The following is a 108,956-nucleotide window of genomic DNA, read 5'->3' on the forward strand; positions in this document are numbered from 1 at the left end:
CTGAGAGCCACCGGGCCTCAGAGAGCTTCTCCTTAATTCCTTTCAGCCTCAGCTGAAGCATCCTCACCCGTGAAATGGGAAAACTACCACCTCCCTTCCAGGACCGTGGAAGTGAGTGAAGGGGAACACCTGGCAGGGAGGGTCTCGATAGCTGTCTCTTTTTCTTCTTTCTTATTTTTCAACACCCTACACTTCTAGGGTCAAGTTCCAGCCTTTCTTCTCTGCAGCCTTAACCCCTTGCCCTCCCTGGTCCTGATCTCCCTTTCACCTGAGCCCTCACTTCCCTACTTGGTTTTGCCTGCCCAGCTGCCTGTGGCCAAGCTTCCACTGGGACTTGGGGAATCCCCATGGCAGATGCACATTTCATCCTGACTGGGGCTTCTACCCTTGCTCATTTGCTCCGGAACCATGGACTGATTGGATCTTAGACACACCTCAAACACTCATTAACCCTGCCTTCCTCAGAGCATTAGGCTAGCAATGTTCTCGACAGGGAGTTGCAGACTGAGGTCTCAGCAGGCCCGATTGGTGCGGCTCGAATTGGGAGGAAGGAGGAAGTAGGAAAGGCCACCTCTGTAATTCTTGCCCTCCCTGAAAGAGGGAAAGAATGAATGAAAGAGGTGAGTGCACTCTTGGCCTGGAGCAGGTGGGACCACCTGCCTCACACTCCAGCAGAACATAGCGGAGGGTAAGCTCAAACACTTCCAGATGAAATTTTTTTTTTAAACTTTTTTTTTTTTTGAGGAAGATCAGCCCTGAGCTAACATCCGTGCTAGTCTTTTTTTTTTTTTTTTTTTGCTGAAGAAGATCTGCTCTGAGCTAACACCTATTGCCAATCCTCCTTCTTTTTCTTCCCCCAAAGCCCCAGTAGATAGTTGTATGTCATAGTTGCACGTCCTTCTAGTTGCTGTATGTGGGACGTGGCCTCAGCATGGCTGGAGAAGCAGTGCATCGGTGCACGCCCGGGATCTGAACCCAGGCCGCCAGTAGCGGAGCGCTCGCACTTAACTGCTCAGCCATGGGCCGGCCCCAGATGAAATCTTTAGAAAAAGGAAGTGAGGAAGAGAGACTGGAATAGAGTAAATTATTTCAAGAACCCAGATTACCAAAGACTCAAAGTAACAAATGTACTTTTAATTGACCTACAGATAAAAACTACTCAGCAAAGGTCAGTAACCGTTTCAGCCCCTAATCAGTTACAGCCATATCCTGGACAGTCTTGAGGAACTGGGTTAACTGGTTATTTTCATTATTTCACTTGATCCACAGTATTAAAAAAACAAGGCATTCTATCAGTTTAGATGAACTGTGTGGCTAGCAGCCAAATCCAGTCCCTTATATTCCATATTTTTTCTTTAAGTCTTCTACTTTGTCGATGTAAGCTTGCATGGCATCTCCCTTGGAAGTCCCTGTAAGGAATCAAGAGGATTACTTGTCAGAGAGGCAGCATGGTAGAAAAGCAGCAGACTTTAGAGCCCCAGACAGCCCCAGTTTAAGCCTCCGAGGCTCAGTTTCTCACCTCTAAAGTGGGGGCTCTACTGCCCGCACCTCACAGACCTGGCCAGGATTTGACGTGAAGTACTCGAGGAGCTGGGCCCACAGTGAATGCTCTCTAAAGCACTGACCCATAATGTGTGTACGGCTGTCCTGGCCATGTAAGTCCTCCTCTGTTATGAGTGAGTGGTCAGCCGGAGCCTCAGGAGAAAGGCTGAGCACTCCAGGCTGGCAGGCAAGCCCAACCGGGGGAGCTGTGGTGACTTTACTGGTCTTGCTGACTCTCATGGGTGGCTTTGACCTAGCAAGTATTTCTCTGTTGGGCTCTTATCTCCCAGAACTGTTAAGCTGGTAGTGAAAAAGCCAAGCCAGGCAACCTCTTCTCCCCAGAGAGAAGCTTCGAGAACTCTGAGCAAAAGCAGCTGGCTCTTGGAGGAGAAGGAGACAAATTTTGCCTTCTTGTTGCAGCACAAAGGACACTGACTATATCCCTCAGAGACAGTAACACCCAGGTTCCTGGATTCTGTGGAGAAGGAGATACTCACTGGGAATCGGAGCACATTCTGAAGCTCTGGGGAGTCCATGGGGCCTGAGGGTGCTATGGAAATGCCCAATGAAAATGGACAGCCAGACGGGCATTCCTGTTCCAGTTACTTGCAAATCCTAGGAGTGTATTTATTGTATTCTGGCCCGTTTTGAATTTAAGGGTTTCTCATTTGCAGGAAGACAGAGGGCTTATTCAGAAACTAGCTAGCGAGGACACAAAAGCCAGCAGGCATTTTCGTGCCAACTTTTGGGTCTTGCTGCGGCAGGTGGCACGTGATTAAGTCGGCGCTGGGATACTTCTTGGCTGCTGTTGCTTAGCATACAATAGCTCCATTCACCAAGTCTACGATGTGCCAGCAGCTTGCCATGCATTAGCTCATTCCTTTCTTTTATGTGCCTTTCTGGCTAGAAGGGAACTGGAGAGGGCTGCCTGGGCTAGAGGGTGACTGCCTGGCCTTGGGGGGGAGAGGAAGGTGTGGGCAGGAAACCACCCCTTATTCTGAATACATATAAAGCCCACGCCAACTATATAGCATCCCAATCTGTTTTTCAGTGGCCTGGTCCCCAGCTGCTCCTCTCCAGGTGATACCACTGCTCAGAGATGGTGCTTTTGGAAAAGGCATATATGGTATTAGGAGAAAAAGTAGGTGGCCCAGTTTTTTTCCATTCCGGCCCAGGTCAAGCTAGTTTCCAGCATGTGCCTCATCCACTTTGTTTTCTCTCTCACCCCTTACACTCCTTAAAGAAAAGTATTTCATTATTGGGCTTTATAAACAAGGGAAACTGACTAGAACAATTACCTTTCAGGGCATTCCAGGCATCCCACTTGGCCTTGCCTTTGAGGTCCAACATCCCAGGCCGTTCTTAAACAAGGGAAGGAAAGATATTAGATCTGCATCAAGTTCCAATGGAGAACTTCATCAGCTTTCTTGCCATGAAAGGCATCCTTTACCACATCTACTCCTTTTAGGGTGTCATGGAGCTAAATGGGTCTAGTACAGTGTACAGAAATCCAAACTTAAACGCTAAAGAAAATAGGAGAAAAACTGTCCTCATTACTACACAGGCCTTGTCTTACAAGTTAACTCCAAAATTTCTCCTTTTAAAAACTGTACATTAATCTTTTTTTAACAACTACTACATCCATTCACATGGCTTAAAATTCAAATGCTACCAAGATGAATACTCTAAAGTTCCCCTCTCACCCTACTCTCAGCCACCCAATGTCTCTCCCTCATGCATCACTGTTAGCAGTTTTCTGGGTGTCCTTTTCTGTGAACGGTCTGTTTATATCCTCGCTCCATTTTTCTACCAGATTGTTAGTCGATTTCTGGTTTGTTTCTGGGCATATTTTCCTGAGGGCAAGGTTTCTTTAAGTTATACCATGATTTTACGCTTACAGATCTGTTATCAGTTGCACTTGGGAAACACACTGACTACTTCCCTGCCGACCTATTTCCCTGCCACACTGAGAACAAAGCCAAGGGGAGCAATCACAGCGCCCACAGCCTGGAACACTGTGTCTGAGAAACATCAAGTGCCTTCAAGGAAGCATTCCCAGGGATACCTGAGAGAAACTGCACCTGCAGAGTCATCATCAGAATCCTAGAGCAGCCCTTTCTGTGACAATGGAAATGTTGTACATTTGCACTGTCCAATTCGGGGGCCACTTGTCACTCGTGGCAACTGAGCACCTGAAATGTGGCTTGTGTGACTGAGGACTGGACTTTTGATTTTATTTCATTTTAACTATTTTCACTTTAAATTTAGATATGCCACATGTGGCTGCTGTATTGGACAGTTCAGCCCTAGTGAGCTGATACCTCCCTGATCAGGAAGTGACAGGTTCCCAAGCGAGTCTACCGATACCCATGTGGACACAGGGCAGAGGCCAGTCTCTGCGAACATCCTGTTGGGCAGAAAAGCATCTCAGCCCCGCTGGTCACCCCCACTTCATCTCTCCTCCTCCACCCTGGGAGGATCTAGAGTTTATAAACCCAGCGTGAAACTCACCTTCACCACAAGACCTTTCCCAACTATGCCCTCCCTGTGAACTCTGATTTAATATGGCCTATGATCCTTAGCTCTAGCCACCATCTCCTGATTCCAGCTGCCTGGCAGCCAGCCCACCTGCTCCACCCTCCACCCCAAGTCTGGAGAGTGAGCACAGCTCACTCTCCAGAACGGGCAGGGGTGACCTCCTTCTATGCTGCCATGGCCACCACCCCGAGTCCCTGCACAGACTGCATCATGCTGTTGCCTCAGCATACACCCGAGTCTCCAGGACTTGGTGGCAGAATGAAATCTGTCCAAGGCAGGAAAGACAGTATTACAGAATACAGTAGTCCAAACCGTGGCCTCAAAATCTGTACCAAGATTTTTCAACAGAGAATAAATGGTCATCAGGAACTGTTGTCAGCAAAAATGTCTCTGACCTGCCCCAGGAAGCCAGCTGCCTCTCTGCTCCTGACATTAGCCTTGGCCCAGCTGCCAAGTACTCCAACTTTGATCCTGCACAGCTGGGGCGGAAGCAGTAGGGTTCAACAAAGCTACTACTGAGCCGAGAGCTTGGAGCAAGTCTCTTCCAAGCTGGGGTCTTTGCTTCTTCCCAAGCAGATGGGAAATGCTGGTGATAATCTGTAAAGTCCTTCCAAAACCAGGATTTGAATTCTGCTATCTGAGCTACCAATCAAGGATGCTAAGCCTGCTTTGAAAAGTAGGGGCCCTCCCAACCTCATCTCAGCATACCTGTATTTATGTCACCCACAGTGGCTTGTTTGTAGCGGCTGTAGATGAACAGCATCTCATCATCTGTCGGCTTGGTCTTGAGGTGCTTAACCTCCTCTGCAGCTTTGTCAAACTCGGCCTAAATGCAAGGGAGAGGAGAGGGCTGAATAGAACTCAGTAATGGGGATGGAGGGGTTTGAAAGGCAGCACTCCTCCCGCAATGCAGGTGAGGAAAAGCAGTGTGTCTCCCCTCATCTCCCCAACAGAGCAGCTAGAAAGATTTTGCAAAACAAGGAGGGGAAGCACACCGGTTCACTCACTGGATGGACAACTATGCATTGCACGCTCTCACTGTACCAGGTATCAAGTGCTGGGAATACAGCGGTGAAGGAGGCAAGCTAAGACTGCCTGCAGTGGGCATACATTTCACGGGAAAAGCAGCACGGCCAACTGCCCGGCCACGGGCAAGACCGGGGTCCCAGTAAAGCCCTGACGTGTGGATAGGGCAGGCACAGCGTGTGTGAAACAGCTGAGAAGGGGACAGGGCAAGAATGTAAGCGGCCAGAGCCCGCTGGCCTCCTCCCCCTGGGGCCACGGCGTCCAGCGCTGACCTCTGTCCCAGTGACCGGAAGGGAGAGAGGTGCGAGGAGCCAGAGATCGCCCCACACAGCTGGGTCTCAGAAAAGCGTCTACATCCGACGGAAGGGAAAGGCCTCTGAGTTACCTCTCCCCAGGCTGCGACCCTCCCCTTCCCGCATGCCGGACACTTGGCCAGAACTTCCCCTGACCTCCAAGCTCTCAGCCATGGCCTCCTTGATTCTCCACTCTGTATGGCGTCCCCAGTCCTGCCCTGTCTTTCCGGATGGGGGCCTCGGTCCCCTTGCTCCTTCAATCCATGCAACCCTCTACCTCCCATTTTCTGCCTAGACCCTCGCCTCCGACCCCTCTTTCTGCTTCACCGCGAAGTCCACTCATGGGCAACTTTCCAGCAGTTGAGGCTGGGTATCGGTTTTGGGAGTCTAAAACCGGAAAGTTCCGCTCACGGGGCTCTGTCCAAAGAGTCAGGGCTGGGCATGGGTCCAGGAGGAACTGCGGAGCTGGAAGGGAACACCCTGCGGGGTTCTGTCCGATGATCCCCACACCGGTCTCCCCTCCCGCTGCACCTTCGCTGCCAGGCTCGGCACGCGTCATACCTGAGACATGCCGGTGGGGTTGCACGGATTTCAGGAAGCGCGCGGAGGAGGCGAGGATCAAGACACTGTGGCACAAGACTCGACTGGCAGCGCCTTTAGAAGCGCAGCCGCAGGCCTCTCCAGCTCTGCTCTGGCGAGCGCCGGGCAGCCAATCAGGAGCCGGCTCTACGCTGGGGGCGTGCCCAGCCTCCGCCGCGCGGCCGGCCTCGCCCGAACCCATGTGGGTCTGATCGCGCACGCGCAGGGAGGAGGCGAAGGGGACGCCGGGAGCAGGTGTGGACCGCGGAAGTAGGGCGCGCTAGGTTGTGAGGGGTGTTTGGTCAGAGCGGGGTTAAGTGGCGGGCCAGTGTGGGGTGGCCGCCGGGCAAAGGAGAGGGGGCGGAGGCTGAAGAGGAGAGGCTTTTAAATTTGTTTCGTTAAGTCTTGCGCTAGGCGTGAAGTTGCGCCCCTGGGCAAGTAACCTCAGCCCTGGGGGTGGCGAGTGAGTCCCGCTCGTCTCAGGGGTCTAGAGGAGACTCTGGGGGGATGCTCTCTGGTGAGCTGCGCGGTGGTGGGAAGCTGGGCTGGTGCCCAGGAGTGCGAAGCCGAGGCCTTTTCCTCTGAGCTTTTGGTGTATTCTGTGACCTGCCCGTGGCCTTAGTTTGCAGTCCTGTATTGAACATGTGTGTGATGCACTTCTCCATCTGGTGCATTAAAGGCAGGACAGTGTCTTGTCTTGACTTCACCAGCTTGGCCCAGACCAGGTGCCTAGCAAACATCTGTTAAATGAATGACTTTGCTTCATTCACAAATGTTTACTAAACTCTTGTCAGGTAACTTGCACTGTGCTGGGCCGTGGGGATACGTCAATGAACAAAACAGATAAATCCCTGCTTTCCTGGAACTAATAGTGGGGATAACAGTTTCTAAAATAAGTTAAATAGGAAGTTGGTTAGAGGGTAGGGAGTTGGAAGTTTTTAGTTTCACAGTGAGGGGTGGAGGGTTAAGGGAACATAACATCTGAGAAAGCCCCCCAAGGAGGGGAGGGAGCATTCCAGGCAGAAATTAATGGTGTGAGCAGGGAGTGAGGGCAAGAGCAGAAAGAGATGAGGCTGGAGAGTTAAGGAGGTCGTGGGCTGGCTAGATGATGCAGAGCTTGGCCTTTGTGGGAACTTGGACTTTTCTTCTGAGTGAGAAGGGAAGTCATCAGAGGATTTTGAGTATCACAGGGTTTGCAAGGTTGTTACAGAGGCTGATGTTCTCCATGGGAACAGAAAGGAGCAGCACAGGTGGATAAGAGTTTGAGGGTGATGCCCAAGACACTAAAGGAGAATTTTCTGGTAGTGGTTACAAGGGAACTGGGTGAAGGGAGGGAATTGGTGGAGAATTCTCTGGACATCATTGAAAAAAAGAGCTCATTCCTCTCCAGTTCCTATTTGTGACAAGAGGACTGGACTACAAATCTTCATCCCGCCCCCCCCCCCCCCCCTTTTTAAGGGTTTCCAATTAGGTTTTATTTTAGATCCCAATATTACCAGCAATGATACAGGAGTAATTCAGGCAAATATATCACCTTAAATACATCGGAGAAAAAACTCACTGTGTCAAGCATGTCTTGCACTCCAGTAAATGAACATAAAAACAGACACCCCGCTCACAATTTACAGCTGTAGGTGTTTAGAAAGAAAGGCTGGGTGGAAGCTTTCAGACGTAACTTCCTAGCTTAATGTAGGTCAGGCTTTATGAAATGTTTGGGAAGAAGTGGAGATGCAATAGCAGGGAACAAATCTAGAGTCTTCAGTCTATGAATAATTTTGTTTGAGAAAGCAAAGCCAAACAGGTTAACAAAAATCTTGGATTTAAATTTGGTGAAATTACATTTGAAGTGTAAGAAAGGAAGGTTTCTTCCAAAATGACAATTCAGAGCTGTTTTTTCCCTTTGAGGCCTAGATGAAGGCTGGATTCATATTTGCTCCATCATGGTGCTTATAGCTTCTTCGATGGAAATTCAGATGATTGGCTGTGTGGGTCAGATTTGTAGTGAAATGTATCTCCCAGTCAGTAGGTTTTAACATTAGGTTATTGTGTTTGGCACATTTAAAAACGTTAGGTACCTTTGATAATGTAATTTTCTTTATTTTCCTCAAAGATTGGTTGGAGTGATTGCGTTTTGACTGGAGTTAAATGTAGAAAGCAAGGATAGTGTTTGAAAGTAACTTGGCAGTCTCCAGTTTAAGTGGAGTTGGTTTGTTGGTTGCTTGTTTAGAATATACTCCACTTTCCTAAAAAAACCACCCAGTTTTCCACATGGTGTTTTTATGCACAGGTGAGTCTGCAAAAGTTGCTTAAAGCAACTGAAGTAAGGAACTAGTAAGGATTGTGGATCCCATGGAGCTGGATGCTAAGTGATTTTGACAAAGAAGAGAAGGAGGTGTTTTTCCTTGTTACAGGGCCTACCTTAGGCAGAGTTAAGGCGTGCTCTTTGGTATACTTCCTGCTTCCTTCCCTGACTTCTCAGTGACGGATTTTTGGTCATCTCCATCTATGCAAATACTGCCTTAAGCCCTCCTCTTACCACTTCTACTCTAGGGAATTGGAAGGGCATTCAGCTTTTAACATAAGAAGATGGTAACAAGCCAGCATCTTGGATTTAATTTTTAAAAGTAAATTTTAGAATATATTTGGGGTCAGTAAATTATACGAATTTTTTGTTCTGTATGTTGACAGTACTGGAAGGGAAATTGCTCTTCGTATCCCGAGAAAGTACAAGTTCCTCAGCTCTGTTTATATCCTTGTTAGCAACTATCATACTTTGTAATTATTTTATTTAAAGTGCTTTTTGTTTTACTTTACTCTTCTACTGTCTGAGCTCCCTTGCCTACATAAGCCAGAGAGGAGAGGGATTGCTGAGTGTTGCTCACTGCTCTGTCTCCAAGTTCCTGGCACTTCTTAGGCCCTCAGCAAATGGTGGTGAATGAACAGAGTGCTTCTCTCTGTAGGAAATGTATGCCTTCTGATTAGCCGTGAACTTGGAATCCAGCTAAGTTTATTAGAGCTGAATGTGAAACTATGGGCTTGAGTAAAATAGATGAACTCTGGTGCAAAGACCATGTAATTTCTTTGTACTACTTCCAACCTTGGAAACACAACACTTGAAATGTTGAGGGAAGATGGGGAACCCAGTGAGCCAACTAGTCAGCCTAATTGACTCTGCCAATTAGTAGAGAGGCCGTGGTCATTATTGCAGCTTGCCCTCACGTTCTTGGGACACCAATTTTGGCTACTCACAGGCTTCACTTGCTGGGTGTCAGGATAAAGCCAGACTTAGGGGCAAGACAGATTAACAGAGGTGAAAGCAGTTCTTGCCCCATGGGTGTGAATAGTAGTTTAAGGTTTCTTGGTATAAACTAAACCTGTAATTTCTAAAAGTAACCTAATCATTTAAAAATGGACTACAGTTACAGTAAAGCTTTACTAGGAGGCAAGGGTTAGAGTATTAACAAATGATGAATTACGTTCATTTGTATTTATTTTCCAGTTTCTTGGAATGTGACTCCTGAGGCATGGCTCCAGCGAAGCTGGGAGGAAACTAGTGTGCTTTAAAGGGAAAGAGGCTCTTGGGAAATGCTTCTGGGATAGGAGTGGGGGGAGGTGGGCAGAGGGAGGTAAAGAGCTGAGGGGATGGGATAAGAATGGGCATAGCTTCTCTCTCCTTTCCCTCCTTGCCCCCCCCCCCCCCCCCCTGTTCTTTTCTCCTCCTTTGTCTCTTTTCTTTTTCTGATGTCATAACTGTAGTGAGAGGAGGCCTGGCAGCTGGAGATCTAACCAGCTCCCTGCTGTTTGCCATTCTCTTCTTGCTTTGAGTGTTCATATTCAGAGGAATTGCAGAAAGAGGGGGAGAGAGAGAGAGGGAGGGAGGGAGAGAGGGAGAGAATGAGAATATATCACACGTGTGTATGATTTACAGCCCCCCCCCCACCTGTTTCTGCCTAGCCACTTGCGGGTGGGGCGCGTGGGTTAGGCTGAGGCGAGACACAGAGACCAGGGCTTGGGAGCAGGGGGTCCTGGTGGGGAAGTGTCCTGCGCTATACATAAGTTGATCATATATTGGTCAGGTGCTGCCTGTATTCTGTTTAGAAATACTTCTCATTATGGGTAGGAATAATGAAGCAGCTTACAAAGATAACTTGAGTCTAGTACTGTAGTTCCTGTTCAATGTCATTAGAAGTATAAACTCTTCTAAATCGACATTGTCTTCTTCATCTTTGCCTATTTCCCTAGCCCCTGGTTGCATATGATGAGCGCTTGATAAATGCTTTGGAACTAGGTTGTTAGAGATGAGTTTCCTAGTGAGCTCTTCTGTTTCCTGTCAACGAGAAAATTAGAAATATTAAAATCTGATGACAAATGTGTTGGCTGATAATTCCTTTGGAGACAATGCCATTTTAAATTTTATTTTTGTTTTGAGATAATGCCATTTTTTTAAAAAAAAACTTCTCATTTTTATTTTGAGATAATTGTAGATTCACATGCAGTTGTTAAAATAATCCAGGAATACCCAGTTTCTCCCAATTATAACATCTTGCAAAACTATAATACATAACACAATCAGTACATTGACATATTTAAGATACAGAATATTTCTATCATCAAGGATCCCTTACATTGCCTGTGATAGTCACAGCCATTTCCCTCCGGCCCCTACCCCATCCTTAGCCCCTGGCAACTAGTAATTTGTTTTCTATTTCTATAATTTTATCATTTCAAGAATGTTATATAAGTGAAATCATGTAGTTTGTAACCTTTTCGGATTGGCTTTTTCAGAAAACTCAGCATAATTCTCTTGTGATTCATCCAGGTTGTTATGTGTACCAATAGTTTTCTTTTTATTGCTGAGTAGTATTCCATCATATAGGTGAACCAGTTTGTTTAACCATTCACCTGTTGAAGGACATCTGTATTGTTTCCACTTTTTGGCTATTCTACCACTAGTCACTCATGTACAGATTTTTGTGTGAACATATGTTTTCATTTTTCTGGGATGCATGCCCAAGAGTGCAATTCTGGGCCGTATGGCAGTTCCTTGTTTGGCTTTGTAAGAAACTGCTGTTGTGACTACCATTTTACATTCCTACCAGCAATGAATGAGAGAGCCAGTTTCCCCACATCTTTGCAGCCTTTGGTGTTATCACTATTGTTTATTTTAGGCGTTCTGATAGATGTGCAGTAATACCTCATTGTGATTTTAATTTGCATTCCCTAATGGCTAATGATGTTGAGCATCTTTTCATGTGCTTGTTTGCCATCTGTATATTTCTTCTGTGAAATGTCTCTTCATGTCTTTTGCACATGTTTTAATTGGATTTTTTTTAAATGTTGAGTTTTGAGAGTCCTTTATATATTCTAGATACTAGTCCTTTGGTGGATATGTGGTTTGCAAATATTTTCTCCCAGTTTTTAGCTTGTCTTTTCATCCTTTTAGCAGAGTCTTTCACAGAGCATAAGTTTTCAATTTTGGTGAAATCAGTTTTTTTCCTTTTATGGATTTCACTTTTGGTGTCAAGTCTGATAACTCTTTGCCTAGCCCTAGATGCTGAAGATTTTCTCCTGTTTTTTTTTGTAGAAGTTTTATAGTTTTGCATTTTACAATTAACAGAAATCTATTTTGAGTTACTTTTTGTATAAGGTGTAAGATTTAGGTTGAGGTTCACTTCTTTTTGCCCTAGATGTCCAATTGTTCCAGCCCCATTTGTTGGAAAGATCTCTTTCCTGTATTGAACTGCTTTTATACCTTTGTCGGTAATCTGTTGGGCATATTTACGTGGTCTTTTTCTGGGTTTCTCTTCTGTTCTATTGATACAGTCCTGATTACTGTAGCTATATAATAAGTCTTGAAATTGGGTGAACTGATTCCTACTACTTTTTCAAAATTGTTTTAGCTACTCTAGTTTCTTTACCTTTGCATATAAATTTTAGAATAATCTTGTGTATATCTACAAAAAATCTTGTGATTTTGATAGGAGTTGTGTTAAATTTGTATATCAATTTGGGGAGAATTAATATTTTTTATTATGTCGAGTCGTCCAATCTATGAACACAGTGCGTTTCTCCATTTATTTTGATTTTCTTTGATTTGTTTCATGAGCAGTTTGTAGTTTTCAGCATGTATGTCCTGTGCATGCAGATTTACACCTAAATATTTCATTGTTTTTGAGTGATTGCAGATGGTATTATATTTTTGATTGTGTCCATGTGTTCATTGCTAGTATGTAGAAATACAGTTGGTTTTTGTATGTTTATCTTGTATCCCATGACTTTGCTGAACTCACTTACTCTAGATTTTTTTTGTCGATTCCTTGGGATTTTCCGTGTGGATAATCATGTCATCTGCAGATAGGGACAGTTTTATTTCTGATTTATGTGCATTTTCTTTCCTTTTTTTGCCTTATTGCACTTGCTAGACCTTCCAGCACTATGTTAAATAAGAGTGTTGGTGAGAGTAGATATCCTTGCCTTGGTCCTGATGTTGGGGGAAAGGCATTCAGTCTTTCACCATTGAGTATAATGTTAGCTGCAGATTTTTAAAAAATAGATGCCCTTTATCAAGTTGAGGAAGTTCGCCTTTATTCTTATTTTTCTGAGAGTTTTTATCATTAATGGATGTTGAAATTTGCCAGGTGCTTTTTTTGCATTGATTGATATGATTTTTCTTCTTTAGCTTGTTTATATGGTAGATTACATTGATTGCTTTTCAAATATTGAATTAGTCTTGCTTCCTTTGAAGGAACCCCACTTGGTCATGGTATATAATTCTTTGTATATATTGCTGAATTCTAGTTGCTAATATTTTAAGGGTGTTTATGTCTATATTCATAAGGGATATTGGTCTGTAGTTTTCTTTTTCTTTTTTTTAATAATGTCTTCGGTTTGTTGTCGTGGAAATACTAGCTTCATAAAATGAATTAGGAAATGTTTCCTCCTCTTCTGTTTTCTGGAAGAGATTGTGTAGCATTGATGTTAATTCTTTAAATGTTTTGTAGAATTCGCCAATGAAACCTTCTGGGCCTGGAGATTTCTTTTCTGGGAGTTTTTAAATTATGAATTCAATTTCCTTAATAGTTATAGGGCCATTCAAATTATCTATTTCATATTGGGTGAGTGGTGGTAGTTTGTGTTTTTCAAGAAACTGGTCTGTTTTATCTAAGTTGTAAAATTTGCGTATGTAGATTTGTTCATAGTATTCCTTATTATCCTCACGATGTGTGCAGAGTCTGATGATATCCTCTGTTTCATTACTGATATTGGTCATTTGTGTCTTCTCTCTTTTTTCTTTGATGGTCTTGTGCAAGGTTTGTCAATTTTTTTGATCTTTCCAAAGAATCAGCTGTTTTTTTTTATTGGTTTTTCTCTCTTTCTGTTCTCTCCTTTATTATGTCTTTCCTTCTGCTTGTTTTGCTCTTCTTTTTCTAGGTGCTTGGGGTGGGAGCTTAGATTATTGATTTGAGACTTTTTCTCTTTTTTAATGTATGCATTTAGTGCTATAAATTTCCCTCTTAGCCCTGCTTTAACTGTGTCGCACAAATTTTGTTATGTTGTGCTTTTATTTTCCTTCAGTTCAGTGTATTTTTAAATTTCTTTTGAGACTTCCTCTTTGACTCAGGGATTGTTTAGCCCTCTCTTGCCTAGTTTCCAAGTGTTTGGGATTTTCCTGTTATCTTTCTGTTTTTGATTTCTAATTTGATTCCATTGAGGTCAGAGAACACACTGTGTCTGATTTCACTTCTTTGAATTTGTTATGGTTTTTTTTCTGTGGCCCAGGATATGGTCTTATTGGTGTATATTTTTTGACTGCTTGAAGAGAATGTGCATTCTGCTATTGTTAGTGCAGTGCGCTACAGATGTCCATTACATCCTGTTGGTTGATGGTATTGTTGAATTCTTCTATATCCCCTGTTGCTTTTCTCTCTAGTTATTCTATCAATTCTTGAGAAAGGGGTGTTGAAATCTCCAACTATAATTGTGGATTTGTCTCTTTTCAGTTCTATCAGTTTTTGCTTTGCATATGTAACAGCTTTGTTGTTTGCATACACATTAGGATTGCTGTATCCTCTTGGTGGATTGACCCTGTTGGTCCAAACTTACTTCTTTTATCATTTTCTTTGTACTTAGACTTCCATTACCCGTTCTGTTAGGGTAGGTGTGCTGGTAACAAATTCTCTTAGTTTTCCTTCTTCTGAGAATGCCTTGATTTCTTTCACTTTCATTTCTGAAGAATATTTTCACTGGGCATAGGATTCTGGGTTGACAGTTCTGTTTTTTCGGCCCTTGAAAAATGTTGTGCCACTCCCTTTTGGCTTCCATGATTTGTGATGAAAAACCCGCTGTCATTTTAAATGTTTTCCCCCTATTGGTATTGTTTTTTTCTCTCTGGCTGCTTTCAAGATTTTTTCTCTTTAGTGTTCAAATGTTTTATTATTTGGAGAGTATTTCTTTAAGGTTTGTCCTGTTTGGGGTTCACTTAACCTCTTGAGTCTATAGGATTATATCTTTTACCAAATTTGTGTAGTTTTCAGCCATTACTTTTTTGGTTCTGCCCTTTTACCCTGTCTTTTTGGAAGTCTGACGACAGAATCTTCTAGTCCCACAGGTTCTGAGGCTCTGTTCATATATTTTTTCTTAAGTCTGTTTTCTCTGTTGTTCAGATTGGATGATTTCTATCTTCCAGTTCACTGATTCTTTCTTTTGTTCCCTCCATTCTGCTGTTGAGCCCATTCATTGAGTTTTTAAAATTTCAGTTCTAGAATTTCCATTTGGTTCTTCTTTGTAACTTCCATTTCTTTTATTAGACCTTTTAATTTTTCATTTGTTTCAAGCATATTTGTAATTGCTTACTGAAGCATTTTTATGATGTCTGCTTTAAAACCTTTGTCATATTATCCTAACTTTTCTGTCATCTTGGTTTTGGCATGAGTTGATAGTCTTTTTTTGTTCAGGTTGAGATCTTCCTAGTTCTTGGTATGCCAAGTGATTTTCAGTTGAAACCTAGACATTTAGGTATTACGTTCTGAGATTGGATCTTATTTAAATCTCCTGTTTTAGTGACTTTCTCTGACACCACTCTGACAGAGGAAGGGAGGGAGGGCCACTGACTTGTTACTACCCGGTGGGGGTAGAAGTTCAGATTCCTTATGACACCTTGTTGACACCTGAGGTGGGGGTAGGCGTTCTGACTCCCCACTAGGCCTCCATGGGATACCTCCCTGTTTGAGAGGGATAAGAGTGCCTCATTGCTGCTGCCCATGTGTCTTCTGCAGATACTGGAGTGGAGGTGGGGGTTGGAAGTCCAGAGGAAGGCCAACTGTCAGGAAGGGCCAAGGGCAGCAGGCTGGACCCCACAGACACCAGCTGAAGCTGGTTCCAGGCAGTGGTCAGGAGAGAGGATCCAGGGGAAGGGAGAGCAGTTGTAGACTTGGCTGCAGTTCAGAGTCTCTGGGCTCAGGGAAGGCCAGGTCCTCCTAGAAGGCTTCTAACTGACTAAGTCAGGCCCACCTATGAAAATCTTCCTTTTGATTAACTTAAGGTCAACTGATTATGGGATTTAATTATATCTGCAAAGTGTATAACCTTCAAAATGGTCACTGCCCTGTTCTGTTCTCTAACTCGAAGGAGAAAATATCCCTTGTGGCCCAGTGTAACCAGAAGCATACTAGAAAGGACGTTCTGGGGACTGTAGTTCAGACTGGCCAAGCTGACACATCACAAAGCCATCTCAAGAACACATTGTCTCCACTACCCAAAGAGTCCAACAAGGTGCTAGGCTTTCTTTTTGGTGACAGAATGCTGAAGAGACAGCTGTTGTTCGTTGATGGCTAAAGGAATCTACCCACATAATCCCAAAAAACTTACTTGGCAAGTAGACCCCTGGATTCTGCTGGTGAAGGTGTGATAACAGCACAGTCAGGACCATTGAGACTGAGGTTTACTTACTCCCCCACACCCACCACTTGGACAAGAACTTTTGCTACTGGATCTCAGGGAATCTTCTTATATCCCCTAAGCCCGTGGGACCTTTGTCTTTTCTGTTCCGGAAAGCCATGTCTCTGCCAGTATCCCATTCTTGTCACCAACAACTGTCAAGAACTGTGAAGAGTCTGAGATTTTATCTTACTTCATTGAAAGCTGACAAGTCAGCCTGTGACAGTTTACTGGACTCTGGCAAAAGACGTGGGACTCCGGTGTCAGAGACAAAGGACTGTATTACAGCACAGCCAACAGCATGAGTTTCATGTTTGTGTCAATTCCTCTTGCCCCATAAGTGCCACAGGGGCAATGCAGAGTGACCCAGATGGATGCTGCCCATGCAGTGTATTTGTGTCACAGCTGAAGAACCCCGAGTTTAGGTAATTGAAGTCTCGATGCTGGCAGAAGACATGAGACTCTTGGGTCAGAGACAAAGAACTGCATTATAGTGTAGCTAACAGCATGAGCTTCATGTTTGAGTCAATTCCTCTTGCCCCATAAGTCCACAGCTGTAGAACCCTGAGTTTAGGTAATCCAAATGTTTTATAAAGGGCTACAAGCAAACCTACCCAACCTTACCCTGGAGGGAGTCTTTGTTTTTATTATACCAGACAGTAAACAAACCTGCCCTCTACTCTGGAGGGAGATAAAATCTGTCTTCCCAGGCTGTTTGCTGTACACATATCCTTGAAAAGATAGTTCAGAGCTAAAGCAGCCAACGCCTCTGCTCATAAGACATGCAGAAGCATGCGAGACTCATGGAGAATTGTCTCCCAATGCACTGTACAGGGATTAACATTCTCACTGATGATTGTGAATCAAGAAAAAGAATTTATACCTTGTTTAAGAAGGAACGTGTGTGAAATATTCTTTCCAAATGGTTAAGTCTCTAACCCTTTGGAAAACTCAACTGTCTAGAATAGTTAGATCTCTAAGTCTTATCTACGTTGAGTAGAGAAAACAAATTATGACTTTGTGTATCTGCCCCAAATTGAAGGTCACAAAGGCGGGTCTGTGGAATTGTAGCTGTTGATTTGTCAGTGGGTGGTGTACTCAGGGTGAAAAGCAATCAACAGTTTATTTATTAGAATTGATTATGACCTTTCCTCAGGAAAGGCCAGCTGCTAATGTCATGCAATAAAGCAGTTACAGCATGGAGAAGCACTTGTGCGGTCATCAGATTTAGCCAATGTTTATTTTGCATCTCCTGTGTTATCTAAATACCTAAGGTGGAAGACTATTTTTTTAACCTATCTAAAAATGGTTGAGGTCAAAGACCTTAAAATCGTTCATGAATAAGTTAATACATTGAAAATGTCTTTCTCAAAAGTTTTATGTCAGTGAAAGATGAATAAACTGAATTTTCTAATATATGTAATAGGGCTTTGATTTGAATTGTATAACTAAACACTTGGAAGAGAAAGGCCAACAGGGTTTCAAGTGTTTATTTAATCCTTACATGGTCCTCGTCTATAAATGTATACTTAGTTGAAAAAATTTAAAGCAAATTACTGTTAACTGTTTTTTCTTTTAATTATAATGACCAGCTCTTGGTATTTCGTTTTTGCCAAGATTTATTTTTAGAATAAAATTTTGTTCTCTATCTAAAAGTTTTAAAAAAATATTATGCTTTTGAAGTAGGCCACAGTAGATTAAAATGGAATTATCATTTCACTTTTAGTCATAGTCTTAAATGTGACTTGATTATAATTTGTCGTTCTTACGAACTTTAGTTAAATTGTAATTTTGTATAAAGTTAGTAATTTTCCAAGGTTGAATTCTCTTTAAAACGTGAAAATTTATCATTCACCTACTCAACAGTATGTTAGGTGCTTAGTGTTTTTAAGAAAAGTAATAAAAAAGAATGTAAGTTTTTCCCCCTCCCGCTCTGGCCTTAAACAACACTTTTTTTTTTTTGGTAAAATGACATATTCAGATGATAGTAGTACATAGGATTATTTACTCCAAAATCATTAAGGTGCAATTTCAGAATCATTTGCATATTCAGTGATTTTTGTCTTTGCAGAACTCTTCTTTTTCCTACTTTTATATGTGATCATCTATACCAGTTTAGTTTCCTCACGTACGAGAACAGTAAAATGTATTTTTTATCTTTATTGATTTATTTCAAAAGGAAGGCAAATGGACTCTTTGCCCTATAATATTAGTTCCTAAATATAGAGGAAAATTAAGCATTTAGTGTAATATACACATATATATTTTGTGTGTGGTTAGAACATTACATTTTTGAAAGTTTACCTTTTTCATATGGATAAGACAAGCTTTACAGAAAACCTGATATATGACAATTTTGATTTTACAGTACTTAAATTTAGGGAGTAGATACAACGTTACAAAATATTTTAGTTTTTCAAAATGATTGACCCTTGGAGTCTGTTAAATTTCAAGTCATATCCACCGCTTCTCAGAAACCTGCCTGTTGCAGAAAGGGAAGTCAGCTATCCCTGTGGTTATAGAATCTTCTCCATGTTTACTGCCCTAGTTAGTTGAGTGCTTTCCTACACCTAAAGCTTCCAATACTTAGGTCATTTTGGATTCCATTGTTTTGCAAAGGGGTCAAGAGCATGCTTTCTTCAAATACTGGAAGGTACGTGTACTTTTTCTTTGGTAATACAGTTAGTCCTCATTATTCGCAGATTCTATATTTGTGAATTTGCCTGCTTAGTGAAATTTGTAACCCCCAAAGCAGTCTCAGAGCACTTTCTCAGTCATTCCTTGACACGTGCAGAGCAGTGAAAAATTTAAATCAAGAAAGTTCATGTTCCCAGCTGAAGTCAAACAAGACGGCTTGCTGTCTTCGTGTTTCAGCTCTCAGACTGTAAACAAGTGTCCAGTTTGTGCTCTATTTGGTGCCACGCTTTTCACATTTTTGTGCTTTTTGTTGGTGATTTTGCTGTTTAAGACAGCCCCCAAGCGCGGTGCTGAAGTGCTGTCTCGTTTTCCTAAGTGCACAAAGGCTATGTGTGCCTTACAGAGAAAACATGTGGATTGGATAAGCTTTGCTCAGGCTTGACTTATAATGCTGTTGGCTGTGAGTTCAATGTTAGTGAATCAACAATACATGTTAAATAAGGTGTCTTTAAACAGAAACACACATAAACAAGGTTATGTATTGATTGGCTGATGAAAATGTGACGAGATACACCAGAGGCTCGCAAGAACCTAACCCTGTATTTCCCCAGGAGAAGGAGTTCAGTATTCGTTACTTCAGTGTTCGCAACCACTTTATAAACCATATCCTCTTTGAATAACCGGTATCAGTTGTAGTTACTTTTTTTTTGAGCTGATAAATATCAATCTAAAGTCAACAATCAAGTATTTTGTGTGTATGCATGTTTTGTGTTGATCGTAATGCTGGGCTTCGAGCTTTTATGTACTGTGCCTATTTTTCTCCACAGGAGCCCATCCCAGCTGGTTTACAGCTCTTCAGCTCAGAACTTTGCCATCAGGGGAGGAACCAACTTGGGAGGGAGAGCAGTTGGGCCCTTAGGGAACCTGGCATGCAGCTTTTCTTGGCTTTCCCTGACCATTTCTTGCTGAATTGCCACCTTCCATGTTCACCCTGCTGGGTCCAGGGCCATAAAAAGCAGGCCCGACCTGACCTGGAGGACCAGGGAGTTCTGGTCCAGAGCAAGGGTGATGGGCTGCTTCCATTCTTGGCTCTGATGATACAATGGCTATCTGTCAGGGACCTGGGAGCTCCATGTGATGGGGTTCCTGCGTGGATTTTGTGTTTGTTTTGTATGTTTGTTTTTAAGAGGCTTTTTTTGCTTTGGATATGGATTTTTCTTCATTATCACAAACTAGCTGGTTAAGGTACCAGCCAGAACCGGCTTTTTTTTAGGCAGGAAGGTTTAAAGTCCTTCCTAAGCCCTAGGCACTGTTACTTTTCAAATCCCCACCCTATATCGTATAAAATATACTAAAATGTACCCATATCCTGTATTAAATCTAACATATATAATTATGAATAGAGTTGAGCTGCTGTTGAAATGTTATGTGTTGTAGGTATTTAGTTAAATACTAATTTTGATTTAAAAAACTTTATATTCTGGAGAAATAAGTTTTTTTCCAGGTCTCACACATTGTCCTGGGCACTGGAAAAGCTCATGGACCGTAGATACCGTGGCTGTAGTGCAGGACTGACGTGTCAGTGTGTCCTTAGGCAAGGGAGGAATTCAGGTTTTCCTTAGCCCTTCAGCTGCTCTTCAGTTCTGCAGACATCTATGGGGCTCTGATGTGCCTCAGGCCAGACATGTTGCTGGGTATACAAAAATAAACCACGCAGCGTTCTTTCCCTCAATGACCTTGCAGGCTAGACCCCTGAAACAAATAACTTCAATATGGTATGACAGAGGGGCCTTTAGCTGAGCCTGGGGCAGAGGAGGAGCAGACCTCAAAGATGTCTTGGAGCAGATGGCCCGGGCTGAGTTTTGAAGGATGCCTACATGGTAAGGCGGAAGAGGTGAGGGACAGAGGGAGTTTGGAGAAAAGCCGGGAGTGGAAAGTTGTGGCAGAGGCTTGGAAACAGTGTAGTATGTGTGGGAAACTATGGGCTGTAATTGCTGCTGGAGTGATACATGAAAGGTGGATCGTCATGGTGACAAATACGATCAGAGAGGCAGGGAGAGGCTGAGCATGGAAGGCCCTTTGTGCCGTCTTAGACAAGTTGAGACTCGTTGTGGGTATGTGGCCTGCTTCTGGTGCCTCTGACTGCTGAATTCTTTTTGGATTTATTTGGGATAACTAAATTTCTAACTCTCTTTGTCCTTTATAGTGTTTGATAAGTTCTGTATTGTTTGTTCTTCTTGTCTCTTTTTTCTTAAAAGAAATGGAAATAACTTAGTTTTAAAAATAACTTTGTGTTGGTGCATAACACATACATCAGAAAAATGCAAATATAAGTATACAGGGAAATAGCCTAATTTAAAAACACATAGTCATTATTAAAACATTACACAATACTAAAAATATATAAAACATGTAACAGTCTCTTGGATTTCTACCATTCAGAGATAGCCGCGGCCATATGCAAGTCAGGATCCATATAAGGTCTAAATGTTGCATTGATTGATATGTCTCTTTTAAGTCTCTTCTAATGTATAATCTTCCTCCCCTTCTTTATTTTTTGTGCTGTTTATTTGTTGAAGAAATCAAGTCATTTATTCAGTAGAATTTTCCACAGTCTGAACTTGGCTGATGGCCTCCTTATGGTGTCATTTAACCTGTTCTTCCACACGCCGTCATAGCCCATGAATCAGGAGTTAGATCTGGAGGCTTGATTAATTTGTTAAGGTCGATTAGTAAATTCAGGTGTGGTTAGCCTCTCATGTATCCATTCTAAAGTTTCCCATCAATATTTTACCTAATGATTTTGGCACCCCTTTATGATCATTGCCTACATTCGTTATTTCATTAGGGTTTTCAAAATGATGATTTTTAGCAACTTTTTGTTTTGAGATAATTGTAGATTCACATGCATTTGTAAGAAATAATACAGAGAGATCCTTTATGCCCTTTACCCAGTTTACCCCAGTGGTAATGTCTTGCTTGAGTATAGTCCAGTATCACAGCCAGGGAATTGATGTCGAGACGATCCATGGACCGAATTCAGATTTCACTAGTTTTACATGCACTTGTGTGTGTATGCATGCACATGTATTTAGTTCTATGCACTTGTATCACAAGTGTAGATAAATGTGGGTTAACACTGCAGTCAAGAATCAGAACATTTCCATCACAAGGATCTCTCATGCTACCCTTTTATAGTCACAGCCACCTCCTTCCCTACCTGCTCCCCAACCCTGGCAACACTAATCTTTTCTCCATTTTCATAATTTTGTCATTACAAGATTGACATATAAATGGAATTCTACAGTGTGTAACCTTTTGAGATTGGCTTTTGAAATTCAGTTTAATTCCCTTGAGATCTATCAAGATTGTTATGTGTATCAATAGTTTATTCCTTTTTATTACTGAGTGGTATTTCGTGATATGGATATACCACAGTTTGTTTAACCATTCATGTATTGAAGGACATTTGGGTTTCTAGTTTTGGGGTATTACACATGAATATGCTAGGTTTTTGTGTGAACATAAGTTTTGATTTCTCTGGCATAAATATCCAAGGATGCAGTTGCTGGGTCATATGATAAGCACATGCTGAGTTTTGTAAGAAACTGCCATATTCTTTTCCAGAGTGGTCATACCCTTCTGCATTCCCACCAGCAATGAACGAGAGATCTAGTTTCTCTGTACCCTTACCAACATTTGGTGTTATCACTGTGTTTTATTTTAGCCATTCTGATAGGTGTGTAAATCATGATTTTTAAATTCTATCATTCTTTCAGTGCTTTTTAGCTGTAATTCTTCCATAAAGAAGAACTTTTCTTCATGCCATTTGGCAACCTTGAAATATAGTCTGTATAAGAAAGGCATAAAATATTTGATTATTTTTCTCATTTCAATGCTCCCTACCCCCCCACCTTGTAAGCCAATTTTCAGAAAAACAAGTAAGTGCTCCATTGGCTTCCAGAGTGACCAATTGGCTTTTTAAAAAGTATCGTTATGAACTCATGGATTTTAAAAATATTTGATGTGATTATATTCTCAGGGTAGATTATTAGAAATTACCATGTCAAAGGATAGGCAAATTTAAAATTTTGATACAGATTACCCCACCCCCCTCCAGAAAGGCTGTGCCATTTTATGTTCTTAACAATACTATATAAAAATGTTTAGTTCTCCACATCTTTGCCAACACTGGTTTGGCCAGTTTTTAATTTTTAAAAATTTTATCAATATGATGGCAAAATTGATATCTTACTGTTTCTATTTGCAGTTCTTTAGTTACTGAAGTTGATCATCTTTTCACATTATTGACTTTTAAAAAATTTGCCAATTGCCCATTAATTACCTTTACCCATGTTTCTATTAGGGAGGGTATTGGTCTTTTCGTACATTTCCATGTTGTTATACCTATCAACCTTTTCCTTGACGGTTCCTGATTTTTATTTGCTTAGAAAGGTCTTTCCTACATTAAGATTATAAAAATATATACCCATTTTTCCAGTGCCTCTCTATGATTTTGCAGTTAAATTTAAATGTTTGGTCCATATATGGTTTATTTTTATATAAAGATGAGGTAAGAATGTAGCGTTACTTTTTTCCAAATGTCTGCCCAGTTGTCCCAATCCCATTTATTAACTAAACTATCTTTTCCCCACTAACGTGAAATGCCGCTTTTATCTTGTACTAAATTCTCTAATCTTTAGTCTATTTCTGAGTTTTCTATTGTATTCCACTGCTTTTGTCAGTTTATTCCTGCTTCAGTATCACAGCTTAAATTACTCTAGTTTGATAGTCCTTTAAAATTTTTGTTATTGGATTTTGTAGATATGTGAAAATCACATAAGCTTATTCATGTATTTCTATTATACATCTGACTGTTGCTTTGTAATATATTTTAATAATTGGTGCACTAGTCTCTTTTTTCTTTTTTTATGACTGCTGACTAAGCTCACAAATGTATTCTTCCAGATGGATTTTAGAAATATTTGTGACAACTTCCCCAAACTACTCTTTTATATTTTGATTGGGATTTTATTCAATTTATAGACTAATTTAGGGAGAATTGATTTCTTCATGGCTTTGAGCCTTCATAATTAAGAACATAGTTTGTCATTTAATATATTTAAATCTTTTTTCAGGTCCTTGAATATTTTTTGCTAATTTATCCCTAAGTTTGTTTTTGGTTTCTCTGTCCCTTCATTTGAAGAATGCCTTTTAAACTTGATCAGATCAAACCTTCTGGGAAAATGTCACATTTATAGTCCATAATATTGGCTTTCTAAGCTGTCTCTTTAGTATGTCCGTTTCCCTAGACTAACAAGCTGTATTTCCCACAGTCCTTAAGGCAAATGAGATCATGGTTTCATTCTGATAGTAGCTATTATTGTTTAGTTACTGAGGATAAATTATAACAAATTTCTGATGAGGATGACAATACATTGTTGACCAAAATTAGACATTAATGCAAATTTGGATTTGTAAATTGAAAACTTCCTCTATTTAAGTACAGCATTTGGGCAGCATTTTATTAAGTGAAAAAAACAAACCTACAATTATAAAAGTTTCGTAATGCATGCATGTGCCAGCCTGCCCAGCCTCCTTGGTTAGGTCATTTACATGATTTATTTCACTGCACCTGGGAATCTACTATCTTTATCTGCTCCCTACATCAGCTGTCTTTATGCCCAGACCTATTTTATCCCGAGTTGACTGTTGATAAAAGCAGCTACTATTTATTGAGATCCTACTATGTGAGATCCAACTGTGTGGTGGCTAAGAGGTACAATTGATATTTAATCTGATTTGATATTGACACATATTGATCTGTCCGGCTCTGAACTCTTTGGGAACTTGGATGGCAGTATAGGGCTTTCCAGCATGCGTGGGTGTATGTGTCTGGGTGTGCTTTGGAGGACTTCTTTGTTGTTTTGGGGGCTAGGTGAGAGGAGGAAGTCATCATAATTTTAACAAACCTGTTAACACTGCTTGTAAAATACAGAAGAGTTTTATTTTATTTTTTTTTTAATTTTATGTATTTATTTTTTTCCCCCCAAAGCCCCAGTAGATAGTTGTATGTCATAGCTGTACATCCTTCTAGTTGCTGTATGTGGGACGCGGCCTCAGCATGGCCGGAGAAGCGGCGCGTCAGTGCACACCTGGGATCCGAACCCGGGCCGCCAGCAGCGGAGCGCGCACACTTAACCGCTAAGCCACGGGGCCGGCCCCAGAAGAGTTTTATAATATTCCTTTCTCAAGAGATAGTCTTTATTAAGTACCTCAGTATATTTTAAATTGTAATTTTGTAGGTGTCTGGTGAACTGCTGCTACTTAGTGGATTCTGGGATCAGAATTTTTGGGGAGTATTGTAAACGAGATTTAATAAGAAATAGTGTAATAGCTACTATTGAAATTATCAAAAGACTTGTTAATTTAAGTTCATTAACCACTAAACAAGATTATAAGTTGAATCCTTATCTTATTTTAGAGAGAAAAAGTATTTTCAGTTTCTTAAGAACCATCCATTTAATTATAAGCAGTATGCTAATTAAAATTACAAATTATTTTATGCATTAAAACAGCTTGAATCTTTGCTTTTCATACATAATGTGCTATGTATTCTCTCAAACTTAGTAAAATATTTGTGTAAGCATTCTGTGATTCAGAGAGACTTCCTAGGCCAAATTAGTTTGGCTTGTTTTTGTATATTATAAAATATTCTAGACACACTAAAAGGCATAAAGAATAATATACTATCCGTATACCTAATATTCTGCTTAAGACATAAAATGCTACCAATATAATTAAAGTGCCTGTGTACTTCTCCCTAATTGCATAATCCTTCCTTTTCCTTGGAGATAACAATCCTTTCCTTTTCCTCCTTTTAAACATAATAAAAGCTATGCTTTTTTTAGTTTCGTGAGGAAGATCAGCCCTGAGCTAACATCTGCCAATCCTCCTCTTTTTGCTGAGGAAGACTGGCCGTGGGCTAACATCCATGCCCATCTTCCTCCACTTTATATAGGAGGCCGCCATAGCATGGCTTGCCAAGCAGTGCATCGACGCGAGCCCTGGATCCGAACCGGTGAACCCCCGGCCGCCGCAGTGGAGTGTGCACACTTAACTGCTTGCGCCACCAGGCTGGCCTCTAAAAGAGATGCTTTTGAACTTTGTATAAATGATAGAGTACGGCTGATTCTTTTGCAACTTGCTTTTTTTTCATTCATCATAATATTTTTGAGATTCCTCTGTGTTGGTGTGTATAGTTCTAGTCCATTCATTTTTGCTGCTTGTACTATTTATTCCATTGTATGAGTATGCCATAATTTACTTATCTGTTCTTCTTTTGATGGACATTTAGTTGTTTCTTGTTTTTGCAATTAACAAACCGTATTACTATTAATGTTCTGTTGCAGTTCTTCTTGTGCACATATGTGAGAGCTTCCCTAGGGTACCTATCTATGAGTGAGATTGCTGGATCGAAAGGTATGTGTATCTTCAGCTTTACTAAATATTGCCAAATTGTCTCCAAAAGTAGTACCCGTTTGGATGCCCACCTTCACTGGTTAAATTCTTGTTATTCTACACTCTTGCCAACCCTAGATATTGTCAGACTTTTAAATTTGTCAGTTTGATGAGTGATATATCTCATTGTTATTTTGAATTTCTCTGATTACTAGTGAAGTTGGATATCTTATGTTTATTAGTATTACAGGTATTTTTTCCTAGTACTTATTGTATATTATGGCTGAAAGTTGTATGCAAAGTTGAAAGTAGCATGAAGTAGTTACCACTAAATAGAAATATACCATAATTTTATCTTTAAAACATTGGCAACTTTGTGGATTTTTTGGAGGAAGTAATTTGGAGTGATTTTCCGATAGTATATTAGAGAGAGCATGGATTTTGGATTTAAATTGATGCTTAAATCCTGGCTCCATTGTCTGTCAGCTTTAACCTTGGGCAATTTGTGCAATCTCTCTGAGTCTGTTTCCTCATCCTTAAAATGAATATAATACCTCATGGTTTGGTGATAGAATTAACCAAGATAAACATCAACACCTGGCACATAGGATTAGTACGTAGTTTTAGGATGAAATAAACATACACAAATTAAACAGTAGTATGAAAGATGGCATATAATTAAATCAGTCCTGAAATCTGGCAGCATTTGTGAGATTGCAGTTCGACCTGTTGATAGTTGACTCTAATATAAACAAACATACTTCATCTCAGGGCCAGGTGAGGAGACCACTGGCCTCGCAAATCCAAAGCGGTCAGGTGTATGCCATGTGTCTGTGTTTGGCAACCCTGCTTCTCCTTATGCCCGCCCCCGCCCCCCATGTCACCTGTGTTCATCTTTTGTGCCTTGTCAGTTTTCTGCCGGTCAGAACATCAGTGACTGACAAAGCTGTCCGAGATCACAGTGGATAGGTGGAAGTGACCTTGGGACCTTGTGGGAGCCCCAGTATCTGGCCTGGGTTTGGGGACTCTGTCAGTAACCATACAGTGTGGGAGAGATGGGCTGGGTACCAGAGAGCTGATGGCGTAAATGCAGGCTTGTAGATAATCCTGAGTTAATGTTATTTAGCCTGTTCTCATCTCCCTTGCCACAGGAGTTTCTTCACATGGCTTCCGAAGAAGTGACCGTTACAGTTCGCCTCATTCGTTCCTTTGAGCATCGCAATTTCAAACCTGTAGTATATCACGGAGTTAATTTGGATCAAACTGTAAAGGAATTTATAGTATTTCTAAAGCAAGGTATGAGATGTCTTAGTCATTTTGTTTTATTAGTATTTTGAAAAAACAGTTGACTATTACATTGTTAGTAATCTTTTAAAAATACTTTGAAAGATAGTAATCTAGGTTTTAAGCCTGATGCTAGGCTAGTTCCTGTTCTGGTCCTTGGCATCAGCAAAAGTGTCTCCCCAAGGCTCATTTAGCAATGTGTGTGCTCTCATCAGGGATTGTTGCCATCATGTTTGGCTTCTCCTTTTTTTTTCTTTTTTAATTAAAAAATTTTAAGGTCTGGGTTTGCTTGTAACAGGCCTAGGTGTTTCGAGGTTGATTAATAAGGGAGTGTAGCATAGCTAGTTGTGTTACTGGCCGAGCACACAGAGGGCCTCATGGGGAGCATGACAGGAAGGTGGCAGGCTCTGTCTGTACAGCCAGGAAATCATGAGAGCTGCTGGTCATTGCGGTCACAGAAATGACAACCAGACTAACTGGTGATAGTTTATCATTTCAAGCTTAAAAAACAGTAGGTGTGAAGTTAGTCTTCATTTTAATAAGTCCTTGATGAGTTTCTAACCTCTGTTTTTTGTTTTTTTTTTTTAAATTGGATAGATTTGACATGTAACATTGTAAATTTAAGGTGTACATCGGGTTACTTTGATACATTTATATGTATTTTATTTATAATATGGTTGCCGTTGTAAGGATATTTATTGCTTTACATGCTTATAGTATGGACAAGATTAGGACAAGATTATTGTCCATGTTCAATAAACTGTGTATTAAATATCTATGGCTATTTTAGTCTTAGTTACAAGTGTGTACCCTTAAATACCATCAGTCTTATCCCCCCAACCCCCTTAACCTCTGTTTTTAATTATTGAAGTGTTCCAATCATCAACATTTGATAAAACATAGAATAAGCTTTTATTATTTTAATTGAAGTGTAATTTACATATGGTATAATGTATAGATCTTAGTGTACAGTTACATGAATTTTGACAAATTTATCACTTTTTAGCCAATTTAATTTTTTTTATACTGACATAATTTCAGACACAGAAAAGTTGCAGAAACAAGACAAAGAATTCCTAGATGCTCTTCACACAGATTCCCAAAATGTCATCATTTTGTTACATGTGTTTTTTTTTAAGTGTTCTCACTCTTTGTTGTTTTTTTGTTTTGTTTTGTTTGTTTATTTATTTATTTATTTATTTATTTTGTGAGGAAGATGAGCCCTGAGCTAACATCTTTTTGCTGAGGAACACTGGCCCTGGGCTAACATCTGTGCCCATCTTCCTCCACGTTTTTTATATGGGACGCTGCCACAGCATGGCCTGACAAGCTGTGCCTTGGTGCGTGCATTTAACCACTACGCCACGGGCCGGCCCTGTTACATTTGTTTTATTCCCTCCTCCACTCTCCCTGTCTCTCCTTTTCTTCCCCCTTTCCTCTCATCCTCTCCTTACCCCTGCCCCCCATTTTTTTCTTTCCGAACCATTTAGAAGTATGTTACTGATATGATGATTCTCCTTTATCTCTGAATATTTCAGTGTGTGTTCCCTAAAAATAAGGAATTCTCTTATATAAATCACAGGACAATGATGAAAATCAGGAACTTCACATTGAAACAATACTATTGTCTAATTCATAGACTTTATTGAGATTTTAATTGTCCCAATAAGGTCTTTTGTGACAAAAGAAAATCCAAGGTCACATGTTATGTTCTTTCTTGAATCTGAAATTAATTTCTTCAATCTGGAGTCTTTTATTATATTTCATCACATTGGCAGTTTTGAATAGTGCAGGCTAGTTATTTTGTAGAATGCCCCTCCATTGGGTTTTTCTCATGTTTTCTCACCATTAGATTTAGGTTATGCCTTTTGGCAGAGCAATCATAGACCTGATGCTGACGTCTCAGTGCATCCCACCAGGAGGCACGTGCTGTCGACTAGCCCCGTTACTGGCTATGGTAACAGTGATGAGTTGGTTAAGGGGTGTCTGCCAGGTTTTTCCACTGTAAATTTTAATTGTAATTGAAAAGTAACTTGTAGGGGTATATATTGAGACTATGTGAATATCTTGTTACTTCTCAAACTTTCATCCACTAGTTTAGCATTGTTGGATGTTCTTGCCTAAATCAATTATGATGATTGGCAAATGGCGATTTTCCTTATTCCATCATTCCTTTTACATATGTTAGTTGTTTTTCTACAATAAAGAATTTATTTAATTATTTAATTATTTAGTCATTTGTTTATATCACTGTGGGCTCAAGGATTCTTATTTATTCAAAGGATTATATTTCTTTACAATCATTATTTATTTTGATGCTCCAGTTATCCCCATTTTGGCTAGTTGTAGCCCCTTCAGTCTAGCTTGTGTCCTTTTAACACGTCCCCATCATTCTTTGAGCACCCCCTTACTTTGTGGTACAGCAAGATGTTCCAGACTTTTCCTTGCCCCAGGCCTGGGATCAGCCATTTCTCTGAGGAGCTCTGATTCCCTTACTAGAGAGTCGTACTGGGAAACCAAGATTTTGGTTTATAGATGTGCAATGTAAGTGTGTATAGCTAGCTTTTTAAAATGTAGTGAATTCTTGACATTTTACTTCCTGATTGGCTTTGTAAATTTTCTAAACTCTTCTCCCTCACTTTTTTTTTTTCTCTAATTTTGGGTAGTTTTACTGCTCAGTATTACCTGAGTAAGGAGTAAGTGAGGTATATAGACCTATAGAGAAGACAGACTAGTCAGTCTCCTTGGTGGTGACTATAAAAGATTTTATAAGAACATAATTATTCCTTACGGTAACTATAGGCTTACATACAGAGTATATATTTTTATTGCTGTGTTCTTAACTGTTAGGGGGAGATTGAGAGTTGGTACTAAGATATTGCCAATTACAGTGTCCTGCTTTTGAAAGTATGTCACCAAAAGCATATTCAAGTTTGGAAATAAAAACAAATCCCTACATATTTTATTTTAAAATCTTATATGTGTATTATAAGTTACAGTGTGTCTTAGTGTAGATACAGTAAGTGCTGTGATGTCCTTGGTACAGGGCGGAATAGGTTCTTCCTGAAGTCCTTGAGGATCAGATGTAATCTTTGAGCAGCTAAGGTGGCAGGGGAAGATGTATTGTCCCCTCCCCACCGTGAGTCCCTTTCTCCCTGGGTCCCATGGACTGCCCTCCCCGTGAGAGCAGTGGTATGGATTACAGCCAGATGTTCAGCCCTGCCTACTCACATCCTTCACCTGTGTTAGTAATAATATAGCTACTACTCATTTCCGTTGTGCATGTGGGAAATGTGTTCCAGTGACTAAAAGGTGAACTTTTGGGGTACAGACTTTTTTGAGTTGTGGGCTCTGTGCCCAAGCCTATCTTTGTCATCTGATTTGAGATACTGTGGAACTCTGGAAAGTTGGTGAATGAAGGTGAATTCGTATTTACCTTTTGTGAATTGTGTACATAGCAAAGACCAAATAGTTTATTACTGAGGAATTTTTAAAGTAATACTAATAATAGTGAACATTACTATGGGTACTGTGCTAAGAACTTTAACTAGATAATCTCATTTGATTCTCACAGCATCCCTGTAAATTAGGAACGGTTATTATCCCCGTTTTACATGTGAAGAAATTAAGGAACAGAGAGGTTAAGTAACTTGCCTGAGCTGACTTGGCTGAATTTTGCACACAGATAGAAATGGTCATTGTGGTGAATGATCTTTGGGGGTTATTTTAGATGCCTTCTTGCCTGTCTGTCCTTCTCTTATCGTAGTCACTTTTTGCCACCCATAGCTTAACCTAGTCACCTGCCATAATTGTTTGTATTTTTCCCTCAGCCAAGAAATTTGATTAATTTGGTTAAATTTGATTCATTCTCCATTGAGAATCACTGTACCACAACATCATGCCATTAAAACCTAAAGTTGTACAAATATAATAAATATAAACTCATATTTATAAATATAAATATAATAAATATATGATTATATATAAATATGATAAATAAAATAAACCTATTGTTAACATATGAGGAACGGGTGTTAATCAAATATTCTGATCACAGAGGTACCATATATATATATTACCTTATATAGATGACTAATTTTTTAGATTCAGGCTCGTATACAAACCAGTTATCTAGATAGTATAAGACATTTTAATTATTCTTTGATTTGGAAGCATTTTGATACTTTGTAATACTTCAGATCTTGCTTCTGAATGTAAAATCATTTCACCTATGAAAAAGAAGAAAGCTGTGGAAGTTTTTTCCAACCTTCCAGTTCAGAATTCCTTCTTTATACTCTGTTACTTCTGGTTATATGTGTGTTTGTAAAGCAATCTATTCTATTGGGTGAATACTAGAATAGTTAGAAAGATTTTCTTTACATCTTTTTTATCTTTATATGTTTCTTTATATCTAATGCTCCCCTTCACAATTTCCCCTATTGTTAGCATCTTACATTACTGTGCTACATTTATTGCAATTAATGAATCAGTATTGATGCATTGTAACTAGAGTCCATAGTTTATTCAGATTTCCTTAGTTTTTACCTAATGTCTTTTTTCTGTTCCAGGATCCCTTCTAGGATGCCACATTAGATTTAGTTGTCATGTCTCCTTAGGCTCCTGTGGGCTGTGACAATTTCTCAGATTTTCCCTGTTTGATAACTTTGATAGTTTTGAGGCGTATTGGTCAGGCCTATTGTAGGATGCTCCTCTATTGGAATTTGCCTGATGCTTTTCTCTTGATTGGACTGGGGTGATGGGTTTTTGAGAGGAAGATCACAAACATAAAGTGATACTCTTTGTGTGTGTGTGTGTATGAGGAAGATTAGCCCTGAGCTAATATCCCTTGCCAATCCTCCTCTTTTTGCTGAGGAAGATTGGCCCTGGGCTAACATCTGTGCCCATCTTCCTCTACTTCATATGGGGCACGACCTGCCACAGTGTGGCTTGATAAGCGGTGCATGGGTCTGCACCCAGGATCCGAACCTGCGAACCCCGGGCTGCCAAAGCGGAGCACAAGAACTTAACCACTACGCCACTGGGCCGGCCCTGATTGAGTGTCACTTTTATTACATCATATCAAGGGTACATACTTTGTACATGATTTATGATTATTGATGTTGACCTTAATCACTTGGCTGAACTAGGGTTAGGTCTCTCCACTGTAAAATTACTCTTTTTTTTTGTTCATGTCATAATAGTTTATAAAACTGTGAAATTTTAGTTGTACATTATTGTTTGTCAGTCACCATATAAATGTGTCCCTTCACCCCTTGTGCCCACTCCCCAACCCCCTTCCCCCTGGTAACCACCAAACTGTTCTCTCTGTCTGTCTGTTAGTTTATCTTCCACTTATGAGTGAGATCATACGGTGTTTGTCTTTCTCTCTCTGGCTTATTTCACTTAACATAATACCCTCCAGGTCTGTCCATGTTGTTGCAAATGGGATGATTTTGTCTTATTTTTATGGCTGAGTAGTATTCCATTGTATATATATACCACATCTTCTTTATCCAATCATCAGTCGAGGGACATTTGGGATGCTTCCACTTCTAGGCTGTAGCAAATAATGCTGCAATGAACATAGGGGTGCATAGGCCTCTTTGGATTGTTGATTTCAGGTTCTTTGGATAAATACCCCGTAGTGGGATAGCTGGATCATAAGGTATTTCTGTTTTTAATTTTTTGAGGTATCTGCATACTGTTTTCCATAGAGGCTGCATTAGTTTGCATTCCCACCAGCAGTGAATTAGGGTTCCCATTTCTCCACAACCTCTCCAACATTTGTTACTTTTTGCTTTGGTGATTATACCCATTCTCATGGGTGTAAGGTGATATCTTAGTGTAGTTTTGATTTGCATTTCCCTGATGATTAGTGATGTTGAACATCTTTTCATGTGCCTATTGGCCATCTGTATCTCTTCCTTGGAAAAATGTCTGTTCATATCCTCTGCCCATTTTTTGATCAGGTTGTTTGTTTTTTTGTTGTTCACTTTTGTGAGTTCTTTATATATTATGGAGGTTAACCCCTTATAGGATATATGATTTGCAAATATTTTCTCCTAGCTGGTGGGTTGTCTTTTCATTTTGATCCTGGTTTCGTTTGCCTTGCAGAAGCTCTTTAGTCTGAAGTCCCACTTGTTTATTTTTTCTTTTGTTTCCCTTGTCCGAGTAGACGTGGAATTTGAAAAGATCCCTCTGTGACCGATGTCAGAGTGTACTGCCTATATTTTCTTCCAGGGATTTTATAATTTCAGGTCTTACCTTCAAGTCTTTGATCCATTTTGAGTTAATTTTTGTATATGGTGAAAGATAATGGTCTTTCATTCTTTTGCTTGTGGTTGTCCAGTTTTCCCAGCACCATTTGTTGAAGAGATTTTCCTTTCTCCATTGTATGTTCTTAGCTCCTTTGTTAAAGATTAGCTGTCCGTGGACAGCTAATTTCTGGGCTTTTATTTCTGGGCTTTCAGTTCTGTTCCATTGATCTGTGTGTCTGTTTTTGTGTCAGTACCATGCTGTTTTAATTATTATAGCTTTGTAGTATATTTGGAAGTCAGGGATTGTGATGCATCCAGCTTTGTTCTTTTTTCTCAGGATTGCTTTAGCTATTCGGGGTCTTTTGTTGCCCCATATGAATTTTAGGATTCTTTGTTCTATTTCTATGAAGAATGTCATTGGGATTCTGATTGGGATTGCATTGAATCTGTAGATTGCTTTAGGTAGTATGGACATTTTAACTATGTTTATTCTTCCAATCCATGTGCATGGGATATCTTTCCATCTTTATGTCATTATCGATTTCTTTCAATAATTTCTTAGAGTTTTCATTGTATAGGTCTTTCACCTCCTTGGTTAAATTTATTCCTAGATATTTTATTCTTTTTGTTGCAATTATAAATGGGATTGTCTTCTTGAGTTCTCGTTCTGTTAGTTCGTCGTTAGAGTATAGAAATGCAACTGATTTTTGTAAGTTGATTTTGTACCCTGCAACTTTCCTATAGTTGTTGATTATTTCTAATAGTTTTCCAATGGATTCTTTAGGGTTTTCTATATATAAAATGATGTCGTCTACAAACAGTGAGAGTTTCACTTCCTCATTGCCTGTTTGGATTCTTTTTATTCCTTTTTGTTGCCTAATTGCTCTGGTCAAAACCTCCAGTACTGTCTTGAATTAGAGTGGTGAGATTGGGCAGCCTTGTCTTGTTCCTGTTCTCAGAGGAATGGCTTTCAGTTTTTCCCCGTTGAGTATGATGTTGGCTGTGGGTTTGTCATATATGGCTTTTATCACATTGAGGTACTTTCCTTCTATACCCATTTTGTTGAGAGGTTTTATCATAAATCGATGTTGGATTTTGTCAAATGCTTTCTCTGCGTCTATTGAGACAATTGTGTGGTTTTTATTCCTCATTTTGTTAATGTGGTGTATCACATTGATTGATTTGCGGATGTTGAACCATCCCTGTGTCCCTCGTATAAATCCCACTTGATCAGGGTGTATGATCTTTTTAATGTATTGCTGTATTTGGTTTGCCAATATTTTGTTGAGTAGTTTTGCATCTATGTTCATCAGCGATATTGGCCTGTAATTTTCCTTCTTTGTATTGTCTATATCTGGCTTTGGTATCAGGGTGATGGTGGCCTCGTAGAATGTGTTAGGAAGTGTTTCATCTTCCTCTATTTTTTGGAATAGTTTGAGAAGGATAGGTATTCAGTCTTCTTTGAATGTTTGGTAAAATTCTCTGGAGAAGACATCTGGTCCTGGACTTTTATTTTTTGGGAGGTTTTTGATTACTGTTTCAATCTCTTTACTTTTGATTGGTCTATTCAGAGTCTATTTCTTCTTGATTCAGTTTTGGGAGGTTGTATGAGTCTAATAATTTATCCATTTCTTCTAGATTGTCCAATCTGTTGGCATATAGTTTTTCATAGTATTCTCTTTTAATCCTTTGTATTTCTGTGGTATCCATTGTAATTTCTCCCCTTTCATTTCTTTTTTTTTTTTTTAATTTTTTGTTTATTGCAGTAACATTGGTTTACAACATTGTAAAAATTTAAGGTGTACATCACTACACCTCCACTTCTGCACAGATTACATCATGTTCACCACCAAAACACCAACTACAACCCATCACCACACACATGTACCAAACCATCCCCTTCACCCCCCTCCCTCCCCCCTGGCAACCACCAATCCAATCTCTGTCCCTATGTGTTTGTTTATTGTTGTTATTATCTACTACTTAATGAAGGAAATCATACGGTATTTGACCTTCTCCCTCTGACTTATTTCACTTTGCATTATACCCTCAATGTCCATCCATGTTGTCACAAATGGCTGGATTTCATCATTTCTTATGGCTGAGTAGTATTCCATTGTGTATATATACCACATCTTCTTTATCCATTCGTCCCTTGATGGGCACTTAGGTTGCTTCCAAGTCTTGGCTATTGTGGATAACGCTGCAATGAACACAGGGGTGCATGTACCTTTACAAATTGTTGTTTTCAAGTCCTTTGGATAAATACCCAGCAGTGGAATAGCTGGATCATATGGTAGTTCTATCCTTGATTTTTTGAGGAATCTCCATACAGTTTTCCATAGTGGCTGCGCCAGTTTGCACTCCCACCAGCAGTGTGTGAGAGTTCCCTTCTCTCCACATCCTTTCCAACACATGTTGTTTCCTGTCTTGTTAATTATAGCCATTCTGACGGGCGTGAGGTGATATCTCACTGTAGTTTTGATTTGCATTTCCCTGATAGTTAGTGATTTTGAACATCTTTTCATGTGTCTGTTGGCCATCTGTATATCTTCTTTGGAGAAATTCTGTTCAGGTCTTTTGCCCATTTTTTAATTGGTTTGGTAGTTTTTTTGTTGTTGAGATGCATGAGTTCTTTATATATTTTGGAGATTAAGCCCTTATCAGATGTATGGTTTGCAAATATCTTCTCCCAATTGTTAGGTTGTCTTTTCGTTTTGTTGATGGTTTCCTTTGCTGTGCAGAAGCTTTTTAGTTTGATGTAGTCCCATTTGTTTATTTTTTCTATTGTTTCTCTTGCCCAGTCAGACATGGTGTTTGAAAAGATATTGCTAAGACTGATGTCGAAGAGCGTACTGCCTATGTTTTCTTCTAGAAGTTTCACAGTTTCAGGTCTTACATTCAAGTCTTTAATCCATTTTGGAGTTAATTTTTGTGTATGGTTTAAGGTAATCCCCTTTCATTTCTAATTTTATTTCTTAAAATTTTTTTTTTTTTTAATTTATTTTTTCCCCTCAAAGCCCTGGTAGATAGTTGTATGTCATAGCTGCACATCCCTCTAGCTGCTGCATGTGGGACACGGCCTCAGCATGGCCGGAGAAGCGGTGCATCGGTGCGCACCCGGGATCCGAACCCGGGCCGCCAGCAGCAGAGTGCGCGCACTTAACCGCCAAGCCACGGGGCCGGCCCTCTAATTTTATTTCTTTGAGCCTTCTCTCTTTTTTTCTTAGTGAGTCTGGCTAAGAGTTTGTCACTTTTGTTTATTTTCTCAAAGAACCAGCTTTTTGTTTCATTGATCCTTTCTACTGTTGTTTTGGTTTCAATTTCATTTATTTCTGCTCTAATTTTTATTGTTTCCCTCCTTCTCCTGACTTTGGGCTTTGTTTGTTCTTCTTTTTCTAATTCTGTTGTGTGTAGTTTAAGGTTGCTTTGGATTTTTCTTGTTAGTTAAGGTGGGCCTGTATTGCTAGTAGTTTCCCTCTCAGGACTGCTTTTGCTGCATCCCATATGAGTTGGTATGGTGTATTTTCATTTTCATTTGTCTCCAGATAGTTTTTGATTTCTCCTTTAATTTCTTCAGTGATCCATTGGTTGTTCCGTAGCATGTTGTTTAGTCTCCACATCTTTGTCACTGTCCCAGCTTTTTTCTTGTAGTTGATTTCTAGTTTCATAGCATTATGGCCGGAGAAGATGCCTATTATGATTTCAATCTTTGTAAATTTTTAGAGGCTTGTCTTGTGTCCCAACATATGGTCAGTCCTTGAGAATGTTCCATGCACGCTAGAGAAGAATGTGTAATCTGCTGTGTTTGGATGGAGTGCTCTATAATTATCTATTAAGTTCATCTCGTCTAGTTTTTCATTTAGGTCCACTATTTCCTTAGTGACTTTCTCTCTGGATTATCTATCCGCTGATGTAAATGTGGTGTTAAGGTCCCCCACTATTATTGTGTTGTTGTTAATGTCTCCTTTTAGGTTTGTTAATAGTTGCTTTGTGTACTTTGGTGCTCCTGTGTTGGGTGCATATATATTTATAAGTGATATGTCTTCTTGGTGGAGTGTCCCTTTTATCATTATATATTGTCCCTCTTTGTCCCTCATTACCTGTTTTATCTTGAAGTCTAGTTTGTCTGATATAAGTATGGCAACACTTGCTTTCTTTTGTTTGCCATTAGCTTGGAGTATTGTCCTCCATCCTTTCACTCTGAGCCTATGTTTGTCTTTAGAGCTGAGATGTGTTTCCTGGAGGCAGCATATTGTCGGATCTTGTTTTTTTAATCCATCTCGCCACTCTGTGTCTTTTGATTGGAGAGTTCAATCCATTTTCATTTAGAGTGATTATTGATATGTGAGGGCTTAATGTTGCTATTTTATCACTCCTTTTCTGGTTCTTTTGCCATTTCCTTCGTTTCTCATCCCATGTGTTTCGGACTGTCAATTCAGTTTGGTAGTTCTGTATGATGATTTTCTTAGTTTTCTCTTTATTTATTGTATGTGTCTCTGTTCTGATTATTTGTTTAGTGGTTATCATGAGGTTTGTATTAAAAATCTCGTAGATGAGACAGTCCATTTTCTGATGGCCTCTTATTTCCTTAGACTAAGTCGATTCCATCCCTTTCTTCCTCCCCTTCTAAGTTATTATTGTCACAACCTTTTCCATCTTGTGTTGTGTGTTTGTGTTTAAAGCAATGAGATTATATTTATTTTTGGTGTTCTTCCCTTAATCTTTGATGTTATAATTAAGTGTTTGCTCACCTATTCTGATAGAGAGCTGCAATTTTCCTGATTTTGTCTACCTATTTTTCTCCTTGCTCAAAGCTTTGTATCCTCTTTCTCTTTTCTTTTCCATGCCATGAAGGCCTTCTTGAGCATTTCTCATAATGGGGGTCTTGTGGCAGTGAATTCCCTTAGCTTTTGTTTATCTTGGATAGTTATCATTTCTCCATTATGTGGGAAGCATATTTTCGCTGTATAGAGTATTCTTGGGTGAAAGTTTTTGTCTTTCAGAATTTTGAATATATCGTTCCACTCTCTCCTACCCTGTAAAGTTTCTGCTGAGAAATCAGCTGAGATCCTGATAGGAATTCCTTTGTACGTTTTTTTTTTTTTTTGTCTTGCCTCCCTTAATATTTTTTCTTTATCGTTCACTTTTGTGAGCTTTACTACTATATGCCTTGGAGACGGTCTTTTCATGTTGATATATTTAGGAGATCTGTTGATTTCATTCACTTGTATTTCCAGCTCCTTCCCTAGGTTTGGGAAGTTCTCAGCTATTATTTCTTTGAACAAGTTCTCTGCTCCTTTTTCCTTCTCTTCTCCCTCTGGAACACCTATAATCCTTATGTTGCATTTCCTAATTGAGTTGGATATTTCTCAGAGAATTTCTTCATTTCTTTTTAGTCTAAGTTCTCTCTCCTCCTCCATCTGGAGCATTTCTGCATTCCTGTCCTCAATATTGCTAATTCTTTCCTCCCTATTGTCAGCTCTGTTCTTTAAAGATTCCAGATTTTTCTGTATCTCCTCCATTGTGTTTTTTCATCTCCAACATTTCTGATTGGTTTTTCTTTATAGTTTCAATCTCTTTTGTGAAAAAGTTCTTGATTTCATTGAATTGTCTGTGTTTTCCGGTAGTTCGTTGAGCTTTTTTATGATAGCTATTTTGAATTCTCTATCATTTAGGTTATAAATTTCTGTGCCTTCAGGATTGATTTCTGGGTGCCTGTCATTTTCCTTCTAGTCTGGAGATTTAATATGTTTTTGCATACTGCTTGAGGGATTGGCTTATTTTTCCTCATTCTGAAAATATCTGGTTGCAGCTCCACCTGCTGCCACTGGGTGGGGGTCAAGAGCTGTGTATTCTGAACCCACCACGATCTGCCAGCTCTCTGACCAACTGGCTGTGCTGGTGCTCCAGACAGGGATAGGGACCCTTTCTTTCCCCCACCCAATCCTGGGAGCTTCTCACTCTTCCCTCAGTATCTGCTCTCCTGGGGTGCTAGCTTGATGAAGGCACCCTCACAATGGTTCAGTCCCCTCCATATGGGAATTTCCCACAGGCTGTGAGAGACCTTGGAGAGGGACGGTTTTCCTGCGGAGGGCTGCCCTTCACCCCTCTCTCTCTGAGAACCATGTGGTCCCAGCCCCAGGGTCGCTGTCATTGGGGAAGGAGAGAAGTTCTCCTTACCTCCTTCCACTTCGTCCCAGGGTACCAGCACCTCCACCTTCAGGCACAAGGCTTCGTGGGTCTCTCAGATGTCTTTTGTGTTGTGTGAATGTTCTCTGTTGGTATGTGAGTGTCCTTTTTGTTGTATATTGAGGGGGAGAGTCTAAGGGGGAAAGCTCGCTCTGCCATGATGCTGACATCACTCCTCTAAAGTTACCCTTTTTTGTCTCCCTTTTCGTACCATACTCTTTGGAAGGAAGTTACTGTGAACAGTCCACAGTTAAGGAGGGAGGAATTTTGTACCCCCTTCCTAAGGGTGGAATATCTATGTAATTGGAATTCTTCTGCATGAGAGATTTTATTTATATTGTTGTTCATGTTGTTCTAGCTTTGGCCATTGGGAACTCTTTCATTTGTCTTCTGTGCCTGTTTGACATATATCATCTGTGTGTGTGTGTGTGTGTGTGTGTGTGTTGAGTACTTTCTTACTTTCTGGTACTATATAATGCTCCAGGATTATCTTGTATATTTGCTGTCTCAGTTCTAGAATTAGCCAATTCTCCAAGGAGCCTTGGTTCCTTTTGTTGGTGAATGGTATTAGAAACCAATTTCTGAGTGCTAGGTGTGCTCCTTACTACTGGGGTGTCATTTCCTTTAAGCTCTCTGAGCTGACAGAGCAAAGAAATGTATCAACCCATGAATATACACACACCTATAAATATTTTTGTGTTACCATCTGTGTGTATATGTTAAACATGAATTCTCACTGATGTTTCCAACTCTTATGCATTACCACATGGATCATTCTAGTTTCCTCCTCTGCTTATCTGTACATTCCCACTCCAACAGTGAGAAACCTGGCTCCCATTACCTGCCATTCATTTACTTAATCGTTCAATTCCAATATACAGTCATGCATTGCTTAACAATGGGGATATGTTCTGAGAAATGCATTGTTAGGCAATTTCATTATTATTTGAACATCACAGAGTGTACTTACACAAACCTAGGTGTTATAGCCTACTACACACCTAGGCTATATAGTACTAATCTTATGGGACCACTGTCATACGTGGTCTGTTTTTGACCGAAATGTTGTTATGTGGTGCATGACTGTATGTGTGTAGCAGTATCAGAGTTGTTAATCTCTACCCTGTGGGAAACAACTTGATGTTAACTAGAGTACAGTGCTTTTGTGCAGTTCCTTTTGTCTTAGTCTTACAAAATCACTTCACTGGCAGAGTTATTTAGGTCGACACCTTTTTTTCTACCCCGTTTGGTAAGGTAGTTTCATACAATTGTGATACAGCTAGGTTCTCTTGTCACTGTCTGCATTCTTTCATGGGATCCCCAGTTCTCCTAAATGGTTTGTTGCTTTGCATATATTAAGGTTCACGTTTTGTGCTGTAAAGTTCTATGAGTTTTGACAAATGAATAATGTCATGTAGCCATCATTACAGTGTCATACAGAATAGTTTCACTGCCCTAAAAATACCCTGTGCTCCACCTATTCATCCCCTGCCCCAAGCCCCTGGCAACCACTGACCTTTTTACTGTCTCTATAGTTTTGCCTTTTCCAGAATGTCATATAATTGGAATCACACAATATGTAGCCTTTTCAGACTGTCTTCTTTCACTTAGAAACATGCACTTAAGGTTCCTCTGTGTCTTTTCATGGCAAGTCGTGTCTTCTTAGTCTCCTGTAATCTGGAACAGTCTCCCACCTTCTTTTGTCTTTCATTGTGTGTATGTATGTATGTGGTCATTTATTCATTTATTTATTTATTTTTGGTGAAGAAGATTATCTCTGAGCTAACATCTGTTGCCAATCCTCCTCTTTTTGCTGAGGATGGTTGGCCCTGGGCTAACCTCTGTGTCTGTCTTCCTCTACTTTATATGTGGGACGCCTGCCACAGCATGGCTTGATAAGCGGTGTCTAGGTCCGTGCCTGAGATCCGAACCTGTGAACTCTGGGCCACCGAAGCGGAGCGTGAACTTAACCACTACGCCACTGGGCCAGCCCCACTATGTTGATTTTTTAAAGAAAAATCCAGGTCAGTGTTTTATAGAGCATCCTACGATCTGGATTTGTCTGATTGTTTTCTCCTAATTGGATTCAGGGTAAACATTTTTGGCAGGATTACCACATAGGTTGCAGGTCGACAAACTACGACCTGTGGGCTAATCTGAATTGCCACCTGTTTTTGTAAATAAAGGTTATTGGAATACAGCCACACCCATTTGTTTATATATTATGTGTAGTGCTCTTGTGCTTCAGTGGCAGAGTTACATAGTTGTGACAGAGGCTGTATGGGTCACAAAGCCAAAAATATTTACTAGCTGGCCTTTACAAAAAGACTGCGCTGATTCCTGATGTAGGTGATTCTTCCTCATTGCGTTATATCAGGAAGCACTTGATGTCACTGTGTCCCATTATTGGTGATGTAACAGAGTGAATAGGGTTTCGTTCTGCTTACTGCAATCTGATGCCAATCAGTTGCAATGAACCAGTGATTGAGAAAGGAAAGTTTATACAGTTAGCTAGCAGAATCAGAAGATGGCAGACTAGTGTCCTAGAGAACCGCCTTAAAATTATACAGAATCTTGAGGCAGTTATATAGGGGAAATGGGCAAGGGAGGGGGCTTTAGGAATGTCCACCATTGGGTGTGATGAAGTTCTAGGCGCCACATTATCTCTTTCTTCTGTCATTTGTGATGGGTACCAATGCACAATTTTTCTTTCTGGAGGTCATGATGTGCTTGGGGAGCTCAGAGAACAAAGTTATCATCTTATTGCAGCTGTCAGGTACACGTAAGCAAGAGTCTTAAAACTAGCAGATTGTGTGTATTGCAAAAGCGAGAGGTGCTTAGTCCTCTAGGCTACATGCAGGCTAGAACATATCACAGAGACTAGTGCATCAGGGTCATGTATAGGTACAATATTGCTTCCTTTCCCTAAGATGGCTTCCCTCATGCTAACTTAAGATCTAGCTGTTACTGTGATACATATTTAAGTCATTTGGTTAAGGCACTGTCCACTAGATTTCTCTGTTGTAAAAGTATCTTTATAACTAACAAGTAGTGTATGGAGTGATATACATGGAGACCATTCGTATATCTTGTTTTAAATGGTTTTAGCATCTATTGATGATTCTTACCTGAATCGTTGTTGCAAAATTGGGATTTTTCTTACTCTGTGATTCCTTCTACATTTATTATCTGGCATTTTTCTGTAAAGAAGCACTCCTCTGGTGCCCCTCTTTTACAAAAAGGAACAGGATAATTTTGCAGTAGCACATTATCACCTTATCACCAAGAGATTGTTCCTTCTACACAGTGTTGAGGTGATGCTTTCTTGTTTGTACTACAAAATGTACTGTAGATTCTTCTGTTTAAAATACTTAACTCCACAAATTTAAAACACAAAATAATACTCCATTTTCTGTGTCTATGACATATGGAATGAGAGTGTAACCACAAACAGGGTATGCTAACTTAAGGATGGTTAGTGGTTACCTCTAGGAAGGGGGGTATTGGGACTAAGAGAAGACAGAAGGAAGGTCAACTCTATCCATGTTGTTTTATTTAATAAAAAAACAGTAAAGAATCTGAAGCAGTTATGATAATATGTTAACATTTGTTAATTTGGTTGATGAGTTAAATGAATTTTTTGTTCTATTCTCCATACTTTTTTTTTTTTTTGCTTGAGGAAGATTAGCCCTGAGCTAATATCTGTGCCACTCTTCCTCTATTTTGTATGTGGGTTGCTGCCACAACATGGCTGACGAGTGGTGTAGGTCCACGCCCGGGATCCGAACCCAGACCACCAAAGCCGAACATACCAAACTTAACCACTACACCGCGGGGCTGGCCCCTCTCTGTACTTTTTATGTTTAGATTATTTCATAACTAAAGTAAAAAGCATCTTGATATAGTTTCACCCTGGAATCTTACTATAATATTTGACATGACCCCTTATCAAGTTATAATGTTGGCATGTTGTTCTGATTAACATTAGGTCCTTGGTGGTATTGCCCACACAGATCATCCATTGAGTAAGTCAGTTTCTTTTTATTCCTTAGGTGTTTGTGCTTTCCTAAAAGTCTTCAAGTGTAGATCTAGCAACTAAAAATAAATTGTAAATTGTACCCCTTCTATTTTTAGAGCCTCTACTATGAGGTAAGAATTATTTTATTGCCCATTGATATTTTAATAATTTCCAGACTTTATTGATTTTTATATTGAAATGTGTTTTAACATTTCAGACTCCTTTGTGGCATCCTAATTGCCAGCAGTATATTTATTAAGTTGCCTTATTTTTCTAATAATTAATTTTTCTATAGATGCCTTTTACAGAGACCTAAATGAATGAGTAAAGTTAGTGATTAACTCCTTGTGAACTTTGCAATAATAATATATTAAATTGGTTTTTGTAGAATGCTTCAATCCTGAATTCTTCTGTAAATGTTCATTATGCGCCAAAGTTAAGTTCAAAGGTAGGGAAACATAAAATGAAAGGAAAACTGTGTGCAAAGTGGAAAACAATTTCCAAAATATAATGGATTTGCCACAGACTTTTGCTTTTAGCCAAGGTGGAATAGCAGGGGCTGGACCTACTCTTTTACCTGAAACAACTAAAAACTATGCAAAATATATGAAACAATGTTTTGCAGATATTGGACATCAGGCAGCACAAGACAGTGGTCCCCAAGATAAGGGAAACAAACAAGATGACCCCTACGATTGTGCCACCCTACTGCCTAGAGAGAGTGTGTAGGCCACAGAGCAGGGAGGGGGAATCCAGGCGGAGCCTGATGAATTCCATGGGTTTAGAAGGCAGAGCTGGCAGTCTGCACTGGAGCCTGAAGAGTTCACAGGGCAGAGAACTGGAATGGAGAGAGCTGTACAAAGAGAGAGCTCTGAAGATTTTCAGTGTCTTTGAAGATTTGGAGAAGTGAGTCTTCAGTTGAATATGATCAGCACAAGTGTGTAAGGAACCTATTGGAGGCCAGGTAAAGAACCACTGGAAGGTAGCAGAAAGCGAAATGCCCAGAGCTCATAGAGGGCTGGGACTAGCTTTTATTTACACCAGCCAGAGTGGAAAACATTGTAATTCACAGGTTATTGGGTACAGTGTATAGAAGGGTATTTCTGCAATAGTAGAGCGAAATTAACCCTAGACTAAATTGTACTCTGCTGTCACCTAACAAAGCTCAAAAGCAAGGCTCAAAAGGATCTAACTATTTCCAAGTAATTTAACAAAGCTCAGGATGTTTGTAGGAATACAAAAATACCTAGCACACAACAAGATAAAATTTACGTCCTGCATCAAATCAGAACTTACAAGGCATGCAAAAAAGCAAGAAAATATGAACCATAATTAGGAGAGAAATAAATCAATTGAAACCAACCCAGAAATGCTGCAGATAATAGAATTAGTAGACAAGGACAATTAAAATAGTTATAAATATATTGCAAATGTTCAAGCAGGTAGAGGAAAGATTGAACACATTAGAGATGGAAGATAATTTTGCAAATACCCAAATTCAACTAAAAATGAAAAATACAATGTCTGAGATGGATATACACTGGATAGGATTAACATGTAGATCAGATGGGACAGAAGAAAAGATTAGTAAACTTGAAAACATAGCATCAAAACCTAAAATAAAGCACAGAGAGGAAAAAGACTGAAAGAAAAATAAATAGAGCAGTAAAGAGGTATGGAGTGACTTCCACTAGCCATATATACATGTAATTGGAGGCCATGAGGAGAGGAGCTGGGATGGGAGAATAGAGGACATACTTGAAGAAATAATGGTTGAAAATTTTACAAATGTGATGACAACTATAAACCCACATATCCAAGCAGTTCAACAAATCCCAAGCAAAAGAAACATGAAGAAAGCTACATTAAGGCATATCATAATTGAATTGCTTACAACTGGTAATAAAGAGAAAATCTTAAAAACAGCCAGAGAAAAAAGAACACATCACCTAAAGAGGAACAAAGAAGAAAATGACAACAGACTTCTCATCACAATCAGTGCATGCCAGAAGATAGTGGAACAACATCTTCAAAGTATTGAAAGAAAAAAAGTTAAACTAGGATTCTATTCCTGTCTTGTAGAGATGAAGGCAAATAAAGACTTTTCCAGACATAGAAAAGCTGAAAGAGTCCATCACCAGGAGACCTGCACTATAAGAAATGCTAAACGACCTTCTTCCACCAGAAGGAAAATGATACCAGATGGAAATCTGGATGCACACAAAGAAGTGAAGAGTACTGGGAATGGTAAACATGGGTAAATATAAAATTTTTTTTTTAATTTTAAAAATATTTTTTAAAAGTTATTTGACCATTAAAAAAACAATAACAATTATTGTGGGGTTTATAGGAAATATGGGACAGCAGTAGCACAAAGGCCGGGAGGGGAGAAATGGAATCATACTTTTATAAGATTCTTTTACTATATATGAAGTGTTATAGTAACACTTGTTGGTAGACTGATAAAGATGTTCACTACAAACTTTGTTTTTTTTTTTTTGTGAGGAAGATCAGCTCTGAGCTAACATCCATGCCAATCCTCCTCCTTTTTTGCTGAGGAAGACCGGCCGTGAGCTAACATCTATTGCCAATCTTCCTCCTTTTTTTTTTTTTCCCCTCCCCTTTTTCTCCCCAAAGCCCCAGTAGATAGTTGTATGTCATAGTTGCACATCCTTCTAGTTGCTGTATGTGGGATGCGGCCTCAACACAGCCAGACAAGCGGTGCGTCAGTGTTTGCCCAGGATCTGAACCTAGGCTGCCGGTAGCAGAGTGCGTGCACTTAACTGCTAAGCTACGCGGCCTGCCCTCCCCCCTTTTTTTCTTTTGTGAGGAAGATCAGCCCTGAGCTAACATCCATGCCGATCCTCCTCTTTTTTTTTTTCTTTTTTGCTGAGGAAGACTGGCCCTGAGCTAACATTGCCTGATTTTCCTCCACTTTATGTGGGACACCGCCACAGCATGGCCCGAGAAGCGGTGCGTCGGTGCGTGCCCAGGATCCGAACGCGGGCCGCCAGCAGCGGAGCACGCACACTTACCCACTACGCTATGGGGCTGGCCCTTGTTCACTACAAACTTTAAAGCAACCACACATACACTCATACACGCACCCTAAAAGCTATAGCTAATAAGCCAACAAAAGGGATAAAATGGAATCACAAAAATTGTCAAAGAGTCAATCCAAAAGAAGGGAAAAGAGGATATAAAGAACAGATGGATAATGAAAAACAACAGAGTGGTAGGTTTAAACCCAACCATATCAATAATCACATTAAATGTAAATGGTCTAAACACCCCAATTAAGAGACAGACCTATAACAGGAAGACCCATTTATATGTTTCCTACAAGAAATGCACTTTAAATATAAAGATAAAAACAGTTAAAGGTAACAGGATGAAGAAGTTATACCGTGCTAATACTAATCTAAAGAAAGCTGAAGTGACTATATTAATATCAGATAGAGTAGATTTCAGAATAAAGAATATTACTGGGGAAAAAGATTATCATTGTATAATGATAAAGGTCTCAATTAATCAAAAAGACATAATGATCCTAAATATTTATGCACCTAACGGCATAGCTTCAAACTACATGAAGTCAAGCTAATAAAACTGCAAGGAGAAGTAGACGAATCTGCAACTATTATGGGAGATTTTAACACTCTTCTCTCGGTAATTGATGGAACAAGTAGACAGAAAATCAGTAAAGATATAGAAAACTTGAACAACACTGTCAACCTAAATTGACCAAATTGACATTTATAGAACATTCCAGTGAACAGCAGAGTACATATTCCTTTCAAGTACACACAGAACATTTACCAAGAGACCGTTTTCAGAGCCGCCGTAAAACAAGTCTTAATAAATTTAAAAGAATTTAAATCATATAATGTATGTCTTTTTTTAAAAAAAAAATTTTTTTTTCTACTCTTCTTTATTTCTTCAATTTTTTTTTTTTGTGAGGAATATCAGCCCTGAGCTAACATCCGTGCTAATCCTCCTCTTTTTGCTGAGGGAGACCGGCTCTGAGCTAACATCCATTGCCAATCCTCCTCCTTTCTTTTTTCCCCCAAAGCCCCAGTAGATAGTTGTATGTCGTAGTTGCACATCCTTCTAGTTGCTGTGTGTGGGACGTGGCCTCTGCACGGCTGGAGAAGCAGTGCGTTGGTGCGCGCCCGGGATCCGAACCCGGGCCACCAGTAGCAGAGCACGTGCACTTAACCGCTAAGCCACAGGGCCGGCCCTAATGTATGTCTTCTTAACACAGTGGAATTAGATTAGATATCAGTAACAGAAATATCTCTGGAAAATCCCCAAATATTTGGAAATGAAACAACACACTTATAAATAACCTATGGATAAAAGCAGAGGTCAAAAGGGAAAGTATTTTGAACTGAATGAAAATGAATACACAACTTTTCAAAATTTGTGGGATGCAGGTAAAACAGTACTTAGAGGAAAATTTGTAGTACTAAAAATGCCTGAAGTTAAAAAGAGAAGAGGTCTCAAATCAATGATTTCAGCCTTTATGTTAAGAAACTAGCAGGGCCGGCCCGGTGGCGCAAGTGGTTAAGTGCACGCGCTCCGCTGCGGCAGCCCGGGGTTCACCAGTTCGGATCCCGGGTGCGCACTGATGCACCGCTTGGCAAGCCATGCTGTGGCGGCGTCCCATATAAAGTGGAGGAAGATGGGCATGGATGTTAGCCCAGGGCCAGCCTTCCTCAGCAAAAAGAGGAGGATTGGCAGATGTTAGCTCAGGGCTGATCTTCCTCACACACACAAAAAAAAACTAGAAAAAGAAAAGTAAATAAAACCCAAAGCAAGTAGAATAAAAGTAATAATAAAGATCATAGCATAAAATAGAAAAAACATAGAGAAAATCAATAACAGCCAAAGCTGCTGGTTCTTTGAGGTCAATAAAATTGATAAACCACTGCCAGACTGATAAGGAAAAAAAAAAGAAGACACAAGTTATCAGTATCAGGAGTGACAGTTATTATATCACTACAGATTCTAAAAGAATAATAAAGGAATATTTTGAATGACTTGTTGCCATAAATATGTTATTTTGGTAAGTGGACAAATTCCTTGAAAGACCCAAACTACCAACACTCACTAAAGAAGAAATAGATAACTTGAATAATTCTGTATTTTAAAATGAACTTAGTTAAAATACGTTTCTGCAAAGAAAACTCCAGTCCCAGATGGCTTCTTTAGTAAATTCTACCATACATTTAAGGAAGAAATAATCTCAATTCTACAGAAACTCTTCCAGAAAATTAAAAAAGAGGGAACATTTATCAACTCATTCTCTGAGGCTGTCTCTACCCAGATACCAAAACCAGAGAAAGTAATTAGAAGGAAAAAAAAGCTACTGACCAGTCTCCTTCCTGCATAGAAATGTAAAAATTCTTAACCAAATTTCATCAAATCAAATCCAACAATATTTAAAAAAAGAATAATACATCATGACTATGTGGGATTTATCCTAGGAATACCAGGATAGTTTACCATTCAAAAATCAATCAATATAATTCATCATATTAATAGATTAAGGAAAGGAAAACCATATGATTATTTTGATAATGAAGACAAAACCCAGCATCCATTCCTGTTGGAAACTCTTGGTAAACTAGCAATAGAAGGGAACCTTCTCTACCTGATTAAGGATTATTATGAAAAACTGACACTCAACATCATATTTAATGGTGAAAGACTGAGTGCTTTCCTCCTGAGATTAGGAACCAGGTAGGGATGTCTGCTCATGATCACTGCTATTCAACATTGTGCTGGAGGTTCTAGCCAGTTCATTAAGGAAGAAAAAGAAATAAAAGACATCCATATTAGAAAGGAGGAAGTGAAACTGGCAGTATTCACAGGTGATATAATTATCTATGTAGAAAATCCTACGGAGTCTGTAAAGACACTATTAGAACTAATAAGCTGAGCTTAGCAAGGTTGTAGGATACAAGATCGATATACAAAAATCACTTGTGTTCCTAGCAATATACAGTTGGAAACAGAAAAAAAATAATAGCTTCAAAAAATATGAAATAGGATACAGTTGATAGAGATGTAAAACGTTTGCATTGAAAACTCTAAAATATCACTGAGAGAAATTTTTAAAATCCTAAATAAATGGAGAAATATACTGTGTTCATGGATCAGAGAAGTCAATATTAAGATGCCGTGTTGCCTGAAAATGTTGTGTAGATTCCAATCCCAATCAAAATCTCAGCAGGCTTTTTTTCCTTCAGATAATGTCAAACATTTCTAAAGTTTAGAAATAAATCATTCTAACTTATTCTAAAGTTTATAAGGAAAGTAAAAAAGACCTATAGTCAAAATAACTCACAAAAAGAAGAAAAAAGTTGGAGGAATTACACTGTCTGATGTCATGACTTACTACTGTACAGTTACTCCAATCAAGGTAATGTGTGTGGTGTTGATAGAGAGATGGACATATATATCAATGAAAAACAGTACAGAAATAGACCTGCACATGTATGTTCAATTGATTTTTGACCAAGACATTTTTCGGGGAAGAGTTATCTTTCCAAAAATGATACTGGAGCAATTGGGTGCAAATAAATGAACCTCAACTCTTACCTCCTACCATATACAAAAATAACTCGAAATTGGTCAAGACCCAAATGTAAAAGCTGGAACTATAAAACTTCTGAAAGAAAACATAGGAGAAAAATCTTAGAGACTTTGATTTTGGTAAAATTTTCTTAAATACAACACAATGAGCACAAACTATAAAAGAAAAAAATTAGTTGGGCTTCATCAAAATTAAAAACTTTTGCTTTTCAAAATACACTGTTAAGAAGAAAATGAAAACGCAAACTACAGACTTGGAGAAAATATTGTAAAACATATATCCAACAAGGGACTTGTATCTAGAATAATAATAACTGAAAAAAACCCAAACTCATACAACTCAATAGTAAGACATACAACCCAATTGAAAACTGGGCAAAAGATTTGAACAGATACTTCGCCAAAGAAGATATATGGTTGGCAAATAAACACATTGACTGATACTCATCATTGTTAGCCTTTGGTGAAATGCAAATTAAAACCACAATGAGAGCACAATACACTCTCTCAAATGCTAAGCTTAAAAGGTTTTATTAATTAAAAACCAAGTTTTGCCTAGGATGTAGAAGAACTGGAACTCATATGCTGCTAGTGGGAATGTAAAAAGGTACCAGTTTGGAAGATGGTTTGGCAATTTCTTGAAAAGTTAAACACATACATACGGTACAATCCAGCTATTCCACTTCTAGGTGAAATGAAAGTATGTGTCCACGTTTGCATACTCATAGCCTTATTTGTAGTAGTGCAAAGTGGGAAATGACCTTTTTCATAAGGAAGTGTTTATTTTTCTCTTCCTCTTCAAGCATTTTTACGTGTATTTCCACTAAAGCTCTCATCTCACTATAGTGCATTTAATATCTGATCTGTCTTTTCTTCTGCCACTGTGGAGGATAACTGCTTTAGTCCTACCCTTCTCAGTGCAGCAGAATGGGAGTCAGGAGAGCTGAATTCTAGTCCTAGCTCTCGACACTGAGCTGACTGATTGTCTTCTTGGAACTTCAACTTTCTTAGCTGCTGATTGAAGGGATTACATTATATGTATTCATTCATGAATATTTCTGAGCACCTGCTGTTGGCCAGGCACTCTTTTAGGTATTGGCAACACAATGAAGAAAATAGGCTGTGGTCTCAGCCCTCGTGGAACCAGTATTTATTAACCTATTTTGTGCTGGATGCTGTCCTGGGTTTTGGGAAGACAGGCCATGGTGTCTTAATCTCAAGGAATTTATGAATTAGTAGGGGAGAGAGACCAAAATAAGTAAACAGAGAAAACTATAATTGTAAAATTGTTATGAAGGAAACAGTATGAGGGGAGACCCCTATTTTAGCAGGGCTGTCAGGGGAGGCCTCTTTGTGGAGGTGACACTTGAGCTGAGATCTAAAGGAAGAAAGAGAAAAGGGGCTCTTGTTTGTCATTGTCTCTTCTCTCAGAAGTTTAGATTGAACTTAACACAATGATTGGTTTCGTCAATTGTAGACATCTCTAAATGAGAGTAGCTTCATGGAGCCATCTTTACCTCACGCCTCTCTTCAGGGGGTTTCATTGTCCAGTTTAGGAAAAACAAATGGCAATAAATTAAACGGATTTAGTTCTCCTTCTGATGTGTAATTAATACTTTTTTGACCCATAATTCATAAGTGAGTGAGAAACAAAGGATAAAATGAATGTGCTCTGGTAAGCCTAAACCAGAGGTTTCAAATGGGGGTTTGGCAGGCAAATCTGTACTCCAGAGAGGTTTCCTTTGGCCTACAGTGTGTTGTTTTTTTTTTTTAAGTTTAAAATTTTTTTTTTTTTTTGTGAGGAAGATCAGCCCTGAGCTAACATCCATGCCAATCCTCCTCTTTTTGCTGAGGAAGACCGGCCCTGAGCTAACATCTATTGCCACTCCTCCTCCTTTTTCTCCCCAAAGCCCCAGTAGATAGTTGTATGTCATAGTTGCACGTCCTGCTAGTTGCTGTATGTGGGATGCCACCTCAGCATGGCCGGACAAGTGGTGCGGGCCCGGGATCCGAACCCGGGCCGCCAGTAGTGGAGCACACGCACTTAACTGCTAAGCCACAGGGCCGGCCCTGGCCTACAGTGTTTTAAAAGTCAGAAAATTTCACCTGCACCACCAGATTTGCAGCGTTTCCATTTAAATCTTTAGGTGACCAATTAGAACTGAACGGCAGCAGCTCAGATCTCACAGCCCCCTCCTGTTTGACCTGCCGCACTCACTTATGTCATTTGTGAGGCCCCGTGGGAATTTGTTTGTCTAAGCATCATCTCAGGAGGTTTTTGTTTTGTGTGTAAACATTTATGCTTGGGACCAGCCTGCTGCGAGCCTGATCTACTAGTCCTGGGCTGGGTGATTCTAATGTGCAGCAGGTGAGAACCACACTCGTAAGACCATAGCCATGGCTGTGGACATACCTTGTTGCGAGATTCACATGGGAGCATGCGTGTCAAGAGTGAGGACTTGTCTTGGTAACTTCTTATGTACCCTATCCCTGGAATACCTGGCACTAGGTACTTTAAATGCTTGTAAGATAAATGAATGAATGATGTTTTAATTTTGGTATATATTTGACCTCTAAAAGGCAATGTATTTAAGAAAACATATTTCCTAATTCAACTGTGTGGGTTTTTTTTTTTTTTAAGTTTTCTTTAATAGATAACACATTCAGGTGGTTTTAAGATCAAAATATAAAAAGGAATAGAGGTAAAAGCCTCCTTCCTACTTATGTTCTCTATCTGACCGAGCCACCCTGCCTCCTCCCGTGAAAGTAGAAGCAAATTCAAACATATATTCTTGTTTTTTCCCCTTTTTACTCAAAAAGTAGCTTACTAAAAATAATGGTCTGCCTTATGCCTTCTTTACCCTTGACATGTCTTGAAGATCTTATCGTGTTAGTAGAGAGCTTCCTCCTTCTCCTTTTTTTTTGGTTGTTTTACAGTTGAAAAGTATGTTTCATCGTTTGAGCATGTTATAATTTATTTAACAAGTAACCCCACTGAAGGACATTTGGGTTTTTCTAAGCATTTGCTATTGCAGACAGTTCTACAGGTAGTACCCTTGTATGCATGGCCTTTCTCACACACACACACACACACACACACACACAAAGTGTGCAAAGTATATCTCTATGATAAATTCTCCAAGTGCAATTGTTAGGTCAAAGGGTATAGGCATATGTAATTTTGATATATATTATCAAATTGCCTTCTGTAGGGGTTGTAGCATCAGATATCATTAATTAAAACGAATACTAGTATTTGGAATACTGTTTTAAAAAGAATATTTACTCTGTTTTTGTTTTGTTTTCTTTGCTGAGTTAGAGTAGTCATATTGCAGGTTATCTGAATTTTGGTAAGAGTAATAAGATTGTTCTAGATCATTGGTTTCTGCTACTGGCCAAAGACCCTCAAAAGGTTCTCAGATTTATATGCTAAACGAACATCAGCTATGTAGAAAATAACGGCTCACACATGTATACTATATATTTCAAATGTATGTAGATGCTAATGTATTTAATAAAATGCCAATTCATTTAATAGTGTTACTAAATTCTTAGTTCAGCTAATAGCAGCTCCACATCTGATCAATGGTTCCATTGTTTTAGATGACCCTTGGATTTTGATGGCATGTTAGCTTCATTTTGTGTCCTGTCAGTTTTTTCAAAGTAGCTTAGTCTGGAGGTATAGGGGAACAGAACCAAAAGACTATGCGTATACTATGAGTGTCTATTTGAATATTTTACAATAAAAATAACCTTTCTCTTACAGATGTCCCTTTAAGGACCAGCCTGCCACCACCATTCAGAAATTATAAATATGGTAACCAATAATTTTCTTATTCTTTTCAAACATATATTAATATAATTTCACATTAGTTTTATGTTGATATGAATTTAAATTTGGTTTTCAAAAATGAGTTTACTATCTGTAAATAAAAACCAGTATGGAAGTTTATGTAGAAATATAGGAATTCTAGCATATCGTTAAAGTAAATTGTAATAGTGTAGGGAGGTAGCCTATTTGTGAGGAAAAGCATGTTTGGCAAATTGTGTCTAAAATGAATTTCTGTGCCAGGTAATCAAAAAAGGAGAAATGATTAAAGACTAGGAATTGAAAGAAGAGATTTAACATTTTAAATGCCAGTAACTTGAGCATGTTATATATAGTAATTTTATATATTGCAATTGTTGATTTTAAAATGTACTAATAAGGCAAGAAGCTAGGTTTCAATATCTGTTATAAAGATGGTACAGTTATTAACCTTCAGCATAGTGACAGTCACCAAACTTTGAGACTTCACTTGAGAATTGTGATGCACTTAACAAATATTTCTGTTAATTGATGCAGACATTTTAAAGTATAAATTTTTTATTACCTTACCGTAGATCATTTTTTGAAGTGGCTTTTAATTCTGTTCCCATTTGGTAGAGCAACTTATGACCTGAAATACTTTGAAATCACAGTCTTCACCGTGTGTATGCATTTTAATATCCAGAGACTAATTGTGAGGTCATAAGGGGTAGTCAAGCAGAAGTTGAAAGCGCTGAGTGGAAAGTACTTTGATTTATTGGACTTAAAGAATTTACATACTTAATATTGGATAAGAGAAAGGAATAAAAAGCATGATTAAGTAAATATGAAACTTCTCAATTCTGGCTTTTGTGGCTTTTAAAGTATAATGACTTGAAACATAACCCTAAACTTGAATCAACCTACAGATGTCATTTCAAATTAAAATAGCTACATATGGTTTCCCTTTTGGCATGATGTGTATATTCAAACTTGTGTTCCATGGAAGTTATTTTGAAAGATAAGTTTTAGATCATGAAAGCATCAGAATATCTGACTGCTAATCATCACGGCAGTAATGTACCTTTTATGTTATTCCACCTTATTAACACCCTTTTGTCTTAGTATTTCTGTACTATTCAGATGAATTGGCAGAAAAAATGAAGTTTGTCTGTGAAGAAATTAGAGAACCACTAGGTTTTGATAGACTTCAAGTGACTCTGTCTGAGTTTGGCTCTAACAACCTGCTGCTTTGTGTTCAACAAGAAAGGCCAAAGTGTTACTCTCTTGCCTGTCATTGTCCTCCAGTAGTGCTACATGCTCTGTGGGAATAGAACGCATGGGTGTTGGGGAGTGGGAAGGGCACAGAGTCAAAATTCAGTTTTGCTAGTTGCTGTCTCCGTGCCCTGGGCAGAGGGCTGGCTCTGTCAGCCGTGCCTCCTGGAGTCTGAGATTTCTCAGAGCCCTTCCTTGCACTTCATTGGCATCTACATTTATTGCTGATTTACCCTGACCAGACTGTGTGTTCCTAAAGCACAGGGGACGTTGTCTTATTTTTAAATCCTTATTGCCTAGGCATTGTGCATGTGTGCAATAAATGTTGGTTGTTGTGCAGTGCAGGGCTGCTAATCCTATGTATTTCATAAGGCTGTGTAAGATTAGATTAAACAATGCACGTGTGAATACGTTAAATACTCCACAAATATAAGATGATATTTTTATTTTTATGACGTTACTTTCCTCAAGGAATTTGCATTAAGGAAGCAATACCCACAGATATTGTTTCTGTTAATAATGAAGTTTTTTTTTAAGAAGTAAAAACAAGTGAAAGAGATTAACAAAGAAAGGGACATTAGTACCACACCTTTTGTTAGCTTGCCATTTCTCTTTTCTTACCCTCTTCCCAAGTCTTAACCAATTTCTGATGGAGAGAAAAATCTGGTGAAAATTCCTGTTCAAAGCATTTCTTCTTCTGCTAAAAATGTGGCCTTCTTATTGTGGGGTTGCAGAACCTATTAGAGCAAAGATATTTCTAATTTAAAGACTTATTAGCAAAATATATAGAACATGATTAATATTTGGTAGGGTCAAACTGCAGTTTTGCAGGTTGATTGGAACAGACTTTAAGCAAAGTTTTTTTTTATTAAAAAAACTCTACTGTTGTTTTCTCTAACTTGTCTCCAGTAATAAACTGGTATCTATTTATAGTGAGAAAAAGAGTGTAATAGGTAACTCAGAATAATAGATCGTCTTAAAGTCACTTTTGTTTATTTTCTTGTGTACATTGTAAGCTTATTTTGAGTAGTAATTGTGGCATATTTACATTCCTAACATGCTTATTTCACTTAGGTTAGATTTATTTTTATTTGTTAACAATGCATAGTTATAGTCCTAGGATTAGGCTGACCTTATTTAAAAATTACGATGGATAATTGAAAGTTGACTATTTAAAATAATGGGTAATTCAGAGTGCTAGTTCTTAGCTGGGATAGGTACCCTATTCTTCTGTATTATTAGGGCATAGTTAAATCAAGGTCTGTTTTTTAAATCTTTTCATTTCATTTCACTGTTGGAATTCCTCATTGAATCAAACAGCATGCTTGATAGAAATGAATTTTAATTTAAAGTTGAGTTTATTTAGATATAATAATACCTATAATCACAATACGTTAATTAAATGGTTAAATAAAACTGAATGAAAAATTGGAAGCTTTCTGAATTTAAACCTGTTGAATGCTAGTTCTATTATATAATTGAGACCTGATTGTTGCAGAGTTAGAATTTTACCCAATGTGGAGAAATTACTTATTGGAAAAGCACAGTGTAGCCTGACTTCAAGATAAACAGATTAAGGAGAGAAGGAGGGATTGAATAAAGCAGATTAGATGGTGTGAGCCTGTGCAGTATTTGAAAACCAGGAGGCAGATTTTGGTATTCTTTGGGCATCAGCAGCCTTGCCCGGATGACCAGTGATCCTTGAAAGTGTTTGAATTCTGAGAGTGGTAACAACTTGTCAGTCTCGTCATTTGACTTCCTGTAACTGTAACTATTCTGAGAAGTCAGTAGATTTTTTTGAACTGCTGTTGTTAATATCTATCTTAATTTAAGACAGATTATTTAAGTTCATTATTTGTTGATAAATTGTGAATCTTAATTTAATCTTAAATTAAAACATTATTTGTTAATAATTTTGTTAATATCTGTCTTTATTTGCTAATCATAGCCTTTGGCAACTCCAAAAAACAGGATGGAGTAATGTGGTTCACTTGTCTTCTATTCTAAGGGGAAATGTGCTGAGTTGACTTCAGGTTATGGCAAATACAAAATTGCGTGTGTCAAAGACCAAGGCTTTAAAATGCCTTTATACAATGATGTTTAATTTTAATGATATGCAAAAGTAATTTTTCTTTTACTGTATACTAGATTTTTAAGTGAACCTGGTTATAAGGTAAGAACTTAAATTTCTCAATTTCATAGCCACCCCCATCTCACTTTAATAATTTGAAATGAAGTTTTAGAATAATCTTTGTAAAAAGAAAACTTGTTTTTTTTCTTTCAGATAAACTAAAGATTATTCATCAAGCATATAAATCAAAGGTACGTTTCATATGTACAGTATCTGGTACATAGCAAATAATCAATACTGGTTGACTTAGTGAATAAATGAATGAAAATATGTACTTCTAAAATATTTTCCATTATAATAGCATTTTTTATTTTGTAGGTACCCTTTCTATAGCCTTCCTTTCCCGTTAAAGAAAAAGTTCTGTCATATCTCTGTTAGTACTAGATTCTTTAAAAAGTGTTAATTTTTAAAAAAAGCATACATGTTATATATCAAACAAATATTTAACATAAAATAAGCATAAAACTTGGTGTAAAGTACATTCAGGTTACATGTAAAGGAAGCCACTTATTATCTGGCAATCCAGTCTCTTTGATTTTCTTAATTCTGTACCAGAAGAAAAGAGCCAAAAGCAGATAAAAAAAATCTTCTTATTCTGGCTTGACTCCTTCTGTGTGTAAGAGAAGGCCCAGGACTGTGGCTCTTGGGAACAAACCTCCTAGTTCCACAGAGGGCACGGCCTGCAGTCTGAATGTTGTCTTGTCCCAAAGAGAACTGCTTATTTATGTGTTTATCGTGTGTTTACATTTCTGTCTTCTTACTTTCTTAGAGTAATGTTTTTATGAAGCCACAATCAAAGGTTAGCTTCTCAGACAGACTAGAGTGGTCTTTTATCTTGAAGCTCAATGACCTTATATAGACTCCTCATTAAAGCAGTAATCTTACTTTATTATACAAACTACTCAAGGACAAGGGACCATATCTTAGTCTTCATAGCTCCAATACCTAGCACAATGCCTCATTCATAGGAGTGTTTCATAACAGTTTTTGAATGAAGTATTTATTTATGAATTCACTTAATTTCATTCTCTTCTCTAGTCATAGATACCCTCCATAAACTCAGTCAGCTTTCAAATAAATGTATACCAGAGATTACCAAGAAAATGGCATGAGGGTATGTCTGTTGACTATGAATTAGTAACTTAAAAAAAAATTTTTTTTTCCTGTAGCTTAAAACAACACACATTTATTCACTTATCGTTCTGGAGGCCAGAATTCCCAAATCAGTGTCACTGGGCTAAAATCAAGTTGTTGGCAGGCCTGGTTTTTTCCAATAACTTTATTTAATTATTTATTTATGTTGATGTCATAATAGTTTATAACATTGTGAGATTCCAATTGTACGTTATTATTTGTCAGTCACCATATAAATGTGCCCCTTCACCCCTTGTGCCCACCCCCCAACTCCCTTCCCCCTGGTAACCACCAAACTTTTCTCTCTGTCCATGTGTTAGTTTATATTCCACATATGAGAGAGGTCATACGGTATTTGTCTTTGTCTGGCTTATTTCACTTAACATAATACCCAGTTCCATCCATGTTGTTGCAAATGAGACGATTTTGTCTTTTTTTATGGCTGGTTGATGTTCCATTGTATATATATACCACATCTTCTTTATCCAATCATCTGTTGATGGACACTTGGGTTGCTTCCACGTCTTGGCTATAGTGAATAATGTTGCAATGAACATAGGGGTACGTAAGCCTCTTTGGATTGTTGATTTCAAGTTCTTTGGATAAATACCCAGAAGTGAGATAGCTGGATCATAAGGTATTTCTATTTTTAATTTTTTAAGTATCTCCGTACTGTTTTCCATAGAGGCTGCACCAGTTTGCATTCCCACCAGCAGTGAATGAGGGTTCCCTTTTCTCCACATCCTCTCCAACATTTGTTATTTTTTGTCTTGGTGATTATAGCCATTCTCATGGGTGTAAGGTGATATCTTAGTGTAGTTTTGATTTGCATTTCCCTGATGATTAGTGATGTTGAACGTCTTTTCATTTGCTTATTGGCCATCTGTATCTCTTTCTTGGAAAAATGTCTGTTCATATCCTCTGCCCATTTTCTGATAGAGTTATTTATTTTTTTGTTGTTCAGATGTGTGAGTTCTTTATGTATTATGGAGATTAACCCCTTGTCGGATATATGATTTGCAAATATTTTCTCCCAGCTGGTGGGTTGTATTTCCATTTTGATCCTGGTTTTGTTTGCCTTGCAGAAGCTCTTTAGTCTGATGAAGTCCCACTTGTTTATTTTTTCTTTTGTTTCCCTTGTCCCAGTAGACATGGAATTCGAGAAGATCCCTTTATGACCAATGACGAATAGTGTACTGCACATTTTCTTCCAGGAGTTTTATAGTTTCAGGTCTCACCTTCAGGTCTTTGATCCATTTTGAGTTAATTTTTGTGTATGGCGAAAGCAGATGGTCTACTTTCATTCTTTTGCAAGTGGCTGTCCAGTTTTCCCAGCACCATTTGTTGAAGAGACTTTCCTTTCTGCATGGTATGTTCTTTGCTCTTTTGTCAAAGATTAGTTGCCCGCAGGTGTGAGGTTATATTTCTGGGGTTTCAGGTCTGTTCCGTTGATCTGTGTGTCTGTTTTTGTACCAGTACCATGCTGTTTTGATTACTATCGCTTTGTAGTATGTTTTGAAGTCAGGGATTGTGATGCCTCCAGCTTTGTTCTTTTTTCTTAGGATTGCCATAGCTATTCAGGGTCTTTTGTAGCCCCATATGAATTTTAGGATTCTTTGTCGTTTCCATGAAGAATGTCATTGGGATTCTGATTGGGATTGCATTGAATCTGTAGATTGCTTTAGGTAGTATGGACATTTTAACTATGTTTATACTTCCAATCCATGTACATGGGCTATCTTTCCATTTCTTTATGTCATCGATTTCTTTCAATAATTTCTTATAGTTTTCATTATATAGGTCTTTCACCTCCTTGGTTAAATTTATTCCTAGATATTTTATTCTTTTTGTTGCGATTGTAAATGGGGTTGTATTCTTGAGTTCTCGTTCTGTTAGTTCGTCATTAGAATATAGAAATGCGACTGATTTTTTTACGTTGATTTCGTACCCTATGACTTTCCTGTAGTTGTTGATTATTTCTAATAGTTTTCTGATGGATTCTTTAGGGTTTTCTATATATAAAATCATGTCGTCTGCAAACAGCGAGAGTTTCACTTCTTCATTGCCTGTTTGGACTCCTTTTATTCCTTTTTCTTGCCAAATTGCTCTGGCCAAAACCTCCGGTACTGTGTTGAATAAGAGTGCTGAGAGTGGGCAGCCTTGTCTTGTTCCTGTTCTCAGAGGAATGGCTTTCAGTTTTTCCCCATTGAGTATGATGTTGGCTGCAGCTTTGTCATATATGGCCTTTATCATGTTGAGGTACTTTCCTGCTATACTCATTTTGTTGAGAGTTTTTGCCATAAATGGATTTTGGATCTTGTCAAATGCTTTCTCTGCGTCTATTGAGATGATCATGTGGTTTTTATTCCTCATTTTGTTAATGTGGTGTATCACATTGATTGATTTGTGGATGTTGAACCATCCCTGTGTCCCTGGTATAAATCCCACTTGATCATGGTGTATGATGTTTCTAATGTATTGCTGTATTCAGTTTGCCAATATTTTGTTGAGTATTTTTGCATCTATGTTCATCAGCAATATTGGCCTGTAATTTTCCTTCTTTATATTGTTCTTGTCTGGCTTTGGTATCAGGGTGATGTTGGCTTCCTAGAATGTGTTAGGAAGTGTTCCATCTTCCTCTATTTTTTGGCATAGTTTGAGAAGGATAGGTATTAAATCTTCTTTGAATGTTTGGTAAAAATCTCTGGAGAAGCCATCGGGTCCTGGGCTTTTATTTTTTGGGAGGTTTTTGATTACTGTTTCAATCTCTTTACTTGTGATTGGTCTATTCAGGTTCTCTATTTGTTCTTGATTCAGTTTTGGGAGGCTGTATGAGTCTAAGAATTTATCCATTTCTTCTAGATTGTCCAATTTGTTAGAATATAGTTTTTCATAGTATTCTTTTATAATCCTTTGTATTTATGTGGCATCCATTGTGATTTCTCCTCTTTCAGTTCTAATTTTATTTTTTTGAGCCTTCTCTCTTTTTTTCTTGGTGAGTCTGGCTAAAGGTTTGTCAATTTTGTTTATCTTCTCAAAGAACCAGCTTTTTGTTTCATTGATCCTTTCTACTGTTTTTTTGGTTTCAGTTTCATTTATTGCTGCTCTAATTTTTATTATTTCCCTCCTTCTGCTGACTTTGGGCTTTGTTTGTTCTTCTTTTTCTAATTCTGTTGGGTGTAGTTTAAGATTGCTTGTTTGGGATTTTTCTTGTTTGTTAAGGTGGGCCTGTATTGCTAGTAGTTTCCCTCTCAGGACTGCTTTTGCTGCATTCCATATGAGTTAGCATGGTGTATTTTCATTTTCATTTGTCTCCAGATATTCTTTGATTTCTCCATTAATTTCTTCAGTGATCCATTGGTTGTTCAGTACCATGTTCAGTAGCATGTAGTCTCCACATCTTTGACACTTTCCCAGCATTTTTCTTGTAATTGATTTCTAGTTTCATAGCATTATGGTCGGAAAAGATGCTTGTTGTGATTTCAGTCTTCTTAAATTTATAGAGGTTTGCCTTGTTTCCCAACATATGGTCTATCCTTGAGAATGTTCCATGCGCGCTTGAGAAGAATGTATAATCTGTTCTTTTTGGATGAAGTGCTATTGAGTCTATCTGGTCTATTTTTTCATTGAAGTCCACTATTTCCTTATTGAATTTCTGTCTGGATGATCTATCCATTGATGTAAGTGGGTTGTTAAGTTCCCCTACTATTATTGTGTTGTTGTTGATATCTTCTTTTAGGTTTGTTAATAGTTGCTTTATGTACTTTGGTGCTCCTGTTTTGGGTGCATATATATTTATAAGTGTTATGTCTTCTTGGTCGAGTGTCCCTTTTATCATTATATACTGCCCCTCTTTGTCTCTCATTACCTGTTTTATCTTGAAGTCTATTTTGTCTGATATAAGTATGGCAACACCTGCTTTCTTTTGTTTGCCATTAGCTTGGAGTATCATCTTCCATGCCTTCACTCTAAGCCTGTGTTTGTCTGTAGAGCTGAGATGTGTTTCATGGATGCATCAAATGTTGGGTCTTGTTTTTTAATCCATCCAGCCACTCTGTGTCTTTTGATTGGGGAGTTCAACCCATTTACGTTTAGAGTAATTATTGATATATAAGAGCTTAATGCTACCATTTTATCTCTTGTTTTTCAGTTGTCATATATTTCCCTTTCTTCTTGTCCCATATATTTTGGACTGCTAATTCAGTTTGGTGGCTCTCTATGATGGTTTTCTCAGTTTTCTCTTTATTTATCATTTGTGTCTTGGTTCTGATTTTTTGTTTAGTGGTTACCATGCGGCTTGTATAAAAGATCTCGTAGATGAGATAGTCTATTCCCTGATAGCCTCTTGTTCCCTTAGTCTAAGCAGGTTTCATCCCTTTCCCCTTCCCCTTCTAAGTTGTTGTTGTCACAACTTATTCCATTATGTGTTGTGAATTTGTGGTGAAAATGAAGTGATAATATTTATTTTTCATGTTTTCTTTTCCTTTATGTTTAGAGTTATAATTAAGTGTTTGCTAATCTGTTCTGACAGAGAGTTACAGTTTCTGATTTTGTCTGCCTATTTATCTGCTTGCTCAAGGCTTTGTAAACCCTTTCTTTTTTTTTTTCAGGTGTAAGGGTTTTCTTGTTAAAATCTTGTAGGGGGGGTCTTGTGGCAATGAACCCCCTCAGCTTTTGTTTATCTGGGAAAGTTTTTATTTCTCCATCATATCTGAAGGGTATTTTTGCTGGATATAGTATTCTTGGCTGAAAGTTTTTCTTTCAAAATTTTGAATATATCATTCCACCCTCTCCTAGCCTGTGAGGTTTCTGCTGAAAAATCTGCTAAAAGCCTGATAGGGCTTCCTTTATAGGTTATTCTCTTCTGCCTTGCTGCCCTTAATATTTTTTCTTTATCGTTGACTTTTGCCAGCTTTACTAATATATGCCTTGGAGAAGGTCTTTTTACATTGATGTAATTAGGAGTCCTATTGGCTTCTTTTACATGTAATTCCAGCTCCGTCTCCAGGTTTGAGAAGTTCTCAGTTATCATTTCTTTGAACAAGCTCTCTGCTCCTTTTTCTCTCTCTTCTCCCTTTGGAATACCTATAATCCTTATGTTGCATTTCCTAATTGAGTTGGATATTTCTTGGAGAATTTCTTCATTTTCTTTTAGTCTAAGTTCTCTCTCCTCATCCATCTGAAGCATTTCTGTGTTCCTGTGCTCCAGATTGCTAATTCTATCCTCCATATTATCCGCCCCATTGTTGAAGGACTCCAGATTTTTCTTTATCTCATCCATTGTTTTTTTCATTTCTAACATTTCTGTTTGGTTTTGCTTTATGGTTTCCATCTCTTTTGTGAAGAATTCCCTCTGTTCAGTAATTTGGTTCCTGATTTCATTGAATTGTCTTTCAGAATTCTCTTGTAGCTCACTGAGTTTTCTTATGATGGCTGTCTTGAATTCTTTGTCATTTAGATTGTAGATTTCCATGCCTTCAGGATTGGTTTCTGGGTGTTTGTCTTTTTCCTTCTGGTCTGGAGTATTAATAAATTTCTTTATACCATTTGATGGAGTGGATTTGTGCCAGCACATAGTGATAGTTTCTGGATGCAGGTTCCGTCTGCTGCCACTTGGGGATGGGGCAGGGGCTGTGTAATCTGAGCCCGCTGCACCTATCCTGGTCAGCTGTGCCTGTCCAAACCTGGGTCACTCCTTGGGATCGCAGTGGCCCTATGGGGTCTCCCACCAAATGGGAAAGTAGTCCCATGAAGGCCTCAGGGCCACTGCCGCCTGCTCCTACAGACCCTGGGGGTTGTGCTCCTTGCTTCTGGGCCACAGTGGTACTATGGGTGTTCACAGCAGCTGGGAGCTTCTTTGCCCGGACTGGGATCTCAGCCCCCTCTGCTCCTGGGTCGCACCAGCCATTGTACTTGGTGGGCGGGACTTCCCCTCTGGGACCAAGCCAAAGCTACTCCCTGGGACTGGGTGGGAAGGTGGATTCTCCCACCAGCTGAGAGTGTGGTCACACAGGGGCTCAGGGCTACTGCCGCCTGCTCTCACAGTCCCGCCGAGACACGCTTCCCACCTTTGGGGCCACAGCGGTACTATGAATGTTCACGGCAGCCGGGAGCTTGTTCGCCTGAGTGGCAGCTCAGCTGCCCTCTGCTCCTAGGTAGCACTGGCCTTTGTGCTTGGTGGGTGGGGCTTCCCCACTGGGTCCAAGCCTTTGCCGCTCTCTGTGGGCTGCGTGGCCCTGAGGGCTCCCCCGCTAGACGGGGAAGTGATCACCCAAGGGGCTCAGGGCTGCCACAGTCGTGCTGAGGTACGCTCCCACCGTCAGGGCCACAGCAGTGCTGTGATTGCTCCAGCCGGGAAAGTAGTTGTATGTGTGTGCTGGGGTGCCTGGGGTCCAGAGGGTGCTCGCCTATCTCCACCACCTCCTTGGGGCAGGTAGTCCATCCACCTTCAGATATACAGCTGCTCGGGTCTCTCAGGCGTCCTGGTGTGCTGTGTGGGTATCCTCCCATGATCGATGAATGTCCTTTTAGTTGTAGCTCGAAGCGGGAGAGACACAGGCAACAGCTCACTCCACCATGTTGCTGACGTCACACCCAGTAACTTTGTTTTTTTATACCAAGGATTGTATATACAAATTTGACTATGTACATTGTCAGATGCTTTAAAATTCAACACTGGGGCTGGCCCAGTGGTGCAGTGGTTAAGTTTGCGTGCTCTGCTTCGGCGGCCTGGAATTCGCAGGTTCAAATCCTGGGTGTGGACTGATGCACTGCTCATCAAATCATGTGTGGCGGCGTCCCATATACAAAATGGAGGACGAAGAGCACAGACGTTAGCTGAGGGCTACTCTTCCTCATCAAGAGGAAGAGCATTGGCAACAAATGTTAGCTCAGAGCAATCTTCCTCACAAAAAATAAATAAGTAGATAAATAAAATTTAGTGCTCACATGTGTCTGGGGCTGTGGTGTGGAATCTGCGCTTTGTGTGTTTGCTAGAATGTCCCTCCACTGTATCTGACCACAGACTCCATCCATTTTCTCTTCTGTGGACCAGGAGTGTTTACAACCTGGTCCCTAAAATGTGGAGAATAAGAAGCTTGGTCTTATTGTAGAGGAGGAAAATGTATATCAACAAAAAATAAAGTTAAAATGAAACAATGTGCTCTTTGAAAAGGTTGTACAATAAAGTGTGTCGTGTCATTCTCCATTTGCATTTTCACATTGTTGGGCTTGTTCATATGCTCGTGTTTCCCAGAAGGAATAATTAGTAAATTATTCCTTTATCCTAATGAAGACCTAGTTCATAATATTCAAATAATCAATATTATGACATTTTTAAAAATCAGTAAATTTTCCTCCTATAGTTGTAAATATATTAGAATTGTTTCTTATATTTAAAACACATGTTCCATCCTGGCATATTAGAGTTGTAAAATTAGGGCTTATTTTTCCAGTTGAACAATGTATTTATTTAAGGAGGGATTCCCAAAACAAATCAAGTCACTTAGAATGTTTCTGGAATCTGCCTTATAAACTTTCATCTAAACCGTAACAATTCTAGTTAAGTACAGACTGTGTATCTTGGGAATGATTCTTCAAGTTTCCTCTTCAACATTTTTTTTTTTTTAATTTATTTTTCCCCCAAAGCCCCGGTAGATATTTGTGTGTTATAGCTGCACGTCCTTCTAGTTGCTGTATGTGGGGCGCGGCCTCAGCATGGCCAGAGAAGCAGTGCATTGGTGCGTGTCCGGGATCCGAACCCAGGATGCCAGTAGCAGAGCATGCGCACTTAACTGCTAAGCCACGGGGCCGGCCCCCCTCTTCAACTTTTATAAGGAAAGGAGTCAATATATTTTTACAGATACAATTTTAAAACTTCATCGACATGTCCTCATTTGTGCCTTATCCAGCTCCCAGACATTTTTCTCCTTTCCCCATCTGCCTTCTGTTCTCTGTCTGCAGGGCCTATAAGCATCACTGGCCTAGCCTGTCAGTTTTCCAACCCAGCTGTAATTTTAATCTCCTTCCTCAGCCAAAGGAAGAGACTTCCAAATAACTCCAGTGTTTTAAAGAACTTGTTCACAGAAGGCATTTTCCCCATTTCCCCAATTTTCTAGGTTTAGAGATTTTCTTAATTACAATTACCAGGTATCCACAGAAATTTCTTCCCATCAACACAATAAAAGCCTGTCTGGATAGCTTCCCACCAGAGCCTCCTATTTAGACTGTGAGCCAAGTGTTTGTTGAATGAACGAATCAATAGTATAGTGCAAATAATTACCGTAATATGATTTATGGTTATCAAGAAAATATATTTGTGCATATATTATGGATTATAATCAGTAGGCTATTTGTAAAGTCAGAAAGATTTGAAATAAAAAGCCTAATTTCTATCTTATATTTTTTGAGTTTGGAAACCAGATAGTTACACTTGTTAAAAGTTTATGAAAGGAAGAAGTCATACCCTGGAATAACCTTATAAGAAATGTGCAAGATCTTTAAAAAGAAAGCTTTGAAATGCTAGTCAAGGTATTCAGTTCTCCAGACTCATTGACCTGAACTGCTCTTAAGATGTGTGCATTTTATTTATGTGAAATTCTACCTCAGTTTAACAAAAAATAAAACATGAAGAGAGATCCAAAATAGAACTTAAATGGAAATGCTTAGGGTATTTTGGATGGGAAAATGCAGCAGCATGAAGATGTCAGTTCTCTTTTAGTTAATTTGCAAATTTAATGCCACCCCAATAAAAAAATAACAACAGTTGTGTGCATATATATATAAAAATATAAACTAAAGAAGTTGGTTGTAAAACTAATATGCAAAATAAATAATGAAGAGTGGTCAGGAAAAAGAAGAGAAGAAGAATGACTAGCCCTAGCATATATTAGACATATTATAAAACTGTAGTAATCAAAACAGTATGGTACCATCACGTGAACTGTTAGTTCAGTGGCACAGAATTAAAAGTCCAAAAATAGACCCATATATATGGGAATTTAGTGTATAGTAAGTGTGGTATTTCAAATCTGTGGAGAAAATATGGAGGATTCAATAAATGATATTGGGGCATTGGGGTATTGGGAAAATACCAATAAATTGGGTATTTTCTAGATGGTAGACATCTAGAAAACAGTTAAGTTGAATCCATATCCTTTTCTTTATGCCAAAATAAGTACCCCTTGGATTAATGACTTAAATGTGAAAATGAAACCCACAGCTGAGGATAGAGATGAAACAGATTGAACATGAGTGGATAGTTTGTTCAGGCCGGGTGATGGTTATGTGGAGGGTTCATCATACTATTCTGTATACATTGTATGTTTGAGATTCTCCATAATTCAAAGTTTAAAAATTGAAATTAATAAAAATATTTGAAGAAAGTATGGAATTTTAAAAGTAATCGTAGAGTAAAGGTCTTTCTAAGTTTTATAGAAAACCCAGAAACCATAAAAGATTGATACATTTTACTTCGTTAATTTATTCAACAAACGTTCAGTACCTTCTATTAAAAAAACGCTGTAAGAAAAATCAAGGAACAAATGAAAACTGGGGGAAAATTTTCTAACTTATATTACAGAAAAGGCCTAATTTTATTAGTATATAACAGTATTCTACAATTCCATGTAAAAAGTTAACCTCCAAGACCATTACAAAACAAGATATTCACAACTTTACACACAATAAAATAAATACAACTTAAGACTACACTTAATTTACATCTGTTAGATCTGATCAAAGATCAGAAGCTTTTGATAATACACTGTGTCAGTGAGGGTGTGGGAAACAGGTACTCTCAGCAATTGGTAGCATTAGTGTAAACTGGCACCACTTCTCTGGAGAGTAATTTGACAATATCTGTCAAAATACAAATTGCGTGTACTCTCTGACCCAACAGTTCTACTTCTAGGAATTTATCTTACAGATAAAACTTGTATATATGTAAAATGATATATGTACAAGGATATTGGTTGCAGAATTGTTTATGGTAGCAAGAGATTGGAAACAACTTAAATGGCGATCAGTAGGGACTAGGGGTGTGTGTGTATGTTTGTATCCCTTCAATGGAATACGCTGCAGCCTTGATAAATTATGAGGCAGCTCTTTTACTAATTTTGAATGATTTTAAGCTATATTTTAAGAGAAAAAAAGTAAGGTGTTAGAACACAGCATATGATATGCTATTATTTGTGTGAAAAAGTTTACATGCACATCTCTGCCTGCGTGTACAAGTACAGAGACAATCTTTGAGAGGATATACAAGAATTAATACAAGTTCTCTGCAGGAGAACTAGGTAGCTGGTGGATAGCGATTGGGAGGAGACTTTTCACTCTCTGTCCATATGTACTTGGAGAATTTTGTATGATGAGTATGTATTACCTATTCTAAAATGAGGTTTTTTTTTTTGTGTGTGTGAGGAGGATCAGCCCTGTGCTGACATCTGCCAATCCTCCTCTTTTTTTGCTGAGGAAGACTGGCCCTGGGCTAACATCCATGCCCATCTTCCTCCACTTTACATGGGACGCCACCACAACATGGCTTGCCAAGCAGTGCGTCGGTGCACGCCAGAAATCGAAACTGGGGAACCCCGGGACGCTGCAGCGGAGTGCACGCACTTAACCGCTTGTGCCACTGCGCTGGCCCCTAAAATGAGTTTTTTAAATAAAGTTATTTCCCTTTTAATCTGTGTGCTCTGGAGGTCAAGCCCCTGTGCTCTCTAGGAAGTGAAGTTGTGAACCATGGAGCATGGCTTCTGGGCTGTTTTGGCTGCTGAGAGGCCTGTCTGTTGTCTCTTCCTCTCAGCCATATTATAGAAGTAGAATGCGTTGCTAAACAGCTGCATTCTGGTTGACAAGTGGTACTGTGTACCCAACTAGTAGTCACCTCCCTGTGCTATTTAGGGGCAGATATCATCTCAAAGTTTTCTCCTATATTTATAATGTTTAACTGGATTTGTAAATATCATTGGAGAAGAAACTCATCCACCCCCGGCCCCAAATCACGTAGAGAAATGTTACAGTTCATATGACATGGGATCAAGTGTTTATTAGCTAGGGCAAGGTTTTTTTTTATTGCAGTAACATTGGTTTATAACATTGCAAAAATTTCAGGTGTACATCATTGTACTTCTATTTCTGCATGGACTACATCATGTTCACCACCAAAATACTAATTACAACCCATCACCACACACATGTACCGAATTATCCCTTTCACCCTCCACCCTCCCCCCTTCCCCTCTGGTAACCACCAATCCAATCTCTGTCCCTATGTGTTTGTTTATTGTTGTTATTATCTACTACTTAATGAAGGAAATCATACGGTATTTGGCCTTCTCCCTCTGACTTATTTCACTTTGCATTATACCCTCAATGTCCATCCATGTTGTCACAAATGGCTGGATTTCGTCGTTTCTTATGGCTGAGTAGTATTCCATTGTGTATATATACCACAGCTTCTTTATCCATTCGTCCCTTGATGGGCACTTAGGTTGCTTCCAAGTCTTGGCTATTGTGAATAAGGCTGCAATGAACACAGGGGTGCATGTACCTTTGCAAATTGGTGTTTTCAAGTTCTTTGGATAAATACCCAACAGTGGAATAGCTGGATCATATGGTAGTTCTATCCTTGATTTTTGAGGAATCTCCATACTGTTTTCCATAGTGGCTGCACCAGTTTGCACTCCCACCAGCAGTGTATGAGAGTTCCCTTCTCTCCACATCCTCTCCAACACATGTTGTTTCCTGTCTTGTTAATTATAGCCATTCTGACAGGCGTGAGGTGATATCTCATTGTAGTTTTGATTTGCATTTCCCTGATAGTTAGTGATTTTGAACATCTTTTCATGTGTCTGTTGGCCATCTGTATATCTTCTTTGGAGAAATGTCTGTTCAGGTCTTTTGCCCATTTTTTAATTGGGTTGGTAGTTTTTTTGTTGTTGAGATGCATGAGTTCTTTATATATTTTGGAGATTAAGCCCTTATCAGATGTATGGTTTGCAAATATCTTCTCCCAATTGTTAGGTTGTCTTTTCGTTTTGTTGATGGTTTCCTTTGCTGTGCAGAAGCTTTTTAGTTTGATGTAGTCCCATTTGTTTATTTTTTCTATTGTTTCTCTTGCCCGGTCAGATGTGGTGTTAGAAAAGATGTTGCTAAGACCGATGTCGAAGAGCGTACTGAGCTAGGGCAAGGTTTTTAGATACTTGGACTTTTAGCCATTGATGCAAACTTGCTCCTCTCAGAAGTCACACTGGTCAGGGCTTGGACCTCAGTTCCATGGCTAACCAGCCATGTACTCTAGGCCTGTATCTTAACATCTCCGATTCCCCCTGGAATATTGTGAGGATGAGATGATGATGATGATGACAACGACGACGACGACAATGACAACAACAATAGAACAGTAACAGCTAACGTGGAGAACGCTTGCTATGCATCTGACACTGCTCTGAGGGTTTTATATGCTTCATCTAACGTCATCCTCACCACAAGGCAACAGAGAAGATGCATTCTTTTCATGTTTTTTACAGATGATGAAACTGAGTCTAAGAGACTGTGTAGTTTGTTGAGAACACACAGCTGGGCATTGGAGGAGACTGGATTTTCACCCAGATCAAGCTCCAAAGCTCTGAGCTGTAGCACTGTCTCCCCAGTGCTTTGCATACTGTGTCCACTCAGTAGGTACCTACCATGTGTCCACTTCTCTCCTTACAGTAATGGGAGTAGAATGTGACTTAGCTTATTGCTATGACCCAAAGTAACAATTCTATGTCTTTGAGAAATCCTACCAAATATGACAGACATGTAACAACTGATAAACTGCAGATTTTCTTTCTTTCTAGACAAATGAACTTGTGTTGAGTTTGGAAGATGACGACAGACTCCTGTTGAAAGAAGACAGCACTCTGCAAGCAGCTGGAATCGGTGAGAAAGAGTGCCGTGTGGTGCTGGAGGGGGCTCTCACTTTCCTGGCCTGTGTGGGGACGCCTGGCTGATTATATTTGGATAACTCACTGCAGAGTAAATGCTACCCTTGGTGCTCTTTACACCTCCTGATAATTATTCACAGGATGAGGACGAGAATGATGTACATTCAGATCATTTGACTGAGGGCAGTAGATATCTGCTCTCCAAATGCTTAGAATGCAAATAGTTCTTCTCAGAAGGTACGCTCAGAATACTGCTGAGGGTTATTTTAAGTGATTGACAGGTTATTACTCACTTAATAACCTACTTACTCTTATCAGCATCATTTGAACTGATGGTTTGAGAGAAACAGACCTGGTAGAACTAATGTGGAATAATGAAGTGAGATATTGTTTGTACAACATGTAGCGTGGTTTCTGATAGTCATCTAGATCACTCAGGGCTGACCAGGTCATGGAATTTCAAATAGGAGCCTAGTGTGTGCTGTTGAAAAATTGCCCGATTTGGCCTCGCAACCTGGAATATGCATGTAGTTCTGTTGTAAAGAAATGCTTTGTGACATGTTTTGTGACCATTAGATGTCACTCTAATTCTACTTATGTGTACAACTAAAGATTATCTGGCAAGAAGAGTGAAGATTTTGAGAGGTGTGAGAGGTTGAATGCATTATGCCTCTGACATACCTTTGTGGTCAGTGACTCTAATGAAACAGCACAAAGCACACTTAATGATTATTTATATGCACTGGTTAGGGGGCACTCTAAGTGAGGTCTATGTTCTGAAGCCTTAAATTTTTTTGACAGGTGTTCTATTGAGTTATTTTAGTCATATATGTCAGGAATTCACTTTTGAATGACACGTGTGGCTCAAAGTGAGTTTCTGACATATCTTCCAACTTAAATAGGATTTTAAATAACATGTTATGAAATCTTAGACTTTGTTTTCTGTGTTCGTCTACACTATTTGCTAGATTTAGTGTCTTTCCATATTAGGAATACATAAGATTGATTGCTATTATTTGAAAAAACAATTTTTATTTTGGCATTTATTTCTTCAAATGCTATTTTATTATGATAGCAGGTGGCACCTAGAAGCTAGCCCTGCTTGTTGTTAAAGCATAAAACAATAATGAATATAACAGACTGGTATTGATGTAGGAATTGACAGATGGCTCTATGGAAAAAACAGGAAAATCCAAAAACAAACTAAAAAAAAAAAAGTAAGATTTTGCAATATGATAAAGTTTTGACATCTCAAATAAGTGGGAAAAGAATGAATTAGCCAGAAAATGATTTCGGGTCTATTGCCAAAGCATTCAGGAAAATAAAACTTAAATTCTTATCTCAATCTTTATTCTAAAATAAATTCTAGATGGATTAAATGTCATAATGCAAAAACTTAAAAAAAAAAACGTAGCTCAACTGTTTCATAATCTTGGGGAGGAGAAGAGCTCTCTAAGCATGACCTTTGTGGGGGAAGAGGGAGAATCTCCCTCTGCCCTTTTCCTTAAGGTTCTTATGGCTGGCCAAATAATTAACAAGACAGGTTAGCAGGAGAAAATAATACCAAGTTTAATAACACGTATACATGGGAGAAAGCAGGGACACTGCATTTCTCCACACAATAGCAGAAATTCTTGTCTTAAATACCATATTCAGCCAATGACAAAGGAGGATTTTGGGGGTGGGGGAAGTCAGTTACAGGAGATTACCACTAAAGCACAGTAAACAAGAGTAAGGTTATTATGCAGATTTAAGGCCTCACCTTCCACATTGATAAGTCTCTAGAAATGAGGCCATCCCCCCTCTTCCCAAAACAGAGAGGGAGATACCTTTACAAATGGAGATTTCCCTTATAAATGTAAATGTTTGTCTGGCAACTCCTTGCAGGCCCATCCAGAGAATGTGGCCAGAGAGACAGAACTTCCGATAAGATGGGCTTGTTGGTGCCTTTCCTATTGTAACATTTATCCTACATTATCTTTACAGCCATCATGATAGATCTGTTCCAGGAAGGAGCCACCATGTCAAATTCTTTAGGCAGTTAGTGGGGGAGGTCAAATGTTCTCAGAGAAAACAACCAAGGTAAAGAGATAGATTTCAGGGTGGCCAAATCTTGATCTCCCACACCTTGAAGGTAGAGCCAGAAAGCGGGGAGAAGTGATAGATCTGACCACATAAAAACTAAGAACATTTAAACACAGTTAAAGGAGAAGCAATAAACTGTGAAAAAATATTTGCAGCATATATGACAAGTAAAAAGTTATTAATTAGCCTGACTTTATAAAGGACTCTTAGTGTGAAAAAGATAAGAAATTCTACTGATAGAAGAAATAGCTAACATATGAAAAATAGTTCAACGTTATTAGTAATGAGAGAAATGCACATGAAAATAGATACTATTTTATGTAGTGTACTAGTCTGGTGGTTAAGAATTAGAGACTGGAGCCGGAGTGCCTGGGTTCACAACCTGATTCTGCCGCTTACTCTCTGGGTGACCTTGGACAAGCAGTAATGATAAGACTAGCAGAGATGCAGAGAAGCGGTCGTATCCCAGGCAGTGCTGGGAGATGGGTACTCTCTTGTACTGCTGTGGGAATATATGTGACCTCTAACTTTCTGTAGGTCAGTTTGACCTGTAAGACTTTTTGAACTTAACTTTCTGTCCTATCTGTGACCAACCAATGGGACTGTGCTTCCTCAAGCTCTGTGACTCCCCTGAGGCTGTGATATGCCTTCAGAGGGGTGGTGGGGTTCTCTCTCACCTTCTCTGCCTGTGAATCACTGAGGTAGAGCTTTATTTATCAAATGGAAATAGAATATATTGTGTGATACCATTATGGTTTAAAAATGTGCATATTTACATGTCTGTATGTGTATATGGAGAAAAGATCATATACCAAAATTATAGAAATGGTTTCTCTGGGTGGTGGCATTGCCAGAAATTGATTTTTCCTTTCTTCTCTGTATTATGTAATTGTTCTTGTAATTTAAATTTTTTTCTACAGTTTACATGTATTACTTGTAAATTAAGGTACCAATTTTAAAGAATAAACTCCTAAAGTTGGAGAACATTGGTTTGAATGAAGACTCTACATTTTACTTGCTTTATGACCTTCTGTAAGCCATTTAGCCTTTTTGAACTTCTATTTTGACTTGTGTAAAACAAAACAGAAGTAATTAAACCCTATTTGTCATAAGGGTTGAGTAAAAACGTATATGAGGGACTGGCCCCATGGCCTAGTGGTTAAGTTTGATGTGCTCTGCTTTGGTGGCCTGGGTTCGTTTCCCAGGTGCCGACCTACACTACTTGGCAGCAGCCACACTGTGGCGGTGACCCACATACAAAACAGAGGAAGATGGGCACAGGTGTTAGCTCAGGGCTAATCTTCCTCAGCAGAAAGAGGAAGATTGGCAACAGATGTTCGCTCAGGGTGACTCCTCTTCAGCAAAAGAAAAAAAGAACGCATATGAAAGCATCTTGAGCAATGCATGTAAAGGCCCTCAAAGATACTTATTTCATTTAGAAACCATTTTGGAGAAGGCAACTGGCAAATGTTTTGAATTTATTAAAATATTAAGTTGTTGGTTTAATTATCATTGATTTCAGACTTATGTAATGAACCACCCATAAAGGAAAGAATCAAATCCCTCTTTCTGTTGTTCTTGTTTTAAGGCCATAGGTCTTGGGTCAGAATCAGATCCTTTTCACGGGTTCTCCACTAGAACTTCAAACTGCCCTCCTGCCCTGGCAAGCCCGCAGCCCTGGTCAAGGGAGACTTCAGTCCCTGCCGGGAGCAATGTCCTCTCCTGCATGTTCCCCGTTGCTACCTGGAGCAGTGTTGCCGTACCCTGGAGAACAAGCCACGGTTATACGTGGGAAGGAGGTCATGGTCCTTGGAGAGCAACAAAAAATTCTAAGTGGGAGTAGAGTTGTAAAAATGATACTTGAAGTCTGTGATTTTCCTAGAGAATTTTCTCTCTCTTGGTGCTGTGTCTGGTTAAGTTTTTAAGAGGTTTAAGAGAAAAATTCTAAGTCATCACTCTCTCCTTTTTTATCACTTGATGTTGCTGTGGAGTTGTCACTCTGCTATCACAGCTGGTTGCCATGGGAATAATGCCCATGTAACAAATTTATCATTATGACTTTTCTGTAAACTTCGTGAAAGGAAAAGAAAGACTGTGAGGGGGGAAATTAGGTGAACAAACTTGTCTGAAGATTTCTTTTTTCACAGAGAAATTCTTGGTTCCTTCTCTGGCCTCTTATCTGCATTGCAGATCCCAATTGTACATTCTATTCCTGATGTGGGGGAAGTTTTTGCTTGTGGACTTGGTGCTAAAACACGTAAGTAAAAGGATTTGCTTTGTGGAAGGAAGAGGCTTTACCTAGAATTGTTATTTATAATTTAGAGATTCATACCTTTTTATTAACGATTGTAGTTTTATAGACTAATTCCCCTAAGTAATAAATTTGCATGTAAGTTTTCGTTTGGTGATACTTCATCTCTCTCATTTTGTTACATTCTGCTGCTATTGTCTTTTGAATCTTCTGGTTTAGGAAAGAAATTGTGGCAGGGGAACTCTTTTAAAGCCAGTTGTATTTTATTGGAAATATTTTAGAACAAGATACAGGGGGCCAAACCCTGAGTGGTTATCCGAGGGCATAGTTCGAGTCAAGCCAGGTGCTGTAATAATTCCAAAACTCCCTTGTGGTTTATCTTCATTTTGCGTGTCATTCCTGTTGTCTCTCCACGACCGGACTCTGTCTCTGTGCCCAGCACCTTTTGGTTGTGTCGAGTGGACAGCTAATATTGTAGGATTCTCTGACTCACTTCTTCATCAGGATCATGTTCAGTTTGTGTTTCCTTAGGGTTTGAGTCCCCTTCTCATTCGTTTTGTGGGTAGTACAATCTTAGGGCATACATGCTCTCCTCTGACCGCATGTTAAAGTGACTGTTCTTCATGTTAACATCAAAACAGCCATAGTCTAGTACTGGATAGGGTAGGGAATTTGGGATTCCAGAGCAAGGTGTCAGAATGAACCTCCCAGAGATTGTTCTTCTGTTTTCACCCTCCCCTCGCCATGGTGGAAATCACAGTGTCCTGTCTGTCAAAGGTCAAATTTATTTTACTGTTTGTTTTCTTCAAACTGTAGTTTGAAATCTCCTCTGCCAGCTGATCTAAAACAGACGTTTGAAGCAAATATGAAATAAAAAGCACAGAAGTTGGGAGCTCTTCACTGGATTGTTGACCTCCTGCAGCAAAAACTTAGAAATATAACTCAGCTGCGAGCACAGTTCTGAAAGATTTGTAGATTAGGATTTTGTGAAACTTGGAAGGGTAGGGCACATTCCTGGACAGGAGACAGGGTGAAACTTTGTCCTTTTGGTCTCAAGTTGCTGAGACCAAATTGCTGAGACCAGAGAAGCCACACCTTGCTCTGCCCAAATTTTTTGGCCAATAATCTGCGATTATTATCATATTACAGCCTGCCGTACTACAGCCTGCCCTGGTCATTCATTATCTGTGCCACAAAGTCAGTGCCCATGTCTCACTCTCCTTTCTCAGACACAGTTGCTGTGCCTTACGCTACTTTGCTGGTGACTAGTACGAGGCTAGGGACTTAGAAACCATGCAATAAATCTTCATCCACAGGCGAATTTTTTAAGTTAGTTGAGGAGTTAAATACATTGCATGTAATTTTTCTTGCGATTTTACATTTAAATTGTTTTTTCTTATATTCTTTTATTTAAAGTCATTATTTTCCTGTTAAAGGCGTATGCCTGTGTGTCTGACCTGTTTGGCAACATAATATCCAAAGTTTGAATGTCCTGGCTTGTGTTCATTTCATTAAACTTGCAAGTCTGTATTCAAATGATCCACAGATGTATTTGGAGGGTTCTTACTTGATTTGATTAGATAGTAAGACAAAGGGATGAACTGGCAATGTATTTATTGGATTTTAGATTGCACATTCATTTCAGATTCGCATGCCAAGGCACTGTGCACCTGAGTGCACTGCCGCCTGCAGCACATTTAATTTAAAATCAGGTGCCCTAGGGGACCGGCACACGGTAGACTTCCTGATGGTTCTTCCGGAGCCATTTTAAATAGAATTGGGGAAGCAAGAATTTAAGGGATAATGGTGGAAAGAGTGATTATGTAGAGGTCTTGAAAAATCTTTCATAATTCATTTCCACTTTAATTGGCAAGTAAATTTGCAGTAGTAGAAGTACATGAAATCATTCTCTCCAGTGTTTTCAGCAGTTTTACAGATTTCAAAAAACATCGTATTCTATTTCTGTTTGAGGACCACATTACTAAAGTTTAAAATCCATTTTATATCCTACTTTTCAATGTTCAGAGTAACTAACTTTTAATTTATGTGTTGTTTTCCAGTTTGTTAAGGGTGAAAAATTTTATCAACCTGGAATATTTGAGTTTAACCTGTTTCTCAATCTAGTTTTCTTGAAAAAACGCATTTGTCTGAAAATAAAATCTTTGCCTTAGATGATCTCATTTTGACCCTGTGTTATGAGAGATAGCGTAAATACTTTATATAAAGAATGGATCAATCGATAAGTTAATTAGACCCAAGAGAACCTACGTGACTGACAAAGCATTTTTGTTTTGACCTTTCTTTACATCAGCGTATTTTGAACCTTTTATTACCATACTGAAGAGCTGTATGATGTATTAGTTTCTCAAAAGGGGTACAGATAAATGTCAACTGCAGTAAGTGAACATTGTAATTACAGTTCGTGTGTATGGAGCCAAGTGCTGTGGGGGCAAAGCACGATGTGATGTTCTGTATGTAAATAGCACATCTAGAGAAAACCTGGCATCGTGATTATTAAGAACAGTGCTTTTGCTCCTTCTCCATTAGGAGGAGGATTAGAATCACTTGCAAATTATATAGGTCTACCTTTGGGCTTGCTTCCCTTCAAAAAAGGAAACCCCAAGAGCTTTTTATATGAAGGACAGATCTCAAAATATCTTCTCTTTGAATATTGAATTTTTTGAAGCCTCCTTTTCAACATTTTACTGACTCCAAGCGTGGAGTCTCTTAGCCATTCTTTTAAATGCTATTTTCTTGTAAAATTTAACTGTCCATTAACTTATTGTTTGCCAGTGTGTATTTGCTTACAGCCCCTCCTCGTTAATGCCCAGTTTCTCTCTGCTGTGTCTCACCCCCCACCCCAGGCTTATTGTGACAGGAGTTTGCAATCTGATTTTCATCAGAATTAATCCTCATTTAATCTGAACTATGGGTGATTTTATTTTCTTCTTTCAACATTTCTGTATTTCCTGTAATGAGCACGGATGACTTACAATTGAGAAACATTAAATTTCGTATTCAGCAAAAACATTTTTAATGAAATATCATGCTGAGCTCTTTAATTTCATTCTTTTGTGATAAATTCTATTGACGAGATGGGTGTTAAACCAAGAGACCGGTGGTAATTCTTGGCATCCTTCCTTATTATCCTGTTTATTTGGCTTGAAGAGTTTTACTTGTCTGTTTTAGAGGATATGTTAATTGAGTGATCAGTATTCATTACAAATAATCTTGTCTGTTTTCTTGTCGAGATTCTGAAGGCCCTTTTGCTCTTTCTGTAAAAGCTAAGCAGATTGTATTAACTTCTGGTTTAATTTAAAAAACGAATGTGCAACTTGTTGGCGCAACACCTTAAAGAATTGCATGTTTAATAATTGGAAGGCTTTCCGTCAGATTTGTCTCCAGTCTGAATTAATAATGTTGCTGACTTATTGTTTTAGAAGACGGAGTCCTTGACCTGCTAGGTTGAAAGAACTGTGACTGCTCTGAACCTTTGTGGGTCCTTTAGCTGTGCCATATCCCCTGTGAATAATTAGAGGTATTTGAAGGTATTGCGGTAGAAGCCAATTTGTGTCTTTCACTTTGCATATTGTTGAAGCCTCATGAATTAATCATAAGCAGGCAAAAAATTAACTTCCTCAGACACATATTTTGATGGGTCATGAGGGAGAATGTAAAGTGATCTGTAAAATATTCTACTGATCCTCTAAGTATTAAATTATTATACCTACAGGCTAATTTCAGAGAAAAAAAGAGTTTTTCCTCCTCCTTCAGCAACTGAGTAGCAAATTTGAAAAAAATAAAAGGTTTGTTATTTTCTGGGACTGTTAAGAGGACTATAAATGAGCAATTTTATGATTTCCTGAGAACCAGATTCTTGTGTTAATTCTTGTTTTTAATTTTTTTTCGTTATTTTTCTTTTCACTTTTAAGTTATTTGAATTCTAGATTCTTATAACTACAACTTATGCTTCTTGTTTATTTGGTGAAATGTGAAACCAAACAAATGACTCATCTTTCTCACTTTAGGTGTCTAACGCACTGAATCAAAGTAATATGGACTTCCATACTTGCTTAAAATCTAGTTTAACATTAAAATTTTTTTCCACTTTCTGTTTTTCTTTTTTTCAGCCAATGAAACTGAAATTGCATTCTTCTGTGAAGAAGATTATAAGAACTTCAAAGCTAATCCCATTTCATCCTGGTGAAAACGGCACGGGCTTCCTTTTTGCATACCTGTATTAAGTTCTTTATTCCACTAGTGAGTTTTTGAAATTGACAAATAAACTTAAAAAATTAATCCCAGGCTCTACTATTTGAGCTAAAATCGGTGGTGTTTTTTTCTCTCTGCAGGTCTCATTTTTTCTTTCTTTCTTGTTGTAAAATAATATATTTATTTATGAGAAAAACATTTGATTTTTTTTAAAGTGAAAGAATTATTCAAAAATCATCGTGGAATATCGGTTCTTTAGTCATAATTTGTTTTTCTGAAATTAAAGGTTATTTTGGTGACTTGTATGTTGGGTTCTTTAAAAAGACTATGAGACTAAGTCATTCTGTTTATTTTGTATTTTTTCCATAGTTTCTAATTAGAGCCACTGTTATTATCTTTGGCTAGCAGAGATTATGAGTCTCTTATGGCCATCAATGCCATCTTTTGGCTCACAGTAATACACACCACCACACATGAAATTGAATTGTGTATATTTTAGGGAGGTTTTCTGATGTAAGAGGGTTTCTTCTTCTTTTCATATTTCAGCCTACACAAATAACATTGCTGAAATGTTTTTGTCTGAGCTGTGTTTCCTGACTTCAGGAGCAAACTATAATAGAACCAAACTCATTTATTTGGAGAGAGAAGGTAGCAGGATGTTTGCACCTTTGGAAGAAAGTTGTTCATTGAGAACAGGTCTAAGTCATGAAAGATACATTCTTTCAAAATAATGTAATACTTCTGGCTCCTAATAATGGCTGACTGTCAGCACCTGAAGAGTAGTAGTTTCAAAGCGGCCTCTCAGCCAGCACGTAGCTAATCAGAATTCCCAGAGGGGTTCCTTTGCTCCAGAATTACTCCATGAACCCTTAAAATTGCCAGTAGGGCAAATTGGTTTCATTGTGGTAAAGGCTAACTTAAGAAAACCCATTCTTTTAAAAATATCAACTTTCAAAGTCTAGTTAACATAATCAGAAGATACTCTGCTTTGTTGAAAGATTTAATAAAGGCTTGTTAAAACCAAATTTTATTTATTTCATTCATTGTGTCATTCATTAACCAAAGTGCTGAATGCACAAATGACCTAGGCTTCTGGGGAGTTAATAAAGAGTAAAATAAGACACAGTTTTTGCCTCAGTGAGTGGGGAAAGATATATAAGTGAGTAATTTTAATATTATAGCAGTGAAAACTGCCATGTTGATGATGGGGTAATTACTTTTGTGTGGGATTAATTTTTGTTTTAAAAGAAGTACCAGTTGAGCTTTGTCTTAAAAGATTGCATAGGAATTTTTGCTTAGTAGAAAATAAAGGAAAGGCTTTCAGGAAGAGGGAACAGCATATAGCATATGTAAAGGCAAAGCACAGTCAAAAAGCTTGGGGTTTTCAATAGAAAATATAAGTATCAATGTACTGGAGTGTAAAGCACTTGGAATAGAGTGGAGGAAGATAAGGCCAGAAGGTAGGTTGAGCTGGGCCTTACAAGTCGTGCTACAGGGTCGGAACTTTAGTAGGTAGTGGGAGCCAGTGGAAAGATTTAAACTGGTGAATTACATGATTAGATTTGTAGTTTGGAAGGTGAGCTTGGCAGCAGTGTACAGATGGCAGAAAGACTAGAAGACAGTTGTCACAGACCAGGTGAAGACTGGAAGGTCCCACCTAGGGCACAACAGAGGAGAAGGAGAGGAGAGGAAATCTTGAGATGGTGTTAACGTTTGGTCATGCAGTAGATGGCAAGCATTGTGGTAGGTACTTTACACACATTATCTTTAATTTTTACCGAAACTGCAGTCTTGATAGCATCATATCTATTTATAGATGAGGAAATTGGGGCCCACAGAGGTAAAGTAATTTACTCAAGGCAATGCAGTAATGTGCAGTGTGATTGGAGCCAAGTCTGTCTTAAAATCCTGACCTTGCTCATTCCGTGCGGTGGCCTCCCAGGAGAGGTGTGAGGTGGAATGACCAGTGGGAGTTTTGGAGCTTGGTGAATGGCTGGGTGTGGAAGGTAGAGGAGAAGGCTGTGTGGAGACTTCAGTGATGCTTGCTGGAGTGAGTGACTCAATTGATGGTGACAGCATTAACCCAAAGAGAGAATTTAATGAATAGAAGAACACGTCAAAGCATATTCCATTTGTTCATTTTGCAAACATTCAATTTACACACTAGCTTTTTCTTTTTTAAGTAAAATTAAGTATATCTTTACCTATATATTTTCTTTTTAACAAATAATGCAAAAATATTTATATATAATCCTTTTTTTGGTGTGTATTTATTTTCCATATTAGAAAGTTACACATAGGCTTTTGTCACTTATAAACTTAGATGTAAATATCAAAAATAGAAACATGACTAAAAAGGGCTTTTAGTAGGAATAGAAGATTGGTTCAAAACTATAGAAAATTTATCAATGTAATTCACAAAATCTATATTTTAAAGGAGAAAGAAATTATGCTTATCTCAGTAGATACCAAAAAAGCATTTGATGATATGCAATTCCATGTGCGAATAAAAGCTAGGAATAGAACAGAATGCCCTTAACTTGACAAAGGTTACCTACAGAAAACCTACTGAATGGAGGAGTGTTTAAGCAAACCTATTAGGTATGAAAAGGACAAGGGTGACCACCATTACCAGTACTATTCAGAATTGTTCTGCTGGTCTTATTGTAGCCAATACAATAAGAAAAGAAAAGTAGTAAGAACCACAGATATTGAAAAGGAGACAAAACATTCATTTTCAGACAACATGAATACAAGAGAATCAACTGACAAGTTATGAAAACTAATGAGAGACTTCAGGAGTGCTTGATAATGAACCTAAAATGAAACGTGCACAAAAGCAATAAAATATTACTAGAGGATATAAAAGACCTAAGTAAAGAGAGAGAGGTTACGTGTTCAAAGATGGAAGTTTTGGTGTATTTCAGGTGTAGATTTATATCTAACCTGTAATTGAGTGCAACCTCAATCAAAATCCTAAAGGATTTATATTTGAATTTGACAAATTTGATTTTAAGATTCATTTGGAAAAGTAAAGGTGCAAGAATAGCCAAGATCAATTTGGAAAAACAAAAAGGAGGAGGGGGGATTGCCTACCAGATATCAGAATATATTTTAAAGCTGTAGTAGTGAACACAACTTGGTAGTGGTACAAAAATAGACCAAAAAAATCAGTGGACTAGAATAGAGATAATGACTAATGTATTTGGAAACTTAGTATATAATGTAGTATTTGTAATCAGTGGAGAAAAGGATGTTTAGCACCTTGCTAGGCATTACCAAAATGATTAAGGGCCCTGTTTCCTACCATTCACTAAAATTTCATCTGGGTTAAATAAACATGAAAAACAAGATGATGAGCTTAGAAAAAAATATGGATTATATTTATGACCTTGGGGTAGGGAAGGCCTTCTTAAAACATAAAATGCAAATGCCATAATTTACTAAATTTGACATATCTGTGGAAAACTGGATTCCAAAAAAAAAAAAAAAATAAGGTTGAAAGACAAAGACTGGGAGAAACTACTTGCACTTATAAAGTAGACAAAATATTAGTTTCCAGAATATATGAAGAACTCTTCCAGGTCATTGAGAAAAGGACAAACAACAGAAAAATGGACACATTTTATAAAGAAGAAATTCGTAAAAAAAGGAAACATATATGACTTACAAACGTGAAAAGATGCACGTCCTGTTATTCAAGGAAATTAAAACAACAACGGGGTACCATTTTCATTCATCAAGTTGGCAAAAAGTAAAAGGTTTAAGTATTGGCGTGTGTGCCTACACTGCCAGTAGGAGTAGACGTGTGTACAGACACTTAGGCAAGCAGTTTGCTGTGGTATCTGTTAAAATAACAAATGTGCATATTCTGTTGACCCAGCAGTTCCACTTAGAATCTGTCCCAAAGAAACCTTCTCATGCCTGCAGAAGGAGGCATTTATAAGGGAATTCACTGCAGTGTTACTTATAATAGAAAAATACTGTAGACCACCTACATGATGTCAATAGGAGATTAGCTAAATAAAGTCTGGTATATCTATATTACTACTGAATCTAATACAATGAGGGACATCCATATTATCTACTGACACAGGACAGTCTTTGAGACATCTTGATGGGTGAAATTGCAGAGGGACTCATAAACTGTGATGTCATTTTAAAAACAAAACGATAATGTATACAATGTGTATTTATGTATGTGTATATGAATATACACATTGTATACACATATATATACACATATACACAAAAGAACGTACACCAAATTGATAACATTGATCACTCTGGGGAGGGGACTAGGATTGGAAGGTGAGGGTGGTAAAAAGCCTGATCTGTAATATTTAACTTTACAAGGAGAATGTATTTGCATTAAGAATTAGTAAAAACTGAGCCAGCCCTGATGGCCTAGTGGTTCAAGTTTGGCGCACTCTGCCGTGGCGGCCCAGGTTCAGTTCCCAGGTGCAGAACCACACCACTCGTCTGTTGGTAGCCATGCTGTGGCAGCAGCTCACTTAGAAGAACTAGAAGGACTTAACAACTTGAATATACAACAATGTACTAGAGCTTTGGGGAGGGAAAAATGAGAGGAAGATTGGCAACAGATGTTAGCTCAGGGCGAATCTTTCCCAGCAAAAAAAATAGAATTAGTAAAAACTAATACATGTGTAGAAATTAAAAGGAAAAAAACCATCAGGCAATTGGCATTAACACTTTGGCATATTCCATCTAGGTTATTTTTTCTAGATTTTTTAATGTTTCTGATCTTGGTGTGTTTTAAGTTATACAAATAATATTGGCATGTTAAAAACAACTCAAAGATATAAAAGTAAAAATCCCTTTCTTCAGGGGTCACTCCTTTGCATAACTTGGGGTTCATACTTTCAGAGTTTTTCTTTTTTCTGCAAATACATCATTATTTAAACATACATTTTAAAGCATTGTCACTTGATGTATTTTATAATTTTATTTATTTATTTTCCCCCCAAAGCCCCAGTAGATAGTTGTTTGTCGTAGTTGCACATCCTTCTAGTTGCTGTATGTGGGATGCGGCCTCAGCATGGCCAGAGAAGCGGTGCGTCGGAGTGCGTCCGGGATCCGAACCTGGGCCGCGAACAGCAGAGCGTGCGCACTTAACCGCTAAGCCACGGGGCCGGCCCTGGAGACTCACTTTTTGATCCTTGGTCAGTGAGAGGATCATCTAATGTGCAGTGATTTAGAAGAAACACAGGATGTGTGTCGTGCTGCTCTGCAGTGTGGTTTTGAGGGAGCACTGACCCTGATCCATTCTGTGCTTCTGGCACTTCATGTGAGTATGCGGTAGATAATGTCGTTCATAGGCAGCAAGATTAAGATGGAGAAAATCGTTTCAGGTCCCAGGTGATGTCATATGACTCTTGAAGTAAGTGAAGGCAGACCGTTTGGGAATGCCTTCCCAAATCCTAGAGACTCAAGCATCTGGTCTTAGCCTCATTCCTGTTAAGTCCGATACATGAGAAGAATGCCTTCGCCAACAAGGATAGCCTTGTGATGAATCAAAGCAGTGACCAGAGTACCCTTAAGTCTCCGACTCTTTAACAGGACTAAGGCAAGTGGTAAGGACGAGGATTGTGAGGGCTTCTTCCCCCTCATTTCTCACTTGGTGGGAAAGGAGAGCCAGCAAGATCAAGAGCTATCGTCTTCAGTCCTCTCAGTGTTAGATTCTGTTTAGCAAAAAACAAATCTCATTTAATTTCCTGATCCTTGCCCTTCAGCTCCTCTAACCCCCTCCTCCTCCCTCTAACCCCAGCTTTGTGCCCTATGCCATCAGACTGCACATTGCCTGCCTCCCCACCCCCTTATCACAGATACCTGCAGGGCCCCATGCCGCTCCCTCTGTTCCTTGACCATCTTAGCTCCTGGCTCACTGTCACTATCTCCACTACTCCTCCTGTCGTAATTCAGTAGAGACATAGACAGGGCTTCTAGTACCGCGGGGCCTCTCAAGTCATTGACCAGCTCGACTGTAACATTCGTATCATCTACTCTGTCTCAGCGACCTGCTCCCAAAGTCACAAAGTCACACCATAGCCGCGGTCATCATCAGTAACCACAGCCTAGTCTACAGCATAATCTCAGTATCACGCCTCCCATTCTGCGACCACTGCCTCCTGTCTTTCCGTTTCTCTCCCTCTGGTGCCCCCGTCCATCAGTCCTTCCACTCCACTGGACCTAGTTCATTGACCCTCCCATCTTTTCACTGTCCCTTCCCCTAACTAATTGAGATTCTCTGGTTCTCCATCATCATTCCTTTGTACAGATCCTCATTTCTCTTACCACCCTGAGGGTTTAATTCCACTTTGCCTTCTCCACACTTGCCGCGAAATAGCTGCACGTGGCTGGATGAGAGCACGTTGACTGACAAAGCTTTAAGTCACGACTGTGAATTTCAGGTGAGTTCCTAACGCTGCCCTGCGGTGCTCCACTTCCCTAGCTCCTTCACTCTCCCGGGTTCTTGGCCCTCAATCCTAACACCTCCTCTCCTCCTAACTCTGAGCTGCTACCCTTGCTTCCTATTTCACTGAGAAAACAGAGGCCATCAGAAGATGGCTTGCTCCTGTTCCCCTCCTCGTAGCTGTGCTGGGTACTCTGCCTGCCCTCCTGTGGCAGTGGTGAACTAGTAGTACTCCTTTCTAAGTCTGTCCTCTACTTGTGCATCCATGCCACCGCCTCCTGGAGCACCCGTGAGCGCCACCGCAGCGCTTGTCCATGCTCTCTCTGGCATCACACATCTCCCCTGTCCACCGGATCATTCCCACCAGCATATAAACAAGCCGTCATCTCTCCCATCTTGACCCTCCCACAACAGTCGTCCCATATTCTCTTTACAGCAAAAGTCCTTAACAGAGTAATCCATACCCTCCTTTTTCCACTCGCTCTCCTCTTCTCTTGAACTCGCTCCAGTTGGGCTTCCATCCCCATCACTCTACTGAAGCAGCTCTGGTCAAGTCACCAGTGCTTCTGCTATCAGCAAAGGAATAAGAGTCTCTGTCTTTACATTACTTAACCTGTCAGCAGCATTTGCCACACGGAATCAGTTGACACCTTCTTTCTTGCAAACACCTTCTTCGCTTGGCTTCCTTGTGCTCCGCTGGTCGCTTGTCCTCATTTCCTTTTCTGGTCCTTCCTCATCTCCTTAGCCTTCCAACACTGGGACGCCCAGGGCTCAGTCCTCTCACTTCTCTATAAACACATCTACTTCCTCAGTGACCTCGTGCATCTCACAGCTTTAAATAACAACTAGATGCTGCAGACTCCCAATTTTAGACCACAGTCCAGATCTCTCCCGTGAATCCCACACTTATATCTCACTGGCAACTCGACATCTCCATTAGTGTGGTTAATAGGTGCCAGCTGATAGATACCACAGACTGGAACATGTTAGACACTGAGCTGCTGAGCTCTCTCCCCAAACCTGGCCCCTCCTCAGTCTTCCCACCAGAGGAAAGAACTCTAGTTGTCCATTTGTTCAGGCCAAAAACTTGGGAGTCGTTTCTCTTTTCCCCCTTATACCCACATCCAGTGCAACAACCAGTCCTGTTTGCCCCACCTTCAAAGTATATGCAGCCGCCAGCCTCGTCTCACCTTTTTCATTACCACCACCTGGTCCAAAGTACCACCATCCATCACCTGGATTATTGCAGTCGCCTTCTACTGGGCTCCCTGCTCCCACCCCTACCCCACTACAATTCTCCACCCAGCAGCCAGAGTGATTCTTCTAGAACATAAATCAGATCCTGTCATGCTTCAGCTTAAAACCTTCACTCAGAGAAAAGCCAGTTTCCTGCCGAGGCTTACACAGTTCTACGTGATCAGCCCCTACCACCTCTGTGACATCATCTAGCATCTGCCTTCACTCTGCAGTAGCCACCTGGCCTTGAGTCTCTTCCTGGTGCATGCCAAACAGACTCATACCCCAGGGCCTTTGCACTTGCTCTTCCCTCTGCTTGCAATGCCTTTTCTGCCAGTTATTTGTGGCATTGTCCCCTCATTTCTGTCAGGCATCTGCTCAAATGACATTAAAGAAAGCTTTCCTGCTCACCCTACATAAAATAGCAAATGCCTGCCCCCTGCAGCACTCTACTTTTAAAAAATCTTTTTCTGGTCTGTCTCCTGCTATTAGAATGTCCCCAGTATATAAAATAGTCCCTAACACTTAATAGGCCAGCATAAATATTTCTTGAATGAATGAATGACTTTGAGATTGTATTTGAATTTTAAAGCTAAACTTCACGGATTATTGAAGCTCATCTCCTAGCAAAGTAGACCTATGTAGATTGAATCAACTCTAGAAGCTTCTTTCCTTGAAGAATGGTCTTCTGGATTTATACCCTGGTGTAGACTGGGCTCTGGAGAAATTGCTCAGCGGTCCTAAATACATATGTGTTTCAGCGGGAATTGAGGAGACGAGATTGAAAATGTTAACACTCAGTTTGTTTTTGCTGGTCTGAACCTGGTTGCTGCGACACCTGCTTTTTCCTGCGCCTGACAGTTCCTCTGTGCCTTGCGGTTCCTGTGTGTGCCGGAGGCGATCCTGCACCTCCTGTGGGGGCTTTTCTACCAGCTGGAAGAAACACTGTGGCGGTTATTCACCATCGGTGAGATCAGTGTCCTAGATTGTCATTTGTTTCTGTTTGAACTGTCCCTGGAAAGCTGAGTAGAAATCTAAACAGTCGATTCTACAACTGTACAAATTACAGCAGGATTTTTTTCCCACTTGCCTTAAAGCAAAGTTACTTGTTTTAAAAGTGACCTAGAACTGAACTCATGGTGACATTTAAAATTACACAAATTGAAAACGGCAAATGGGGCACTTTTGCATGTATTGGAATTATTTATCTTTCAGTGTTTGCTTTAGGCAAGCCTGATGAGGAGGCAAGAGCATTGGAGTCAGGCAGCCCTGGGTTGGAAGAATACAGGGGGGATGTCACTAGCTTGGACGTGTGACCTTGAGCAAGCTGCTCAGCCTCTCTGGGGCTCAGTTTCTTCTCCTCTTAAATGGGGACAATGACACGGACCTCTCAGAGTTGTTCTGAGGCTTTGGTGACCTAGCTCGGTGTCTGGCACACACATACTCTATTGGGGGAGAACCGTCGCGTTGCTATTTCACAAAGAACACTATTCATCCTATTACACAGAGGGAAAATTTAGACACAGAATGAGGGGTTATCCCACGTTAGATGTTGGGCAGCAGAGCCAGGCCTTTTCCTACAAGTCAGGTGTTTCCCGCTTCTTGCCAATTCTCTCTCCTTGACCTGTCAGCTCCAATAACAAAGCCCAGCAATATTCCTGGAACCCAGGGAAGGACTCATTTTTCATTTTCCAAGAAACCTGCCCTTCCTGTTCCCTTTCCTGAGGTGCCTTGCCCTCGGATGCAACTAACCCTTAGCACATGACCTGTCACATGTTTCTTGTACATGTCCTCTTTCTTCTGGTTGGAATTGTTCCCAATTAGGACGAAGGTAATTAACAATAGCAGAACAACTTAAATTTCCTTTTTGTAAGAATAAGGCTATCCCTTTTTCTATTCTCTGGACATAATTTACTTAAAACGGGAGTAGGGGTGGGGACGGTAGAATAAATAGATGCAGAGGTGGATACAGAAGTTCTTCAAACAAATATAATCTTTGGGAGGAAAAATCTTGCAGAGGCAGGTTTTGCAGTTAGAATTTTCTAGACACCTGCTCAGGCGTCTTTACTGGTGCTGATTAATGCCCGCCATTAATCTGTAGATCTTGTAGAGCAGCTCTTCCTCCAATATAACACCTTTCCAGCTGTTTTAGCCAATACTCATCACACAGACTAGAAGTCCAGGCAGCAGGTCAGGTGGAGGGAAGTATGCTCTGGACTGGGTCCCGTCTGCCTGCTGTCTGCCACCAGGGGTCAGCAGAGTCTGCCTGGGCCTCAAAGATGAGGGCGGAGAGGGCTGGGCGTTTGTCCGTGACTGTGCTTACCGGGTAGGTTTGTCCATCTGTCACGTCAGCCTTGCGAGTCCTTCAGCTGACAGTCAAAGCCTTCAGCCTGTAAATGGTATGGAGTGTACTCGTCTTCAAAAGCGATCATGTGCTTACTACTGCCTAAAATTCTGATTTATTTCAAAAGTCAGTGCCTAATTATTTCAAAGCCAATACCTAACTTTAATCAGTTAGACCTCTATCATCTTATTTCTGAAGTGAATAACAGTCATGTGTTAACATTTCAGAAAATGCCCCTGCTTACTTGTCGATTTTTTAAAGCTAAGCCTTGAAAGGTGGCAAGCAAGTTGTAATAGAACCTTTGTTCATAGCTTCCAGGTGTACCGCGTTATATGCAGCTTCCTTTGTTTGGCTGAGGTGATGCTTAAACAAATTCCTTCCTAAACCACTGATATGAGAGAATACATTCTACGGGTGGAAGCGCTGGAAAGCTGTTCTTTTGCGTGTGAAAAGGTGAGAGGTAAAGCAGTGCCTAGAGCTCTGGGAGCAAAGGGTGACTCCCACCTCAGGGATATAGGAATTATTTTGCATGAAGTGGTGTCTCTCTGCCCTTCTGAAGGCTGGAAGTTCTTACATATGGTTAGGCAATGCCATTAACTCTTTAATTAGTTTACAAAAAACCTTGTGTTTGTTTCTAGATTATTTAAATAATTAAGAAATATAGCTTTAAGGTAGTGAACTAACTTAAAAATCAATCTGCCATGGTGCAGAACTGCCTCCCTGAGTTCTCTTCATGGTTCAGCTCGGGTCTGGTTGATAGAAGAAAACTATCTGGGCAGAGGGCTGAGTTGGTGCTAGGAGCAGGGCCTCGGAGGAGCTCTGAGGTGGCAGGGTCTCTTTATAGATTTGGGGACTCCACTGGTGTCTAATTGCAGTCACCAGTCCTGTCTGTGCCACTCATCTCTTTAATGCCTGCACCACAGCTGGTAGGTGCTTCCAGACTAAGATCCTGAGGAGAGACTTCGTCAAGCGGAAGATGAAAATGGAAGCTGGAAAGGAGAGAGGAGAATCCTCAGAAGGCCGCTTTGAGGTAGGAGCTGTTCCAACCCCTCCCCAGCTCTCCCTTTTCCAAATTCTTACAGCCCTGGGCTGAAGGGGACTCCCCTGACCTAGTGAGCATTCTGTGGTATTAGGTCTCCCATGTTTGGTAGAAATGTGTTGGGACGTTTTGTGCAGAGGTCCTGGTAACTGGCCTTCCTCAGGGTCTGCAGATCAGTGGGACAGAGTAGTTTACTGAGACAGGAATTTGTGTGTGCTTCTGTATTCTCTCCTCACACTCCAAGGTACTTGGCCTCTTTGGTGTCCTAGCCCAGGGGCGCTTGAAGGGTTGAAAGCAGGGGAGCTTGAAGACAGATTCTTTCAGTCTTTCCTGAGAGCCTTAGCTGGCCGGGCTGATTTTGTTAGATGGCTTGAGGTAGAGGGAAGTGGGGGCGGGGTTAGGAGGCTGGAGAGATTCCCCAAGGCGGAAGGAGATGGAGGCCTCGTAGGTCTGCCTTCCAAGGAGGAGGCCCGACCTCGGAGGGAAAGAGCTTCCCTTCCTTGCTTTCCTGTATTCCCTGTTTCCTGAATCCTTTATCATTTTCTTTCTTGCTTCACGCACTTGTTGGGCTGTAGCATGGCCTCTAGTTTGTCATTAGTGCTGTGGAGTCAAGTCTGACTTCTAGCGCCCCTGGGTACAGTACAATGGAACCCTGCCTGGTCTGTTTGCGCCGTCCTCTCGCCTTCCAGCACTGTATCAGACAGCGCTTTACTGCTATTCACAGGGTTTTCATGGCCAATTTTTCGGAACGGGGTGGCCAGGTCCTTCTTCCTAGTCTGTGTGGTCTGGAAGGTCCTCTGAAACTTGTCCACCATGGGTGACCCTGCTGGTATTTGAAATATTGGTGGCATAGCTTTCAGCATCACAGCAACACACAGCCACCACAGTATGACAACCGGCAGGCGAGTGGTGTGGTTCCCTGACCACAGGAAACGAACCCAGGCTGCAGTGGTAAGAGCCCCAAGTCTTAACCACTAGACCACCAATAGCCTCTAACAGTTTCCTAAAAATGGGTGCATAGATGATACATGTTTTTAAATGTTTGAAAATGTCTTTATTTTTCTCTCAGATACTGTTGGTGGCTATTAAATTCTAGGCTGAGGGCCGGCCCTGTGGCTTGGTGGTTAAGTGCGCGCGCTGCTATGCTGGCGGCCCGGGTTCGGATCCCGGGTGCGCATCAAGGCACCACTTCTCCGTTCATCCTGAGGCCGAGTCCCACATACAGCAACTAGAAGGATGTGCAGCTACGACACACAACTATCCACTGGGGCTTTGGGGGGAAAAAATAAAATAAATAAAATCTTTAAAAAAAAAAAAAAAATTCTAGGCTGAAAACACCTTTGCTCAAATTTTTGAAGGCATTATCCCATTGCCTTTTTGCTTACAGGAAGCTGTTGAGAGGGCCAGTGCCATTCTAATTCATATTTTTGTATGGAAACTATTTTTTCTCTCTAAAAGCTTTTAGGATAGTCTCTTTATCCCAGGTGTGCTGAAATCTCACAACTTTGTGCTTTGGGGAGGGTGTGCTTTAAACCTCTGGGCTGGGTGTTTGGGGGACCCTGTTAATCTGGAAACTCCTGTCTTTCAGTTTGGGGAAATTTTCTTGCATGGGTTGATGATTTCTTTCTTCCCTGTTTTCTCTGGCGTTCTTATTAGCCAGAAATGAGACTTCCTGGATTGTTCCTCTAAGGCCTCTATCTTTTATCTTCCGGTTTTCCTCTCTGGGAAATTGACTAAGTTTTATCTTCCTATTTTTCTATTAATTTTTAAATATTTCTGCTATCATATTTCCAATTTCTAGTTCTCTATTTCTTTTCTACAGTATCCTTTTCTTATTTTATGGGTGTGATGTCTTCTCTTTTCTCTCTGAAGATGTTAGCTGTAGTTCTACTTAAATGTTTTATTCTGCTCGTCACGTTGTGTGTTTCCTCTGGGTTCCTATTCCCAGTTTGCTTTGGTTTCTTTCTTACATGGTTGAGGTATTCCTCAAATGTCTGTCCATTTATATTTAAGCTTGAGGTGCTATAAAGCTCCTACAAGCGCTGTATGCTCGGGTGGGACCTGCTCTTCCTCGAGAGTCTGGAGATAAATCTCCAGTCTCCTGCCTGGGAATGGCCTGAGGCTCCCAGGATTGGGACGGGTGGATAAACCAGCATTTTAGGGATTCACTTTCTGCCAGCACTTCAGTCGGAGCTTCCTCAGCTCCATCTTGGCAATTCCTACTCCTCTATCCACTTTCCATCTTCAAAATGGGATGAACTCTCTTGTCCCTGATGTCTTCTCTCCTGGTCCCTTTGTCTTCATGGGCTTATACTTGTATTATCCTTTTACTCTGATTTTAGTGGGGTTCCGGAGGAGATGATATAGTGAATGTAGTCAGTCTGTCACGTTTAACTGGAAGTCTGCTTGCTTGCTTCTTTCCTTTTAAAAAATTGAAGTGTAATTTACATACAGTAAAATGCAAAGATCTGTAGTGTACAGTTCTATGAGTTGTGACAAATGTGTAACCTACATCCCAATCTATATCTTTCCAGCACATGCCCATCATTCCAGAAATTTCCTTCATGGCCCTTTTCAGTTCCCTCCCTGCCTCTCCACCGTCAACAGCCACTGTTCTGTCAACATGGATGAGTTTGGGGCCCTCATTTTTGAATGTTTGAGGGAAATATATATACAGTACAAATCACTCTCCCAAGTTAAGTAACTGAAGAACAGCTCTATTGTTACAAGAAATTGGAATTTAAGTGAGAGCAATGCTATTTTATTAAAAAAAAAAGTAAGCATAGAATTTTGTCCAAATCTAACCTCCTTTGTCAGGAGTGAAGAGAAGTTTATTGTTACCTAGAAAGGCTTTTGAGGAATGCCTCCATAATCAACAGAACTTCATATCACATATTTAGTTAAAAATTCAAGTAATCAAAAAAGATCTTTAATGTCTTTGAACAAACATCATGTCCCCTTTACAGACCTTTAAGGTCATACTCCCCTTTGTTACTCTGAACAAAAATTTCCCTTGTTTTCAAATGTATATCTGACCTCGTATCAAAAAATATATGATTAGCCATCCTTTCAGATACTTTCTGAATTGTGTGCACGTGTGGGCACAGGCCCTCACGGCAGGGGTGGCAGTGAGGGGTGGACCTTGGTGGTGCTGTGTATGTAGAGGGAACCTGTGGTGTGTTGAGAACTGGGGTGTGCTAGTTGCTTGGTTTCTGCCTGGTGGTTGCTCCCTTCATGTAGACCCTCCATGAATGACAAAAGCCATATTTAAAAATACCAAGTCTGGGTTTCTTTCCCACAACCAGGTTCAGCAACCTCTGCAGGACAAGCCAGGCCATCAGAAGAGAGATGGAGCCAGGTAACAGTTGCTAACAACTAGCATTTAGTGAGTGCGTACTCTGGGCCGGGCCTCACTAAAGCACTTCATGTAGGTTTACTCAGTTACCCACTGGTAAGGGGTGGAGCTGGAGTTTCAAGCCTGCTTGTAATCAACCATCACACTGTCTTTGTAAGGAAGGCAGAAAGGACTCTAAGGGTAAAAGAGAGGGTCCTTATACTCACCGAGTGTACTCGAAAACATTTTCTAATTATAGCTAGAGTGAGTGCTTTTGCCTTTCACTACTTTCTAATACGTCCTCAAGAAGAGTCAGCTCAGGATTCCTGGAATTGCCATCTCATAAGAACACCCTTCTCTTCTCTTTCCACTGCTTCTGCCCTGGTTTGGACTCTCATCATTTCTCATCTTGCCCGTCGAGACAGTCTCCCATTCTAGTGTCCTTACTGCAGACTTGCATCCATCGAGTCCATCTGTCACGCTTGCCATCAGAGCTATCTCTTAAAAATGCGATTCTGGCTATGTCCCTCCCTGTTTAAAACTACCTGATGGGCCCCCTCAGGATAAAGTGCACATTCTAGCATGGCACTGGGGACTTCTTGGTTTAATCTCTAGCCACATCTCCCACCTTTCTCTTGCTATGTGATTTGGCACCTCCCTCCTCTCTCCCACAGCCCTCCTCTGTCCCCATCACCTATTCCCTCTGGACACACCATGCGGTCACATACCTCAGGTTTCTCACACTGTTCTCTGGAATGTTCCACCCCCTCTCCACTAAACTAGCATCCATCTTGGGAGACACTATCAAGGATCACCTGGTCTCTAAGATCTTTTCTGACCCACCCCTCCCACCAACTCATGGTCGGTAGACTCAAGTATGCTCTCCTTTGGGTCCTCACCATGTCCTGGCCAGTCTACTGTAGTAATTATTGCATGCTGTGGCCTTGCTTTTTATATGTTGATCTTCCCTACAAGATGGGGCTCTCCCCGAGTTTGGGGAGCGGGTCTTATTTACTGTTGGAGCTCCACTGCCTGGCACATATCAGGAGTTAATAAGTGTGCAGATCTATTTATTTATGTAGGAATGAATAGATTTGCTTTCCCTGTTGCATCATATACTCTTCTAAAAGTTACTGGACTTTCTGGAACTTATTTTACAGAATTTAGATACCAGCAATAATATCCAGATAATTCAGCGTCTGCCAAAATTGCCTGATGAGATTATCTGTGCCTCACAGCTAGGGCCACAATTTCTGCCTCTCTTATATTCTTTCCATGCCCTGATGCAGTGTTGGATAAGCACTACCTGTTTAAAACATATTTGTTGATTTAGGTTGGCAAGGTGTTGGGGGTGGGATACAAAAGACAGAAAATGTGGTCCCGTGATTGAGGACCTGCCACATAAAAAGGGAGACAGGACAGATCCTGTGGGGAAAAAATCCGCATTAAAACAAATTACCGAGACTTTCCTCCAAAGTCCCCAAAGATGTCTGCACACATCCCCAGAGAAGCCCTTCCGAGTTGCATGACCCTGAAGAAGGTCTTCCTTCACCATGTGATTTGTTGCAGTAAAAATAAGGAAGGAATTTCGAAGCAGTTAAGGTCACTTTGTTCTGAGACTGTGGCACTCTATCACGTTAAATAAAATGTCACTTGATAGTTATTGTGTCATTCTTTTCAAATGATTTTATGCACAGCAGATAATTTTATTATACATATATAGATAGATAGATGAGTTGGATTTGACTAAATTATTGATTTTTAAGAAATTGGTAAGAACATGAAAACAAATGTGTATCCCTTATTTAAGGAAACCTAAGAAGGGAATTACAAGACAGTGATGGTTAGTGAGGACTCTGGTGGGCTTTTTGACTATGAACCAACCCCCTTATCTGATCTTCTGCATAACCTGGGACATAGATATCGCGTTCTCTCCTTACAGATGAGAAAACCAAAGCTCAGACACATTAATTTGCCTGAGGTCTCTACACCCAATATCGCAGAGTGTAGCCTCCAAATTTTAGAGGTTTTTCACATTATGCTACCTATAGATATTCAAATCTAAATTCATTTACATGCAATTCTGGGTTAAATCCTTTAGAAAATTGTCAACGATAAGATTCTGTTGGCAATACCCACAGTATATTTATTTCTTTTTATTTTTTATCTATATACATGTATTTAAGTTTTAAATGTGAAAAATATTTTAGCTGTTAGATTGAAGAAAAGATGCACAGTATACAAAATAAACACAGGCTGATGTGCCTCAGTATTTCCATGTAGTAATAGCATAAAGAAACCTGGAATAGTATTTCGGGTGCAGGTAATTTGACAATATATACCTAAATCAATATTGCACAAACCCAATGACTCATTGACACCTCTTCGGGGATTCTGTGGGCACAGTGACACAGTAGTTAAGAGCAGAGACTCGGGTCCGTATGACTCTGGGCAATTTACTTTGAGCCCCATTTTCCTCATCTGTAAAACTAGACTAATAGCATCTACTGCATGGGCTATTGTCAGGATTAAATATCAGGATGTCTGTGAAGTGGTTAGCACACTGCCTGTCCATAGTATGGCTCAGTGAGGGGTAGGTGGCTCTTGTCATGGGCTGGGTACGCACACTCCTTTGCTTCAGTTAGCGAGGTTCGCTCTCCTCATTATGAAGATTGAGAGGACGTGGAGAAACTGAAGTTGGCTGCTGGTTAATCACGGAAGGCTTCTGGGAACCCTAGTGTTTGGAGGGAGAAACGACATGGCTTAGAGGAGATGTGAGCATGATCTCTGAAACCGTTTTCATATCATGGATGAGTGGGATGAAAAGCTGGCTTCTCCCAAGAGGCCAACACTGAATGTCTTGGTTGTGCTCCCGAATGTCTGTGGTCATTGCATCATGCAGTCATATAGGGCTTGTATTCTGGACTTTCTGAGAAGTCTCAGATTCCAAGATTCAGTCCGCTCGTGAAAGCTCATTTTCTGATTTTTGTATTTGATAATAGAAGAGGAAAAATCCTCCAGTCTCAGTCTTTAAGTAAATTTAATTTAAATAAAATTTTAAATTTTATATTATAAAATAGAAATGGGACAAGGAGAAGAGAAAGGGAAAAAATAGGAGCAGATGGGAGGAGTGCAAGAAGGACAGAGGAGAAAGTCAGAACCAACGCAAACCCTGGGCTGGACGCCCAGGAATGTCGGGAGAGGAGGTTGCAACATTGGGGGCGGGGGGGCTAGCACATTACATAGCCAAAGACTGGGAGGGCAGGGGGGATGCCAACCGAGGCTGCTGAGGGCTAAACCCCTGCACACCCCCTGGCCCCCACTTGCCCATGCCCTTGGTGCCACCACTGGCATCCAGCCTGAAGCCTTGAAGGAGATGGCCGCCAGCATCTCTCAGGGATCCTGGCCTCCCGCCAAGGGCCCCACAGAGAGATGTCCCCGGTTGGGAGGGGGCCTACTAGGACCATGCTCCACTGTGAAGGGCTCAGTTACTTACTCGAGATACTCACCTAAGGGGTTCGGCTTTCACAGCTCCTCCTGTGCTCACCCACAAAGAGAGAGCCTCGGAAGTGGACACTCTTTCAGAGGGACTTAGAAGAATTCTATCAAGGGCAAGAATGTTGTTTCCTACCTCAGCCTTGAGGTTTTAAGAGTGAAATGAGAGTGTTTTGTGATTCTGGGCTTTATGCTTTCACCCTATTCCCCATTTCATCACAGCCCTCATTGCTATGAAATTGGGATTATTTTTTAATCTTCCCTTCCCATTTTTGTTGTTCTGGTGTTGAACTGATTATGCAGAACTGTGTGTTGATGTCTCTGTGGCACCTTCCCTCCAGGGACAGAGCTCTGCTATCTAAACATTCCCTTAATCTTCTTCTGGAGGGAGGCCGTACCAGGGTGCTCACCCCATCCATCAGGGCCCGCCAAGATGACAATTTACAGGCGCTTATAACCTGGGCCACACAGAACAGGAGGTTTCGAGGCACCAAGATCCCAAATCCATTGCCCACCCCTCTAGCCATCTGTCTCAGGTGACACTGGTGGTTTAAAGAATAAATACATGAAGATTAAGCTAGCTCTGCCTGCAAAAGAGAAAGAAGGCAAGTTGGCTGTAGGCTGTCACCTGGAATCACCTATTGGGATGTGCTGAGTCACCCCAAGACAAAGGACAGAGAGGAGGTTTGGTGAGTGACAGTCCCCCCGGCAGTGCCTTGTGCAAGGAAGCTTCAATTCAAAGTGAAAACAGATTCTCTGCACTGGAGCCGACCTCTCAGTGTAAGATATTTCACTCTCAGCTCAGGGATGTTTGTGATGAATAGATCGACCCAGGAATGCCTGGTTCCATTTTTCATTTATGTGTGCTACTCGGGACACCTCACTTTCCCAAGTTTTTACATCTTAATGGCCTTTCCAGAACTTTCCAGCGCAGGAACAACCTACTCGTGGTGCGTCTGGGGATGATTTCCGGTGGTAAGCACAGTGAGAAAGTTACTTGTTTCACTTCTCTCCCCATCTCCTGGTTGAGTGGAGGAGGAGGCCTTGGGTTGGTCTTGGCGTGTCCTTAAGATTCCCTCAGCCTCATTCCCTCCTGTCTGTTCTGTATTTTTAAAGAGACCAGGGCCACTCCACTAAGCATTTGAGCAGGTAAATATCTAGCTAGAACTTAATAACACTATTTTGTTTTTATTTATTTTAAGGTTTTATTTGTTTTAAGACTTTATGTCAAGTAACACTGGTTTTCCATTTACGTTGGATGCTTATTTAGCAAACACATAGCACTTACTCTGTGGAAGGCTTGTTTTAAATGCTTCACAAAGACAAATCCTGTGATTCTCATAACAGAATTGTAAACCTCTGTGATAAGAACTATAATCACCCTCATTTTATAGTTGGGGAAACTGAGGCACAAGTGGGTTAAATCGTTAGGAAGTGACAGAAGCAGTGTTGAAACCAGGGCAGCTTGGCCCCGGGCTTTGTGTTCTTAACCTCTGTGCTATGCTGCCTCTCTGGAAGGAACACTTTAAAAATTAATGTATTCAAGGAAAAAAGTGAGTTGATTTGAAGAAAACATTGATATAAAGAAAATAAGGTTCACCCACTATTGGAAATGGCAGATTGTGAAGGTGAACTAAAGTGAGTGCAGTTGGTGGCTACCCTGGCCTACAGAATGAAGAAGTGACAGCCGATTGACACTTGACCTCAGACACAGCACACTCCACCCAAAGGATCCCTGGAGCTTCAGATAAAACTTCTTGCAGGTTGATTCTGTACTGGAGACATCCTGCAGGAGTAATGTATTTGTAATAATATATACACGCACACCCAAATGCGGGCATATACACACACGCACGTACATGCATACACACACGGCTGCTTTCACTGCTGTTGTGCCCCAGGAACTGAGCCATACAGCATTATCATCACCATTCCTTATTTTCTTTAACATGTATCATCTCTTTTGATTTTCACGACAGCCCATGTGGTGGTTTTTATCCCCAGTGCTGCGTGAGGAAGTGGAGCCCAGGATAAGTCAGGGAATTTGTCCAGGGCCCCTCCCTGCAGTGACGGGGTGGAGCTGTGCTGGGAGATCAGCCCAGGCCGCTCCTGAAACCATGCAAGTTCTTAACCAAGGCGTTATGCTGTCAGTGATTTGTTGTTGAAAACTGAGCTCAGTTTTCCTGCATTCTCTTCCAAAAAAGAAAATGTTGGGTCTGAACGTGACTCTGGACCTCAATTCTGAGACTCTGGGATTTAAATAGTAAATAATTTAAATTTTAGAGATTGATTTGGATTTGCCAGCTGTTTATTTCACCAAGTAAGGACATTAAAAACAAATCCATACTTCCCTAAACAGTAACCAAGTCCAACAACCGTCTATCATCACTGTCAATACATAAGTGAAAGGAGATCTGAACACAGAAACATAGGGAGGACACAAACTCGGAATAATCTGTGTGTGGGCATGTATGTGTGTCTATGTATATCATATTTTTCAAGACAAATGAAAACTTCTTTATGAAACCAAATTGGCAGTGTTGGGGAGCCACTGTCTGGGAGTGCCTGTCTGCTGTTTTTGCTCTTTCCTGTTGGCTGCTTAATTACCTTAATTTTAAAATTATCTCCTTCAAATGATACCAAGAAAGTATCTTCCGGTTATCCTGAAACTGATTGTTCTGACTGTGGATTGTCCTGGCCCTTACTTTCTGCAGACTTTTTTTTTTTTCCTGAGGAAGATTCACCCTGAGCTAACACCTGTGCCAATCTTCCTCTATTTTGTATGTGGTTCGTCACCACAGCATGGCTGATTAGTGGTGTAGGTCTGCACTTGGGATCTGAACTCATGAACCCAGGCCGCTGAAGGGGAGCGTGCCAAACTTAACCACTAGGCCACGGGGCTGGCGCCATACTTTCTGCAGATTTTTAAAAAGCGACTTCACACTCAGCACCACCTCCAGGGACATGATAAGTCCTAGGAGGTTGTGAGCTGCAACAGGGCGGCAGCAGTGTCTGTCGTGTTCACTGCTCTGTCCTGGAACCTAGCACAGTGCTGGCATATAGTAGACACACAGTAACTATCTGTTGAGTGCTGAATGAATGAACGAGTGGCCGATGAAAGGGAGAATTACATTTTTAATTCTTTGTGTGCAGGTCTGATAAACTATTAATATACAACATATTTGTAAATTATGGAGCATAATAATGAGAGGTACACTGTTAATCCACTACCAACTTAAGAAAAAAGCTTATGTGTACCTCCCCTATCCCATCCTCCTTGTTTCCCTTGAAATAAAAACCATCCTGAATTTTGGGTTTATCATTCCCTTGCATTTTAAACGTGTAGTTTTAAAAATCACATATGTACATATTCCATGATAAATTTTGTGTTTATGACCCTTGCTTCCTTAAAATAGTTTTTAAAATCATGTACGTATGTATTCCTAAACACTGTACTGTTAGTTTTTGGTTTCTGAGATTTATAAAAATGGTATCATACAGCTTATTGTTTTTTGCTACTTGCTTTTTTCACTGTGTATTATGTTTCTAAGTTTCACTGGAACAAGAGATGGTTTATTTTCACTGCTGAATAATAAATAGTCCATCAGCTGAACAGTACAATTTATTCTTGCTTTCCCCTGTCAGTGGGATTTGCGTTGTTTCCACTTTGGGGCAATTATGAACAATACTGCTATGAACATTCTTTTTAAAAAAATTTTAGTTGTTAAAATAACATTATACACACACATATATACAGCATAAGACAAAAATGAAAAGTTAATGAATGAAAAAGTGAACACTTTTAAATGCCCCATGGAAAGGAGACCGACTCTGACCCCATCCGCCTGCTGTGCTCCCTTTCCCAGCACGACGTCCTCCTCCTCCAGCCTGACTTCTGTCTGATCACTTCTTCTACTTTTCTTTGCTGTAGTGTCACCAATTCTAAACACTACCACTTAGCTGTGCCAGTTTTTTATTTTGTTTTTTGAAGTGTCTTTTAGGTCCCCTTTAATCGGTAGGCTCCCATTCCACCTCCCCTCCTTCCTCGGGCCACTTTGAGATATTAGGCGATAGTTTGCACCTGTGCGTTTCTCTGGCTTGCTTCTATTATCTGCAGGGATGTTATTCTGCTCCTTATTTTTTCCTTGACTAACGGTACGGGATTTGACTTCAATTCTTTTCTGTTACTTATGTTGACATAAGATTAAATTTCCTGAACTACAGGAGGTCTAATTTAAGAGTTGTTCTAATTTCACAACTTCAGAGCACCCTCTCTGCTGTTTTTGTTAGGTAGTAAAGAACCATGGCACCTCACTTCCAGACATCTTCTGACTCTGTTCTCCTCCTGTACCTATATCTGGAGGTTCTTTTTCTTTTCTCCCTTTTCCTGACTTGCCCCATTTGGATTTTATTCTAGCAGTTACTGCTCAGTTGGGATTCGTCCTGAGTGGAGCCTGGGCTGGTCAGTTCTGACGGTTTCTTAGGCCTTGTCTCTGCCGGCCCCTTCAGATTTTGCCGCTTGTCCTCAGCTGCTATCAGAATAAGCAGATCCGGGCCGGCTCCGTGGCTTAGCGGTTAAGTGTGCGCGCTCTGATGCTGGCGGCCCGGGTTCGGATCCCGGGAGCACCCCGAGGCACCGCTTCTCCGTCCAACGTGAGGCCGAGTCCCACGTACAGCAACTGGAAGGATGTGAACCTATGACATACGGCTATCTACTGGGGCTTTGGGGGGAAAAAACTGAATAAATAAAATCTTTAAAAAAAAAAAAAAAAAAAAGAATAAGCAGATCCCCTCCAGCAGCAGGCGCCCTTCTCCAGTTGGCCCGCTGGCTTTTCCGTGAGTGACTGTTGGTTATTTGAGGTCCTCTGGTCAGTCAGGTGTCCTGTTGCTCCCTTCTGCTTCCTCTGACACCGCTGCCTTGCCTGCAGGTCTGGTAGGTGTTTCTCCACCCACTCGGGTTTTAGGGTTTCCGGGATCCGTGTCATCTAGTTTGTCATAGTTATTGTGTGTGGGTTTTTAGTTTTGCAATCCTGGCTGCTGTGTGTATCCTTCTGGGGGGTTTGGAGAGATTAAACGTTACACCACCATGGTTGCTGCCTTCCCAGAATCCCCCTGAATATTTTTATCCACGTTTACTGTTGTACACCTACAGGAATTTTTCTAAGTGCACATAGGAGAGAAATGACACGTTCTAAGGGCAAATATTTGACATTACAAGATAGTGCTAGATTGTTTTCTAAAGTTGTTGGATCAGTTTTTTTTTTTAGACATTTTATTTTATTTTATTTATTTTTTTTTGTGAGGAAGATCAGCCCTGAGCTAACATCCATGCTAATCCTCCTCTTTTTGCTGAGGAAGACCGGCTTCAAGCTAACATCCATTGCCAATCCTCCTCCTTTTTTTTTTTTCCCCCAAAGCCCCAGCAGATAGTTGTATGTCATAGCTGCACATCCTTCTAGTTGCTGTATGTGGGATGCGGCCTCAGCATGGCTGGACAAGCGGTGCGTCGGTGCACGTCCGGGATCCCAACCCGGGCCGCCAGTAGCAGAGCGCACGCACTTAACCGCTAAGCCACGGGGCCGGCCCTGTTGAGCATCTTTTCATGTGCTTCTTGGCTATTTGCATATCTTCTTTGGATAAATCTCTATTCAAATCCTTTGCCCATTTAAAAAAAAATGGGTTGTCTTTTTATTGTTGAGTTGTAAGAGTTCTTTACATATTCTGGATACAAGTTCCTCATCAGATAAATGATTTGCAAATATTTTCTCCCATTGTGTGGGTTGTTTTTTCACTTCTTGATGGTGGCCTTTGAAGCACAAAAGCTTTTAATTTTGACGAAGTTCACTTCATCTATTTTGTCTTTTGGTGCTTGTGCTTTATGTCCCATATCTAAAAACCATTGCCTAATCCATGGTCAGGAAGAGTCACATCTATGTTTTGTTTTAAGAGTTGTATAGTTTTAACTCTTACATTTAGGTCTTTGATCCGTTTGAGTTAGTTTTTATATATGGTGTGAGGTAGAGGTCCAACTGTTTTCTTTTGCATGTGGATATCCAGTCCCAGCACCACTTGTTGAAAAGACTCTTCTTTCACTGTTCACTTGGCACCCTTGTTGAAAATCAGTTGACCATGGTGTATGGGTTTACTTCTAGACTTTAAACCCTATTCCATTGATCTATATGTCTATCCTTATGGCAGTCTTGTTTACTATAGCTTTGTAGAAAGTTTTGAAATTGGGAAGTATGAGTCCTCCAACTTTGTTCTTTTTCAAAATTGTTTTGGCTCTTCTGTATCCTTCACATTTCCATATGGATTTTAGGATATGCTTGTCAATTTCTTTAAAAAAAAAGCCAGTTGGAATTTTGATATAGATTGCACTGAATCCATAGATCAATTTTGGGAATATTGTCATTTTAACAATATTAAGTCTTCCAATCCATGAAGATGGGATGTCTTTCTGCTTCTTTAGGTCTTCTTTAATTTCTTTCAATGATGTCTTTTAGTTTTCAGTGTATTTCAGTGTACTTACACCTTTTTGTTAAATTTATTCCTAAGTATTTTAGCCTTTTTTGAAAGTATTATTCATAGAATTGTTTTCTTAATTTTGTTTTTGTATTTTTCAAGTGCTAGGATATAGAAGTACAATTGATTTTTATGTATTGATCTTGTATCCTGTGACCTTGCTGAATTCATTTATTAGCTCTAATTTTTTATTGGATTCCTTAGGATTTTCTGTATACAAGATCATGTCATATGTAAACAGGGATAGTTCAATCCTTCCTTTCCAATCTGGATGCCTTTTATTTCTTTTCTTGCCTAATTGCCCTGAATAGAACTCCAGTACAATGTTGTTGAAAGCGGACATCGTTGTCTTCCTCTTGATCTTAGGAGAAAAGCATCCAGTCTTTCAACCTTAATTATGATGTTTGCTATGGGTTTTTCTTAGATGCCCTTTATCAGATTGAGGAAATTCTTTTCTTTCTTTTTTTTTTAAATTTTATTTATTTATTTTCCCCCCAAAGCCCCAGTAGATAGTTGTATGTCGTAGTTGCACATCCTTCTAGTTGCTGTATGTGGGACGCGGCCTCAGCATGGCCGGAGAAACGGTGTGTCGGTGCACGCCTGGGATCTGAACCCGGGCCGCCAGCAGCGGAGCACACACACTTAACTGCTAAGCCATGGGGCCAGCCCAGGAAATTCTTTTCTATTCCTAATTTTTAGTGTATTTTTATCATGAAAGGGTGTTGGGTTTTGTCATATGCTTTTTTTTTTTTTTTTTGCATCCATGAGATAATTATGTGATTTTTGTCCTTTGTTCTATTAATATGGTATATTGCATTAATTTTCCACTTGGTCATGATGTATAACATTTTTTTTTATATGTTACTGGATTCAATTGTCTAGTATTTTATTGAGGATTTTTTGTGCCTACATTCATAAAAGATATTGGTCTGTAGTTTTCTTTCCTTGTGATGTCTTTGTCTGGTTTTGGTATCAGGGTAATACTGCCTGTATAGAATGAGTTGGGAAGTATATTAATTTGCTAGGGCTGCCTTAATGAAGTACTACAAACTGGGTGGCTTAAACAATAGAAATTTATTGTTTCATAGTTCTGGAGGCTAGAAGTCCAAAATCAAGGTGGCAGCAGGGTGGGTTCCTTCTGAGGGCTATGAGGAAATGATCTGTTCTGGGCCTTTCTCCTGGGCTTGTAGATGACCACCTTCTCCCTATGGCTCTTCACATCGTCTTCCTTCTATGTGTATCTGTGTCCAAATTTCTCCTTTTTATAAGGACACAAGTCATATTGGATTAGGGCCCACCCTAATGACCTCACTTTAACTTATTACCTCTGTAAAGACCCTATCTCCAAAAAGGTCCCATTCTGAGGTACTTGGGGGTTAAAACTTCAACATGTGATTTAGAGGGGACACAATTCAACCCATAACAGGAATTATTCCCATATTTTCTATGTCCTGGAACGGTTTGTGAAGGATTATTGTTAATTTTTCTCTAAACGTAGGTAGAATCCACCAATGAAGACTCCTTGTCTGGGGCTTTTCTTTGTAGGAAGTTTTTTTGGTCACTAATTCAGTCTTTTTACTTGTTATAGGTCTGTTCAGACTTTTTATTTCTTACCTTGTCTACAGGTCTGTTCAGATTTTCTGTTTCTTCTTGACTTGGTGTCAATAGTTTGTGACTTTCTAGGAATTTGTCCTAGAAGGCTATCTAATTTGTTGGCTCATAGTATTCCCTTATAATTCTTTTTATTTCTGTATGGTCAGTAGTAATGTTCCTGCTTTCATTTCTGATTTTATTAATTTAACGCTTCTCTCTGTTTTTCTTATCAGTCTAGGTTTGTCAATTTTGTTGATCTTTTCAAAGAACCAACTTTTTGTTTTGTTGTTTTATCTCTATGGTTTTTCTATTCTCTGTTTCATTTATTTCCTCTCTAGTTTGTTATTTCCTTCCTTCTGCTTTTTTTGGGTTTTGTTTGCTCTTGCTTTTCTAGTTTCTTCAGTCATTGATTTGAGATCTTTCTTCTTTTAAATATAAGTATTTACAGCTATAAGTTTCCTCTAAGCACTGCTTTAGCTGTATCCTATAAGCTTTGGTATGTTGCGTTTTTGTTTTCATTCATCTCAAAATATTTTCTAATTTCCCTTGTTATTTCTTCTTTGACCCATTAGTATGTTATTTAATTTCCACATATTTGTGAATTCCCAAAATTTATTTCTGTTATTGATTTCTAATTTCATTCTGCTGTGGTTGGAGAACATAGTTTGTATCATTTCAGTCTTTTAAAATTTATTAGAATTGGTTTTATAGCCTAATGTTTGGTCTGTCCTGGAGAATGTTCCATGTGTATTTGAGAAGAATGTGCTGTTCTGCTGTTGTTGGATGGAGTGTTCTATAGATGTGTGTTAAGTCTAGTTGGTTTATAATGTTGTTCAAATCTTCAATTTCCCTATTGATCTTTTGTCAAGTTTTTCTACCCATCATTGAAAATGGGCTATTGAAATCTCCAACTATTATTGTTGAGTTGTCTATTTCTCCCTTCAATGCTGACAGTTTTTACTTCATGTATTTTTGGGGTCTGTTGCTAGGTGCATATATGTTTATAACTGTTATAGATTTTTTGATAGGTTGATCCCTTTATTGTTATGAAATGTTGTCTCCAATAACAAATTTTGTCTTAAAGTCTCTTTGTTTTTTATTGTATAGTCATTCCAGTTCTCTTTTGGTTGCTGTTTGCATAGTATATCTTTTTACCATCCTTTTACTTTTAACCTGTTTGTGACTTTGAATCTAAAATGTGTCTCTTGCAGCCCACAGATAGTTGGGTCATGTAAAAAAGAATCCATTCTGCCAATATTTGCCTTTTAATTGGAGTGTTAAGTCTTTTTACATTTAACGTAACTACTGATAAGGTAGGACTTATGTCTGCCATCTTGCTATTTGTCTTCTATATGTCTTCTTTTTTCCCCTCAATTTCTCCACTATTTATTTCTTTTGTGTTAAATAGACATTTTCTAGTGTGCTATATCAATTCCATTGTCTTTTCTTTTACTATATACTTTAAATTATTTTCTTACTAGTTGTCTTGGGAGTTATACTTAACATATTAACTTACCACAATTGAGTTTGGGTTAATACCAACTTAGTTTCAGTATTATATAAAAACTTTGCTCCTATGTACTGCATTCTATCCTCCCTCCTTTGTGCTGTTATTGTTGTGTAAATTACATCATTGTACACTGTGTGCCCATCAACATAGATATATAATTATTGCTTTATGTGTCAAATAGGAGAAAGAGTTACAAATAAAAAACACATTTATATATTTCCCTCTGTAGTTACCTTTATTGATGTTCTTTATTTCTTCATGTAGATATGAGTTACTGTCTAGTGTCCTTTTAATTGAGCTTGAAGAACTCCTTTTAGTATATCTTATAGGGCAAGTCTGTTGCTGATGAATTATCTCAGTTTTTATTTACCTGTGAATGTCTTCATTTTTAGACATATTTATAATGGATGTTTTGAAGTCTTTTTCTGTGAAATCTAATATCTGGTTGTTTCCACAGTCAGTTTCTGTTACTCTTTTTCTCCATGGTATATGGGTTCTATTTTCCTGTTTCTTGCATGCCTCATAATTGTTTTATTAGAAACTGAACATTTTAGATAATGAATTGTAGTAACTCTGGGTACTGCCCCTCCTACCCCCCAGGATTTATTTTTATTTGCTTGTTTGTTTTTTGGTGACTGGCTGGATTATTTTAGTGATGTCTATTCCCTCCTTCTCATACAGTGTTAAACCTCCGATGTTGCTCCTCAGGGAGGCCCAATTTGGGTATACCCCTAGTCACCTCAGGATGACAATGGTATTGGTAGGGCTCTCTTTCTCTCTTTCCAGGACCACATCCAGCTGTTAAACTCCATTAATTGCTAATTGATTGCTCTATTGTTTCCAACAATGCCCTGGGGCATAAATTGTCCTACAAACTAATCCAATCAAAGTGTAGCACCTTTGAAGGGATAGTTTCTGAAATCTGTGTTTGATATTTTTTCTGACCCCAGGAGGGTTGTCCCAGCTGTTTTACTCCATGGTTCTCTTACGTAAACTAGCCAGCCTATTGTCTAGGCTGTGTTTTCTTAAAAAGCTATGAATCTCCTCCCCGTTGCCTTTCACCTAAACCTCCACTGTTCTTGACAGTGCCCTTAGGTTTAAACTTCTCCATGCTCTGTTGAAAATGAACTCAGTTCCTTTGGGAAGAGATTAGGAACTATCTATTTTACAGCCTATTTCTCTACCCAGGAAAAATCTCTGAGCTAGAGCTCTAGAGCTGGGGATGGGGACAATGACAAGCCTCTCTCTGAGTCACACCCCTGCTCTAGGAGCTGAGCGATCAC

At 39.6% G+C, this 108,956-nt stretch overlaps 2 protein-coding genes across 2 annotated transcripts; one reads left to right on the forward strand and one right to left on the reverse strand.

Annotated features, from left to right (window-relative positions):
• Positions 1-1,113: 1,113 nt before the first annotated feature.
• DBI (diazepam binding inhibitor, acyl-CoA binding protein) lies at positions 1,114-6,097 on the reverse strand. Its single transcript, XM_004423898.3, has 4 exons — positions 5,961-6,097; positions 4,789-4,906; positions 2,841-2,903; positions 1,114-1,409 (listed from the first exon to the last, which is right to left on the reverse strand). The coding sequence occupies exons 1-4, from the start codon at positions 5,967-5,969 to the stop codon at positions 1,336-1,338; spliced, it is 264 nt and encodes an 87-aa protein (XP_004423955.1). The 5' UTR covers positions 5,970-6,097; the 3' UTR covers positions 1,114-1,335.
• Positions 6,098-6,195: 98 nt separating this feature from the next.
• On the forward strand, positions 6,196-80,466 carry C9H2orf76 (chromosome 9 C2orf76 homolog). The gene is made up of 7 exons (XM_004423896.3): positions 6,196-6,233; positions 25,964-26,033; positions 27,164-27,308; positions 54,130-54,180; positions 57,710-57,747; positions 71,533-71,614; positions 80,086-80,466. The coding sequence occupies exons 3-7, from the start codon at positions 27,176-27,178 to the stop codon at positions 80,160-80,162; spliced, it is 381 nt and encodes a 126-aa protein (XP_004423953.1). The 5' UTR covers positions 6,196-6,233; positions 25,964-26,033; positions 27,164-27,175; the 3' UTR covers positions 80,163-80,466.
• The last annotated feature ends 28,490 nt before the right edge of the window (positions 80,467-108,956 follow it).

This window comes from Ceratotherium simum, chromosome 9 (assembly GCF_057802395.1).
Source record: "Ceratotherium simum simum isolate JZ-2026a chromosome 9, ASM5780239v1, whole genome shotgun sequence".
NCBI classification, from domain to species: Eukaryota; Metazoa; Chordata; class Mammalia; order Perissodactyla; family Rhinocerotidae; genus Ceratotherium; species Ceratotherium simum.

Excerpts from the sequence above, each read along its gene's own strand:
- C9H2orf76 (XM_004423896.3), top strand. The coding sequence starts at position 27,176 with ATGGCTTCCGAAGAAGTGACCGTTACAGTTCGCCTCATTCGTTCCTTT. Across the intron at positions 57,748-71,532 it reads ATCAAGCATATAAATCAAAG|ACAAATGAACTTGTGTTGAG; the intron begins GTACGTTTCATA and ends CTTTCTTTCTAG. Across the intron at positions 71,615-80,085 it reads TCTGCAAGCAGCTGGAATCG|CCAATGAAACTGAAATTGCA; the intron begins GTGAGAAAGAGT and ends TCTTTTTTTCAG.
- DBI (XM_004423898.3), bottom strand. Across the intron at positions 2,904-4,788 it reads TGTGGGTGACATAAATACAG|AACGGCCTGGGATGTTGGAC; the intron begins GTATGCTGAGAT and ends CCCTTGTTTAAG. Across the intron at positions 1,410-2,840 it reads TGCCTGGAATGCCCTGAAAG|GGACTTCCAAGGGAGATGCC; the intron begins GTAATTGTTCTA and ends GATTCCTTACAG.